The 135896-nt window shown below is 43.0% G+C and overlaps 4 protein-coding genes across 8 annotated transcripts in view; 2 read left to right on the plus strand and 2 right to left on the minus strand.

Moving 5' to 3' along the window:
- The window catches only part of LOC309401747 (suppressor of cytokine signaling 3-like), a 12929-nt gene extending 12291 nt beyond the window's left edge, over positions 1–638 (plus strand). For all 3 annotated transcript variants that reach the window (XM_081970952.1, XM_081970951.1, XM_081970953.1), the window contains one exon: positions 1–638. This exon is cut by the window's left edge and continues 1857 nt beyond it. The gene's annotated coding sequence lies outside the window, so the exon portion shown is untranslated.
- Positions 639–774: 136 nt separating this feature from the next.
- Positions 775–7202, minus strand: LOC309401748 (small ribosomal subunit protein uS4). 2 transcript variants are annotated; one of them, XR_014176792.1, is made up of 6 exons: positions 7127–7202; positions 5404–5527; positions 3447–3569; positions 2321–2507; positions 2015–2201; positions 900–1040 (listed from the first exon to the last, which is right to left on the minus strand). XR_014176792.1 is itself a non-coding variant. In XM_081970954.1 (5 exons), exons 2-5 carry the CDS (start codon positions 5498–5500, stop codon positions 863–865), a joined length of 585 nt encoding a protein of 194 aa, XP_081827080.1. In that variant the 5' UTR covers positions 5501–5527; positions 7127–7202; the 3' UTR covers positions 775–862. The 2 variants fall into 2 exon arrangements, 1 of the variants encoding a protein (XP_081827080.1); XM_081970954.1 differs by lacking the exon at positions 2015–2201 and having other exon boundaries at positions 775–1040.
- Positions 7203–23900: 16698 nt separating this feature from the next.
- On the plus strand, positions 23901–75377 carry LMTK3 (lemur tyrosine kinase 3; the record flags this gene model as incomplete). The annotated part of the gene is made up of 15 exons (XM_081970749.1): positions 23901–23988; positions 29340–29473; positions 29568–29718; positions 31002–31078; positions 32270–32388; positions 33892–33979; positions 35037–35185; positions 42342–42426; positions 42749–42870; positions 46361–46510; positions 57934–60428; positions 61813–62183; positions 62938–63049; positions 73668–73928; positions 75242–75377. 15 exons carry the CDS (start codon positions 23901–23903, stop codon positions 75256–75258), a joined length of 4419 nt encoding a protein of 1472 aa, XP_081826875.1. The 3' UTR covers positions 75259–75377.
- A 4921-nt stretch (positions 75378–80298) lies between these two features.
- On the minus strand, positions 80299–111288 carry LOC309401656 (BAR/IMD domain-containing adapter protein 2-like). Of its 2 annotated transcripts, none has more exons than XM_081970755.1 (14): positions 111185–111288; positions 105484–105559; positions 105270–105356; positions 101003–101064; positions 100699–100770; positions 99533–99670; positions 95518–95670; positions 93147–93341; positions 92638–92869; positions 90650–90851; positions 88548–88619; positions 86933–87098; positions 86614–86654; positions 80299–84692 (listed from the first exon to the last, which is right to left on the minus strand). In XM_081970755.1, the coding sequence occupies exons 1-14, from the start codon at positions 111230–111232 to the stop codon at positions 84620–84622; spliced, it is 1617 nt and encodes a 538-aa protein (XP_081826881.1). In that variant the 5' UTR covers positions 111233–111288; the 3' UTR covers positions 80299–84619. The 2 variants fall into 2 exon arrangements, with proteins under 2 accessions (XP_081826881.1, XP_081826882.1); XM_081970756.1 differs by lacking the exon at positions 111185–111288 and adding an exon at positions 110631–110692.
- Between the last annotated feature and the right edge of the window lie 24608 nt (positions 111289–135896).

The raw sequence follows: 135896 nt of genomic DNA on the forward strand, positions 1-135896 counted from the left end.
ACTGGCAAACCAGGCTCTTCCTGGATCCTACTGGGAAGCCCAGCCAATTCCTCTCCAACAATAGGTAAAAGTATGTTATCAGAGGCCAGTTTGCTTTCCTGCTTCCTGAATAAAAATAACAGCTTGCAAGAGGTAAGTTAGCAGTGAAAAATTTATCTCAGCGATCTGCCTTTGGGACAGCCTAGCTTATCTCCCCTATTTTTATTAATTATTCACCTTTGCACTATTTTTACCTGCAAGACCTTACCAATAAACTCTTAAGAGGAAAAGGAATACAGAGTGTATATGTGCACCCATTTTGGAAATAACTCTATTTGGGACAGTACAGCAAAACAGAGAAGTGATATTGAGGGCACAGGGAACAATGACCAAAGCCCACGTCAGAAATGGCCTCTCTCCAGTTCCATTTAAATTTGGCAAGACAAACAAAAGGAAAGAATGAGGTGAAAGGGAAGAAACCGATCTGAAATTATGGTTTGGGAGTGTTTTGTTGAGTTGGAGCTAAAATAGTGCAAAGGAAAGAATTGTGCTCATATGGCATTCTCAAACAAGGCCTGTCACCTCCTCTCCCAGCTCATTTGCATTGCCAATCTTCCTTTCTGCTCCCTTCTCATATTCCATTCCCCTTTGTGCATGAAGCAAATATCTTAATCTGGGAAGTGTGAAGCCAACATTGAATTCACAGAGCTCATTGCTGGGTAATCAGAGGCAAGAAAGAACATGTTCAAGTTATAACAAGGTTTGTAATTCTCTTGACGCCATGGAACTACAGTATTTTATCCACAAATCTTTTTATTGGATGTTAGTAAGATAGGCTCAATGACCCACTGGTTTATGTGGCAGGAAAGCCATATTCTACATTTTAATCTTCCTCTTCATCATCTCCTCCGCCAGCACCGCCCTGGCCCTTCTTGGCATTCTTCCTCTTGACGCGGCCTGGTCGGCCACCACCATAAGGTGAACGAAGGGAGAAGTCAATGTGCTTTTGAGAGTCCAGCCGGACAATAAAGGAAGGAATGTTCACCACTTGCTTCCTTACACTAAGAGGGGAAAAAGAAATGATTAGTGAATAAATAATCTCATCTAGAACTTGTGGGAAATATTTGACAAAACAAACAAGCTCTGCAAATATTTCCTGAGTTCACAGCCTACCCTCAACATTCAGAAGTCAAAGCCCCAACGGCCACTGGCTTCAGGGTTATGTGCAGTGTGACTGCAAAAGGCTTCTGGATCCACTTGGAACCTAATTTCACTCAGAATCTTTGTGCTCTCCGGGCTTGGTTGTTTTCTTGCAGATATATCATTACCCAAGCTAGGTAACATCACAAGGACCCCTCATTTCAACCCTGAGCTATTCTCTATTGGAGTTTCAATCTTTAAAGGAACAATCATTACTAACAATGATTTATAGAGCAATCAGAACAGTGTTATTGCTGACTGGACAGTAACCTATTCAGGCAAGAAACAATGACCAATTTTATGCTTTGTAATTTTAATCAGGTTTTATCCCCCAGTCTCCCCATCCAAATCATTTAAAATTGCTTTGCCAATGCAAGCAAGGAATGTATTTGGTGTTTTGGGGGGGGGGGGGAGTAACAGTTGCAATTTGCAAGTAAACAATAGAACCTATCATGGACTCACCATAAATATAATGTAAATATTCAGTACACCAGAATCCTATACTTATCTACAAGATATGGAACTACATTTCAGAAGTAGCCAATGCACCATGGAAATTGTTTTATATGTGAATGTTGCTGTTCCTGCCTATAATAGGTAAAACATACCCAATTCCAGCTGGTGGTAAAATATATGCTTAATTAAGGAAATGTAGTCCACCAGAAAGTCAAACTACAACTCTTGGCAACTTTTTTGCTGGGGCTGCTTACTGGAATTCAGCAACTGAAGACATAAACATTTCCTCCAACCCGTTGCAAAATCCATTTTACTTGTACAGAAGGATCATATCAGGTTACTGCTGTGCTTGCTAAATCGGAGCAGTACTTGGTGTTACCTTGGCCACCCATGTGGCAGACCTTCACAAGGTGTACGGCCAAGCCGCAGTGAACCTTGCCGAAATCTTTGAGAGTTGCTTTGACACTGCTAGTCTATTGAGCTATCCAAGGATTCAATCCACAAAAGGGTTTGGTGGTATATAAAGGCCCAAGCCAGGGCCGGGGCCAGAGTTATCGTCAGACAGGCTACACATAAAAGATATTGCAAATGTTATTTCAGAAGTACGTGTTCTGATGCTGATACCCAATGTCAGCAATTCATAGTTAACTTTACACTCCCCAAAATTTGGCTCTCAGCAGCATACCGGATGTGTCTCTGGCGGATAAGAACACGAGCATGATGGATGGATTTAGCCAGGCCCAGTTTGAAGACTTGGGTTTGGAGACGACGCTCCAGGAAATCCTCAATTTTCAGACCCAGGATGTAATCCAATTTCATTTTGCCTTCATCCAGCACCCCAATTCTGACCAAACGGCGCAGCAAGGCATTGCCTGAGAGAAATTTAAGAGACATCAACAAACTAAACGGGTCTTTCTATGTTAAAAGAGACAATGTTCAGATTAGCATATTTATGGGTACAAAATTGAAAAAGATACAACCATCAGTTAACTGGCTATGCAAAAAAAAAAATACAAATTACATAATCCCAGGATATAGAAATGGTATTGGGACAAGAATAGCATCAGATTGTCGAAAGTATTATCAATAATTGTGTTTCTAACTGAGTAGAGACCTTGAGATTAAAGTGCAAATCACACCTCAACGTCAATGGCAGCTTTGTTTGCAGAACATATTTAGTTCAATCAGACTGTTCTGTCAACCACTTAACTGACTCAAAAAGTGATACCACAGAACCCCTATCCATTTATTTCAAAAAGAGCTCAGTATCTCAGCAAACTCTTACACATGGCAAGTAACAGCATTTTCACTAACCCTTCTCATTGCTCAGGTTGGCACAGTATTGGCTTGGCCACTGTAGCCAATCTGTTTCTGACTGGTATTTTCTTACTTTATGATCTTGGTAGTGAATTTCGTAATAGATAAGATTGTTTTAAACTTTTTTTTTAAAGGATGAAGCATGCAAGCTATAAAGGGTATAGCTAAAGCTTGTCATAACTAGGTCTGTTTATAACTAAATTCCAACTATCAGTGGTAAACTGATTGGCTCAATTAATCCCTTTTTGGTATTTCCATCACACATTAACTCTCCTCTCTTGACCCCATTTAACATGTTGTGGAAACCAGGCCTTTGTGTAATCTTATAACGCATATCACCCATCTTATAATCAGATTAGTGACTTACAAGCTGGTATGAGGGAAAAAAGTTAAATATATCAAGGTACTCAGCAGGCTTCAAGTGAGTCATAGGTCCCGAAAGCAACAGCGCCACCAAAGCTGTTGTTCAATATCTAATTTTGCCATTATATTACCTTCAAAAAGGCGTCGCTGATCTTTCTCATCCAGGGTGAGCAGCTCTCGGGCAGCTTTGCGGATCTTGGCCAAAGTGAACTTCACTCGCCATACTTCACGTTTGTTCCGCAGCCCATATTCACCTAGTAAAAGAATTCTGAAAGTTTAAATGCAGTTACTTTAAAGGTCACAGTGACCCAATCAAAGACAGATTCTTTTCCCAACTTGTAAGGTCTTCTCAGGATTAGCCCCATTCCTCTGGAAAAACTTGCTCTTGATTAGCGTACCTCTTCCATTGTGGTATAAATTTTTTATTAAAGTTTTATAAAAGATATAAAAACTAATATAAACTAATACAGAGCAGAAATAATAAAAGAAAAAATGGGGAAAGTGTGCAGAAGGAATTAGAGAAAAAATGGGAGCTTCCAATTTCCTTTGCATTGTATATCACAAAGCCAGCTTGGTGTAGTGATTAAGGTGCTGGCCTACAAACCAGGAGGCTGAGTTCTAATTCCACCTTAGGCATGAAAACAAACTTGATGACCATGAGCCAGTCATCTCGCTCCAACTCATCTCACAGGATTGTTATGGGGAAAATAGGAAGGAGCATTGTTTGGTATGTTCACCAAGTTTTTTATATATTTGTATGTAGGTATGTATATACATATACATATACACTTGCTTCTCTGAAAAAAAAAGCCTAGTCTTATTTTCTTTTGGGCCCCCCGGAAAAGCACCATGTCTTATTTTCTAGGGATGTCTTACCACAGCCAGGCCTCCCACGCCCAGACACCTGTCATGCTGCTGCACAACTTTTTCTGGGGCTGCTTGCAGCCAGCCGCAGCACAAGTGGCTGTAGAATTCAGGCAGTGGCACCGCAGGTGTCGGGGTGTGGGAAGCCTGGTTGCAACAGTCCTAAGGTAAGCAGATGTGGAGCGCATGGGGCAACTCCATCCCCCAACCATGCCCAAGTTTGATTTTTATGCATGCGCCTCACTCCATCTTGTACAACCAGATGGAGGGGCAGAGTGGGTGGGGCTCATTTTGGGGGTGGAGTTTATATTAGGTGCAGGCATGAATTGTTTTGGGAGTGGTTTGCATTTTCAGGGAAACAATGTTTGTGTATGTATGTATATATATATTTGTTTTCGTAGATTTTCACGGGTGTAGGTATGCTGGTTTTGTTGTATTCGGGTCTTTTCCCGTGTAAGGTTGAGATTGTCTTTGCAACGTTTCGGCAGGATCGCACCTGCCATCTTCAAGCTGTGGGCTTAAAATTTTAATTGCCGAAACGTTGCAAAGACAATCTCAACCTTACACGGGAAAAGACCCGAATACAACAAAACCAGCATATATACACACACACACACACAAATATACATGCACGTATTACATTTTCTATGATTAGAAAAGCCCCTCCCGTTTCTATGTTTTCCCCCAAATCATCAAAATTAAAGTCTCTAAGGGGCTTCCAATTCTCCTTTTTTTAAAGAAGCCCCATTCTCCTCTGGACAGAATTCAATCTGAATCTTTGTTGGTTAAGGCAGATATCACCCCTTCCAATTTATCCCATCAAAATTAGATCTTTTTCTGTTTTACTTTTTCAATTGGATAATTCATTTCCCAACTGAAGAGTATTTTTTTTTCTCAAACATTTTGGAAGATGAGAGAAACAAAACAGCCCTGGGACTTTTTACATAAAATCATATGGTTGGAAGGGGCTTTGGAGGTCTTCAACCCCTTGCTCAAGCAGGAATCCTTATATTGTCTTGGACAAATGGTTGTCCAACTTTCTCTTAAAACCTCCAGTAATACAACACCCACAACTCCAGGAGGCAAGCTGTTTCATTAATTATTTTCACTCGACAGCAGCTATGAATTTATTTTTGGTTCTTAATAGTTTTGTTATCCATTCATTTAACCGATTGTTGCACAATTTGCCTAGAATCAGGAGATAAATAAACGAATAAATCTTACCAATAAGTTTCAACTCCTGATCAAGACGTGATTTTTCAAAAGGCCGCCTGGGGGTGACATAAGTCTTCCGACATACCCAACTCCTGGCAACAGGCATTCTGGCCTAAAAAGATACAGGCCAAGCCTATGGACAAACAATATATTTGAAACAAATGCAAGTCATGTAATAGAATGAAATCACTGGAGACATTACTATTGATATACTTTTAGCAGACTCAATTGATAAAACAGCTTATGTTCTTAGTGGTAGTCACAGCCAATATCAATTAACAATTCCTAATTACCTGCATAACTATTATTCATCTTTCAGTTATTAATTCTTAATTGAGAATACCTTTTTATACAACAGAACTGCACCCTTTTATAGATCTGTCTCACCTCATCAATTTACTCTCCACTGCTTCAAGCCAGAAATTCTAAGTTTTCCCCTTTCTTTTTGACTAGCTAGACATTACTTCAGAGGAAGATGGGGGAAGTATTTCCACACAAAACCAAATGGATTTTTTTACATTTAAGCAGATGGTTTAGACATACACATAAAACAGTAATTGCTATAACATTTTGATCAACATGATGTCCCATTTCCAAATTAGAGGATAGGATCTCAAAAGGATGAATAAGACTCCACAGAATAGATGAAAGTAAAAAAAAGCAACAACTTTCATGGTGTTTTAGAAGCATTTTATAAAATTAATTTACTGGATTTATAGGAAGTAAAATTTCCCAGTGAAGGGAATGGAGTAGTGTATATGCAGAGTTTACAAAGGAGCAGCCCAATCCCACCATTTTCATTCTTAAGTTTTATTTCACACCTCAGTCCCATTTTTATTAAATTCAGTATACATTTAACCTAAACTGTACTTCTTAGATGTTCTCAAGTAAGGAAAATCATACTTTCATATATTAACACTTCAAAAGCCCACCAGTTTGCTCTGAAAGGGCAAGGCCTAAGCTCCTTATACGATGCCTATACAGAATTATCAACATTCAGCCATTTACAAAGCTTTCAATAGACGCCATGATCTTTTTATTCTTTGAATGCTTTTAGGTGGCCTTGTATAATGTCTTTATTGTATATTGCCCAGAGTCATTCATGTCAGAGGACGGGGCATATAAAGTTGATAGTACAAAATAAATGGATCTCCCACTTCCCCCAAATTTGAATTTTATCTCAAAAGCAGAGTTTATTTTCTCTTTTTCTAACTTGTTGCCCCTTAGGTCAGATGGGGGTGGACACTTGAGGATACTCAGCCTTTTAGGTTCAATTTGAGAATCCATTCCTAAAATAAGAGGGAAGGACATCGATAAAGGTGCATGGACGGATTGACCTATAGACCATCTATTAAAAACTAGGCCCGAGAAAGGGGATCAGGCTGGTAACCCCTAAAATCAATCCCTCATTCTCAGATTCAGCAAATCCTGAAGGGTTGGACGGCCACGATGCCGGAGCGGGATATCCCTGCTGAGCTCGCAAAGAGAATGCACGCACAGGGGCCGCTTCAGAGGCCGGCGCACGTGCAGGAAGCAGGGGACGGGTAGAAAATGGAGGCTCGAGCGGCAAGCTCAAGCGCATGCGCTCCCCCGCTTGCCAGACGTGGGCCGCGAGACACTTTTCTTAACGAAGTTTTTTCGATCGCTGGCCGCCGCCGCCGCCGCTCTGCTCCGCTTACCCGGTTCGACTCGGTTACGCGAGTCCTAATCTGGCAAGATAAAGTTCCCTTACCTCCCACCTCAGACGTCAAGGAGACCAAGGAAAAAAAAGGAAGAGGGTCATCCTGGGAGTCTGCTTTTATAGAACGGTGAGCAGCTCCGCCTTCCCTCTCTACCAACCAGTAGAAAGACGACATTTTAAGCGCCTGGCCTATTGGCGGAGAGGAACGTCAAAGAATACCAGCCAATGAGCACTGGATTTTCGTGTGATAAAGAAACTGGCTAAAAAGCTAATGACGAAAGTACCACGCGGCGTTACGGCTCCTCCTTCTTTATAAATGCTGGATCTCTACTAAAGGAGATCTCGCGGTTAGAAGCGTGTGTGTGTGTGTGTGTGACGTCATCGCTGAATAAGCATAGCATTCAAAGCGTGTTGTGCCTTCCGACAAAAGGATTTCCTCGTTTTTCTAGCCGACTTCTTAAAACGTCATCCCCCAAATGAACTGGGCTTCAGCGCCCATAATTCTCAGGCGGTGTCATTCTGGTGGAGCAATTACGCAAAGTGTTGTTTGGACAAGGTTACCTGTGCAGTTCCATCTAATCCCCACGAGTCAGGACTCGCGAGTCTTTACTGGGGCAAAATATCTGGACTTGTTTCCAAAAACGCGCGGTTGCACACCACGGGCGATGTGTAAAATGTCTGTGTACTATGTATATTATGTATATTGTACCGAATTATTCACTTTGAAAGATCAGGTTTATCGTGAATTTACATGGATGAAAATGCCTAAACATTTCTTGTATTGTTTCTTTTTACTTTCCTCCCCTTCATTTCATACTCTCTTTTGAGCCTTTTTCTTTTCTTTTGGCAATAGTAATGTATTATGACAGAATGCTTTTATACATCAACATCTTAATAGTTCATGCATACTGTCAAAATGAAAACTATATTTAATTAACAATGCAGGTAATGAATTATGTTCTTATTACACAATGAAAAATACTTTTTGAGGAATGATCTTGCACAAAACTTTGGTCCAGTTGCCCTAATTAACGTTTTAAGATACTTTTGGCTTGGATAATTGAATCTTCATTTACATGTCCTTTTCATTTGGGGGGAAAACCCCTGCAATCTGTATGGCACCAGTTGGTTCTTTCCAACTACTATCTGACTCTCTGCCTACCAAAATTTTCATTTTGACTGAAGAAGTTATTTGGATGAGTAACAAAATGTCTCGGTTTAATCTTTTATGATACTTTTGTGCTGGATGTCCCGAAGGTCCTTTTTCAGGAGGAAACCACTTCCTTTAAAAAATGCTACGACATTTCACTTCTTATTCAAGAAGCTCTGACTGAATGGGGGGGGGGGGGGATGGAAGGATTTATATTCCTTGCAGACAGCTGGTCATTTGCATTCTTTTAGAGAGTTGTTGAAGCCACCTGAAGGTTTATCTGTGTCCTCAGGGTCACCTGAGTAGTGCAAATGGTGCAGAGCCGCCTTGGTGGCAGGATCTTTTCTGCCCTGTGACCCTTCACTGTTGAAGACAGGCCCAGGCTGTTGGGGATGAATCTGTTTTGTGTGCATCTCAAATTGAAGTGCAAATGGTTCCTGTAATCTGCAGTTTTTTCTGGAAATTCGTTCATACTCCCACACCATTCTAAGGGTGTTCATTGCAAAGTGCAAGCTAAAATATAAATCCTTTGATTCCCCACCATCCAGTCAGAGCTGAAGAAGCTTCTTGAATGAGAAGCAAAATGTCTTCAAAGAAAAAACGAAGTCCAGTTGCCTCCTGAAAAAGCCCCTTTAGGACAACCATGACCTGGATGACTGAGAATCTCCATAGACCTGTGATGGCAAACCTGTGGCACGTGTGCCACAGGTGGCACGTGGAACCATTTCTTAGGGCATGTGAGGTGTTGCCCTGTCAGCTCTAGCGCATACATGCATTGGCCAACTGATTTCAGCCTCCATTTTCAGCCATTTTATACCTCTGGAGGCTTTCCTGAACGCACAAACCGGAGGTTCGGGAACCAACTTTTAGTTTGCGCATTGGGCCATTTTTCTAATTCCGGAGGCTTCAGGAGGCTTCCCTGAAGCCTCCGGAGGACAAAAAACAGCCCAAAGCGCAAACCGGAAGTTGGAAAATGAGCCGTTTCCGACCTCTGGAGGGTCTCCCGGGTGGAGTGGAGGCTGTTTTTGCCTTCCCCATGCTCCTAGAAAGCCTCTGGAGCCTGAGGAGGGCAAAAGGTAGGGTGGGTTGCACGTGCATCCGTGGGGGGAGGGCACATAGAATTATGGATTTGGGCACATGCACACACGCACACCACACTCCCCCTGTGCTTTTGGCACCCATGGCAAAAAGGTTAGCCATCACTGCTATAGATTTTTGGCCTGGATGATTGAATATTCATTTACATCAAGAATGAATGGGGGCTGAATGAAAGTGGCTTGTGTACAAAGTGTGCAATCAGATTGAGAGTGAATGGAGAGAATATGGTATTTAAGAGTGAATAGTCAAGAGGAAGGGGAAAAGTAAGAAAGTTGTAAGTGGATGAAGTTGGTGAGATCCTTAAAAGGACAGATAACAAAAGACAATGTATGGAGCAGTGTATGGGCATGATGAAAGCAAGGATGATTTGCAAGAATAGAAAGATATGGAGAGGTATAGTAAATAGTCCTAGTAAAAAATGAATGTAATTATATTTGTTAAGTAAGTAAGCTCCCTGTTAGGAGAGTGAGTGTGCAGAGAAGCGTAATGAGAGTGGTATGGAAGAACACGCACAAACCAGCATACAGGGACACCGAATAGTATAAAATATAATCGTTTATTATGTGGAAATATAGAGATATTCAGAGTCCAATTTACAGTCCAAGTGATACACGGTTCAGTCAATCAGTTATGAAATAATCAGTTTAACACACAAAGTAACTAACAGTAGCAAGACTCAGTAACTCACAGCGTCTAACAAACAGAGAGCTAATAATCATTCTGGCTCCCTCTTATGGCTGCTTGAGGTAACAGCAGCCAATACATCTCTCTAGCATTTAAAGTAACAGATACATTTGTTACAATCATGGCTTATATACACTGCCAAGCCAAGACTAGGGTTACATCCCTAACAATATTTACTTTTCTTCTCTGATGTCATAATATGCAGGTAGTCATTGAGATATGATCGGTCACATAATGAAGCTATATATGTCCTCATTTCAAAGTCATTTGCCCTTATAACCAACCCCACGAATGCTGCAGTGCAGGGGTGGCTTCTTGCTTCTGTTACTGCCAGTTCACTCAGGGATGCACTTCACTTGATGCGTGCTATGTGCGCATTCGCAGTAGTAAAAAAATTGCCTTTGCGCATGCGCAGAAGCAAAAAAACAGTTTGGGGCGTGGCCGGCCAAGTTACTACCAACTCGGCTGAACCGGTAGGAACCCTCATCTGCTGCAGTGCCTCGATCTATCCCCTCCCATTCCACCCTTCTGGGGCCATGCAAGTGCTTATTTGCCATATGTCCATCAGTGATACCACACCTTCTGAAGATCTCCAAACCTGTTGCACAAGAAGGGCATGGCAGCAACGCAGAAGCAGCTGCCATTTTGTCCTGCCCGCTTGGGGGGAGGGGGGGAGGGAAGAACAAAATGGCAGGCGCAGAACAAACTGCTCCTTTTTGCTGCCTTAATGCAGTCTGAACAATGCTACAGAATCTTTCTGCAGCTTTCAGAAGCTTTCTGTACTGTTGTGCAGATCTTATTAAGGCAGCAAAATGGAGTGGTTTGTTCCTGGGCCACAAGGCAGCAACCCAAAAGTAAGTGCCATTTTGTCGTGTCTATTGGGGTGGGGAAGGACAAAATGAAGGGACAAACCTCTCTACTTTGTTGCTTTACCGAGCTTGCCCAGTTTTGCAGAAAGATTGTGAAAGCTGCAGAAAGCTTCTGCAGCACTGTGCAGATTGCAATAAGACAGCAAAATGGAGCAGTTTGTCCCTTGACTGCATGGTGGATTCCAGAAGCGGCTGTCATACCAGAAAGCAATTGCACTGCTAGAAATATGGGGTCCATTTCCAGAATTGCACCATGTGGCTAAGGGACAAAGTGATCCATTCCAGTGATCAGTTCCAGCGGTCTGAAAGGCCTCGAAAGTCTTCAGAAAGTAAGTGATGAGAAAGGTGTTTGGCCTGGTGGGTACCCAGGCAGGCTTAAGGCCCGGGAAACTTGATATGGGTGGGAAAAAGCACCCAAGGGATTGAAATGGAGTACAGGGATGGGTATGGGACAGTGGTGGGTTCCTACCGGATCGCACCGGATCGCGCGATCCGGTTGGAGAATGAACCCGGAAGTGATTTCCTGCCCCGCCCCCTTGGTGTTTTTTGCATCAGGGCTGACTCCCCGCCACCACCCTGCCCGATGATTCCGGGGGCCATCCAGGAAGACGAGGAACGCAAGGGGGGGACGAGGAACGCAAGGGGGGGCCCTGCCCCCCCCACTGATGGCCGAATCTCGACACGTTCCTCCTCTCAAAGATCTTTTGGGAAGGGATAGAACTGCGAGGGGGAAAAGCCTCCCATTGAAAACAGCGCTGAGTGAGGTGGGGAATCCTTCCGTTCCTCCTCTCAAAGATCTTTTGGGAAGGGATAGAACTGCGAGGGGGAAAAGCCTCCCATTGAAAACAACGCTGAGTGAGGTGGGGAATCCTTCCGTTCCTCCTCTCAAAGATCTTTTGGGAAGGGATAGAACTGCGAGGGGGAAAAGCCTCCCATTGAAAACAGCGCTGAGTGAGGTGGAGAACCCTTCTGTTCCTCCTCTCAAAGATCTTTTGGGAAGGGATAGAACTGAGAGGGGGAAAAGCCTCCCATTGAAAACAGCGCTGAGTGAGGTGGGGAACCCTTCCGTTCCTCCTCTCAAAGATCTTTTGGGAAGGGATAGAACTGCGAGGGGGAAAAGCCTCCCATTGAAAACAGCGCTGAGTGAGGTGGGGAATCTCTCAACGATCTTTTGGGAAGGGAGGCTTCTCAAAATGGGTTTCTCTTTGCACCCTTCAATCCGTCTCTCTCTCCCTCTGACGTCCCCCAATGGCTCAGCGTGAAAAACTGGTGGGAACAGTGCAGAGGAAAAGGAGGAGGAAGGAAAGGGGGGAGAGAAACGGGGGGGGGGGGGAGGAAGAGAGAGAGAGAAAGAGTGACACCCAAAAGGGGGAAGTTGGGAGAAAGACCTCCCTCTAAATACTGATGCCCTCTGCTTTTGGGGGGGAAAGGAGAGGAGGGTCCTTGGTGAACCTCTACCCCCTATTCCCCCTATCCCAGTTAAGCCAGATAGGTTTGGGACCCAGCCTTTCTAACTTCATTTGGGATCTTCTAACATCCCACTCCCACCCGGTCACAAGGCCAGCAAGCCACTCCCACCCGGTCACATGGCTGGCAAGCCACTCCCACCCGGTCACATGGCTGGCAAGCCACTCCCACAAAGCAGGCCACACCCACAGAGTAGGTTCCAAAAAATTTTGAAACCCACCACTGGTATGGGAGGCCTTTGGAGGGCTGGGGCAGATGGACCTAGGCCTTTGCTAGGTTTCCACTAACCCTGAGTGCTCCACTTAATGATCTATCTGCACGTTTGTTTAAAAACTGCATTCAGGATAGCTGGGATGGAAGGCGTTAAAAATGAGATGCTTCACTTAATAGCCATCACAACATGCAACTATAATGGGCAGGTTCCATTACGGCCATACCTGTATTTGGCTTACTATTTACCACCCCCATTCAAAGGACATATTCAATGTTGCTTACCTCCCAAAGGGAATAGCATCATGGAAGGGCAAGCCATATATAAAGAGAACGTCTACTTGAGCTGCTTGGGATATTTTGGGAAATTGGACAACTATTTGTCTGAAATGATATGGGGATTCTTGCTTGAGCAGGGGGTTGGACTAGAAGACCTCCAAGTTCCCTTCCAACTCTATTATTCTGTTATTTAAGTAACAAATAAATTAAATGGTTTATAAATGCCCATAAAGTTTTCTTCACTGAACATTGGAGAAACTGACCTGCTGCTACTACAGCTGATACAAGTTAATTGTTGCATATCAGAAACAAGCAACTTTTCTGTCATTAGAAGCAGTATTTTTAAGGGAATTACATGCCTCTTTTTAGCTTGCAAAAGCATATAGCTGGGTGAGGAGTGTTATCTTTACAGGATATTGGGATTTTAATTTTGTATATCCTGATTTATTTATTCAGCTGTACAGTTTGGCATATTTTTTATCCTCCTCACATATCTATTTATTTAATAATTTTAACTTGTTGTATTTTTGCTACGGACTGTACACCGCCCCGAGTCCCTTTTGGGAGAGGGGGCGGTCTATAAGCGCTAATAAATAATAATAAATAATAATAATACAAAAGTCAAGCTGGTAAATATGGCACATTAGTGTTACAGCGTGTAAAAAAGGGGCAGAATTTTAATCTGGCAGCCATAGACAGCAGCTTGCCTTCTTAAAGCCAGCCCATAGGGCTGGCCTAGAAATATCAAAGGACCAGCCCGCGGTGTCTCTGTCGGCCTGTTTTCAGCCGGCAGAGTACTGTAGGTGGCCACGGAGGGCGAAAATGAGGTGTGGTGGAGCCCCATATGCCCTTTTGGCCGGTAAAGTGCTACAGGAGGCCATTCAGGCCGAAAATGGGTCAGAGGGGGCTGCACGCCCCCGCACGTCACATTTTGATCGGCAGGATTCTGCAGGAGGTGTCCATCCCATCTCCCCCCTGCCATCCCCCCTCCCTCCGGCCCGTGAGGGAGAACTACAATGCTGATCCGGCTCTCGAAGAAATCCAGTTTGACACCCCTGGCCTATCTGAAGCCTTAATGTGAAATTTTATTTATTTGAAACAGTTTAGTTTAGTTTATTAGACTTCTAGACCGCCCCCTCTCCCCGAAGGGACTCGGGGCGGTGTACAGGTACAAAATTAAAACCATACAATCGATAATAAATATAATTAAAATCAGATTAAACAGACCCCTGTACAAGTTTATAAAAATTAAAACCTAACCTTAAAACCAAACCATAAAATTTAAAAATACAAACTGAGGTGGGAAAGCTTGAATTAGGCCAGGCCGGCTAGCTGAAATAGGTGGGTTTTGAGCTTCTGGCGGAAGGAGCGGAGGTCCGTGGTCGTTCTAATGTCAATGTCAGTTGTGGGTTCTGGTACGGTGCAATGGGGCTGGGTGTCCACCACATGAACGCGCTCATACACGCACACACACACGCAGCACGCACATGCGTACTTGCCACCTGCGACACTCCACAATGCCTCTGCGATGCTTCAGCTGCTTGGCAGAGCATTGCGCAGGCACTGTACGCTCCGTGCACCGAAGCCCCGAACAGCTCAAATATAGGTAAGGAGTGCGGGTGGACAGCCGGGCCCTCCAGAGCATCGTACCGGAACGGTACCTGGTGCTCCCAGCAGGCACCAATATGCCCGTACCGGGATGTACCGGTTGTCTCCCACCACTGATTTGAAAGATCAGTGCTAAATCATGCCTTTGCTTTCAGTGGCATAGTTTCCAGAATGTCTGGAAGATTATTGAAAAATGGTTCAGAAGATATAGAGAGGTTAGAAGGTGGGCTCTCCCAATTAAAAATCTGATTATTCCAGAGGATGATTTCAGGGAAGACTAGGTCTAACATACAAGTAGTCCTTATTTAGTGACTCCCTTGTACAGCGATCATCTGCAATTACAATGGTAATAAAAAAATCACGGCCAATCCACATATTCATAACCTTCACTGATCTCTAAAGCAATGGAAAACTCAAGTAAGATCATAAGCACAATTATGGTTTTATTTAGCAAGTGTTTCACTTAACCGAGTTACTGGTTCCAGTTTCAACAAGGACTAAATATACATAGACTGCCAACATCCAGATGAGCACTAGGTGGCAGCGAGGAGTATGACTTTTCTGCATCTCAACTCTGCCATCCATTGGTCATCTGAATTTTAACAGTGCCTTTCTTGTAGCTTTCCAAAGGATGCCCATGACCCAGCTGGAAGGCAGTATAATCCAACTGTTCTTGCTATTAATTGTTCGGTTTGCAGTTTTAAAAGAGATTTTGAAAAAGAATTGTACCACACACATTTTTAGGGAAGCCTCCCTACTGGTCATTGGCTGAATCCCTTGCTAGATTGTTTCTAAAAATAGCTGGAGACCTTTATGTGTGCAATTAAAAAAAGATGCAGCTGGCAACAATCTTAAATTTGGCCTCATAGCTGCCTTAGTTGGGAGAAAAATAATATTTTGAAAAGCCCTTAGTGTAGCTCAGGGGGGAAAAACCTTATTTATGTTATATTTGTAAATTTCTTCAATCATCCTGGACTAGAATGAGAGAATCACAAATTTCAATTTGTTTATACTGTGTTTGATCTTTCCCCCCCTTTAAATCCTCTTCATTATATAAAGATCAACAGGGTCTAACTAGCAATAGGGTAACCTAATGACGCAATGTGTGCTACTAAAAAGAAGAATGTATGGATAAATATTTTTAGGCTGTTGCATATATCTGAGCAATACAGCTATACAGATATGTACATTTTATTATGTTTAGAAACAAAACACTCATTTTAAAAGAAAATCATCTTGTCTATTTTTACTTTTTGGTTCTTTTAGAATAAAATAGCAGAGTTGGAAGGGACCTTGGAGGTTTTCTGCAGAAGCCAGCAACCTTCTCTTTCATGGTCCCCAGAGGCCCCTGTCCATTTCTTCAGAAAAATCAACATCACCAATACATATTTTGGACGAGTTCTGGATTATTCTACCAGACTACAGGTCTGGTAGTTTTAAAGCTACAGATAGATTTTAAAAGATGTTCTTCCATTTTTGAATAAAAGACCACAAGCCCTCATAGACCCAAATATAATAGATCAGGGGTGTCAAACTTGTTTCATCATGTCAACCAGGGGTGGGTTCCTGCCAGTTCTAACCTCTTCTACAGAAGAGGCTCCACAAATCTACAGTGCCATTTAGAACCTGTTCCAGCTCCCTCCCCCCACCCGTCCACACATCATCAAGATGAAGAGCGAGAGGAGGAATTCTGGGAGTTGAAGTCCACAAGTCTTAAAGCTGTCAACTTTAAACACCCCCTGGGGTTTTTTTCTCTAAAGGGTTAGGAGTGCAAGGGTCTTGTAACTTGACAGCTTTAAGACTTGCACACTTCAATGCCAGAGTTTCTGAGCCAACATGACTGGAGAAGGAATTCTGGGAGTAGAAGTCCACAAGTCTTAAAGCTGTCCGCACATCATCAAGATGAAGAGCGAGAGGAGGAATTCTGGGAGTTGAAGTCCACAAGTCTTAAAGCTGTCAAGTTTGAACACCCCTGGGGCTTTTTTTTCTAAAGGGTTAGGGGTGCAAGGGTCTTGTAACTTGACAGCTTTAAGACTTGCGTGCTTCAAATGCCAGAGTTTCTGTGCCAACATTTTGGTTGCTAAGCAAGAACATTGTTAAGGGAGTTTCACCACATTTTACAAGTTGGCCACGCCCACCCTGTCACACAACTGCCAAGCCACTCCCACCCAGTCACATGGCTGGCAAGCCACTCCCACCCAGTCACATGGTCAGCAAGCCACTCCCACCCGGTCACATGGCCGGCAAGCCACTCCCACAAAACAGGCCACACCAACAGAAGAGGTTCTAAAAAATTTTGAAACCCACCGCTGATGTCAACACATGATTTATCGAGACATTTCTCTCCTTTGCTAAAATGGGGGTGGGCATGATCAGTGTGTGGTTTAATCTGGTCCATGGCAAGTTTGACACTCCTATAATAGATCAGATATATGGGGTTTAGAGTATCCAATCAGGTAGTGAGAAATGAGCCTTGTTTTACTCTGCTCCAGCCAATCAAGTCACAATTATAATCGCCAATTGTGAAAGATGTTAGTCATACAGGTTGGAACAGAGAAAATGTCTGGCCCATTTTCCTACCAGTTTTTACACCACCCTCTAAAAACAGATTATTAGAGAAATCAGAATTTTATTGTCTTGGGAGCAGAAGATTGCGATCTTGTCAGGAGATATGTTATTTAATACAAACTTTCAACCATAAACTACCACTGAATTGTAATCTGTAAAAATTCAACTTGCTAATGTAAAAAAAAGTTAATGTTTTCCCACATTACATAGAAAGTTTAGAATATTGGAGTGCGATTTCATGGTGGGTCTGATGATTGCTGTAAAATTATGGTCACATTCTGTGTAGTCTTCATATAGAAAAGCTAAAAAAAATAGATTAGGAAATGCTATATTTACTAATATTTTCTGTTTAAATTATACATAAAATGATAGACAGGTTCTATATTTGAAAAAACATCCAATCAAGAATAAATTAACATGTGAAAGAATGGGAAAATCTGTCTCAATACTTCAAAGAAGTATAAAACTAGTGATTATAATAGTTCTTCAAATTCAGAAAATGAGACTGAATAGAGAAATTTTATGGGGCAAAAATTAATATTTTGAGTCCTGCTTCTCTCCTCCCCCCCCCCTCCCGCCAAAATAGGTGTTTTTTGCATTTGCCCCAATAGAGGACATAGACCAGAATTAGAAATGAGATTTTTTGTAATTTAACTTACAAAAATACTTTTTCATCGTACAATTTCACCTGTCAGCTTCTTTCAAAGAAACAAAAATGATGTCACATGCCTTAGCGTTCAATAACTTATATGGTAGCTCCATTGCAACAAAATTAGACATTAGATTAAATCAATAAATGTATACTGTATATTATTGGACTACGTATATTTCTTAGTTTTATACAGTAGATGTGCTATTAAACATACATCATTTATAAGGCCACAATATTTCTTTGTTTGTCTTCAAAATCATTGCATTTATTTCAATGATCCTTAAATTATTTTCTTTTTTTTTTTTAGCCCCAAACTTTCTGATGTTGTGTATCTCTAGTAAAGGTGAAATTTAGGTCATGATTTACTTATTATTCCCCGAGATTAAATACCTTGGGAAGTCCTTGGTGTTCCTTGAGCTTGGCTGTTTTCTAGCAGACATTTCATTAGCTGACTAGATAACCTCATAACTGAGCTACATATATTCTCTTCTATGAAATTCCTTGGAATGTCATGTGGAATTTTTATAGCTGTCTTGGTAGTTTTGCTGTCCAGTATTTTATTCATACAATTGATGGAACTATTTATTTATTTATTTGGCTTATGGCATACTGTACATGGACTAGCGATATAGATTAACACTTCAGCTAGATTAGTAGAACCCAATAAAATATAAATGTCCAAACATCTATGTTCAAATGTTAACATCTAGACCAACTAACCACTGAAGTGCAGCGTTGTTTAAATTTTTAAAAAATCAGTTATTAGACTTGTATATGCCTTCACCTCATGATCTATAGTTTGATGTGAGATCCCACAGTCACACTGAGAGGAGGATACTATGCCCCATTTTTATAGAGTCCCGACAGACGTAGTACCAAATTTTTCTGACTCTTTTTTGTGGGGTCATTTATATGTTTTCCTATAACTAGATGTCCAGCGATCTATTTGGCTTTCCATTGGGAATTGACGTTAAAGTTATTGGGCAGATGTTGTGTAAGTGCCGGTGGCATTGGATTTGAGTCTTCTTGCTGATAAATGAGGAAGACCGCCATGCACTGGTAGGAGTGAGTTGTTCATAAGATAGAGCAATATAAATTGGGGAAATACAAATTGATTTGAATGTGCAGGTAGTCCTTCGCTTATGATCACAACTGGGACCAGAATTTCTGCTGTTAAGCAAAGCTGCTGTTAAGTGAGTTACAACCTTTTTTGGCCATAGTTGTTAAGTGAATCTGGCTTCTCTTATTGACTTTGCTTGTCGGAAGCCAGTTGGGAATGGAGATCGCATGACCCCAGGATGTTGTATCTGTCGTAAATATATGCTGGTTGCCAAATGCCTGAATTTTGATCACGTGACCATGGGAATGCTGCAATGGTCATAAGTGCAAAGACTGCTTGTAGGTCACTTTTTCAGTGCTGTTGTAATTTCAAATGGTTGCTCCATGAATGGTTGTAAGTCGAAGACTACCTGTAACTCATGTAGCCATTAACTGGGCTGGATCAGTTTAGTATTTGAAAAGAAGCCTTAGGGCTGTTTGTTAGACCAGGAAGCTGAACAATATCCTGGAAGAAAGCATTGACAGAACTCTTCCGTTTCTGCTGCCAAGAATTGACAATATTTATATAGTTACCAGAAGCTGAATTCAGCTAGTATCTGTTTTTTTATTTTTGTTTTTCAGTCCCAGATCTAGATCTAAGAGTGTACCATAAATTATAGTGCAAAAGACTTAGGTTTGCTATTAGGTGCTCAAGTGTTTTGGCTGGGTTCATACCTAATGCTAATGCATAAGGTATTTCTTTTATTTGTAATAACTCACTTATTTTGATGTTTAGACCACAGTTCACAACATAACTTTCTTTCTCTGACCTTAAGCCACTTGGGGCTCCTCCCTCTCTTGTCTAATAGTTTCCTAAGTGTCATCTCACCTAGAAGATGACACCTCACTACCTCATCCGAATATTTCATGACATGGTTAAGGTTTCCCCGATCAAGGGTATGCCATCTTCAGAAATCCTGGGCTTTATGATTTTCAGTGTTTCAGGCCCCACCTTGAGAACAACTTACCTTAGGACCGTTATGGCGAACCAATGGCAGGTGTGCCACAGGTGGCACGCAGAACCATTTCTTAGGGCACGCGAGGCATTGCCCTGTCAGCTCGAGTGTGCATGTGCGTGCTGGCCAGCTGATTTGGGCCTTCATTTTCAGCCATTTTTCTCCCTCCAGAGGCTTCAGGGAAGTCTTCTGAAGCCTCCGGAGGGAGAAAAACGGCCCTACGGCAAATTGGAAGTAAAAAGACTGTTTCCGGCCTCCAGAAGGCCTGCGGGAGGGTGGGGGGCAGGAGGGGCCGTTTTCGCCCTTTCCAAGCTCCTAGAAAGCCTCTGGAGCCTGGGGAGGGCAGGAAACGGATCCACCATGCCATTGCGCGCCTTGAATTCCATTAACTCTTATCTACCCACCAACTCGCTTTGACTGTTAGTAGTTCAGATTTTTGTAAAGAGCTTTAGTCAATGGTGGGATTCAGCCAGTTCACACCACTTCAGAAGAACCGGTTGTTAACTTTCTGAACAGTTTGGTGAACTGGTTGTTGGAAGAAATCATTAGGGCAGAGAACCGGTTGCTAACTTATTTGAATTCCACCACTGGCTTTAGAATATAATAAACCTATGTGTATTCACTTGAGCTGCCTGGAATTTTGATTTCCTGAACTTAACAATGGTTCTTAAGAAGGTTAATTTAGGTGTAGGTAGGGTCGTGCTACCCTAAACAGTGATTCATGGACTGGTTGGTTTTCATTGCATTAACTGATTTTTGTTTTTAATCTTTTCTTTTCAGGAGCAATTCAGAATCTTCAGAAGTAATAAAGTCACAAGTAGGAAGAAATAAACAAATAAAGTCTGATTCTGGGAAAAGATAATTTCCTGTATGTTTGTTGAAAAAACATTACTGCAGGCTGAGTTCCATAACCCAAGCCATCAAGCAAACAAATCGCATTACGTCTAGCTTTAACACAATGTGTCAACCCAAGTTAGGTATAACACTCTTTCTTTTGTATGAAATTTCTACACATGAAACAAAGATCAAATTGTTTAAACTATTTTCGGTTTAAACTAAAGACTAATTTCCTTAGAACAGTGTTTCTCAAATTTGGCAACTTTTAAATTGCATGAATTTCAGCTTCCAGAATTCCTCAGTCAGTATACTGGCTAAAGAAATCTGGAAGTTTAAGTCCACACATCTTAAAAGTTGCCAAACTTGAGAAACACCGCCTTAGCAGAAAATTTCTGAGGCACTCATAAAGGGATGAAGGCAGCATCTTGCTTCAGCATCTGTTATCCAGAAACCCACATTAATGGCATGAACATCTTTCCCATGTATGTTTCTAACTCAGCTATTCTAGGTAACTATACCCAACATTTTGCATCAATAAAATCTCATGCAGGTTTGAGTTAGGTATTTGATGTCATATGTTGCATTTTTAGCAATACAGGTTGTCCTCAACTTGCAACCATTCATTTAGTGACCATTTAAAATTATAGTGCCACTGAATCAAGTGATAGGACAGTTTTTTGCACTTAATGACAGTTGCAGCATCCCCATAGTCACATTATCAAAATGCAGATGTTTGGCTGGTTGATCTTTATGGCAGTTGCAGTGTCCCGGGGTCAGAGGTGGGTTGTTCCTGGTTTGGCCCGGATCGTCCGAACCAGTAGTGGCGGCGATGGGTGGCTCTGCCCAGCCGCCTGGGTGCTTCTGTGCAAGCACGAGCAAACCAGTAGTGCTGGGATTTGAATCCCACCTCTGCCCAGGGTCATGTGATCACCTTTTGCAACCTCCTGACAAGCAAAGTAAATAGGGAAGCCAGATTCATTTAACAATCATGTTACTAAATTAACAGCTGAAGTGATTCACTTAACAACTGTACAAGAAAGATCGCAAAACCCACTTAACAACTATCTCACTTAGCAATATAAAAATTTGGCTCAATTGTGGCCATAATTCAAGGACTACCTGTACTGTATGAAAGGGACCACATAGTATATTTATCTACCCCATGTCTGGAGGTATGCAAAATGTCACCACTTTGCATTCATTTATTCATCACTTTTATATTCCACCCCCTCCCCTGGCTCTCAATGAGGTTTAGGCATCTGTTGTCATCCCATTTTATCTTAAGTAAAACTGTATGGAGTAGAAAGATGGGGTTGAAGCCAAACCGTAGTGACTGACTCAAAGCTGAAATGGATTTAAACTCAGTGACTATTCTCTTCCTTTCTTGGTATAATCTGAAAGCTATGTCTCATTTACACCTGGAAGAGAGTAGGACCACACAAAAATAGGGTAATGCCTCAATTGTATAGATATGCCTATGAATTGACCTATTTTGGTCCTTTCACGGCAGGCACCCAGAGGTGGGTTGGTCCCAGTTTGGCCCGGTTCAGTTGAACCGGTAGTGCGGTGGCGGGATGCTCTGCCCACCCGCCCAGATGCTTCTGTGCGTGCGCAGAAGTGGAGAGAGAGAGCGCACAAGCAAACCGGTAGTAAAACCGGTAGAAACCCACTACTGCAGACACCCTAATTATTCAAGAAACACACAATGGAGATTAACTCTGAAATTCCCCTGATCCGTATGAAGATGTACAGTGTGATTTTTCAAAATATTGTTATTTAGGTATTTGGTGTTAATATGACAGGGTGCATCCCCTTTCACAGTTATCCCATAGAATGAGATTCTAGAGGGAACATGAAATGCTACCCCCAATTCACCAATCGGCATTCTTCTAAAATTTCTCATCCAAAGCTAGCACTCTGTTATGTGTGAAGACGGGGAAGTCACTGGACTCACACATTGCAGTGAGGGTAAAAATTATTTGTGTTCCATGAATCCAACCATTATTATCAACCTGACATAAATAGGCAGCATTGACTCTGTGCCACCAGAAGTGTCAAATTCATGTTGTCTCTGGCCACTAGCAGGTCCTTCTCGGGGGGGGGGGGGGCTCTCAGTTGCAGAGTTTCCCCCTGCCCCTTCTTTGATCTTCCTTACACCATCTCTCTTTCCCATCCAGAGAACCTTATTTTATTACATTGGGCTACTTCTGAAAAGTATTACCATCTCATTTTGGGGCCGTGGCATCATCCCATTGACTGTTTTCCATTTTCATGGTGTTGGTTTTAAATGAATTGTTGTTTTAAGTAGCATCTTAGCATTAATTTAAAAATGATCGTCATGTGCTGTAAATAAATAAGTGTGAGAGACTATTTCTACAGGCATAAAGAAGGTCCATGACCTATTCTAAATGGGCGGATGAGTGTGTGAGAGGAAAGGTTTGCTTCCTGCATTGGTGCTTATGGATTGGTGATATGGAGGATGTATCCCAGTCTGTATGAAGCACCCATCCTGTCTCTGCTGATTGTTACCCTGAGACCCTTTTTCATCACTTTCTCACTCCTGCACTGCCCAGTGTTGCTGCTGCTACCCAGGAACAGATCTCCATGGCGACAACACCCCCCTCCCTCCATTCCTGCATCCTCCTCCCTTTAGCGTATAAGTGACACGCCCGTCATCCAATCAACAACCTCAGCTGGTTGGGAGGGCTTTTTTCTCCATCTATTTCTCTGCTAGTGCAACCCAGAGAGCTGAATCTGAGGGGAGGGGGAGGAAAACACCCAGCTGCCTTCCCCCTCATTTCTCTCTTCCCCCTTTTTTTCCTCTCTTTCCTCCCTTTATCTCTTCAGTTGTCTCTTTTAGGTTTCCTTCTTTGCCTCTTTCCCCACCCCTCCCTATTCCCCACACATTTGCTTCCCCTCCTGTTCCCCATGTGAAATCACCTATTGTTACAATTCCTCTCCCCTTCCCCCCCCAAAAAAATCCTTTCATTCGTTTCACCTTTGATATCCTTTGCCACCCTCCCCGTTTATTTTCCACCCCTCCTTTTCCTCTGCGGGCAACGAAGGGAGAAAATCCATGAGAATGAAAGGCGGGTAGCGGGCGAGACAAGCGGTAACACATCAACTTAAGGATGCGGGCAACACAGCCTCTTGGGTGCTGCGACCATTGTTCCTGCTGCCTCCTGCTCCATTCCATCAGTTCTGATGTCTGAAGCCCATCGTGCCTGTCCTCCCCCTGCTTTGCTGGGGCAGCCAATTTCTCTCCCCGTCCCCCTGCACCTGCGTCTTGTGACCCCTCCCCGCCTCCCTTCCCCTCCTTCCTGATCCATGATTCCAGACTACCCCTAAGATGCTAAGGCAAGGCCCTTTCCTTCTGCTGGCTGCGTCCATGTCGTATTTCAACCCAGAGAAAGCTTTGGCAGCGCCTTCGGAAAATGGTGAGTTTGGGCAGGGGCAAGGGTTCCCTGGGCATCATTGCCAGCAGCCACCCCCTAACCCGATTTGCTCTCGCTTGCTGTTGCCTCTCGCCCAGCCATCTGTGGCCACCTGTTTGTGCAGCTAGGTAGCTGCCTGGTGGACCTGATCCCCACCCCCTTCAGGGTGCCAAGTGGGGACAAGACTTGGACCAGGGGGTTCTCTCCAGACTAGATGGGGAGGGGGCACCTGGGTTATAAATGCTCTTCTCCAGAGACAGCTGGGATTCCTATACATAGCAAATGCATCAGCCCTGGGATTTTGCCAAATGCCTTAAAGCAGCGGTGGTGTTTCTTATCGTCTTCTCCTGATCCTCGCCTATTCTTAATGATAATTGGCACTGGAGAAAATTGAAGCCACCCCTTAAGGCAATCAAGAGAAGGCAGAAGTTACCTGGAAAAAAGATATATATTTTTGTACATGATCCCCTGAAGAGGGGTCCAGAGTCATTCCACAGTAAGGGAAACCTAGGATAAATATTTGCTTGCAAAGAAAACAACATGATAGAGGGAAGAATGTCTGAGAGGTGGGTGTGAGATTTATGCCTGACAGGTCAGTGACATCCAGAAATTCCATCTGTGTTTGGTCTGACAGTCATCCGTGGAAAGTGGGAGACTCAGTTGGGATTCATTCTTGACATTGGTGAAAAGGTATTATGTGGGGCTCACTGAGGGCTTTGTGTAAGGACAGAGTATGGCTGAGATAGAGAAGATGGTGAAAGACTTCATGACTGGAAGAAGAGAAGAAGGAATGCATAAATACTATTTTGAAGAAGGACCAAATAGAAGAGTAGGTGCAGAGATAAATGGATAGCTATGGGCTGGTGGGAGGTTTAGAGAAACCACGAGTTCACTGGACATGGTTTTTAATGAGGCTTTGGTAGACCCATGTTCAAACCACAGATCCACCATAAACTTGGATGATACTTTTGTGGTATCACCACATTCTCAGACTGTGTAAAATACGTGCAATGAAGACTTATCTTGATAGGGTGGTATACACATATAATAATTAGAAGTAAGGAGTATTGGTGAGAAACATCTATCTGGGTACTATCCTGAAAAATATGGTCCACTTGATAGATTTTTTTTATCTGACCCACTTGTCCCTTACCTCCTCTGATACAGGAATCAACTCAAATATTAATGCCCAGCAACAATAGTTTTCAAATATTGGCACGCTAATCATTGCCAAATATTGGTAATCTAATCATGCCTCAAAAACTCCAGAATGTTGAGGTATGATTGGATTATTAAAGGATTGTGACATTGCCAGTTGCTTCATTCTAAGAGATTGCAGCATGTTTACCATTGCAACAAACTGCAAAGGTGTTCTTTCCCCCTATAATTTATAATAAAAACTATCTCCACTCCCCTTTCTTGTGTTCTGTCTACTCTGATGTATTATCCTTCTACTTCCTCATCTCTATCTAGTCTTTCTTTCTTTGCTGTCATAATGCAGGCTGGAAGTCCAGGAAATCTCACCTTAGTTGCCAATGGCTTACTTGCTCTGATGTCAGAAAGGGCAGGCAGTCATGGACCAAGAATTAAAGATGGCATAGTAGGCTGGGCCTCTGGTGTTGTCTTCAAGCAACATCAGCAAAGGATGATGATTCCCCCAGGACATGAAAAGTGTGCTTGTGAAATCTTAGCAAATTACAATCACTTAGAAGAAACTAAGACTATATGAACCTTCCCCAATCTGACACCTTCTATTTTCCCTGATTTCCATTCAGCAGACCATTTGAGAGTTGAAGCCCACATGTCTGTCCCATGACTGAATGGCATGGTGGGATAGATGACAGCTCTGCTTTACTAGCAAATATTTCTTGTGACTAACTGCCAAGCCTTCACATAAGCAAGAATAGGAGACCTGTAGCCTGTTACATTGTCCTACAGAAACAAGGTGAATTCTCATTTCTGGCATAACTTTATCCACGCCTAATGGAAAATCTCGTGTAAGCAGCCAGACGTCTCTGGTAATAGTATTAGAATACTAATTTTAATATAATCAATATAAAATAAGTAATATGCTTTAGGACCAAATCCCAGCATGGAAGATGGTCTCTAGAAATGTAAATGTGTGCCTAATTTTAGTACCATCTGATTAAATTGCCTTTTCTGTTTCCAAATATATCTCAGCTTCCTGGAAGAAAGAGGATGACATTTCCAGAGGGGGAAAAAATAGAATTCTATAGATTCCTTCAGGGCGAAGGCAGGATAATGAAACAGTTTCTAATGACAAGTTTCTAATGTTTTCGTAACGCTATAGCAAAATTTGAAAATCTCACATACGTAACTTGAAGTTTGTGTTTTCTGTTTGCGTCATTGACAGAAGAACGGTGAGTAGTTAAAACAGGATGGGTAGAGCAATAAAGAGAGCAGAGCACACGAAAACTGTCTGGTGAGAAAACTGTCTGCATGACGGAGCAAAGGTTATCATCTACCTGGCTACAAGATTCAACCTTTAAACTATTATTCTGGATTTTATAAGATATGTCTCACTGTGATATAATAAGAATATGTAGCACAGGGTCTACCATCTTTATTATTTCAGAATGTCTCCAAGTGTGGATATGAACTTCTGGGAAAATAAAGGTGTTGATGGGTCCTACAGCCGCTCAGTTCAATGCTTCTCTGCTGTTCTAAACATCTCCCTCTGCTGGGTACCATGGGCTGGTAATTTCCATGAAGAAGTAGGGACAAAGTTGAGGCATTCAGCTTGGCACTCAGGAATAAAGCAATGAGTGAAATATAGGTAGTCCTCCACTTACAGCAGTTCATTTAGTGACCATTCAAAGTTACAACAGCATTGTGTGGGGGGGGGAAAGGACCTATGACCGTTTTTCACACCACCCTTTCAACATCCCCATGGCCACATGATCAAAATTCAACTGACAAAATTCAAATGACAACTGACTCGTGTTTATGATGGTTGCAATATCCAGGGGTCACATGATCACCTTTTGTGACCTTCTGACAAGCAAAGTCAATGGGGAAGCCAGATTCACTTAAGATCCATGTTACTAACTTAACCGCTACAATGATTCATTTAACAATTGTGGAAAGAAAGGTTGTAAAATGGAGCAACACTCACTTAACAAATGTCTATTTAGCAATAGGGATTTTGGGCTCAATTGTGGTCCTAAATTGAGAACTACCTGTAACTGCATCAGCTACCACCAACTTTCATTGGTGAGGTAGAGAATAGCATGTTCAAGATCCCTAAAACTTATTGTTCATCTTACATTGGCAGCTGGAAGAATGTAAGGCAATATACAGTAGGCTTAATCCAAGACATTTTGTTTCATGTAATGAAGGATAAAATAGCACCCCACATTCAATGATTTATTTGCTTGTCTTAATTACTCCACTCCAGATGACTCTGAATGGCATACAATAGAAACAGAGATGAAAAAGAACAGAACAAACAGAAAACAGAAAACCATAATGTTGTATTCCAACAGGCACTAAATGTAATATCCCATCTTCAATGCTCTCTCCCAGAGTCAGGTTTCACTACTTTACAAAAGCTTATCAGGGAAGTAAAGGGTAAAGGATAAAGGTAAAGGTTCCACTCACACATATGTACTAGTCTAGGGGGCAGTGCTCATCTCCGTTTCAAAGCCGAAGAGCCAGCGCTGTCCGAAGATGTCTCCGTATTCATGTGGCATGACTAAACGCCGAAGGCACACGAGGAGATAGGGTCATCAGCACTGCCTCTCTCCCAGGTTTTGGGGAATGGAAAGTCATCATAGCAGTAGGTAATATTTGGGTCTATAATGGCAATGAGCATCATTTTGTGTGATGACTGCCCATAGCACAGTAACTTAAGGAAAGCAGAACTGGGAATTTAAGTCTCCATATCTCTGTCTTCTGATATAACAGGTGTTTTCCTGGCTTTTGCTGCCTGAGAAAATCTCCGCACATTGTCTAACAATGTGTGGGGTGGGGGTGGGGGTGGGGGTGTAGCTAAAACAGAAAATAAGAAAACCATGTTTTTAGGGGCCGGGCATAAGCGCCCCAGAATGCCTACCGTCCCTGTCCTACTGTCCCATTTATGTGTTTATGGCTATGTTTTGCTTATTTATATCCATTTATTTGTGCCATTTTTTCATGTGTTTTCATACTTGTTTCCTTGTACTTGTTGACAAATAAAACAAGCAAACAAAATAAATGTTGGTCAGACTATAAATACTAGCAAGTTGAGAAAAGGAAAGAAATAAATATTTGTGGCAATTCATGGAAGTATGAAGTTAGAACAAGATTCATCATCATCATTATCATTTTACTGCAAGGTAATACAGTACCACAACTGAGCCCATAATTTATGTTGCTAAGTGAAAATTTGTTAAGTGAGTTTTGTCCCATTTTACAACTTTCCTTGCCACATTCGTTAAGTTAATCACTGTGGTTCTTAAATTAGTAACACAGTTGTTAATTGAATCTGGCTTCCCCATTGACAACCTTTGCTTGTCAGAAGGTTGCAAAAGATAATCACATAACTCCGATGCCCTGCAACCGGCATAAATATGAACCAGCTGTCAAGCATCTGAATGTAAATCACGTGGCCATGGGGATTGCTACAACCGTCATAAATGTGAAAAATGGTAATAAATTACTTTTTTTAGTGCCATTGCAACTTCAAGCAGTCTCTAAAAAACTGTTGTAGGTCGAGGACTATCTGTATATCTTGCTTTTCTGCCTTTCTGCGAGATAATAAAAAGATGGAACCATAATCTTTGAAAGATAATTCATAGGACAAAAAAACCCACAGTTCTTCCTTAACATTTGTCCTCCATCCTTCCATCAGTTTGTAGCTCAGCTTCTAATTCTGAAAGACATGCAAGTTCACTTACTAGTTCAGAACATTGTAGATGGTCCTCAAAGTACCCTTTATTTCCCCACAGGCAAATAGCTACCTCTAAAAGCTGTTTTAATATATATATGTCCTATCTCAGGGGTCAGCAATCCATGGCTCTTTCATCCCTCTGCTGCGATTTCCCTGTCACTCAAAATATGTATCACAATCGCCAATGTGCAACACACGCCGACATGTGATCTATTGAGCTTTTCAACCCCTGTAGGCCAACCATGGATAAATCCAAGAAAAGAAAAATTCCAGAAGAAAACAGAATGTTTAATTCAACTACATATACTAGTTTTGTGGCCGCTCATGAAATAGTCAGTCATGGGAAGGGTTTTGTGGTTCCCGATATTTTCTTTTTTCCCGTGGGAAACAGGTCCAAATGGCTCTTTGAATGATTAAGATTGATGACCCCTGTCCTATCTTGTTCTTTGTATATCCTCTTCAGATGGATTATCTCAGGGCCGGGCTGCCCTGGCCCCTCCCTATGCTGTGGTTCTGATCTCCTGCTCAGGCTTGTTGGCCTTTATCTTCCTCCTCCTCACCTGCCTGTGCTGCAAGAGGGGTGATGTGGGTTTCAAGGTGAGCCAGATGGGTGGGTACCAGAGGTGGGCATGATGGGTTTTTGGAAAGAAAGGTCTTTTTTTTTAAAAAAAAGTCTTTGTCTACTTGATAGGAATTTGAGAACCCTGATGGAGAAGAGTATTCTGGAGAATATACACCACCTGCAGAGGAGACATCTTCCTCCCAATCCATCCCAGATGTCTACATTCTGCCTCTTTCTGAGGTTTCCCTCCCATCTTCCAATCAACAGATGCCCAAAACAGGTATATTTCCTGAGGGAATGGGGTCCTATTATTGTCCTCCTCTTCATTTGTGATGTCTTTCATATTTCTCTTGTTGTTTAGAGAATACAAAAGGTTAGAGTATTGGCAACACTTGCTATAGTTCCTTGGGAAAATATACTAGTGCAGTTCTATGCCAGCCATCTCTGACCTGATGTGCATTAGATATGTTTCCAGTATCTGAATCTTGAAATGATGGGAACACCAAGTTGGGGAAGGCTGCTGTAGACCTTGGCACCTTCATAATGAAAAGTATATGAACTTTGCATAAAAATAGCAGAAGAGTAGAAATCCAAGGTTTGTTTTTCTATAGAATGGGAATATCTCTAGTGATTTATCAGTTGAGCATTTACTATGTCCCAACCTAGATTTTACCCTGTCTTTCTATTTTGGGCATTCCCTATTACTTTTGCATTTTCTTCCTGTTGTGGCACCTGCTGTTTCTTCTGTGTAACCTCCCTTGTGTTGTCTGTCTGTCATATTGATCTCCTGTCTTTCTGATCTCATCTACATGTACAGTGTTGACTTTCATGACCCACTGCCTTATGCAGTGATCCATTCTGATCTCTAGATCTCCCTCAACTTCAACTCACTTTCATTGTTGGAAGGCCCAGGAATTCTATCCCCACTTTACTTTTGCTTTAATTGAGATCATCTTGTCCTTTTTCATCTCATGAACACTTTCCCACAACCATTTCCACATACAGGTAGTCCTCGACTTACAACCAAAATTGAGCCCAATCTTTTTGTTGCTAAGCAAGACAGTTGTTAAGTGAGTTTTGCCCCATTTGCAACCTTTCTTGCTACAGTTATCAACTGAATGGCTGCAGTTGTTAAGTTAGTAACATGGTTATTAAGTAGATAGGCTTTCCTATTGACTTTGCTTGTTAGAAGATTGCAAACAGATGATCACATGACCCTGGGACACTGCAACCGTCATAAATATGAGCAAGTTGCCAAGCATCAAAATTTTGATCACATGACTGTATCCTGCAATGGTAGTTAAAGTATGAAGGAGCAACGTTAGCGCTGTTGCAACTTCAGTCACTAAAGAAATTGTTGTATGTCAAGGACTCTCCGTAGTCTGTTTGCAATGGCTTCTAGTAGACACACTGTCTGAAGGACACCATAGTATGGAAGACCATTTTGGGGGGGCTAATAGCTTTGTGGCATGGGGAGAGTCAAAACGGAGCTAACTCTTAGCCTGCATCCTCTGTGCAGCATCCTTGACTCCCATTATTTTGAACACCATATTCCTCTTTCAGATTTAGTGAAACACTTGGGTCTCAGTAGACAACACCTCAGTTATCTACAGGAGATTGGAAATGGCTGGTTTGGAAAAGTAAGTAAGGAAAATTCAGGTTTTTTGTAGAATATGATTTAAGAATGAAATTCAGGCAATTGTTTTCATGCCTTCCAGCAAGAGTTGACTTGAATCCTACAAATGGAATAGCAATGGGCAAGTCACTGACTCTATGATGCAAATCATTCCTTTATTATGATTACTTCTAAACAACTTTATAAAGATATCCTTTATGAAAGGATAAAAAGGATACATTTGCAACAAAAGAACAAGATGCAAGGATCTTTTACACTTTTGTGGAGTAACATTCTAACAATGTTAAAAAACCAGCAGCCAAATAAGCAAATCAACAAAATTAAGTCATTAATTGCAAATTGCAAAATTTAATGCAGAAAGTAATTAAATACGAGGTTACAGAAAATAGCCTACAGCAAGAATTTATTTTCTTGTTAGTGATAATACTAAGCAACTTTTCTTTTTTAATAAACAAGGAACCATAATTGCAAAGACAATGTGCCCAGCCTTTACTTGGCAAGGCTTCTCCCAGTACACCCAGTGATGTGTTTGAGAATATAAATGAAGATTTTGGAATGGAAGATGGGCCTTCCAAAGTTGACCACACAGTTTTTGCCAGATTTGAACAGTCAAAGGAGAAGAGAAGGAAAATAAAAATTCACGGTTCCCACCTTATTAAAGCTATCATCCATTGACTTTAATCTAGAGTCATTTTACTTTCTAAGAATCAGAAAAGCCTACTTTTCCAAATTTTTATTTTATTTATTCAATTTCTATAGCCACCCATCTCAATCAATGACTCTGAAGAGGTTACAATTCCAAAAGTATAAAAACAATTCAACAAGAAAAAAAAAACATTTTAAAAATAGTGAAAACATTCATATGGCTCAGGAAAAAGGAAAAAACAAAACCCATTCAAAAACAAATTCAATCTGAATACTTTCAGGCACTCTTGAGCTATTTCTCCTTTGCCTTCTTATGTCCTCCTTTATTGCATCCCTTGCGATAAAAGTAATTTTTCAGCCGCCCAGGAACCAAGCTGTTTAGGGTTGTATAGATAATTAAATTGTACCTGGAAATCAATTGGCCATCAGTGAGTTCATTCAGGACTTTAATGACTAATGAGATATGATCTACATAGCCAGTTCAAATTATTAACCAGGTGCCAGTATTTTATGGTGGTTTCTTTCTTTCTTTTTCTTTTCTGCCTCATAGGTTATTCTGGGTGAAATATTCTCAGATTTCACCCCGGCACAGGTGGTGGTGAAGGAGTTGCGTGTAAGTGCTGGCCCACTGGAACAGAGGAAGTTTTTGTCAGAGGCTCAGCCTTATCGGTAAGAACCAGAAGAAACTGATATGAGGGTAAAAATGGGGTAAGGAATCTTCATACAAAATACAGGCAGTCCTCAACTTATGACCATAATTGAGCACCACATTTCTGTTGCTAAGTGAGATATTGGTTAAGTGAGTTTTTCTAGCCACAGTTGCTAAGTGAGTCACTGCAGTTGTTAAGTAGTAACATGGTTGTTAAATGAATCTGACTTCCCTATTGACTGCTTGTCAGAAGGCCATAAAAGGTGATCACATGACCCAGAGACATTGTAATTGACATAAAAATGAGTCAGTTGCCAAGAATTTTGATCACAAGAACATGAGAATGCTACAATGGTCATAAGTGTGAAAAGCAGTCGTAAGCCCCTTTTTTCCGGTGCCATTGGAACTTCCAATGGTCATTAAATGAACTGTTATAAGTCAAGGACTACCCACATTTGTCTTTATGTCCATGATGCTGTAATTGTGCCAAGGGTAGGCCCCTAATGATACATGACTTTTAAAAAAATCTCTACTGCATTTTCCCCAATTATCCTTCTCTTTGTTGTAACATTATGGAGATTGAGCGCTGGGCAAGATGTTCTCATCTGAGGAATACTTATTTTTATACATAATAATAGTATAATAGATTATAATAGTAACATCCTCAAACCCCACCCCCAGCTTCAACCTTAAACTATCTACCGTGGATCTCACCCCTTTCCTAAGAAGTGCGTAAAGGGGTCGTGCATAAGCGCACCAGCGCGCCTATTGTCCCTGTCCTACTGTCCCCATTTATTTGTACTCATTTCTTTTGTTCATGTCCATGTTTGTACTTATACCTGTTATCTTGTATATGTTTGACAAACTAAATAAATAAATAAAGCAAGAGTTTTATATGCAGAAAGGTGGAAAGGCTTAAAAATACCTATAATGGAAGAATGGATGGTGAAACTGGTAGAATTGGCAGAGATGGCAAAGTTGGCAGCCTTGATGAAAGAAAAGACTTTGACAAATGTTATTTCTACTTGTAAACCATGTTGGAGCTTTTTGCAAGTAACTGAAAGAAATGAAAGGTTGATTTGGGGATTTGATGATTAGAATCATATGGGATTATGGAAATAATGTAATCTAATGTTTATCTTAGAGTAACAATCTATCTGGTAAACTTAGCCAAGGAATCACTAATGAAGCAATTTTCAATTCCCAACCTGTAAATCAGTCTAGGAAAACCAAATTCAGGGATAGACCCATAAATGTTCCTACTTCTCTAAGCAGAGCTCTGTCACGGCTCAAAAATCTCCGTTCTGGCTATTACAGAGGTGTTGGAGATTGGGGATGCTCCAATGAACTGCTACCAAATTGAGGTTATAACAGAGAACACAGAGGAACTGTCCAAAAATAGAAGTAGGGATTTCCCTATGTATGTTATGACTCACTGAAATTCTTGTCCGGTCATCCAGAAATACTTTTTTTTCCTCCTGCTTTTTCTGTGTCCCTCCCCGTGTCTCTACCTTGCCTTCAAGAAGCCTCCAGCACCCAAACATACTACAGTGCCTCGGCTTATGCACAGAAACTATACCCTTCCTCCTGATAATGGAATTCTGCCAACTGGTAAGTCAACTGAAGCACAACTGAAAATCAGATTTGAGAATTACTAAAGTCCAAATCCTATTGTCATGAAACTGGAATGCTTAGGGCACCAGTGCTCTGATTCTGGAGTAACTACAATATCAGTAGTCACTCTGGAACCGTGATAGCAAACCTGTGGCACTCATGCCAGAGATGGCATGCAGAGCCCTCCATGTTGGCATGCGTGCCATCTCCCCAGGTCAGATCTCCGTGGCGGTTTTTTCATGAGCTTCTATTTACCTGCAAACGATGAAACAGAAGCTCACGAAAGAAAAAGATCTTACCTCTTGCTGCGCTCCCGGTGTTAGGGTGCCCCACCTCCCGCCAGCCAGCTGGTCTTTGGGTCTCTGTTGAGCATGCACACATATTTGTACATGTGCATGTCCATACATGAGCATGTTCGTGCATATCTGCGCATGCACACACACCTTCAGTTTGGGCATGCGTAGGTGTGCAGTTTGGGCACTCAGTTTCTAAAAGATTCGCCATCACTACATTAGGATAATGTCTGTCCCCTTGTCAATGTGGCCCTAATGACAACATTAATTTCCATAGCCATTCATTCAAAATTGCTTTGCCCAAGTAGATATAAGTAGGGAACCTGACTTTCCTTGTAGGAGCCAGTTGTGTAGAATATTAACCTCATATTTTTCTTTAATTACATCTTACTTTTAAAACAGCGAGGAGCCTGCAATAACTGGGGAAATCATTTCCTACACCTCCAATGAAATACCTTGTGTGGCTTTATTAATTTGAATAATGTAGTTCTGAGTGAGCCCAGTGCTTGCTACTTAATTTCCAAAGAACCTTTGTGATGTTATCACATAATTCAAATCTACCTGGCACTTTTTAAGTCAGTTTAGAATGAGGGCACAATATATAATATGGTTAATGTGAACTTTGCATGAGAATAAGGGTATTTTGGAATCTTCAAAAACGTCTGGATAATTTTCCTGGATCCCAGAAAAAATTACTAAATTTGCAAACTTGGTCATTTTTTTTCTGTCTTGGTTTCCCCCCCCCCTGCCCCTCACCCCAGGGAGATCTGAAACGTTACTTGCGAGCTCAACGCAAAGCAGATGGAATGACTCCCGATTTACTGACACGCGACCTCAGCACATTGCAGCGTATGGCGTATGAAATCACGCTGGGAGTGCTACACTTGCATAAAAACAATTACATTCACAGGTAGGGATGATGGCTTGAAATCTAAATTTTGCAGCTTGGGAAAGAGAGTGTGAACCAGGATGCGAAAAAGATTGAGGAGAGTGTGAGATTTAGAATTGCAGGTCCACCCTAATGGAAGTTACTGTGATGTTAAAATGGAGGTTGAAAGATTTGGCGACTTCCAAGGGCAACTGCACCTGACGATGGCCTGATCTTGATAAAGGATGAACAGAGATGTGAACTTCCCTGTAGATAGAAACTTCCCTGTAGACATATCGTGTTATGTCATTATGGGTCTGTCTAAAATATATAACAGAAAAGGGATGGGGTAGGGGTTAGGATAATTAAAGCATTGGTCAATTTTTAAAAAATCAGAAATCGGGATAAAAAATCAGACAAATGTTATAGCAAAAATATTTTGTATTTTAATTATATTATTTGTTTGCTTGTGTATGGCCACTGCCCCCAAAGTTTAAAGAATATAGTGAGGTTTCTCCCAGGGGGGTGGGGTGGGGGAGCTTCTTGTGATGTAAGATATATCACAAATATCATTTAAAAAATACTATAGAATTTCCTATACAGAGTTCCAGCTAAGAAAAATCATGTGAAGTCAGGTCTGTATGTGAGTATATTATATTAAACAAAAAAGCTTGCTTGGATAGCCGCTAACTGCTAAACTGGATTCTGAAAATTTTTGACTAAGAGTAAATAGGCTGCTATGCCATGACACTATTTCCTCTCCTCCTCCTCCTCCTCCTCCTCCTCCTCCTCCTCCTCCTCCTCCTCCTCCTCCTCCTCCTCCTCCTCCTCCCCCTCCTCCTCCTCCTCCTCCTCCTCCTCCTCCTTCTGTATTTCACAATCTTGGCAACTCTAAAATACATGGGCCTCACCTCCCAAAATTCACCAGTCACCTTGGAGTTAAAGTTTACAGTTCTTAGAGTTGCAAAGATTGAGAAACATTGTTCTAGTGCAGGGGTGTCCAAACTTGGCAACTTTAAGACTTGTGGACTTCAACTCCCAGAATTCCCCAGCCAGCATGGCTGGCTGGGGAATTCTGGGAGTTGAAGTCCACAAGTCTTAAAGTTGCCAAGTTTGGACACCCCTGTTCTAGTGCATGATCAGCTTTACAATTCAGATTTTTTAATATATTGCTCAAATCCAGTATTCTGCCTTGTTCATTTTGCAAGCCAGGATTTGTATACCAAAGGCAGATTTTCATTTACAAATCTTGTCTGTAATGAATACACCAGAGTTGATATTCAGCAGGTTCTTACCAGTTCTGGAGAACCGGTAGTGGAAATTTTCAGTAGCTCAGAGAACTAGTAAATACCACCTCTGACTGTCCCCGCCCTCATCTATTCTGCCTCCCAAGTCCCAGCTGATTGGGAGGGAATGGGGATTTTGCAATATCCTTCCCTTGCCTCACCCACCAAGCCACGCCCACAGAAACGGTAGTAAAAAAAATTGAATCCCACCATTGGAATACATCAAGCAAAGATGTGGAGTTTGGTTGACCCCTTAAACAAAACACCCCTGCTTAGTTCAAGACTTAGGAATCTGAAGCCTTACGGTATTATTAGAAATAACATCTCCCAACATCCATCACCACATGAAAGCTGGAGTTAACTGGAACCTCTATTTCAACAATAAAAGGAGGGCCGAGATTCTGGTTAGAGAACCAGTTTGGTGTAGTGGCTAAGACATCAGGCTAGGAACAAGAGGAATTTGAGTTCTGGGCCTGCTTTGGACATGATGCTTGTTAGATATTAGCATATATCGTAGGAAGTCTCCTCTCTGGTCCGCTGCTACAGCGGGAAACAGGTATCGTTCTGATTGGTCGAGGGGCGTACCCGATCCCTATAAAAGGGGAACCCTCCGACCACAGAGTAAGCTGGATCACTACTACTACTAATAAAGAGCTGTTAAGTCACTTCGTGTCCGCAGTCTGTTCTCTCGTTGCCCAGATCTAACATTGGCGACGAAGGTGGGATCGAGAGACAGATAGGACGAAGAACGCTACCTCCAGAATCTCCGGATTTGATCCAGCCTAGGAATTCGGCAGAAATTCTGGCAGCCATCTCAGGTCATCACAGCGCGGCAAATTCAAACGAGAGAAGATGGCGATGCACACTCCCCCCGCTCCATTCGACCCAGCGAACGACGAATGGGAAGCCTTCATGATTCGTTTCGAGTGTTTTCTCGAAGCGAACGAATACACGGGGATCACCGACGCCCGGAAGAAAAACATCTTCCTCGGCTACTGCGGAAAAGAAGTCTTCAACACGGCCAGAGACCTCACCGCGCCTACTCCAATACAGGCAGTATCATGGACGGCGTTGCAACAGGCTCTACAGACTCATTACGCGCCAAAACCTTCCCGCCATGTTTGCCACCAAGCATTCAACATGAGGAACCAGAAGGTGGGAGAATCTATCAACCAGTACGTTGCAGCTCTACGAAAAGCAGCCACACATTGTGGATTCAGAGACCTGGATGAGCAGATTATGGATCGACTCGTTAGCGGGCTGAGAGACATTTCCCTACAAAAGCGGCTGTTAGCCAAAACCAATTTAAGCCTACAGATTGTACTCGCCGAGGCAAGAGCTTCAGAAGCAGCAGACAGATCAGCGGAGACAATTCAACGCGGATTCAACACAGGCCAGCCAGCGCCAAGACACACCAGAGTCCACTACGAGGACACCATTCCAGATTTCGAGGATCCCGAGCTCAAGGAAAGTCACCTGATGAAGAGCAGTCACGTGAGACCTGGGGGGAGACCCGGATTCCGTTTGCCGCCCTGCGCAAGCTGCGGAGGGAATCACCCCCGGTCTACCTGTAGGTTCAGGAACGTTGTTTGTTCGCACTGCAACAAACTTGGGCACATCGCACGAGTGTGCCGGAGCGAAGTCCCTGCCTCAAGGCAGCCACCCATGTACCGCCAACAGAAGCCCAACCCAGGGGCTTGGCGAAATCAAAAAGGGCGCCCAGAGAGAAATCCACAAGTGTTTACCCAGAGAGAAAATTCCCAAAGAGCTGAGCGGGCGTATCCCCAGAGAGATTACACACAAAGAGCTGAAAGAGCGTTCTATCAAGACGCTCAACGAGAGTATTTTCAGGATACAGATGCTGAGATAGAGTTGACCCAGAGAGAGGAGTTGCGAACGTATCTCACCACGATAAGTCAGGTCCGCACCAAGCGGCCAAAAAAGCTGAAAGTCACAGTCCTCTTGGAGGGCTCACCTTGCGAGCTAGAAGTTGACACAGGATCGTCCCTGACGATCATTTCATGGGCATCCATGAAACAGGCTATCCCTAGCCTCAAAAAGAGCCAACTACGTGTTCCAGACATCCTGCTGCGAGACTACCAGGGGAACCAAGTCCCCATCGTGGGCCAGGGCACATTCTAGATCCGTTTCAAGGACATCATAGCCCAGCTGCCCGTGACCGTCGCCACCGCACCATTACAGAACCTTCTAGGACTAGATTGGTTTGAAGCCTTGGGGCTGGAAGTCACCGGGATCAACAGCGTGGAGAACAGCAGCGCTGAGCAGATCTTTAAGGAGTTCGAGGATGTGTTCAGCCCCGGTCTTGGTAAGTATGTGGGTAAACCAATCTCATTCAACTTAGACCCCAAAGTGGCGCCAATCCGACTTAAACCGAGGCGAGTGCCTTTTGCACTCCGCCCAAAAATAGATAAGGAAATAGATAAGCTAGTGGAACAAGGAATCCTTGAGCCGGTGGATCACGCGCGCTGGGAAACGCCCATTGTGACCCCAGTTAAGCCAGACGGGTCAGTCCGCATCTGTGCGGACTATAAATGCACAATTAATGTCGCACTACAACAAAGCGCATATCCTGTGCCAGTAGTTCAGCACTTATTGCACTCGTTGGGGCCAGGAAAGATATTTGCAAAGCTAGACATGGCACAAGCTTACCAGCAATTGCCCGTGGACAGCGCCACAGCGGAGGCCCAAACTATAGTGACGCATAGAGGGGCATTCAAATGCAACTGGCTGCAATTCGGTGTGAGCATTGCTCCAGGTTTGTTCCAGAGCGTCATGGAACGGCTTTTGCAAGGGATACCGGGAGTCGTCCCCTATTTCGACGACATCTTGGTGTCCGCCGCAAACGAGGAGCAGTTAAATAAAAGAGTCAGAACTGTTTTGGCCAGAATCAGAGAGAAGGGTCTCCGCCTTAAAAAAGAAAAATGCCAAATTAACGTGCCTAGCGTAGAATTCCTGGGATATAGAATCGATGGTCAGGGAATACACCCCACTTCAAAGAAAATTAAGGCGATCCAGGATGCCCCCACACCACGTAACCAGACCGAACTGCAGGCCTTCCTCGGACTACTTAACTTCTACAGCGTTTTCCTGAGACAGAAGGCGACCGTTGCTGAGCCGCTACATCGACTACTCCAGCGAAACGCACCATGGAGATGGGGACGATCCGAAGCAGCAGCTTTTGCCGGGGTAAAGCGCCTGCTCACCACTGACTCGCTGTTAGTCCAATACAGCCAGACACTACCGCTAGTATTGACCTGCGACGCATCACCCTTTGGAGTCGGCGCAGTCCTTAGCCACAGGATGCCAGACGGAAAAGAAGCACCCATCGCTTTCTACTCTAGAACTCTTTCATCGGCCGAGAGGAACTACAGCCAGATGGACAGGGAAGCGTTAGCTGCAGTAGCTGGAGTAAAACGTTTCCATGAATACCTCTACGGCCGCGATTTTGAACTAATTACTGATCACAAACCGCTGTTGGGATTTTTGGCGGGAAACCGCCCCACCCCGGTCTCCCTCTCTCCACGCATGACCAGGTGGACTGTTTTCCTGGCTGCGTACTCCTACAAGTTAATTCATCAACCGGGCTCCACTCTAGGACACGCAGACGCACTCAGCCGTTGCCCACTACCGGACCTTTTGCCAGACCCCACTCCCGAAGCACCGGTGTTGCTCATTGACTGTTTGGACTCTGGACTGGTTTCTTCCTGCGACGTTGCAAGGTTCTCCTCTAAAGACAGTTTAATAAAGCAAGTTCAAACTTGGGTTTGGAGGGGGTGGCCGAAGGGAAACGTGGGCCCAGAATTCAAAGTGTTTTGGTCAAAACGGGACGAACTCTCAGTGTTACAAGGTTGCTTATTGTGGGGGGATCGAGTTGTTATTCCTTATGCTTTACGTAAAAATGTGTTAGATGCATTACATGTTGGGCATCCGGGGATCGTTAGGATGAAGGCTTTAGCGAGAAGTTACGTTTGGTGGCCAAACATGGACAAAGAGATAGAGGAGTGGGTGGCCACTTGCGATCCATGCCAAGAATCGAGACCAGCACCCCCGGAAGCGCCCGCCACGGAATGGGAAAAGCCGAAAGCACCCTGGTCGAGAATACACATCGACTTCGCAGGGCCAGTTCAAGGTCAGACTTTCCTTATAGTTGTGGATGCATATTCCAAATGGCTAGAAGTAGTCCTAATGACTTCAACCACGGCAGAGGCAGTCATTAAGGTTCTACGGCGGCTTTTCGCCACTCATGGCCTGCCCGACCTCCTGGTCTCCGATAACGGGCCCCAATTCACGGCCATGCATTTCGAAACGTTTTTAGCAGGTCAGGGAATTCGGCATGCCCTCGTCGCGCCATTCCATCCGGCATCAAACGGACAGGCAGAGAGAATGGTGCGATCCGCAAAAGAGGCCCTCGCTAGGATGGGTCCAGGTGATTGGCAAACACGCATAGACCATTACCTCCTCATTCAGCACATTACCCCCAGTGCAACGATGGGAAGGAGCCCCGCTGAAATGCTCATGGGCCGCCGTCTATGGTCTCACCTGGACCGTCTTCACCCCAACTACTCTGCCACAGCACCCCCAGACTCCACAAGCAAAATTCGGAGTTTCAGCATAGGGGATTCGGTATACGCCCACAACTATGCAGGGGGAACATTGTGGATGCCGGCAACGGTCATTGGCATCACGGGTCCACGATCGTATCTGTTAGAACTGGAAGATGGGCGGAATTGGAAGAGGCACATCGATCAACTTCGGGGTCGCCTGGCGCACTCAGACCTACGAGCCGAGGACGAGAGCTACCTACCAATGCAAAGTCAGCCACTCGAGAGGCCCAACACAGAGAACTACGACACCTGCGAGCCCAGGACAGAGCAAGAGGTCGAGCGCGAAACAGAACAACCCCCAAGCAACGTAAGCGAGCAGACCCCCGAACGCCCAAGCAACGAAAGTCTGAAAACACCAGAACTCGAAGCAAAGAAAGCAACTGATCCTGCAACTACTCCTGACCAACCCGAACTGCGACGCTCCACTCGAGTAAGGCAAACTCCAACATACCTTAAGGACTACATAACCAACCGCAATGTTCCGTCTAAGAGGGGAGGGGTGTTAGATATTAGCATATATCGTAGGAAGTCTCCTCTCTGGTCCGCTGCTACAGCGGGAAACAGGTATCGTTCTGATTGGTCGAGGGGCGTACCCGATCCCTATAAAAGGGGAACCCTCCGACCACAGAGTAAGCTGGATCACTACTACTACTACTAAAGAGCTGTTAAGTCACTTCGTGTCCGCAGTCTGTTCTCTCGTTGCCCAGATCTAACAATGCTAGTTGAGTGACTTTGGGCCTGTCACTCTCTCTCAGCTCTAGAAAAAAGGCAATGGCAATTTTGCCAAAAAATATCTAGCAGGATTAATCCAGGAGTCAGTAAAGCCATCAAAATAAATAATCAAATTCTAGTCAATCAGTTAAAGTCCTAGGAAGAGTTAAGAAAATAAACAGGTCACATAACAAGATTCTAGGCAACCCCAAACGTTTTAATCCTTTTAAGTTATTGTGAGAATAAAAATATGCCCTGTGAATTTTTGAAGGCAACATGGGTTACCCTTACCCTCCCCCCAAAAAAACCCTCCCCTGTAACAAAAAATATATATTTTATCCTCTCTATGTACTGTATATTGGGAAAGCTTAATGCAGGAGTGTCCAAACTTGGGAACTTTAAGACTTGTGGACTTCAACTCCCAAAATTCCCCAGCCAGCTGGCTGCGGAATTCTGGGAGTTGAAGTCCACAAGTCTTAAAGTCCCCAAGTTTGGACATCCCTGGCTTGATGTAAGAAAGGTGGAAAATGAGAGTCTCCCTTCTTACCTGACTCAAAATCCTCTTGTCCTCCACAGTGACCTGGCACTTCGGAACTGCTTGCTGACCTCAGATCTCACAGTGAGAGTTGGGGATTATGGTCTGTCACACAACAACTACAAGGTATGAGAGGTGAAAGTATCTCAAAGAATCTAAGATGGGTCTCAATTGAGTCTTGGCAATGAGTAGATGTGGCAATTTATTATTTGCAGAACATGTCTGACCCATTATGAGATTTCACCCCCTGTTCTTTTTTAAAGGAAATTATTATGAGCAGTTTAATTTAGAGCAAACTACTATTATCATATTGCATGGACCTATAGAGGTAACTCTATAATGGGTGTTAGTTGAGAAACAGAACATCCAGGGCCCATGAAATGTTGGGAGGTTGAGATGTCTATAATTCAATTTCTATTCTGTACCATTTCTCATTTCTATTTTATAGGAAGATTATTACATCACTCCGGACCGGCTCTGGATCCCTTTGCGTTGGGTTGCCCCAGAATTATTGGATGAGATGCATGGAAATCTCATTGTTGTGGATCAGACCAAGGAGAGCAATGTTTGGTGAGTCCTAAGAGTGTCCCTTGGACTGAGGAAATCTAATTTGTATTCTTAAGCAAGGATACCCAATCCATCTGGGTTAAAGCTGAAACAAACATTTCCAAGTCCACAAGGAAATGCTCCCCAGTGTTTGCAAGCATTCATCCAGTGCAGGCCTCCTCAGTAAAACACAATGATACCACAATGTTAACACATGGCGCACTGATGTCAACTTGGAATCCTTGGTAGATTCACTAGCATACAAATAGATTGAATAGATGAACAATAGTGCAAATGTTGAAAAGGCAAACCTTGACTGACAACCATTCATTTAGCAATGATTCAAAGTTGCAATGACACTGAAAAAAGTGACTTACAACCAATCCTCACACTTAAGACCATTGCAGCAACCCCACAGTTAAATGATCAAAGTTTGGGTGCTTAGAATAGAATAGAATAACAGAGTTAGAAAGGACCTTGGAGGTCTTCTAGCCCAATCCCCTGCTTAGGCAGGAAACCCTACACCATTTGGCAAATGACATGTATTTACAACAGTTGCAGTGTCCCTGGATCTCCATTTGTGACCTTTCCAGACCCTTTCCGACAAGCAAAGGTGAAGCTTGAGGATCACATGATTTATTCAACAAATGCAGTGATTTGCTTAATACTTGTGGCAAAAAGATTGTAAAATGGACATGACTCACTTAGCAACTGCCTTGCTTAGCAACGGAAATTCTGAAGGTCCCGATTGTGGTCATAAGTCAAGGACTATCTGTATACTAATGTAAATATGTAAGTGGTAGTATTTGTATCATTATACAGTCATTTAAATCATTTATCATTTGTCTCCCCCTGCAGAAATCCATGCACTGAACTAGTTATTTTGAGCCTCTTAGTGACTAATGTTCTTTTATTTAAGCAAGTGATTTTTCACCTTCCCCTTTCTTTTCCTGTTCAGTCATAAACAAGAAGAAAATAGAGTTTAGCAAAGACCACCTTGTAAGCGCTTTGACTGCCGTGTTCTTTTATTTTAAAGAAGACTGCTCCCATGTTTCTGGCCAAATGGACATATTTGAAATTATATTATGACTGCTCCCCAGAGACGGCTGGGGGGAGTGCAGCTGTCTGTTTACCAGATGGCTGGCTTACCTGCCAATCTTCTCAGTCTCAACCCCCAAACTCTGGACTGTCTATAATCACAACGGTCCCTTTTCTGAGGAGATGGCATTCGTCCAAAACAAAGGACTGTGTAGCGTTGCTAATCAAGATTATGGGGCCCTGTGGGAGTCCAGAGAGAGCCCTGGAAATGAAGATGATGTTGGAGGCTGGTGCTTTCCTTTGCAGCATGCCAATTTTCTATTTTTTAATTAAAGCTGCTACTTTAATGTAACCACCCGGGAGAGAAATGTTGCCAAAAGATGTGTGTGTGGACATACTGATGCCCTGAGGTACCAGCAGTTCTAAGGCCTGGTGCACATGAGATTTATTTTAGGGTTCTTCCTCATTATACATTCCTGCTGTCCTTTACCAGACACCAGAAAAATATGCTGTTGTCAATTATGCTACTCCCACGGCTTAAATGTGCCTCAGCAACTAGGCTGGGGAGTAATGATGTTCTTATAAATATAGAGCAGAAGAGTTTCAAGGCAGTGATGGGTAGATTTCCCTCCCTTCTCACCTGGCAGTACAAAAATCAGCCACCGAGTTCATAATCTGTGGCTGGAAGAAGATGGGACTCTGGAAATGCCTGGTAATGGTGGCTTAGCTGGGATGTGGAAAAAGCTCATTTTCCACAAGGATGTTAGATATTCCTAATATATAGATAAAGGTAAAGGTTCCCCTCGTATATATGTGCTAATCATTCCCGACTCTAGGGGGCAATGCTCATCTCCGTTTCAAACCCAAAGAGCCAGCGCTGTCTGAATACGTCTCCATGGTCATGTGGCCGGCATGACTAAACACCGAAGCAGTGGTGGGTTCCTACTGGTTTGGACCGGTTCAGCTGAACCGGTAGTGGTTTGGCAGCCTGGGTCGCTGGAACCAGCAGCAACCCCGGCCTGCCATGCCCCCGAACCGGTTCTCCAGTTATACCTACAGCGACACCATCTTGTTTTTTGGTTCTGCACATGCTCAGAACAATTTTCATTGCACATTTTTTTTTTCATTTTTAAAGTTTTGCGCATGTGCAGATCTATCTATGTGCAAATTCACACACCGAACAGGCAGTAATGCCAGCAGCAACCCACTCCTGCGCTGAAGGCACACGGAACGCTGTTGCCTTCCCACCAAAGGTGGTCCCTATTTTTCTACTTGCATTTTTACATGCTTTCGATCGGCTAGGTTGGCAGAAGTTGGGACAAGTAATGGGAGCTCACTCCGTTACACGGTGCTAGGGATTCGAACTGCTGAACTGCCTACTTTTCTGATCGACAAGCTCAGCATCTTAGGCACTGAACCACCGCGTTCTAATATCTACAAAAACATATACTGCAGACTGACATTTACAATATATCTTGAACTTGTACTCATAATCCTTGATTTACAACTGACCATTCTAAGTTACTACAGCACTGAAAAAAGTGCCTACGACCAGTCCTTGCACTTATGACCATTACAGCATCTCCAGGGACATATAATAAAAAAGCCAACCTGCATGCTGTGCCCCATGGTCATGGGATCACCCATTTGTGACCTTCCCAGAAGATTTCAACAAACGAAGTCAATGAGGCAAGCTGGATTTGTTTAATGACCATGTGATTCATTTATTAATTGAGATGATTCACTGAGCAACTGTAGCAAAAAAAGATCATAGTATTGGGTGTGACTCATTTGACAATCGCCTTACTTAACAATGGAAATTCTGGTTCCAATTGTAGTCATAATATGAGGACTACCTGCAAATACTGCAGGATCAATACAGTGCTGGAAACAGCTGTCATGACTCAAAGCACCCAGAAATTGTCTACGTAGTGCACAAAATAGCTGCCCCTTTCAAATTAATCGAAGCAGTGAAAAGTGTGGTCACACCAAAATACTTGACCACAAAAGAAACCGAACATCTATCTTGTGCTCTCCTTTCAGACCTAAACTGCTGGCAGGATTTGATTCTTTTTCCCAGATTAAATTGATTGGATTGTTCCTGTACTTTTTAAAAGAGAGATATACAGCTTTTCCCCAAGACTGTTAAACATGTATTAGGTGTACTGCTCTTTCCGAAGATTGGGAATCCATGGAAATGAGAGTCTCAGCATTTCCCAAACCATATCTGAGGCATTCGGGAGACATATTTTAATTTCTATAACTGACCATCTCAGTCAATGACTCTAAGCAACTTACATTCCCCCCAAAAAAAAACGTATAATACAATTAGGGCATGTCCACAACAGCTGATAGGAGCTGAAGTAATCCCAACCCCTCAATCATTATTGCCAGCATTATAATTGAGGTGTTGTAATTTATTCACACAGCAAAGAGGATTTCCCCCTCCGTCTTGATCTCCATGTGTTCTTTTCAGGTCAATGGGGGTGACCATCTGGGAACTGTTTGAATTCGGCTCCCAGCCTTACCGGCATCTTTCTGACGAGGAGGTGCTGACTTTTGTCGTCAAGGAACAGCAGATGAAACTGGCCAAACCTCGCCTTAAGCTTCCTTATTCAGACTATTGGTAAGTTCTTCCTCCTTAGGCCAACAGATCCTTCACCCAGGGGATGACATCAGCCCAGGCCCCTTCCAGAGACATCCAGTAGAAGCCACATGTTCTGACCCAGCTCCCTGAACATGACAAACCCTCTATAGTGAAATCAATGATTCCTTTATTAGGAGCATCAGCAGCTGCGGCAAAAAGTTTCTCTCTCACCGCAGCCTAACAGGTCTTTCCACCAGAGAGTTGAATAGTTGCCTGCCACATCTATTCATCTCTGCTCCCTGCCCTTTATCCCCAGAGCTAGGGTGGGGCTTCCCTAGCAGCAGTGGCTCTTCCTTCCCGAGGATCGGCCCATGGATTTCCACTGCTCTCCTCTCCTCTGTCTTCTGTGCATCCGTGTGTCAGGCACTGGACCCAGCTGTTCCTCCTCTTCCTTATCAGCCACCTCCAGACCTGGGGGCTGTTGACTCTCCATCTGAGGGCTGACGGACTCCACCTCTGTGTCTCTCTGACAGCTCCATTCCCTCTTCCCTCTCAGACCACTCAGGTTGCCTTGATGCTGACCCTGACTCCCTCGCCTCCTCCTCATCTAATTCGGCTGCTGGAGGGGCCGGCAGCTGTCAGGCCACAACACCACAATGAAATCACAAGAGCTATTACACCATTGTGTGTACAGGTAGTCCTTGAGGTGAGACTGGTCATTTATACTAATGTTTGAAGTTACGAGGGACCTTATCAAAAGGTACTTTGAACCCAGTTCCAAAGCTCTCCCCAGGCTCATGTGACCGTGTTTTGGGCGCTTAGCAACCATCCATATTTACAGCTGTTTGTAATATTCCTTAGTAAAATGGCAATGATATACAGTGGGTTTTGCCAAAAATTGGTTTTTACTTCCAATTTCCAGCAAAAACACCCCACAGAGATCAATAGGTTTGCTTGATGACCACAGCACTTGCTCAACAACTGCAGATTCACCTAATGACTGCCTGAGGAAAAGGTCATAAAAATGGGCCAGTCACTTGGTGACCCATTTTACGACTGTCGTGACTTATGATTGTAATGGAGAGGATCCATTATGGTTGTAATTCAAGGATTACATACCCCAAAGGGTTTTTTTCGAAAGGCAACTGGACTTTGTTTTTCCTTGAAGATGTTTTGCTTCTCATCCAAGAACTGAGAACTTCTTGGATGAGAAGCAAAATGTCTTCCAGGAAAGACAAAAGTCCAGTTGGCTTTTGAAAAAGCCCCTTTGGGACAACCATGACCTAGATAACTGAGAATTGCCATAGACATCAAAGACTACCTGTATACACAATTTGCATCATTTGTATCAAGACACCTTGGCATACACGGCTTCATTTGCCCACCCCACCCCATCTTCCCCCCTGCAGATGTCTCCATCCCCTTCATCCTTGACAGACTCTATTGAGGTTTCATGGACAGTTTGTGATCTGGGATGTTATCCCTAAACTTTATGATGCTCGCCTTAGCATTCTTATTTCTCCTAATGTTCTTCCATTCTCCCTTCTCTGTATTCCTCTGACTCTTCCTCTATCCACCCATTTCTCTCTCTGCACTGTCAGTCTGGCCAGGCTTTCTTCAGCTATGACCCCCCTTTCCATTTTTTTCCTTTTCCTGTCCTTCCTGGCTCATGTTAGCTAATTCAGGGGTCCCCAACCCCAGGTCTGTGGACCGGCACTGGGTTATGGCCTGCCATGCAAATTGGGCCATGCAAACAAGCGAAACCCCATTCACGGCATACAGGCAGTACACGAAACTACCACCCCTCCTGTCCATGGAAAAACCTTTTCCCGTAGAACCAGTCCAGGTGCCCAAAAGGTTGGGGGCCTCTGAGCTAACTGATTGTCTGCAGCTTTCTATTTCTGTCAGTAATTGTCTAAGATGCTTTCCAGCTTAACATTTTTATTGACTTATGAAATATTGTAAAATACAAAATGCAAAGTAAATAGAAAAGCAGTGGGGAGGAAAAGGGGGAAGAGAGACGAGGGAGGATAAGAAAAGAAAAAGGAGCATTGACATCCAGCTCTCTGTTGCAGTAACATAAGGCATTAACATCAAGTCACAATTTTTTGCTTTTTCTTAATGATATGAACAAGCCATTTTTGTAAAGTTCTATCAGTCTACTCAGTAAAACCCAAAATCAAAGTTTTATTCTTTTCCACTTCAAAGTTCAGGAGAGGTCTCCAAGTGGAAATAAAAGTATTTGTGTTCTTTTCTTTAATCAGAGTAGTCAATTTCTATTTCAGTCAGTAATTGTCTAAGATGTTTATCTGGGCTGAGGAGTTCCTTTCCGGGAATTTTAAATATTTTTCTAGTATAGTATTATCATTTTTAATATCTCATCATAACATATTGTGCAATCCTATAAAAAATAGGAAAGGAAGAATGCAGTAAAACAGTATAAAAAGAGGATTTTTTTAAAAAAAGTCATTCTTTCTGTTGCAATTTTTTTTTTTACAAAAGCAAATCAATCTTTTTTTGTGACACAGAGACCTATTTTAATACAGATGGCATGCAAACATGCAGTGTTTGTTAAGAACTCCCTAATCAGAATCTGGTATCTAAATTTACAGGATTTATAGACTATTGTAATCAACCATATCTGAGTATTTGAAATTTGACTTGAAATAAAAACACATAATAATTACATATTAAAGACAAGACAGTTCATTATAAAACCACCATATACACTGGGGGTCAAACATTCCAAAACATTATTTAAAAAATCTTTATTCAGCCAGAGCTATAGTCATAGCTGAAGGTCAGTGCAATTTTAAGCCATTCCCTTCATTTTAAAATTAAAATTTTAAATGGGTAAAAAGCAACAGGACAGGGGAAGTAGTTGGTCTATGCAATTGCAGATTGGACTACAATTGGACTGGGTTTAAGGCCGTACAAAGTCCTTGAGTGACTTTGCATCAATCATTTTCTCTCAACATAATTTATCTCACAATGTTGTTGTGGGAAAAAATGGAAGATGGGGTGTGATGTACATCGTACCTTGAATTCCTGGATGAAAAATCATGGGATATAAATTAGAGAAATTAAATAAAAGTGTGATGATTTCCATAAAAAGAACTAAGTAATTTCGTAGACTTTTCCCTTTCTATTTTAAACCCTTTCTGTTTTAAAGCGGAACTCTATTTATTCTCCCTTTCCATTGGTAGAGTGCACCAGTTTTTTTTTTTTTTTTACAAATATTTCATTTTATTTCCAAAGTTAAAATACAAACAAAGGGGAAAAAAAGAAACCTAACAACCATCAAATGCTAATAATAAAAAAATCCATGTACAAAAATATAACAAATGATAAGTATATAATCTATAATGACGTTAAATGTAAAAAGTCCATCCTGGTTGAATGCTGAAAAATTTATCAAAAATATCTGATGCATTCTCCTTCTCTTATAATACAGGTCAATAAATAATTACAAACTTTCCAATCTACATAAAATAAAAATACTATGTTACATAAAAGGAGTCTCTGATGTGTAAGTCTATTTATCTATCAATTCAATTGACCTAGCTTCTGTTTGCTATATAAAAAAAGCAGTCAACAGGTAATCCCAAAAGTAAAACTAATTTTCTAACTCAGTGGATTGCACCTTTCTCTCTCTCAAAGGATCAATTTGATCTCCGTCTGTAAGATTGCTATGGAATATGTTCTATGCTTATGTGTTTTTCTAGTGAGGTCCAGAGGACAGGCCTAGTGACATCATTATACGCACGATGTCATTTTACATCCTGGCATCAAGTGTTGCTGTAAGGGCAGTGTTCTGTAGGGAGAACGAGGCAGACAGGAACTGAGGCAAGGCAGGTTGAAGCTAACACAACCTTTATTAACAGTTTAACAAGGCAAAATGCAAGGCAAACCTCGAACCGGCAAACAGCAGCATTTGACAGCTGACAGCCCTTTTTATACCAGAGCTGTCAGACGCTGAACCAATAGAATGGCAGCATTCTTCCGCCAGCTGGCTGCTTGCGTCTTAACCAATCAGGAGCCGGCAATGATAGCCAGTGGCGTCGTAGCCTCGAGGACGTAACACCCCTCTACTCCCAGTTAACACATGCATAGTCAGCCAAGTACGCCGGCCAGCGTCGGCTCCGCCCCAATCATCTTAGTTCAGGGGCGGTGGCCAAAGGAGGAGAAGCTGGTGGAGAGTCCTGTGGAACATCAGGAGACTGTGCAGCTGAGTTGGCGGGAAACTTGACTGCCGAGGGACAGACCGGATTCTCAGGTAAGCCCGGTGACAAGAACGCATCGGTGGGGGTTGCTGTGTGCGACTCCGTTTGCACTGGAGCAGCTTCTGTCGATATTAGTTCCCTGGGGCAGGATTGGGCCTGCACTGGGTGCTGGTCTGCTGCGCTGGTGGCTCACCATCTGAGCTGGTTGATGTGTCGGCACCACATTCGCCTGTCACTGGACCCTATGAGAGTAGGATCCAGTTAGTGTGTGATTTGTCCGGGAAGCCACCTTGGTTTGGCCCCATAGTTTTGGGCGTAGACTGGGTCTCCCACATTAAAGGCCCATGTGGAGTTGCCTGCGAGGGGGCTTTTCTCTGCTGCATAACCGGGGTGTAGTCAGTTCAGGGTTGTCCGGAACCGACAACCCATAAGTCATTCTGTGGGACTTTGCTTGGTGATTGGGCACGGGGTTGTATGCTGTGCCAGGAGGTATTGGGACAGTTTGTCATGTCAATTCCCTGGCCCCAGGTGGCCCAATGCCTCCTTAACTGACCAGTTCATTCTGCCAGGCCATTTCCGGCCAGGTGGAACAGGGCCATCGGGGCGTGTCGTATGCCATGCTGGCCTAAAAAAATGTGGAAGAGTGCCGATGTGAATTGGGGCCCATTGTCAGTCACCACCACGTAGGGCAACCCATGGATCGCGAATAGCCTCCCCAGCACCCTAATTACGGCCTCCAAAGTGGTGGAGGGCATGAGTGCCAGCTCCACCCACTTCGAGTAGGCATCTACGAGGACCAAGAAGTTCTGCCCTAAGAACAGGCCGGCGAAGTCCAAATTGACTCGTGCCCATGGAGCCCGGGGCATGTCCCATTCCCTGATGGGCACAGAAGGGGGAGCCGGTCTAGATTGCTGGCACTGCTGGCAGGTGGCTACCCAGCTTTCTAGTTCCTGGTCAATCTTTGGCCACCACACGTAGCTTCGGGCCAAAGCCTTCATGTGCACAATGCCCGGGTGAGCAATGTGCAGACAACTTAAAATTGGTGACCTAAGCTTTGGGGGAGCTACCACCCTATTGCCCCATAACAGGCACCCATTAAGGACAGACAGCTCATGCTGCCGTATATAATAGGGGTGAAACTCAGGATCTACTGGCCCCAGTGGCCACCCCCTGCACACCCAGTCCAAAACTTCGGCCAGTATGGGGCCTGTGGCAGGGAGCCTGGCAATATCCCGGGCGGATACTGGCATGGCCAACTCTTCAATTAAGAGGACCGAAATTGCAGGAGCAGGGTCCAAAACAGGTGCTGGCAGAGGACAGCGACTGAGGGCATCAGCGTGCCCCAAGTTTTTTCCTGGTCTATATTGCAGCTGATAATTATATGCTGCTAGAAAGACTGTCCATCTGGACATCCTTGGAGACAAAATCTGAGGAGTCTGGCGATCCCCTGCCATAAGACCCAAGAGGGGTTTATGGTCAGTCACTAAGTGAAAAAAACGACCATAAACGTAATCGTGAAACCGCTTTACGCCTGCTACAACAGCTAGGCCCTCTTTATCCATCTGACTGTAATTTCTTTCAGCTGCTGAGAGCATGCGTGAATAATAGGCAATTGGGGCTTCTGAGCCATTAGGTAGAATGTGACTCAGAATAGCCCCAATGCCATAAGGCGATGCATTGCACGCCAAGGTTAATGGTAGGCGATCACTGTATTGCACTAATAAAGACTTGGATGTAAGGATATCCTTACCTGCCCTAAAGGCTTGGGCTTCTTTAGACCCTCAATGCCAGGGCATCTTGGAGACCAGGAGCCTATGAAGAGGCTCTGCCAAAGACGCCTTATGGGGTAAAAAAATGGAATAAAAATTAAGCAGCCCTAGAAAGGCTTGCAGCTCAGCCTTAGAAGAGGCATGGGGGCTTTTTTAATCGCCTCTACCTTGGATGGAGTAGGGTGGATGCCTTTGGAATCAACTAGATACCCCCAACATTCTATACTGGAAACCCCAATCCTTTTTTTTTTTGTTTGAGCTTCAGCCCCACTTGGCGGAAACGGGTCAGGACTGCTCTTAATTTATTGACAAGTTCAGCTTGATCCAAAGCGGAGATAAACACGTTGTCGAAATAGGGTACCACCCCTGGCAGCCCCTGGAGCATCCGCTCCATTAGGCTCTGGAAAATACCTGGCGCTACACTAACCCCAAATTGCAAGCATCTACATTTGAAAGCTCCCCGGTGCGTTACAATGGTTTGAGCCATGGCAGTGGCTTCATCTACCAGGAGCTGCTGGTATACTTGTGCCAAGTCTAACTTGGCAAAAATGTTTCCCTGGCCTAAGGAATGGAGCAGATGTTGAACCACTGGCACTGGGTAAGGGTTGGCTTGCAACACTTTATTAATTGTGCATTTAAAATCCCCACAAATTCTAATACTACCATCCTGCATAATAGGTATTACTATGGGGGTCTCCCAGGGAGAGTGGTCTACTGCTTCGAGCACTCCTTGTGCTATTAATTTATCTAGCTCTAAATCTACCTTGGGCCAAAGAGCAAAAGGCACTCTCCTGGGTTTTAGACGTGTTGGCGCCACCTGGGGGTCCAAGTTAAAAGAAATGGGGGTCCCATTATATTTACCAAGCCTGTTGTCAAATACATCTGTGAACTTGCCGGCCAGCGCGGCGAAGGAATCTGGAACAATGGAGTGGATGCCGGAGATGTTGAGCCCCAATGCGGAGAACCAGTCAAACCTCAGGCGGCTAGACAGATGTTCATCTACATCGATGAGGGGAAGAGGCCCCAAGAAATTATTGCTGGCTATGGTGAATGTGTCGCAACCCACAATGGGTATTGGCTGCCCTTGATAGTCTCTGAGGCGAAGTGGGCACTGTCTGAGTTGAGCTTTGGTCAGGATGGACACTATCCATTTGATAGTAGCCCAAGAGACCAGAGATTTGGAAGAGCCAGTGTCCACTTCCATCTTGCAGAGCTCTCCCTCTATGCGCACGGTCAGGTATATCTTATGGGTAGGCTTGGTCAGGGAAGCATGGCTGATAGCCCATTCACGGTGCTGCTGGTCACCTGCAATGTGTCTTCACGGTGTTTGGGAAGTCTTTTTATGAATTGTTTAGACAAGGCGTGCTCTGGAGGTGGACCAGAGATTGGCATGGCCGCTCTGCAGACCTTGGCTAAATATCCTTTCCTGTCACACCGATGGCATATTGCGGCTTTGACCCTGCAGACTGACCTTGCATGGGTCCCGCCACAACTCAGGCAGCCTGCCTGAGGTAAAAAATCAGCCTGAGTTCGTTTTTTTCTGGTGGCCAGTTTGAGGCGGCTAATCTCTTCTTCCTCATCAGAGATGTCTTCTTCGTCATGTTCTTCTTCATGATGGACAGCATGGCCCCTGCTGGCATGGGTGGCCGGTGGCAGAAATCTCTGAATTTCAGCGGTGGATTTGTCCAACATTTCATATGCCGTGGCTTCATCCACTGCTGCTGGAAGGCTCAGCTCTTTTCGTGCCAGCAAGCGTTGCTGAAGTCTGAGGTCTTTGATACCACAAACCAACTGTTCTAACAGGGCATCGTCCAGTACAGGAAAGTCACAGTGCAGGGCCGCAGTTCTGAGGGAAGCCATGTAGTCACTCACAGATTCCCCTTCTCTCTGGGTTTTCTGCCTAAAAGCATACCATCTGGCTATACGCGAGGGAGTTGGAGAGTAATGACTTTTAAGTTTCTCCAAAAGACTCTCCCAAGGCATCGAATGGACAGATTGAGGGGCTGCTAAAGCCCTAGCTGTTCTAAACATCTCGTGGCCACGTGCACTGAGAAAATATCCTCTTTTACAGCCACTGGACAAGCCGGTGAAGTTGTTTGCCTCCAGGAAACACTCGAACCTCTCGAGGTAGGCGTCTCATGTTTCAGTGGCCGGGCTGAATGCCGTGAATGCTGGTAGACTAGCCATCCTTAGAAGGACGGAAACTGAGGAGTTAGCCTTGGAGCAACATCTCGTCGCCTGTGACTTGAGGCAGCTCTTATTAATGACTTAGCTTTTCCTTTGCCTCAGTCCTGATCCCATCTTCATTGCCAGTGTTCTGTAGGAAGAAAGAGGCAGGCAGGAACTGAGGCAAGGCAGGTTGAAGCTAACACAACCTTTATTAACAGTTTAACAAGGCAAAATGCAAGGCAAACCTCGACCCGGCAAACAGCAGCATTTGACAGCTGACAGCCCTTTTTATACCAGAGCTGTCGGACGCTGAACCAATAGAATGTCTGCATTCTGCCGCCCGCTGGCTGCTCGCGTCTTAACCAATCAGGAGCCGACAATGATAGTCAATGGCGTCGTAGCCTCGAGGACTTAACAGGCAGTGCTTGCCTGGTGGTGTCATTTGAGTCCTCAGAGTTTGCTGTGGACACTACTGGTGCTGCTACCCTAAAATAAATCCTTCTAGATTACTCATCTTGCCTTTGCTTTCCATTAGGAAGTTTAGACCCTGCCATCTGTAAGGAGGACTCCTGTCAGAAATCCTGAAGAGATGCTGTGAGACTTCACAACAGGTTTAACTAGGTCAATACAAGATAGAACAACGTTTGTGCCACACACTAAGCTTCATTACAAATAACCTTATCCAGGTTCTTTCTATTTTAAGAGTTTAACACGTTATGTGAACGCTGCCCATTTAGATGGTTTATGATTCAGTGTCTTTTCAATAGATTTATGATTTAGGGCACTCCACATAAGGCTACCCTTGAGGAGTATCTGGTGCAGAATACAGCTGCAAGGGCAATTCTGGGTGTCCCAAGGACTGTGATTGTCACACCTCTGCTGTGTGAGCTGTATTGGTTGCCAGTTTACTTCCGAGTCCAAGTCAAGATGTTGGTTATCACTTTTAAAGCCTTTCATAGCATGGGACCAGGTTACCTGAGGAACCATTTTGTCCCACTCACATTGTCCTGTCCCACCCAGTCAGGCATGGAGGTTATGTTATGGATCCCGTCGATTAAAAATCTCCAGCTGATGGGGTTTAGGAAGAAAGACTTTCTACTGTTATCCCTGCCCTATGGAATATCCTCCTCCCAAAAGAGTATGAAGACCTGGCACTGCCAACTCACATGGTGTGATGGAAGCAACAGCTGAAGGAAAGGAGGCCTCGATTGGAGTCGGGTTAAAGACATTCCAGCTTAGAGTCCACTGGATGAAGAAATGTTTGAAGTCAATATTTCTGCCATTTCCGGTCTGGTGAATTTTTTTTAAAACTGGTGATCATTGACGCATCCTTGGAGCATTTCCAGTTCTTTGCACCTGACACATATGGATTCAAGAGCATATTTGCAATCTTGGTGATGATTGGTGCCTCAAGGGCACCCCTTCTGCCTTTTAACTTATCTTTTATCTTTGCTTTTAATTGTTTCTCATCCCGTTTTAATTATATTTTCATTGTTATTTTTTATAACATAGAATATATCATAGTTTAATGATTTTTATCTGTCAGCTGCCAAGAATCCCTTAGATAGTGAGCTGAGTAATGCCTAAATTTGATAGATAGATAGATAGATAGATAGATAGATAGATAGATAGATAGATAGATAGATAGATAGGTAGACGGATGTTTGTTTTGTTTGTTTTATTGGATTTATATGCCGCCCTTCTCCCAAAGGACTCAGGGTGGCATACAGCACTAAAAAACACATATTACAAAAGTTAAAAGAAAATTAGAAACAATCCAAAAAATAAACCCAATTAATATAACACTAACATTTAAAAAATTGCTGGAAAAGCCAACTTTTTAGGAGGCGTCGGAAGGACCAGAGTTCGGGGATTATGCGAAGCTCTGGGGGCAGCTCATTCCAGAGGGAAGGTGCTCCCACAGAGAAGGCTCTCCCCCTGGGGGTCGCTAGCCAACACTGTCTGGCCGATGGCACCCGGAAGAGGCCAACTCTGTGGGATTGCCCTGGACGGTGGGAAGCTACTGGTGGCAGTAGGTGGTCTCGCGGGTACCCTGGGCCTAAGCCATGGAGCGCTTTAAAGGTCCTAATTAGTACCTTGAATCGCACCCGGAAAACAACCGGCAACCAGTGCAGGCCGCCTAAAAGGGGTGTAACATGGGAGCACCTAGGTACCCCCATGATAACCCGCGCAGCCGCATTCTGGACCAGCTGAAGCTCTTCAAGGGCAGCCCCATGTAGAGAGTGTTGCAGTAGTCCAGGATGGATGGATGGATGGATGGATGGATGGATGGATGGATGGATGGATGGATGGGGTCAATCCAGAAAAAATGATTCAGTAAATAAGTAGTGCATTGGGTGAATGCAATCCATGTGTAACACCTAAAAACATTGAATTACAATATTCATCTTCTTCTGGTTTAGGGGAGATGGACCACATTTCTATAGATACCAGTTTGAATTCTAGAAACATTGAGTGTAAGAGGGGAAAGGGAACTTGAAGAACTAGTCCAACCACGTGCCTGGTGTGGGAATCCACCATAATAGTTAGTGTTGTCTGCAGGTGAAAGTTTCTGTGGGATTGGCAAAGGACTAGGGTTGCCCATAGAATGTACTGAGATGCAGCAATGATGCTTACTTCACTCTGATCTTCTTGCTCCTTCTTCCCTCCCCCCCCCCGCTCCCCCCCAGGGTTGCTATTGACTTCTGCATTTCCACCAGATCCCCATTTGCTTTCTCTTTAGGCTGGGGCATGCTCCTCTTAATAAGATTAGATGGGCCAATGATTTAATGCCATATACCGTATAGTAGCTCTCCTATGTTAGAACAATTCTCCAAGATATATAAATGATCTACATTTCCAGCTGTTCTACGCCTCACTCATTTTGCTCTCCTGATGTCACAGCCATTCTCCTTTCATTCTTGGGACTGTTTTTTCCCATCTTCTTGTACTCCTGAATGACTTCAGAATGATATTTTTATATGCCCTGCTTCACTTTTTACTGATTGACTCTTCATCCCTACTTTCTATTGCTGTAATAGTCAAGCTCTTTCTAATTTTGCATATCTGTTTCTACCTTTGCTTTTCCTTTTGCTACTCTGTAGGATGTCTAATTCTTCCTCTTTTTCCAACTGTTCTTTTGCAACACTTTTTTTGCTTCGTTTTAAATGTTCCCAATCCCCGCTGCCCACCCTTAGCTGTCCTTTCAGGCTATCTTCCCACAACTGTGTTTTTTCCACCCTATTTCTGCCTGTTTTTCCGACTGTTCCTCTATCCTCCCTCCAACCCTGCCCCACTGCAGGTATGAGGTGATGCAATCATGCTGGCTACCAGCTTTTCATCGCCCAACTATGGAAGAGCTGCACTTGCAGGTGAGCTACCTGTTGAATGAGCGCTCCAATGCTCAGGCAGAGGAGAGTTTTGAGTGGCGCTGGAGTGCCCTGAAACCCATGCGTTCCTCTTCTCCACCGCCGGCCTCCTCTTCTTCAGCACGTCATCACTGCCCATCAGAAGAGATCTCAGCCTACCCACTCCTGGATGGATTCCATGGTGGAGACATGGATGACATCCTGACCGTGACTGAAAGCAGTGGAGGGCTGAACTTTGAGTATATGTGGGAGAAGGCCCGGCTGGGGCGATGGAAGGGCCCTGCCTCAGCACCCCCCGAATACCCCTCCAGTAATGGTGGGCTAGCTGTGCCTGGCAGCAACTCTTTCTATGAACAGGCAGTGCACCGTGGGCATAGTCTGGAGACGCCCAGCGTTGTGCCTGTAATCAGTGCCCGCAGCCCTTCTGTCAGCAGTGAATATTACATTCGCCTGGAGGACCACGGTAGTGGCGAAGGGCCAGTCTGTGCTCCCAGCCCTGGTTCGGCATCACAGCCCCTCTTCCCTTCTGATTGGGATTGCCACAATGCCCCTCTTCGTCCGCCCGAGCAGTCCAATACTAACCCTTTCTTGACTGGAGGCAGCGGTGAAAGCAATCCTTTCCGTGTTGATGGTGAAATCCAAGAGACGTCACTGACAGAGACACCAACCACAGAAAGTGAAGCATTCCTTGCAGAATCCTTGCTTACTGTGTATCGTGAATTGGAGGATCAGCAGCGTAGCTGGGATGCTGAAATGATGGAAGAACGAGGAGCAGGGGAGACGCTTGCTGGTGACCCCTCAGAGTTCCAGGGGTCACCTTCCTGGGAGCAGGAACCTTCTCTGATGGAGGACCACAGTTCTGGCAGTAGCACTGATGATGGTGGAAGCAGCATCGGAGGAGGGCGGCGCAAACTTCTGCCTTGTCCCCTGTGCACTCGGGCCCGTTGCACATGCGCCATCCCTCGAGGGGATGTGGTAAGCAGTTGGAGCAACCATGGCCCACCTTTGAGGCGCCCTCACCGGGATAGCTATGGCACTGAGGATGACTCCTCACTCAAAGTGGAGCGGGGCTCCCTATCTGACTGTTCTATAGTACCCCCTAGAGACTGTGATGGGGATACTGGGGAGCACAGTGAATTTTATGACCCACTTATGGGCACAGCTGTGAAGACCTATGAACTTCAAGATTACCCAAAGCAGAGAGGTGGGGTAAATATCCGTCCGCCTGGTTCGCCCTTTCCAACTATGTCGTCTGGGTGCTGCAATGTGATTGTCCCTGTAGAGATACCACCATTATCTACTCTAGCCGAGTCTAACGATGAGGAGACTATTGCAATCCTCCCAGAAGCTGTTGATGGATTTTCAGCTGGCCCTGTGACCCTGAGCCTCTCCCCGGCAGCACCTGATCGGCAAAGAGGAACTCTAGACTCTGTAGATTCCTTGGACATTCCTTCTAATACTAGTTCCTCAGATGTCTGCAGCCCAGCCTCCCATTACTCCTCTCCAGGACAAAAATTTGGGGACAGTGGTTATGAAACAGAGAGCACTTTTTCACCTGAGTTTATATTTAAAGAGGAATCCCCTCCCTCACCTTCTGGAGAAGAAGAAGAAATAGAAGCAGAAGATGACCCTGACAAACTACCAGCAACGCCCATCTCTCAGTCCACTAGCGACCTCACACTCTCAGTGAGTGAGGAAGGGACTGAACTTGAAGAAGAGGTAGTAGGCCGGAGCTTGAGCCTTACAACCCCTCACCGTGATTCTGCTTACTTCTCTGATGGGGAGACCGAATCCTCTGAGGCACCAGTTGTAACCAGAACTGAGGAAGAAAAGCCTTCAGAGAAGACAATACTAGAGGGAGGCTTTGTGGTTCAGGTGTGCAAAGAACAGTTGTTGGTCACACTGCAGGAGAATGTCACACGGAATCTACTTTGTAGCCAGAAGGTGCCAAAATTGGGCTTTTCACCAGTTGCCTCCTTAAAAGATAAGGCCATTGTCAAGCTTTGGAGCCTGGAGCCAGAAAAGACACAGCAAACTGGGGAAGAGGAAGAGAAGGAAAGAGGGGGAGAAGAAAAAGAAGAAAGAGAGGAAGAAGAGAATGAGGGGAAAAACCACCTTGAGGAAACAGTGCATTTCCAGTGGTCAGAAAGTGTGGAAGATAAAGCAGAAGAAGAGGAGGAGGAGGAAGAAGAAAAAAAGCAGCAGCAGAAGGAAGGAACTGGAGAATCCGAAGAGAAGCAGCTTGAATGGAAAGAAGAAGGAAAGAAGGAAAGAGAGAAAGCTATCCATACTGAGATCCAAAGTGAACTCATGGCCAACGTGGAACAATCACAAGATCCTCAGGAAGGCACTTGTGTAGCAAATGACCAGCTTAAAAAGGAGCAAGAGCTTGGGGTCCCTGTGAATCAAGCCAGTGAAGATATCAAAGGTAAAATTCTACAATCTACCATTCAGGGTGACAGTAACAGGAAGAAGAGGGTGTTCGTGTAAGAAATGGGATGGAAAAACATCCACAGGGCTTAAAATTATAGAGGTTGAGAATCACTGATTTAATGGGAAAGTGGCAGAGGCCAAGCATGCTGTGGTGGAAAAAGTGGTAGGGAGAATTCAAGAGGATGGTTTAAGTCACACTATTAAATCCCCAACACTTTAATATGCAGTTCATATTAAAAGGGGCAGAGCTTTGATGGCACTATAGCAACTCCCATTATGTCTTACTTTACTGCTTCCCATCGATGTCCCTGGCAGTGGTTCTTTGGAGTAGGATCAATGTCCCACGAGGTCCTCTCCTAAGCTTCAAAATAAAATCTTAAATGAAGGGAACAGTTAATAAAGCCTTTCTCCAACTGGGGACACCGAATAAGATTTGTTATTTCTATTTTTTAAGTATTATTATTTTATTTTATATTTATTTTATTTTATCTTTATTTATTCAATTTCTATAGCTGCCTAACCCAACCAAGTGACTCTGGGTGACTTAAAATTTGATCCAATGGTCCAGTTTCATTTTACTACTACTACTACTACTACTACTACTACTACTACTACTACTTCTTCTTCTTCTTCTTCTTCTTCTTCTTCTTCTTCTTCTTCTTCTTCTTCTTCTTCTTCTTCCTCCTCCTCCTCCTCCTCCTCCTCCTCCTCCTCCTCCTCCTCCCCCTCCTCTTCCTCCCCCTCCTTCTTCTTTGCTATAAAACTTTGCTCCCCTATAGACTCACAAACACAATCCACAGCCTTGCAAACAACTTTTGTGTGTGTGGAGGAATGTTCTGCTAATTTAACAAAAAAATATCTAATTTTGAAGAGGGTGGATTTATAGGCTGTCACAGTTAAAAAAACCAATTTGGGGGTCTAGATTATTTTAGCTGCTTTATTAATCCAACCGTGATCAACATAGTTTGAGCCATAGTGTTAGATGGAAAATGGTAATTAGTAACAGAAATGATCACAAATGTGTTCTGCTCTCAACTTTTCCATGGATACTAGTTATTTGCAGGCCAGGATATCTTAGTAATCAAATTAGAGTAAACTATTCATTCATTTCGAATTGATACATGTGGCAGGTCATATCAGGTTATATGTGGGCAAAAATACAAAAAATGTACTTTTAGTGAAATAATTCATTCTCTTCCTCCCTCTCTCCCTCTATCTCTATGTCTCCTTCTCCTTCTCTCTCTCTCTTTCATCCCAACTCTTTTATTCTTGACTGGTTTTCATTTTATTTTTCCTTCTTGACCTTGGACCATTGGCTCTTCCATCACTTTCCTTTCTCCTGGCAATCCTCACCTTTGACTTCTAACCTTTGCCTCCAGCCAAGGTATCCCGTTTGTCTCTGTCACTGCCACCACTGGCTTTGCAGACGTTTCCCCCACCTGGCGGAGCAAGGAAAGGACCATTTTGGGAAGGAACCGCTTTGGGGGAGGGTCCGGCTCTGGGAGGGAGAGAGGCTTCCCTAGGAGCAGAAGAGGAAGAGGAAGAGGATGCTGAAGAAGATGAGGAAGGAGGCTTGGCTGGAAGCGGAGGGAGGGGCGTGCCCATTGTGGTGAGTGAAAGCGATGATGCCCGCAACTTGCGTGGTCTACTCAAGTCACCCCGCTCAGCGGAAGAGGCAGCGGCTGAGTTTGACCGCAAGCGGAAGATGGTCTCCTTCTTTGATGATGTCACCGTCTACCTCTTTGATCAGGTGAGTTATAAGGAGGTGAAGGATGGAGAGGATGAAAGTTGATTCACAGTAACATGAAGAAGGACGTTAATAGTCCATTTAGACATTGTCTCTTCTTTCATAGATCCTGGGTCTCATCTTTCTCTTATCTTCTGATCTCTGCAGTGGTGGGATTCAAATAATTTAACAACCGGTTCTCTGCCCTAATGATTTCTTCCAAAAATCAGTTCAGCAAGCTGCTCAGAAAGTTAACAACTGGTTCTCCAGAAGTGGTGCGAAGTGGCTGAATTATTTCTCCCCACCCAATTGTCCACGCTTTGAATTCTCTGCCAATGCAGACAATACATATTTCCTTTTGGGTCTTGCTTAATCCCAGCCATGATGTCCTTTCATGCCTCCTTATAGAAACAGCCAATGATCTGTGGATAATAGGTTTTCTCCCCAGCAGTTGGATGCCTTTGATCTATTCCAATAGCTGAAAGGATTCATGCATATTTGCATAATGATGACATGCAATACGAAGGCTCTTTTCTCTCTTGTAGTTTACATCAATGATCGAAGGCCCTGAAAACCCAGGGTTTCTTCCAGTTCACACCCTGCTAGTCTTATCTCTCTTCCCACCCCACGATTTAAACAGTCGATTGCTAAACCTTTGCATTCTGATAAATGATTTTCCTTTCTTATTTATTTGATTGAACTGTGCCTCAGTCTAGAGGGACTTTAGATGGATAATTGAAAGGAATTTTAATTCCTGCCCATGTTTATATATATATAGGAGACACCAACCAATGAACTGAGTTCGCAAGGAGCCCCAGATGGTGATGCTCCTTCTCCTGGCTCAGCAGCCGAACCAGGACTTGATGCATTCCCACCAGCTGATGGCTTCAGTGAGTACTGAAACAAATCAGAAATATCTCGTCTCTCTAGCAGCCTTAAATGCAGAGGTGGGCTGCTACGGGTTAGCCCAGATTCAGAAACATGCAATGCAATGCAATGAATGTGTCATGCAAAACCGTCACATGTAACTAGTTAACAGCGTGTTTTGCTCCAGGCCGCCCGGCAAGAGCAGGCACGTCTGCTCTGTCCTCACCTCCTCTCGGACTCCCTCCGCCTCCTCCTGAGGCACTGAGGTGCTGCTGTCTCTTTCGCTGCTGTTGGCCACGGCCACCGAGGCTGGGGGGGGATGTGGTGCCGACCGGGGGGCCCTCTCAGATGGGCGACCAGCAGGCGCGGCAGTGGCGGCGCATTATCCCGCCAAGGCAAGCCAACGAGCGCCACCCAAACAGCTGTGTCGGGGCCAGCAGCCCAGTGGCCAAAAGGCAGCAGCCTTCAGCGCCTCCATCAATCCAGGAGCTCTCCAGCCGCTGCAGCGAGGGCTGCCCGCATCGCAAGGAGAAGCGGCACGGCATTTGCCCTGTGAACTTGGCGGCTTTGCCTGGTCACGTGACATCATGCTTTGTGACCACATTGCTGAGTGATAAAAATTCCAGTCCCACATTGTTGTAATGAAGGAGTACCTATATTTGATAACTCATTGGGATTTTCAAGTCATTGAGAATATTTTTGCTTTTAATCTTATTATTCGTATTTATAGACCGCCCCCTCTCCCGAAAGGGACTCGGTTTAAATTAGTGACTTCCATAGTTAAATCTTTTGGAGCAAACTAAAATCACTACTTTATAAACAAAAGGAAGATGTTTTTTTCTCTTATTTGTTATGGTAGAGCCATTTTAACAATCTATATTTGTAAGTAGTATAGAGTTTGTAGGAGGAGTAAGATTTGAAAAAAGTGTGGCTAAAATATTTTTCACTTCATTTTTTTAGAGTTTTGGATAATGCAATTTCCTATTCTGTTTAGCTATTTATTATTAGAATGTACTTTTTCCAATAGCAAGCAACTTCTGTGTGAGCATTCAGGAAAAAATAAGATTTTATGAGTCAAATTATTTTTTCATATTAAAAATAATAAAATTTAATGTTTTGCAATTTTGGGTCACTAGTAACTATCACTAGTTATATGCAGAATTGTCTCCCAGAGTTCAGTAGTAGTAGGTTACTAAAACCACCTGCATAGAGAGGAACAAATTGCCACACATTTTTAAACCATCAGCAAGCATTGTTGAACATACAGGCAATAAACCCTTGAGTTTACAAATCAATGATGGAAGAAAACTGTTTGATGTGAATGAGAATTTATGCATGGGGATTTTAATCATTTTACTCATTTAAAATAGCAAATTGCATATAATACATTCACAGAAGCATACAGTGTATAGACAACTTTTGCAATTGAATGTGAACTCACTAAAATGAAGTATATCAAACATTTACTATTTTAATATTACTGGTATTAAGTGCCATTTATATATTCATTTCAAAGCTCTTTTTTTATTTAATCCAAAATGAATTTGAAAAGATAATTGCAGTGAGTTTGTTTTTGAACAAACTTGCAGTATTATAAGTGATACTGGTATATAACACTTTTAATTAAGCGGGCACCTTGAATAAACATAACTTTGAGTTTCAAATGACACTGATTTCATTGTTGTCTTGGGTGACATCTATGAAAAAAAATCAGGTGCTCAGGCATGAAAATGTGCCGCTCAAACATTATAGTTTTCCGCCCACACTGAAAAGAAATTAGAAGGAACATTGCTCCAGAGCCTGGGGAAGTTGAAAATGGCCCTCTGCCCATGGTGCAGGAGGCCAACTAGGCCATGCCACCATAGTCACGCCCACCCAGCAAGAGGGCAGAGAACCCATTGCTGAAATTTTGAAGTCCATCCCTGCTTAAATGTCAAATAGGAGATGGGTCGATTCCAGCTAAACGGTCACAGTGGAAGAAGGTTGAGCTATCCAGGTGCTTTTGATAAGAAAGTGGTAAGTGAAATAAGTTGGAGTAAAGGATCAGGTTTTAGGAAGGAACATGCTTGTGGGCAAGCTGATTGTCAGATATAGGAAGAGTAGACTGATGAAGACTGGCTAAAGTCCAAAAGAGGTTAAGTTTGATTTTGAAGGAAGACTGTTGAAAGGGACCAAGGATAGTTGCAACACTCAATTTCAAGAAGTAAACTAAGGTCCACCTTTAATCAATGGACAGTGAGTCAAGGTTCTGACTAATGAACCCAACTAATTCAGCATTCTGAGACTTTAAACTTTCTCAAAGAATTGTTTTATTGAGTACATGATTTCAGCACAGTTGAAAACAAAACCAGACCTAACTATTTCCCGCCTTTTCAAAGAGTAGACAATCCCCTCCCTTATTGTCACAGGTCACATTGTCCAATTAGGTGTTCTGGCATCTCACTGGCAACTCCTCTTACTCTCTGGCCAACACCTGTTGAGATGACCTTGGTTCCCACGGGATGATCTGTTGTTGTCTGGCCTGACATCTCAGAACCTCTCTGCGCTCTGAGACTGTGTGGCAAGCTGAGAAATGGAAAGATCGCTGCGGCAGGCCTGATCCATTTTGAAGTTGACGCAGTGTCTCTCAATGATTACTATCTGGGGGTTTTAGAAAGCTTTTAACACAGCTAAAATGATGCTTCTCAACCTTCCTCAACTTGGCAACTTCCAAATATGGTGGAAATACCTCTCTTTGAATTCCAAGACATCCAATTTGTACCACACCAGGGAGACAGTGCAGCCTAAAATATATTCAGCCTTCTGGGCGGGTGGAAGAAAAAGTACAGGATCCTGATGACAAGGATCTTGGTTTGAGACTCCCCTTACCCCTGGCTTACCTGTAGTTACCAAACTCTGAAGTTGTTGATTCAGTATGGAGCATCTAGACAGTGTTTCTTAACCTTGGGCATTTTAAGATATGTAGACTTCAACTCCCAAAATTCCTCAGCCTGGCTGCGGGTTATGTTAAAATTGCTAAGGTTGAGAAACACTGATCTAGAATATTTGCTACTATTCTATCTCGCATCTTCATCTCTAAATGTTCAGCTTTATTCATTGATGGTTCCTCCATCTCTCTCTGTGTATTTTTAATAATACAATAATACAATAGCAGAGTTGGAAGGGACCTTGGAGGTCTTCTAGTCCAACCCCCTGCCTAGGCAGGAAACCCTATACCGTTCCAGACAAATAGCTATCCAACATCTTTTTAAAGACTTCTAGTGTTGGGGCATTCACAACTTCTGGAGGCAAGCTGTTGCACTGATTAATTGTTCTGTCAGAAAATTTCTCCTCAGTTCTAAGTTGCTTCTCTCCTTGATTAGTTTCCACCCATTGCTTCTTGTTCTACCTTCAGGTGCTTTGGAGAATAGCTTTGCTCCCTCTCCTTTGTGGCAACCCCTGAGATATTGGAACACTGCTATCATGTCTCCCCCTGGTCCTTCTTTCTATTAAAATAGACAAACCCAGTTCCTGCAACCGTTCTTCATATGTTTTAGTCTCCAGTCCCCTAATCATCTTTGTTGCTCTTCTCTGCACTCTTTCTGGAGTCTCCATATCTTTTCTACATCATGGTGACCAAAACTTAAAGCAGTATTCCAAGTGTGGCCTTACCAAGGCATTATAAAGTGGTATTAACACTTCACGTGATCTTAATTCTATCCCTCTGTTTATGTAGCCCAGAACTGTGTTGGCTTTTTTGGCAGCTGCTGCACACTGCTGGCTCATATTTAAATGGTTGCCCACTAGGACTCCAAGATCCCTCTCACAGTTACTACTATTGAGCAAGGTACCACCTATACTGTACCTGTGCATTTCGTTTTTCTTGCCTAAATGTAGAATCTCACTCTTTTCACCATTGAATTTCATTTTATTAGATAGTGTCCAATGTTCAAGTTTGTCAAGATCCTTCTGTATCTTAAGCCTATCTTCTGGAGTGTTGGCTATTCCTGCCAGCTTGATGTCATCTGCAAATTTGATGAGTTCCCCATTTATTCCCCCATCCAACCCATTGATGAAGATGTTGAAGAGTACTAGGCCTAAAACAGAGCCTTGGGGTACTCCATTGCATACTTCCCTCCATGTAGATGCAGTTCCATTGAGGACTACACGTTGAGTGCGGTTGGTCAGCCAGTTACGAATCCATCTGGTGGTGATGCTGTCCAACCCACATTCTTCTACTTTATCTAGTAGTAGGTTATGGTCTACCTTATCAAATGCCTTACTGAAGTCCAAGTAAACTATATTGACGGCATTCCTCTGGTCCACTAATTTTGTCACTTTGTCAAAGAATGCAATAAGATTAGTCTGGCATGATCTGTTTTTGACAAACCCATGTTGGCTTTTGGATATTACTTTGTTTACTTCTAGGTGTTCACTAATTCGTTGCTTGATTATCTTTTCCAGAATCTTTCCTGGTATTGAGGTCAGGCTGATAGATCTGTAGTTTCCTGGATCTATTTTCCCAGCGCAGTTCCCCAGTGCTCCAGGGTCTCTGAAAGATATAGTTCAGCAGTTCTGAGATCTCATCTGCCAGTTCCTTCAGAACCCTGGGGTGTAATCCATTCGGTCCTAGGGTAGACAGGTGGTCACTTGCCATTTTGTTCCCTATTTCCATTTGTGTTCCTAATCTGATTTTTGTGGTGCTGTTTTTGATAGGTTGGACTGTTTTATCCCTTTGTGTAAAGACAGATGCAAAACATGAGTTAAATAGTTCTGCTTTCTCCCTGTTGCTTGTCACCTTCTTGCCACTTTCTCCCAGCAATGGACCAATTGTTTTCTTAACCTTTTTCTTGTTTTTAACATGTTGGAAGAAGCTTTTTTTGTTATTTTTTACTTTTGTGGCAAGCCTTACTTCATTGTGAGCCTTAGCTTTCCTTACTTCATCTGTACAGGCTCGGGCTATTTGCTGATATTCTGCCTTAGTTATGTCCTCTTCTTTCCACTTTTTATACTTAACTTTTTTGTCTTTCAATTTGTCAGAGAGTTCTTTATGCAGCCATGCTGGTTTCTTTTGGGAGCTGTTATTTTTCTTCTTCATTGGTATTGTGCTAGACTGAGCTTTTGTAATCTCATTTTTCAAAATTTCCCAAGCTTCTTGAGTTGTTTTCCCCTTGAGGATTCTCATCCATGGAATTCTTCCCAAGCTGTCTTTAAGTTTATTGAAATTAGCTTTCTTAAAATCCAAGACTCTAGTTTGACTTTGTTCTACTACTTGTGTTTGCATAATGTTGAATTCCAATATTGCATGGTCACTTGCCCCCAGGGTTCCTATGGCTTCAACACCTTTTATCATTTCCTTTCTGTTAGTGAGAATTAAGTCTAATATGGCCGATCCCCTTGTTCCCTTTTCTTCTTTTTGGGAAACAAAGTTGTCTGCTAGGTTCATTAGGAACCTGTTGGATCTTCCATTTGGTGCAGAGCTTGTTTCCCAGTTGATGTCAGGGTAGTTAAAATCTCCCATTACTATTGTGGTGTGCTTCCTACATACCTTAGTTAGCTGACTAGCAAAAAGTTCATCTACTTCCTGTGCTTGGTTGGGTGGCCTGTAGTATAGACCTATGGCAATGTCGTTTTCCCCGCCCCCAACCTTTTAATATTGACCCAAATGCATTCATAATAGTTCTCATCATTGTTGTGATCTATTTCTGTAGAGATGTAGTTATTTCTTACATATAGTGCAACTCCACCTCCTCTTTTATTTGGTCTGTTTCTTTTAAATAATTTAAATCCTTCTAGCTGTATGTTCCATTTGTGGGTTTCATCCCACCAAGCTTCTGTAATGGCAGCAATATCGTATCTGCCCTCATTTACTTGAATTTCTAATTCACCCTGTTTATTCCTCATACTCTTTGCATTGGTGTATAAACATTTGAGTCCATTTTGATTGATCCTGTGTTTACCATCTACATAACCTGTGTTATGCCTGACTGCCCCTATTTTCTTGCCACTTGTTTGATTCATGCACATGGTATGGCACTCACTATTAAATGCTTGGTTTTGCTTGACAGCAGGAGTGATAATCTTACCAGCACAAACATCTATGTTTCATGCACTGATAACCCTATGAGTTTTAGATTGCTGGGGACAGAAATGGTCTGTTATCAATTAATTCTCTGTCCCCGCTGTTCAGTTTAAATGTTTATCCAGAAAATCTGTGAATTTAATGCCAAGTAACTCAGCCCCTTTCTTGGATGGGTGCAAACCATCTTTTTTGTACAGTTTTTCATTGGACCAGCTGCAGGCATCATGACTAATAAAACCAAAGCCTTCCCTTTTACACCACTCCTTTAGCCACACATGCTGCAAATCATTTGGATGTTTTACTTGAGGTGGAAAAATGGCATTGGTGAATTTACCCTTGAAAATGGTTCAGATTTCCAGGTATAAAATGGTGGCCAGGTGAGATATAGTTCCATTTTATTTCCTATTGGTCAGATCATATCCCAACTGTTGTGTACACTTCTGGGTACCATACTTTAAGAAAAAAAAAAGTTTCATAAAAGGGCAATGCAGAAGACTGAGGGGCAAGAAACTAAGCTGAAAAGAATTTAAGGAAGCAGAAAGCTCTAAAAAGAGAAAATAAAAGTCAGATGATTGTGGTAGAGATAAAGTAAGAGAACATGCAGTATTTGAAAGAGAACCACACTGTAGAAAAGGATGAAGGATTATCTATAATTCCAGAATGCAAAACTGGGAATAATGGAGTTGAGTTACAGAAAGATTGAGACTGGATGAATATTGGAAAGAAACCAGAGACATGATTTCCTCTTGGATGTGATCAAGTGGAAATTGGACAACCATCTCTGTCAGGAAGTGGTTTTCAAAATCGGTTTGCTAGGGCACTTTGTTTTGTTGCTGTTAAACAGTAAGAACTGAGGAGAGACACTAAGATGTGTCTTTGTGACCCACTAGCAGTATTTTAATTAACATGTTTACAATATCAGAAATAGTAGTTTGATTTCAATGCAATTTAAAGCAGGGCTGGGCAACCTGTGTGGCCTCAGTTTCTTTTTTGCAGAAAGTTCTTTCTGCAGGGGCTAAAACTGGGGCACAGTTTCTCAACATTTGTTGAAGTACAAATGAAAGTGCTAATGTAAACCTTCAAATAAGGAGATTTTTTAAAATAAGAAAAACTAGGAAAACATGCAACTAGTATGGCCCAGTAATCTTTAAAAATGTTAAGTCCGGCTGTTGAGCCACCAAGATTTTGTCTAGATTTAAGTACATTCATACACATAACATTTTCCTCCCAGTTTTTGCTTGGATGGGTAACATTTTTCTGTATCTTTCCTGGGTATTATGGTTGGGATCATTTGAGCAGAATTGCCAATCCTCTGGTGAGCTTCACTTTTATTATAGAATAATAATTATTCCAGGACTTTTCAATAATTATGAATTTTAAAGTTCTTAGCTGCTTTAACACGTATTATGAAGAGAAGGCAAAATGCTTCCTAAACTTGCTCTATCTCTGCTTATTTCATCATTCATAATTCTGAGTTTGATTCTTTTTAAAAGCCTAATTCTGCTTAAAACTGATTGTGAGTGTGACTTCAGTCATTTATTTGAATGGGTCTTATAAAAGTTCTTGGCATACCATTTGCATTGATTTCTTTTCATATTTTTAATGTGGGTGTTTAGACCCAATAATAAAATCAAAGTCTTGGTTTGTCTTTTTCTTTGGAGACTCCTGGAGTAAATATGAGTGATCCACTCTGAAGATAAACATTATTCTTTAGCTTTCTTCAGTTTAAACCCATTTCATGTGTGAGTGGAAATAAATAAAGCTTTATTTTCTTAAAATAAAATTGTGCTTCAGTTAGCAGAAATTTATGAGACATTGCATAATAATTATGCTGACACTGGCTTATCCTTTTTTAAAAAATAATCTCCACATAGTTTTTTTTTAGAATATAATTTTATTGCCTTCATGAACGCTCAGAATCTAAAATTGTCATATTAAGGCAGATGGTGGTACACATTCTCCCTTATTCAGAAATTAATATGCCTTGTGCTATGGTAAGGGCCTGATGATGGAGGCCAATTTTAAAAAGTATTTCCTATGTAAGGAAGTATAACTCCCCCTATAGGCCTCAAGATACAATAAACTTAAAAACAAAACAAAAACAATTAAAAGGACAATAGATCACTAAAACAGCAGCCAAGAAGAATGTAAATTAATAGTCACTATTGGAAAAATTGTGTCACGAGAGCTGAAAGTTAGGTAGATCGAAGGCACAGATTATATATTACTTTCTGCTTTCCAAAACAGAAAGTTAGCTTAAGGTTCTTTGAAGAACACACACCCATTGTTTGGATACGATTCTTAGAAGTCCACCTTCTGTAACTGTCAAGCATATCAACAAAACTTGATAGAACATAAAGAGCAACAGTTGAAGTTGAACTGTCAATTGATTAACATGAGAAGAAATAGTTACTCCGATCAGGTTCCTGATGTTTAGGGACATTTCATTGATTAATTGATTGATTGGCATCAAGTCAGTGCAGATTATTTTCTCCTTGGAGATCTGCCCCTAACCGGATCTTTCAGGTCTTTCAGTAGAGCGCACCCACCAGCAGTATAACTGAGTATATCCACTTTCTATTGGTTGCCCTCTTTCATTCCTTTCCCTTTGCCCAACATCAGAGAGCTAATCTTCACATAATGTGGTCTGAAGTAGGATAATGGAACCTGGTCATTTCTGCCTTGACTGAGGGACAATTGATTTATCCAAAAACAAATTGGAGGTCACCAGAATATGTATCGGACCACTCTGGATTTACGCCTTCTGGAATTTCCAAACATAATTCAAAATAAGTCCCATGTAAAACAAAGCATAGTGGTTGACTTTAAATGTAAACAGATGTGAGTGGTAATTGTAGGAGTTGAAGTCCATACTTCTTAAAGTTGCCAATTTAGAAACATTAATGTAGTACCAATAAGATAGAATTTTTATAACTCAGGGTTGAACCATGCATTCCTTGTTGCTCTCTGAGCTTGGTGATTTTCTTGAAGATCTTTTCTTACCAAACTAGGTACTACTAGATCATGTTACCTACTTTAGTAATGAAGTGTTTGTAAGAAAGCCACCAAGCTCAAAGAGCACCAAGAATCCCTCAGTGATGTAGTAGTTTTAGCAGATGCAGCCCAACATACTGACCTGAGCTCATTTTATCCCTCTGTTATTCTTATTGTTACTGTTGTTGCAGTTCTTGGAGATCTGCTAAATTAACCTACGCAGCCTTTCTGTAAGGTATGTTGCATATGTTCATCACCTTGAGAAATAAATAAATAAATAAATAGTGCTAAGTTCCTTATATGGATTTGGCTCCCTTCTAGTGCTCTCCATGACTTAACAGTATCTTTCCAAGCACTGAGAAGTGTTTCCCAGAGATTTATTCAATGACCCAGAGAGAGGCAAAGGATTTATGGAGCTTCCTATACTCAGAATATACTTTGGCATCTGTCTTCACTGTCTGACAAGTTGATTTGGGGCAGCCAGGCTTTAATCCTGCTTAGTTTAAGATATGCTTTAGGAAGCCTAAATAGCCCTGAGGTAACCTCCTTTGGCCTATAAGATACAAATACAGGGATCTGGAACTCCCATTCATTTTGACAGAGTCTGCACAGCAGATCAATGGATTGAGAGGGAAGGAGCAGTCCTCAGTACAAGTCCTCAAATTTTCTCCTAGCATAGTGGAAGAAGATGAAGGCAGAGCTTACAGAATGATAGGAAGAGGTGTTTTTTTTAAAAAAAAAACGCAGGCCAATAAAGTTTAGTTGTAGAAAGAATTTCCTCATGATGAAATTACATGTTCTGTCAGGGCATAGATCATTAGCCAGGTGTTTGTGAAATATATGTATGTCTGTAAAAAGACTAGTTGATCCAAAGAACTAAAAGTGATTATGCTTCCATAGCGAAATTAACGTCAAATGGGAGATGCAGAGCAGAGGGACATGAGACGGAGTTGAGCAAATTGGAAGAATTAGCAAATACTGAACATCGAGAAAAATTTACTCGTTGCTATATTTTTCCTACTTAGGCATCTAAGCACTACAAAAGAAATATTCCTACAGTTGTCTAATTCTTGTACTATCTTCTACTCAACAGTAACCCAAAGACTGGGCTCATATGAAATATGGGACTTTAACCTGGGTAAACAAAACATAAAAGCAACATGCTGTGCCCAAACGAATCATTAGATAATGGTCTAATACAGTGGTTCTTAACCTTTTATTCACCATGGGCTCCCTTTAAGTACCTTTTGTGGCCACAGACCATGGTCATGGACCCCCAAGATTTAAATCATAACAATTCTTCAAGGCTTCACAGAGCCCTGTGATGATATCGTGTATGTCCGTGTGTGTCCCCCCCCCCCCGGGATCTGTGGACAACAGGTTGAGAACCACCAATCTAATATAATGGCCTGGTCATACAACATATTCTTTTAATCTACTTTAGCATGTTGTGTTAACTCAGACAGATTAAGATTTAAGTATGATATCATGTCAGAGCTATTGAGTATATTTTTATCTTCTTTACTCTGGGGTTGGCACCAATCTAACCACCTTCCTACTTTCCCACTTCTTCCTTCTCAATTAAGGTGGCAGTTTTGAGTGGGACGATGATTTTCCTCTCATGGCTCAGAACCCTTCCTATGTCTCCATGGTGTCGGACCCCAGCAGAGCACAGTCACACCCAGTCCTTTCTTCACCGGTGCCCGTGACACCTGCCTTGCTGCCATCGGCCAAGCGGGCTGAGTCCAGCCTCGTGGACACCCTGAGATTCTCTCGCTTCACCGTTTCTCCTGCCCTAGAGCCACATCAGCCTCCATCCTGTGATACTGAATTGGGGCCCACAGCTGGTAAGGGCCATAGAGGCGTGCCATTCTTTTCCTTTACTTATCCATTATCCTATGTAGGGGAGGTTTATTATGGGATGTAGTAAGGAAGGAAAATTCCAGGTGGGGCTTTGTAGAGTTTGGATTCCAGACCCAGTTACAGACAGGAGTGGGTGGTAGAGGAATGGTTCTTCATATCTGAATGAACCTCCCCAAATTTCATCTTCCTATGAAGTTAAATTTTCACTCCCATAATTTCAAGGCATAAAGTTGCCCAGGACTTCAGAAGAAACTAAATTAAAGAAAGCTACTCTAAGCTAACAAAGCCTTTTGATTGTACGGATGTATGGCCTTTCATTGAGTAATGGAGTTTCGGAGTAACTATACATAGAAGGGTAGCTTGAGTTTCCTGAGCCCATAAAATTATCGCAGTTGGCAAAGTTTGCCCAAAGGTTTCTGTGTGTGATTGAATAGATGATTGGTGAAGATTATGTGAGCATCTTTAATTCCCTAGCACTACTGGTAAAAAAAAAAAGTGTCAAATAGCTATTCTGTCTTCTTCTCCTGAATAAATTGGGGAGGAGAGGTTTAAAAAAATGGATTGGAGAAAAAGGGTAAGGTTACTTTAAAAAACTAAGATAAAATCTTGATTCTCCACATCAGTCCCCAAGTCCTTGGCCAAGGCATGATAATTGTACAATAAAATCTGTCCCATCAGCTCCCACACTTTGATCTTGAAAAAAGTCTGTCTTCCTTTTGTATTAAATTAAGTCTGGAGAATTGTGGAGTTTTGGAAAGCTATCTTCACAATAAAAGGCGGACATTTCCAAAGCTCCTTGGTCATTTTGTTAATACAGGAAGTGATGTCCTTCTCTAGGGGCCAGGAGGATAAAAGCCAACCCCAATTCCTTAGCCAATTGGAATTATGTATATTTGGCTGAAAAAGAGAGAATTGTTCCATTTAGCAGACTTTTAAAATTATTGTTGTAGATCAAAGAAGCATAACCTGATGTGCTTATGACATTCTAGAATGCACCCTCCAAAATGACATTCAAAGGCCAAATACAACTCTCCGCCCAAAAAAATTACTACTACTACTACTACTACTACTACTACTACTACTACTACTACTTCTTCTTCTTCTTCTTCTTCTTCTTCTTCTTCTTCTTCTTCTTCTTCTTCTTCTTCTTCTTCTTCTTCTTCTTCTTCTTCTTCTTCCTCTTCTTCTCCTCCTCCTCCTCCTCCTCCTCCTCCTCCTCCTTCCTCTTCTTCTTCTCCTCCTCCCCCTCCACCCCCTCCTCCTTAACAAGAAGTTTCTTTTTCTCTCCACCTTCCAGATGCAATTGAAAACTGAGAATTAATGGAAATTGGACAACCCCGCCACCTGTCATCTCAACATTCAGGGACAGCACCCAGTCATCCAGTTGACCTGCTGATACCAAGCTACCACATATCTGTTATCTGCAGTGGTTAGACTGACAGATGTGTGTGTGTGAGTGTGTGTGTGTGTGTGTGTTTGTGCACGTGTGTATCTGCGTGCACAGCATGGGGCCATTATTGCTAACTAGAACCTGACATATGTGGACTTCTGCTCTCCTTCTGCTCATTGACACATCCCTGCCTGGGGAGGCAGAGAAGCAGAACTTTTTGTACAAACAGTCTTAGGCCTCCATATGATGAGGAAGATATCTCCTCAATGCTTGAGGCCCCTGCTCCACACTGGCTTTTGAATGTATATCCCCTGTCCCCTTCCAACCTCCCTTCCACTCTCTGATATGTTCCTTCTAAGGACCCTCTGTGCCAAATTGAGAGGATTGGGGGTGGGAGGGGAGGAGCCAATCTTCAGGAAGTTGCCTACAACTGCTCATGAGCCCTTCTGCATTTCATCACCTGCAGTCTTGTAATATGGAACATGGCTACCAATTTAAAAGTCCTTTTGTGCCAAATGGAACTGAATAGGGCTGGTGACCATCTCCATTTAACCAGCATTATATACATAAAAAAGACCACTCTGTTGAACCTCGGACAGAAATATACTGGCAAGATGGAATAATCAAATGCTGTAAAGTTACAGGGACCTTGGTTAGTGAGAGTTGATTGGGTGAGTATCCTTTGTTCACCATTCATTCATTTCTGAAGTGATAAAAAAAACAGTAAATTGGTCACATCACTCAGTGATGTAGTGACCAGATAATTGATAGCCATTGATTCATTGTGGGAACTTCCATCATATTGTCTTGACAGCTCAGTGCGTGCATTGGACTGGGAAAATCATTCTTAATTCATAATCCATGTTGAAGATGGTTGGCTTTTATTGGGAGTGGCCAGTTCTGACTTTCTCAGTCCCACACTGGTTTATTTTAGAAGTTAATAAATGTCTTTTGGGATCCATTGGGATACAGTTGAAATGGCAAGGATTTTCAAAGAGTGGAAAAGCTATCTCTTGTGCCAAAAACCACAGTGTGGGAGAGGAAATGGGTTGGACTGAAAAAGTTCAAGCAATTCTAGGGAGATACTACTCTGTGGGCATTTTGAGGGAAAACACATCTTTCTTTATCTGCAGAACATTGTGGCCAGATGGGAGATTACAAGCAGCAATGAAGAGTGCTTAACCCTAGTGAAGGAAGAGGAGGAATGGAAGATTAGGTTTAAGCACCCAATTCTACTGGCTGATTTAATTGAGTGTCTTCCACCTGTGTGTTCAATACATCTGGAAGACACCAGTCTTAAAACTAATGCCTGTTTTGTCATCCTAACATATCTGGAGTGCTTCTTGGTGGGAAAGATGATTTTGACCATTCATCAGCCTGCAAATGGCATATTATAGGTTGGTTTTCAGCCTCTGTTAGAAGCTACCAGGTTGAATGAGCCCTTAATGACTCTAAACCTTAATTAACCTTAAGGCAATAGTTTCATTTTTGATTTAGTTTATAACAGAGAAATGTGAATTTCCAAAATTGCTCCCCTTAGTTTTAGCCATGATTAGCTGGAAAAATGGTGACGAAAGAGGGGAGTTGATAAATGCCTAGGGAAAAATGCAACAAGAACCAATATGTGGGAGAGACATATGCAATCTGGGCATGATTTGATTTATAGGGATGGCAATTGCTGATGTCCTTTCTGAGTTGTGTTGAAATAATAGCGGCAATATTCTCCTTCTGTTCTATAAGCTTAGCAGGAAAACAATTATTCCTTTGGCAAGCTGATTTGTTGACAAGAACAAATTCTTTTAGTGGAATCTCCAAACTCTGGATGCTGAGTATTTTACATCAACTGTATCTTTCTTTAAGATCTTAAGGCTATCTATCTACAGAACATTTCACCATACTGTATGGTGTTCAGTAAATTATATATTTTATGAAGGAAGTCCAGAACTATCAACTAAATCAGGCTTTCCCAACTTTGGGAATTTCCAGAGGTGTAGATTTCCAACTCTCAGCATTCCAGCCAGAGCCAATATAACCATTGATGAGAATTCTGGGGGTTGAAGTCCATATTCCTGGAAATTCCCACGGTTGGGAAACACTGAATTAAATATATAAGTTTGGAGATAACCCTAACCCTATCTCCCAAATGGCAATTTCCAGCACTGACAATGTTAAGCAAACTATAAGTTTTTCAAGTCCTCATTCTATTTACTAGTCTCTAAAAGTTTTATGGACACTATCTATGCCTCCATCAGATGATATCCTTTGTGAGAGATTTAAGGCAGCTTGTCCGACTTAAAGCTTTCCAGATGTGTTAGAACTACAACTCTTAGCCATCACAGCCTGGAATTTTTGGGAACTGCAGCCCCATTACATCTGATAGTAATCCCAATTAGGGGATGATGTCAAGGAAGGTTTTTCTTTCAGAAGTTTTTCTCCTCTAGAGAAGGTACCCAGATTCAATTGCTTTTGGAATTTTTAGAAGCAGTGGGCATAAAGTAGGAAGGGTGTTGTAGGTTTACACACCAGCTTACAATGTGTTATGCAGATGCTTGTTCCACTTAACTTGCAAATTGGAAGGAAGAGTGGGCTTACTGAATTTGGTTGTGTTTTACTACTTCAAAAGTGTCTGGTTTTTCAATAAGTTCATTACAAAATTTGAACCCTGAGCCTGCTCCAGGGTGTGGCAGGGATGTACCCAGCAGGTGGCAAGATCCCTCCACACTTTGTCCACAAATGTTCTTTAAGTGCCTGTCAAATGCTTGAGCAGCATCTGTATTATCTCAAGAACATCAAGACTGGAAACTGGCTGGTTTTGCATGGCATCAGGCCTCCACATTCTGCCTCTTGGTGGTGGGCAGTGTGAACATTTTGATTATCTAGCTTCCATTCTTGCCATGATAGAAACATTCTCTCTGTGATCATGGCTTCCACCTTGGTACCATATATTCCATTTTTATAGATTCTGAGGGAAACAGAAGTTTGGGTACGATATCAATAATCCTGTTGCCATTTGTAGCACAGAATAAAGAAAAAAAGGGGATGGCCATCTTTATCGAATGCTCTGTTAAAATGGAAGAGTCTTCTTCTTTTGGGTGGGTGGGTGTTTTGTTTATAAAGAAAGTGATATTCTTTAAAGACTGGTGGGAGGAATGGAAGAATAAATACACCTATGACCATTTGTCTTGTATATCCATGATTCCACTGGGGATTGATACTGAATTAGGGTGGGTCAAGCAGTGAAATAATAATCTGAATATTTAATTAATGGATGATTTACTGAGGTACAAAAGGGTGAACTCTGGAGAATCTGTGTTGCAGAAATAGATGCATAAATATTTTACAGTGGTATTTCATTAGTGGAAACATTCATTTCAATAATAAATAGGGATAGAGAAATATTTAAATACCAGAATTTTAATAGCATCATATTTTGTTACACATAAAAGTTACACAGAGATTTACCGATATACAATCTCTGCAGATTGTATAAATGGGAATGCAGGTGGGGATACAAGCTAATTGATGAGTGGTGAAGGGAGCTTTTGAACCAATTTGAAAACATCAGAAAAAGAGTTGGTAAAGCTGTAATTTGTAGGAAAAACTTTACGAAGGTAGGAAAACTGGTAAAGTCTGTTTTCACCATTCCAAAACTAAAGTTCTGGTATAATTTTGCTTCAAGGTACCAAGAAAACATAGAAAGGCACACATTTATATTAAACTTTATTAATTTTAAAATTAGGACATAGCTAATGAGACCTCAACATCTGCACAGCTGGTAATGTTTGTCCCAATGCAACAATACATTCCCCATCCCCTCTCTTTCATTTATGCGCACACGGAGACCGATAACAAATGGAAACTCTTTATATATTATGTCCAAGCTACATCAAACATCTAAAGCGTAGAGTTGCACAGGATTTTTTTTTTTAGTAAAACATAAAAATTATTTACTAATGGGTAAGAAACCATGGCATACATGCAATCACTTGATAAACCAGTTATCTCACATGGCCCAACTGAAGATAAAAATATAGTTATTCCATTATTTTCCAGCTTTCCAAAATGGTACAGGATGATAAAATTTCTTTACAATCAGCTTACAATGCTGTCATGGCAACTTCGCATATGATAAATGCTATCCTAAAACTTTTTTGTTTTTGTTTTTTGAATGAATCCCATACAAGCTGTGTCTTTTTATGTGGAAGTCATTTTGATTTTGTTTTGATATGTTCCTCATCTCCTCTGTACTCTCAAAGCAGAGTGTCTCAGTGTCAAAATTTTCCATCATTCCAATTTTCACATATCAACTGCAGGATCTGTAAACTCTGGTCTTAGATATGAACAATCTGTAACTTGAATTTCATTCTTCATGCTTTTGAGTGAAAGAGAATCAAAATTTTCCAGATGTATTTCAGCTGAAACTCATGCGCACGCGCCCACACACACAAACGCACACACACACGCGGCAACCATCATGAGATGACTGGAGTTATTTCTAAGAAAAAGCAGGAAATGCAAAGATAAATGTATACATTTTAGCCCTATATAAGATAAAATGAGCTGTTAATAAGACATAAAAGTTCCCAGCTTCAGAGATCCAGGATATGTGTTTGTGTGTATCTGAATACAGATACAGAAACACACACACGCACGCACACACACGCACACATTTGGCAACCATATTGTTATGCAGAGAATTCTGTGCTTAAACTGCAAATCTATTTCTAAGCTGATCTTTCATTTTCAACATTTCCTTCTCTTGATATTTCATATTTGGCTCTCCAGAATTCAATAATAAAACTGTTTTAGAAAATAGTTTGATTTGATGGGTAATAAAAACAGGCAAAATAGATCCATATTTCATGCTTTTGAAACAGCATGCCAAATGGGAACCAGTGTATATACCTGTGATGGTGAATCTATGGCACGCGTGCCATAGGTGGCACATGGAGCAATTTGGCACGCTGGCCAGCTGACTTCAGCTTTCTTTTGAGGCCGTTTTTCGCCCTCCGGAGTCTTCAGGAGTCTTCCCTGAAGGTTCCACAGGGTGAAAAACGTATCTACAGGGAACCCAGAAGTTCAGGAATAGTGACTTCCGGCTTGCTTGTAGGGCCGATTTTTGACCTCCGGAGCCTTCAGGGAAACTTCCTGAAAGGTCTGGAGGGCGCTGGGTGGGAGGGGGGAGGCTGTTTTCGCCCTCCCCAGACCCCTAGAAAGCCTCTGGAGCCTGGAGAGGGCAAAAAAACTGTGTCAAAGGGGGGGGTGTTGTGCGCTTAGCATTACGGGTGTGGCACCCTGGTGCACGATCCCCCTGTGCTCCCCCCGCTTTTGGCACAGGGGCCAAAAAAGGTTCACCATCACTAGTATCTACCCTGTCCATAACTACGTGCCTATTTTTGCCTCTTGAACACATACATTTTGAGCAGAGGAAATAAGTGATTTCCAGTTATAGATATTATACTGTAAACATAAATGGAGGCTATAACTAAAAAACGCTTTTCTTTGTAGCTACCTTATATTGAAATGTGAACAAATATATGCAACGTTCACACCTTTTGCAACTTATAATAAATGTTGGATTTTGGAAATACAGAGTAGAGATTCAGGTCACCAACCATTGCGCTGATCTTGTTCTTTTAATATGCCTCTCAATTCTAATATCACTAAGTTTGAATACTGTTAACTACTGCTAGCTGGAAAAGGGGAACAACAGTTCTGATGTGAAAGAGACCTAAATACAGATAGTTCTCGACTTACAACAGTTCATTTAGTGACTGTTCAAAGCTATAATGGCATGAAAAAAAGTGATTTGTGATCATTTTCCAAGTTACAACCTTTGTAGCATTCCCATGATTATGTGATCAAAATTCAGATGCTTGGAAACTGGTTCATATTTAAGGCCATTGCTGTGTCCCAAGGTCATGTGATCACCTTTTGACAAGCAAAGTCAATGGGAAAGCCAGATTCACTTAACAACCGGGTTGCTCACTTATCTACTGTAGTGATTTGCTTAACAACTGTGGCAAGAAAGATCATAGAATGGGGCAAAACTCACTTAAGAAATGTCTCACTTAACAACAGAGGCTCAATTGTGGTAGTAAGTCGAGGACATCCTGTACTGCAAAGTAAAGCAAATGTTTGTAAACAGGAGCATAGAAGAAAACCTAAATGGTTTGATTCTGAACTCATATAGGGATTGCTCCTAGCATTAGCAATTCAAAACGTGCCACCTAGCTAATCTCTCTTTCCGTCTTCCTTTTGTTTATTTTAACAAATTAGAAAAAATAACGAAACTCAGTTGAACTACAAGTGGGGGGTAGCTATATAAAACTCTATAAACCTTGCACTTCCAAAACCTGAAATTATTATTTTATTGTGTCTGTGGAGATTCTCAGTCATCCAAGTCATAGTTGTCTGTAAGGTGTTTTTTTTAAAAAAAACTCGACTGTTTTTTCTTTGAGGAAAAAGAAGAAAACATTTTTATTTTTTCCTCAAGAAAACATCTTTTTCCTCAAAAAACAAAAAAAACAACAACAACCCATCCAGTTGCCTTTTAAAAAAGCACCTTTGAGTATTCTTTCATTGGTAAAATATCAATCTTGTTTTGTTTCCAATAACGAAGGCATTCTGATATTTTTCAGCCCTGGTAGTTCCAAAGCCACAGTTTCACTATACAGTTTGTTAGTTTCATCAAAGGTGGACATCTTGTGCGTTTATTTAGCTTATCCCAAAAGGGCTGTGTTGTTGCTTATTTATTCAACTGCATTCAAGATTAAATCAGGATCAATAAACATGTTACTCGAATCTGTCCAGGATTCTGTAATAGCATAGCTAAGCCTGCAAGAGGGCATACTTGGATTTTAAATGACTGGGTTCTTTGTCAGTCGGAGAAGAATGTGAGGGGCAAAAGAAAAGCGAGATGGCATTTCCTTTCCTCACTGGGAAAAAATATTTCTTTCTTCTGACAATATAGTTGAATTACTCTATTTTGGCTTTGACCAAAATGCCTGCAGTTTAGTCTGCCAGGACCCAATACTACTGAATAACTGTGTTTATTATACATTCTGGCAACTGAAATTAAATAAACACTTTAAAAAATAATAATAAATCAGCAACTGCCTTGCTTTAATCTACTTCTTCCTTCCACACACAGAAGCCCTGACTTCTGGCATTTCTCTTTCTATCTCATGAGAGCAGGGGAAAATCTCTATATATTTTTTGACCATTGCATATCATAATAAGATAAATCTCTAGTTAAATCTGCAGAAAACAATTAAATTACAAAATAAGTGGTCTATTTTTAATGGTAACCTTTTCATAATACAGATATGCTCCCCCTTCCCCACCCCCATGAAAATATCTCAACAATTGTTTGAAGAGGAATCAAAACCTACTAGCAGCATGGATCACTTCATGGACCGCAGACTCGATTCAGAGAATCCAGTAATCATAAATCCTGGCTCCTTTTCAATCCACAACCCATGCCTTGTTAAGACACTTAAGATAGGCCTACAATCGTGCAATGAATGTAGAGACAGCACATCAATCATCAATAGCATTTTTTGCAAAACTTACAACCTTCTTCCTCAGTGTTTCTCACCTTAGCAACTCTTAAGAAATGTGGACTTCAACTGCCAGAATCCCCAGCCAGCCTTCCTGGCCAGAGAATTCTGGAAATTGAAGCCCACATGTCTTAAGAGTTGCTAAGAGAAACACTGCTTTACTTCTTCAATGGAACTGTTCACACGCTCACCTTCCCCGAGCTATTTCACATTTGTATGTTGATCACATGATAACAGCACTATACAAATGTCACCCATTACAAAAGTAACGCCACAATAAGACCTTTCATACTTATTGAAATCTGACGCTTTTCAATACAATCAATTCATAATCACTCCTAAGTGATTTCTAAGTAAGCTGGGCCTGTAGCTGAATAACTCAATGACGAAATACCAATGTATCTTATAAGTATGAATCGGCTTTGAATGTGATTTCCCTTGATTTAACCATTCCTCCCATCACTTCTCTCTTACTCTCCTAAACCAGTTTTCCCTGTCCCTTCTGTTCTAAAGACAATATCTCTCACTGCTACACAATTGAAAAGATTAGTGTGGACTTTCTACTGGAAGTCCACAGGCAATATGTTTATTTATGACTTATGTAATGATAAGCGTAGAAGTTTATTGAGGAATGGAAAGTACACATGACCCAGGTGTTGTATGATACGTGCAATCATTCAATTACTCAACCGGCTTAGCAGAACTGACTCTAAAGAGAGGTACATTTAAGACTTGCTGAATTTAAAAAAAAAAACAGAACAAAACCTTAGGTTGCTGATGGAAACACACCTTCGTTCGGTTTCAAAATGTGGGTAGTCCTCGATTTACAATAGTTCATTTAGTGACCATTCAAAATTACAAATGGCACTGAAAAAAATGACGGGACCTTTTTTTCACACATTGTAGCATCCCCATGGTCATGTGATTTGGAGTTTGGCCACTGACTCATATTGATGACGGTTGCAGTGTTCCAGGGTCAACTTTTGTGACCTTATTACAAGCGAGGTCAATGGGGAAGCCAAATTCATTTAACAATCCTGTTACTATCTTAAGAACGGCACAAAAAGTCAAAAAAATGGGGCCAAACTCAATTGACAAATGTCTCACTTAGCAACAAAAATTTTGGGCTCAATTGTGGTCGTAAGTCGAGGACTACCTGCACCTTCTTTCTGAGCATGCCACCAATGGCATGTGGCATTTTAGTCAAAGTGGGTAAGAAAATGCAAACAGATTCTGATCAGTGGAAACTTTGAATTGTAAGAAGCACGAATCACATTCAGAGACTCACATTCGCTGAATTTATCTTCCTTTGAATATTCTGTAACATGCCATCCATAGCTCTCTTCCATCTCCCACTTCCTTCCATCTGACCTCTTTCCACCTGTCCCTACATCCTTCACCCTTCCCCTGCCTGTTTATCCAACTGTTACACCTCTGCCTCCATTACTTGCATCCAAACTCTGTCTCCTCTCCGGCTGTTACTGTCCTCCTGCCATTAGCATCCTGGAACTTCTACCACCAATGAAACCCCATAGCCTTTTTGTTGTGCGTCGAGTCTGTGGACTTTTCCTGTGCCATTAAGGGAGGGTGGCACGCCTGGACCAGCCTGGCCTGCGAAACCTACTATGAGCCAGAAGCAGCGTGTTAGGTGGGAAAGGCCACGTGGTGAGGGAAAGGGGGGAAAGTCAGGGCAATGGTCTATCTCCACTTAACATTGCACGTTTCACTGGATGAGTGGGGCCGAGCGGTCATTGGTCACCGTACGTTTCAGCTTAACATGAGCAAAGGGATTGATCCTGCAAGGGTAAAAGAGAGAGACAGCGTGAGGTGTGTAGGCCCAGGTTTCAGGGAGCTTTTTGAAGCTGCAGAAAGAAAACTGTTATGCTTAAGGTCAATCTTCCTCAAACTACCAGACTAATTAAATTCTACACACACACACACACACACACACACACACACCATTCCTAACCAGCAGATGTTGGGAACTGACAATGCATCTTGGAAAGGCTGCTGCAGATGGAGATTAAAGCAACAAAGCTGATGGGACAGAATAGCCTGTATCGTTATCAGACAATGAGCTGGATTTCTGTAAAGCTTCGCACATTTTATTTGTTCATTTATTTGGCTTTACTTCCTCTCTCTTCAATTCACCAGCAGTAGAACTGTTGCATAGCATACATTTTAAAGAATGAATGTCCTAAATATAAAACATTGCACGGTTTGGTGGTGAAAAGACAAGTAAAACTGGTTTAAAATGGCCTACAGCCGTGGTTCTCAACCTGTGGTCTGCAGACCTCTGAAGGGGGGGGGCATGATGTTATCACAGGGGGTCCACAAAGGCTTGAAGAAACATTATGATTTAAATTTTGAGTTAAGCCTTGGGGTCCGTGGCCACAAAAGGTATTTAAAGGGCTCCGTGATGAAGAAAAAAATGAGGACTACTGGCTTAGAGGAATCATAAAGCCTCGGTTTAATGTCTAAACCTGGGCCGTGAAACACTACCAGTCCGTGGTCCCTTCAGAACCGGGCTGTGCAAGCACGCATACGTGTGTAGCTCCACTCCATAGAAGTAGCTGTGCACACCATTCACACAGAACCATCCCCTCTCCCCCTGCCAGCTGCCAGGCCTACAAGCCAGAAAGGTTGGGGACCGCTGGTCTGATGATTGCCAGGAGAACCTCTGTCTATCAGCATTTCCCTGGCTGGGCTCTCTTTCCTGAAAAATCCTTTGCTTTTATAGCAGAGGTGGGGAGTGATGGCTCCTTTATGACTTGAGGCCTTCAACTCCCAGAATTCATGAATTCTGGGACTTGAAGTTCACAAGTCATAAAAGGGCCATCATTCCCCGCCCCTGCTTTATATAGGCTAAAATGAATACTTTGAAGTGACTACTAAAGTGGAACTGATGCTGGAAGTCCTTGACTTACAATCATTTGTTTAACAACTGTTCAAAGTTACAACAGGATTTTTTAAAAAGCGACTCACCACCAGTGCTTGCACATATGACCACTTCAGCATCTCTACAGTCACACAATCAAAATTTGGATACTGGGCAACCAGTGTGCATTTACAATGGCTGAAGCCTCCTAGAATGATGTGACTGCCGTCTGTGACCTTCCTGGCCATCTTCCAACCAGCAAAATCAGTGGGGGAAGCCAAATTCGCTTAATGACTGTTATATGATTGACGCACCTGATTTATGTAATCAGGGTAGCAATTTGCTTAACAACCATGGCAAAAAAGGTTGTAAAACTGGGAGCGACTCACTTAACAACTGCCTTGCTTAACAAAGGAAATTCAGTTCCCACTTGTGATCGTATAACAGTTGCTGCCTATATTACAAAAAATGGATTATGTGTTCTATCATAATTTTCTCTCACTATAAAACCTCTCAATGCTTTATTAGTTAACCGACTATAATAAAAACTGCTAAAAAAACAACCTGCAGCTACAATATAAAATCAGCATATTCAGAACAAAAGGTTTTAAACTGGCCTTAGAGCTGTAGTGCTGGTTTATTATTTAGAAGTTTCACATTCTTTTTTTTTTTTGGTCTATGAAATACATTTCAACCAATAAAACCAGAATTAAGAGCTAATACCCAACCATATAAGGTGAATTCTGTGTTCTAAAGCACAGGCCCACAAGATAATGTCAGAACAGGGTACACAAGAGATTCCACAGAATGAAAACAAGAGATGACAGGAGGTTTCTCACCTTGAAGGAGAGGCAGATGGACTTCCAAACTCATTTGTCAACTGGAAAGTAAAAGAAAAGAAAAATGCATCCAGAAGTTAAGGGATCCTCTCTGTTCATGCCCCAAATCTAGGGCCTTGCACAATGGACACCACCTACAGATGGCAATGGGCAAATACAGGTCCTTCCTTTCTTCCCTCCCTTCCTCCTTTTCTCATATTTCTCCCTTCCTTCCATTTTCCCTTTCCTTCCTTCCACTCTCATCTTCCTTCCCCACTCTCCCTCCCTCCCTCCCTCCCTCCCTCCTTCCTTCCTCCTTCCCTCCCCCCATGAAACTCACCTGTGACAGATCAGGATTCAACATGCTGTAAGGTCGTCGAGATGCACAGATACGGGCTGAAGGGCCAAACCTTAAATCATCTTCCCCATCAGGTCCAGCAGGAGGAGATCCAGCTCGATCCAAATTTCCTGCGCTGCTACTGTTCATCTTGCTAAGAGGGAAGCCACTAGTGACAGACAAAGGCCAGGTGTGTTTTTATGGTGAGGATTTCTACCCAATGCCTGCCTGCCTGCCTGAGACAACACACTGCTTCCTGAAGGAGTCTAAAGACTAGTTCCAAGCCTTCCAGATATATTCCATTAATTCAACTCTTTTTGTCAGGGAAACCTGAATGTCAAGGCATGTACTACTTTTAACTTGGGGGGGGGGAGGCTGCCACAAAGAAGAGGGGGGCCCCAACCTATTCTTCAAATCATCTGAAGGCAGGACAAGAAGCAATGGATAGAAACTAATGAAGAAGAGAAACAACCTAGAAATAAGGAGAAATTTCCTGGCTGAACAATTAATCAGTGGAATAACTTGCCTCCAGAAATTATGAATGCTTCAATACTGGAAGTTTTTAAGAAGAGATTGGAAAACCATTTGTCTCAAATGGTATAGGGTTTCCTGCCTAAGCGGAGAGTTGGATGAGAAGACCTCCAAGGTCTCTTCCATCTCTGTTATTCTCTTAATGTGGAAAGGAAAAGGAGATTTTGCGTCTTCTGGATCAACCCATACAGCAGGTATTGGTTGATCCTATAGCTAATGGGAGAGCCATGTGGACTGCGGAAGCAATGGTATAGAAGTATCCTATATCTGTCAGGGTTCCACGTAATAGACAAGCAAAACTCCAGAGGCAAATGAATTCCTCAAAGAATTGCTTTATTGGATATATCATATTGGCACAAATGGTGAAAACCAACTCTCAAGGTTCCCACGGTTTTCACCTAATCAAAAGTAAAAGTTTTTCCCTCAACCCCAAACAATTAGTCACATGATCCACTCAAGGTGCTATCTGGTGGCTGGGTGATATCACTCCTCCTCCAGCCAGGTGTGAGAATGTCCTTGGTTCCCAAGAGAAAGTATTTTATTTTGACTACACAACCCCAGCTATCTCTAATCCACCCTCCCTAACCCTCAGCTACAGTGTGGCACCACTGAAGCTCCAAGACAGCTTCGGCCAGGCCACCTTCAGGGTTGACAGTATCCTTGTGATATATTGACTCTGAAACTACGGGTTAAGTCTTGGAGTTAAAACCATTATGCAGCCTCGCCATCACAGTCGTTAACTCATGATGGTCATAAAACAGGTCGGTCACGTGATTGACCTGATTTTGTGACCTTTTCGGTGGCAGTTGCTAAGCGAATTACTGTGGTTGCAAATCCGTGGTCATTAAGCGAGCCCATGGTTCACTGTGGGTGAGGTTTTGTTAAAAACAGGAAGCAAAAAGCAGTGATGTGACTGTGGGGCATCTGCAAAAGGCAGCAAACATGGTCCAGTTGCTGATCACACCAGAGTGGTCACAAGATAAGTAACCCCAGGTACGTCTGTTGGAACTTTGATAGGTTGCTAAGTAAGTCAAGGACAACAATTAGTTTTCTTTCTAAATTACAAGACTGAGGTGCCAGGGCTTACCTGCTGAGTAGTTTGTTAGCTCCTTCAGCTGAAGGAAAGGGTCGTGTGTAGGAAAACGGAAACCAACCTTTCCTGAAAGTGTGAGGCACAGATATTTAAGACAGAAAGAAGAGCACAAAACCTCTTTTTTCATTTTCTACCCACATCTGAAGAAGCGGAGGTGACAAACATTGTTTTTAAAAAAATGCCGGAATGAAGTAATGAAAAGAGAAAAGCTAGAATTCAGGTGGTCTTTGTAAACTCTTACCCCACTCTGCCTGAATTATTATGGAGGGGAAATCAAATATTATAGTGGTTTGAATCTTAGACTAGGAACAAAGAGAACTAGATTCAAATTCCTGCTCCACCACAGACTTCACAAAGCACTTTGGGATCAATTGCTATTTTTCAACTTGAACTATCTCAGAGGAGGTTGTCAAAAATAAATGGGTTTGGGATGATTGGATGTATGGATAGGTTAATGTCAAGTCACAAACCATGATTTAGAAACTACAACAGGCTGGCTCAGCCAAAAATTCTGGCTTAGAGCAATGTCAATTTGCTGTCACTTACCGTAGTTTTCGGACTGTACGGCGCACCGGATTACAAAACGCACCAAGATTTTGAAGAGGTAAATTTAAAAAAAAAGGTTTTTACACTCTGCAGACCTCTCAAACCCTCTGCACTCCCCATTTGTTGTGAAAAACAGGACATGCAGAGAGTTTGAGAGGCCAGCAAAGTGCTCCTGGAGGCTGGTGAAAACGAGCAAAAAAGGCCATTTTTCACAAAAACAGCCTGGTTTTTGCAAAAAAACAGGACATGCATAGGCTTTGGGAAGCTTGTAGAGTGCTCCTGGGGGCAGGGGGCCAAAAAGGAGTAAAAAACGGCCAATGTTTGTTCTCCCCAGCCCCCAGGAGCACTTTGCAGGCTTGCCAAACCCTCTGCGCACCCCTTTTTGCAGGGCGGGGTTTCGGGAGGCCAAAAATGCTGTATTCAGTGTATAAGACGCATCCAGATTTTCACCCTCTATTTTGGAAGAAAAGGTGTGTCTTATACTCTGAAAAATACGATACATCCACTCAACTCACCTGGGAGGCCAGGAATGTTGTGGATCCCCTCTCCTGGATCCAGAATGAGGGCCTTCTCTGTGGTTGCCCCCTCCCTTTGGAACATCATCCCTATGGAGATTAGACTGGCCCCCATTTTAACACTCTTTCTCAAGGCCCTAGAAACCTGGTTTTGCCAATGGGCCTGGGAACCTAGAGAGGCATGGAGCCTTCTAGTAGCTTGTTTGATTGCCAGGGGTGGGTGGGGGAGGGATATTGTTTTTTACATTTTTATATTGGATTTTTATTTTTTAAGCTGCCTAGAAGAGTCACCGAAAGAGAGTGGACAGCCATATACGTTCTCTAAATAAATGAATATGACCTTTTGATTTGTTTTAGTCAGGACTGCCCACTGTGGTTGGTGCTCTTTCTCATCCCGGGCAACTATCTAGAATCTCTTAGCTGGAGAGCTGTGCCTCTTCTCCAACTCGATGGGACCCTCTCTTTTAATAGGGAAACCTTTTTTATTTAAATGTCATGAACCTCATATTTGAGTTGCCCACTGCATCCTTGTAAAGACAGACAAACTGACTGAAGGCATCCAGTCTACGAATGGGAAAGAGAATATAAGTAATGCTCAAGTTACAACAAGTAATGGAGCCTGCCCATTATGATCATAAGTCATAACGGTTGTAAAAAAAAAAAGTTTTTGACTTATTTTGCGGTGGTTGCTAAGCAAATCACCGTGATCGTTAAGTGAATTGCAGTGGTTGTTAGGTGGTCATTAAACCATTCGCTATGGGTGTGGTTTTGGGAAGTATCTACGGTACCAAATTTCAGCAAAACTATTGTACAATGTGGCCAAGTGACCACGGGACACTGCAAATAACCACCTGGGAGTGGGGCTGACCCTTGAAACTTCAGATCCAGGTCGTAAGTCCCCCTCCCCCTCCCCCCCGCTTTTTTTTCTGAGTGTCACAATTTCAGTCTGTTGCTAAGTGGCCAGTCGTAAATGGAGAACTACCTGCAGTAATCTAGCTTTTCTAGGGCAAAAGGAATAGAAGGGTTTTCACTCACATTCTGGTTGTCTCGTTTTCCCCATAATGCCATCCATCCTTTGCCTCAGTCACCAATAAAAGGATGCTATCTCCCTCTTGGAAGTTGAGAAGGGTGCTGTTCTCTCCTGCCGCGTGGGAGAAGATTGCCTGGACTCTTGGACGCTCGGAACGTGGAGGCAGGATTGAAAGAGGATTAATGCGGGGCAGGGTCTTGTTCTCTACTGCGAAAAAGGGTGGGGGGGATAGGTGGAAGTTAATGGCATTCCTGTGAGGTAAGTTATGTTTCTCCCCTGCTTTTTTTCTCCTGAGGCAGCCCTCAAGCAATGTTTCTTAGCCCTCACAACTTGGACTTCAACTCCCAGAATTCCCTAACTAGTAGCATCGCTGGTGTAGGAATTCTAGGAGTTAGAAATCCACAAGTCTTAAGTTGCCAAGTTTGGAGGCCTCTGTATTAGGGAAGGGACACCAGGTTGCAATTCCATGTAAGAGTAACCCCTGATGGAAAGTGCTGGGCTTCTCTTGACATTTTTGCATCTTTCAACCAGTGTCTTCAGTTCCAAAATAAAGAAAAACAGGTTTTATTCATCTGTTTGCAAAGATTAGCATTTATATTCTTCCAACACTCCAGATCAGTATTTAGGGAGAACAGGAAGGATCAAATGCCAAAATCTTGGAACTATAGATAGTCCTCGACTTACAACAGTTCGTTTAGTGACCTTTCAAAGTTACAACGGCACTGAAAAAAAGAGACTTGGGAACATTTTTTACACTTTTCACAATGTTGCATAGTCATGAGATCAATGTCTGGGTACTTGGCAACTGGTTCATATTTATATTTGACATACATACCGTATTTTTTGGAGTATAAGACACACAAAGGTTTTGAAGAGGCAAATTAAAAAAAAAAGTAGGTAGGTAGGTAGGTAGAGGGAGAGAAAGAGAGAGAAATACAGTAGGTAGTTAAGAAGAGTTAGATAAGTAGGTAGGTAGATAAAGGGATAGAGAGAGAAATACAGTAGATAGGTAGGGAGAGAGAGAGTAGGTAGGTTGGTAGGTAGACGGTTAGAAAGAGAGAAATAGAGAGGGAGAGAAATACAGTAGATAGGTAGGTAAAGAGAGAGAGAGTAGGTAGGTTGGTAGGTAGAGGGAGGGAGAGAGGGAGAGAGAGAAATACAGTAGATAGGTAGGGAAAGAGAGAGAGAGTAGGTAGGTACGTAGGTGGATAAAGGGGGGGAGAGAGAAATACAGTAGATAGGTAGGAAGGGAGAGAGAATAGGTAGGTAGGTCGATGTTTCCAGGTGTATTTATCCATGTGCTGGAGAATGAAATCGCTGACAATCTGCAGCACCTAAGACTTTGTTTCTACTGGCACAGCACTTGATTTTAAAAAAATTGTCAAAAAATTGCATGCATAGCCTTATAGAGGCTTATAGAGTGCTGATGGGGGTTCGGGGCGCAAAAAACGGTCCATTTGTTGCTCATTTCTGCCCTCCCCAGCCCCCAGGAGCTCTCTGAAAGCCTTCATAAGGCTATGCATGGCCATTTTGGTGAAGGGGGCGGGGCTTTGGGAGGAAAAAATGCTGTATTCGATGTATAAGACGCACCCAGATTTTCAGCCTCTTTTTTGAGGAAAAAAGGTGCGTCTTATACTCTGAAAAATACAGTACATACATAGATACACACATGTCAGGTCATGTGATCCCCCTTTTCAAACTTTGGACAAGCAAAATCAATAGGGAAGCCAGATTCATTTAACAACCTTGCTACTAATTCAACAACTGCAATGATTTGCTTCACAACTGTGGCAAGAAAGGTAGTAAAATGGGGCAAAACTTACTTAACAATGCCTCACTTAGCAACATAATTTTGGGGCTCATTTGTGGTCCTTAGTCAAGGACTAGCTATATTGCCTAACTATATTGCTGAAGGATATATTGGCTGAAACAAGATGGACTCAGAATGGGATGCAAAACGATAGAACGAATAGAATGAATGCATAACACTCACCTACAGTTGCCAGGCGAGTTTCCATGGACATCTTGCGTGGCATTGGCAGAGTGCAAGAATAGCTGTCAGCAATCTTGATTTGTGAAGGGCTCTGAGTGGGCTGGGTGGGGATCAGACCTGAGGTGGTGGTGGTGAGGGGCTCGCTGATTGACAGGTGATTGATGTCACGGGATCCCCGCCCACGGTGCAAATCCCCATTGAGCAGCAGTGTTCCTTCCTGGATTGAAGTCCGCTGTGGGAGATAAGTTACGAAGTTAGGACGCTGATGAGATCTCATACAGGTTTTAAGAAGCATCCCCTCTTCCTTCCCCCCCACCCCCTCCTATAGAAGAAATGCATCTTCTTCCATGATCTAAAGGCCAGGAAAAACCTTCCCCATTCCTGCTCCAGACCATATCGGAAGCTGCCGTTTGGAGACCTCCATGGTTTTTGGAAATTCAAACCAAAACAGTGACGGCAAAGGGAAAAGCTAACATCCTGTTTATCAGCCCTGACCCATAAATACTCACATGACTTTGTCCCAATTCTAAAGGCTCTTCCAGGGTCTTAGAGACAAGGAGTGGATCCATGCCTGGAACAGAAGTGCCAGTTGTGGTGTTGTTGGCGGTGAGCTTGACCAGAGCCAATGCCCGCTCAGGTAAACGAGTAGGTTGGGTGCACGATGTTTGCCAAATGGGCAGTCTGCCTGACAACAGCTCCCACACCTGTTGCAAATGAGATGATGGTGGCTTGATCATCTTACATAATAATGCAATACAATACAATAGCAGAATTGGAAGGCACCTTGGAGGTCTTCTAGTCCAACTCCCTGCCTAGGCAGGAAACCCTATACAGTTTCAGACAAATGGCTATCCAACATCTTCTTAAAGACTTCCAGTGTCATCCTTTTAGCTAGCCAAGTTATACCCTTTCTGAAGAGTTTCTGATGCTCTCTAAGCTTGGTTATAGCCGTGGTGGCACAATGGTTAGAATGCAGTACTGCAGCTGCCTCTGCTGATTGCTGTCTGCCAGCAGTTTGGCAGTTTGAATCTCATCAGGCTCCTTCTGAGGTTGGTAAAATGAGGACCCAGATTGTTGAAGCAGTGGTGGGTTTCAAAATTGTTTAGAACCTCTTCTGTAGGTGTGGCTTACTTTGTGGGAGTGGCTTGCTGGCCATGTGACTGGGTGGGAGTGGCTTGCCAGCCATGTGACTGGATGGGCGTGGCCAACTTGTAAAACTCACTTAACAATGCTCTTGTTTAGCAACCAAAACGTTGGCTCAGAAACTCTGGCAATTGAAGCACGCAAGTCTTAAAGCTGTCAAGTTACAAGACCCTCGCACCCCTAACCCTTTAGAAAAAAAAAACCCAGGGGTGTTCAAACTTGACAGCTTTAAGGCTTGTGGACTTCAACTCCCAGAATTCCTCCTCTTGCTCTTCATCTTGATGATGGGCGAATGGGCAGGGGGAGGGAGCTGGAACCGGTTCTAAATGGCACTGTAGATTTGTGGAACCCCTTCTATAGAAAAGATTAGAACTGGCAGGAACCCACCCCTGGTCTAAGTACTATTGCTATTGGTTGTTTTCTTGCAGATAATAATCAGACAACAAACAAGAAGTGCACAATATCCCAATCAAAGATCTGCCAAACAAGCCAACTGTTAAACAACCCAACCAAAAACCCACCAAGATCACTTTCACCAACAGAGCAAGCCACTGGAATATAAAAGAGAGCAAACCCCAGTTCCTACTAGCACTGATGATTGTACCTATTTGGATGTTGAAACGCCTGCAAGAAAACAACCAAGTTCAGAGAGCACCAAGGACCCCTCATTTCAACTCTGAGCTATAAACATTCTCCTTTATCTATATACCCTTTCTCTCTAAAACTTGCCAACCGTAGAAAATCCATTGAACTGTATTAACAAACAATTGCTTCCTAGTTTAAAGAAGGGAAATGTTGCCTTGGACTCTGCCTGCGTTTGATTCCAAGCGTTGACAGGAAGCTGCTGCAAAGATTAAATCTGATGCAACCTCAGTAACTATCGCAGCCTCTGGCAGAAAGTCTCTGTGCTGTTCACATTGAGTAAACAGATGTCCTTAACACCACTTCTAATTTCTTCTTCTTTACTTTAGAGAAAGTCTTTATTTATTTCCCATTGTCTCCCCTAGACGTTCAAGCAGGAATATGTATTTTTGGAGTTTCCCTCTGAGAGTCAAGAAGACATATTGGGAATCTCATGTTGCCTTCCCCATTATTTTATTCTACAGTAGTCCTTGACTTATGACCACAATTGCAACTAAAATGTCTGTTGTTAAGCAAGGCAGGTATAAAGTGAGATGCCCCATTTTAGAACCTATTTTAACAACCTATTTTATGGTTGTTAAGTGATTCACTGCAGTTGTTATGTGAATCAGGCAGTCATTAAGTAAAGCCAGCTTCCCCCACTGTCTTTGCTTGCCAGAACCTGTCTGGAAAGGTCACAAATGGTAATCATGTGGGATGCTGCAACCATTATAAATATATGCAGGTTGCCAAGCTCAAATTTCATCACAGTGACCATGAGAAAGCAATGGTCGCAAGTGCGAGGACCGGTTATAAGTCATTTTTTTTCAATGCCGCTGTAACTTTGAACAGATTGGTTGTAAGTCAAGGACCATTAAACATGGGGAATGTTATATTTCTACAATGCAAGAAGAAGTAACCACAGGGACAGTATCAAAAAAGGCAGGATAGTGATCATAACTGAATTTTTTCTCACAACTCTCTTGCAAATATAGCACCACAATGCACACGGGAGCCCTTGTTTCCAGGTTTTGCTGGAGGATGTCTAGGGTGAATTTGAACCCAAAGCATATGCTGGGAGAGGGGAGTGAAGGAGGCAAAAGAGAAGCAGCTCACCTTGCTGTGATAATTGCTGAAGTGCTTGGAAACAGCACACTGGCGATCCACCAGGAATGAGTACCGGCGCCGTTCCTCTGTCAGGGCTGCTTTGTAGCCTTCTGCCACAAACTGATCCAGCTCGCTCTGCTTGGTGCTCATGATTTCCACATACTAAGATGATAGAGAGAGAGAGCAGACACCTCCTAATTGATCCAGAGATTGGACAATGGCGGATAGTGTCCTCAGGGTGTGGTCATGCAAGTCTTGATCAGTGTTTCCCAGTGGTAGCCATTTTAAGATGTCCGGAATTGAATTCCCACAATCCACCAGCCAGCAATGGGAATTGAAGTCCGGACATCTTAAAATGCCTTCCATTGGGAAACACTGGTCTAGATCATGGGTCACCAACCTTTCCGACTTCAGGGACCACTACATTCATAATTTAAAACCCCGCGGACCACTAATATGGATGTTTAAAAAACATAAATAGTATTTAGTGCAATATAAAAAAGTGCAAATAATTTTTCTGCAAACCACCAAAATTGCTACTCACAATGGTGCAATCAAAACTCACGCTATTTTTTAATTGGGTTGGACCTTAAATTAATCCAATATCTTGACTTCCTTGACCATATTTTGAAGACACCCCCCCCCCATTATACAGAATCCAGGTACCACAAATATCATCCAATCAGGAGCCTTCCATCAGTGTGGAGACTACAGTTCTGAGAATCCCCAGGATTGATTGATTTCCAAACTCTTCTCAAAAAATTCTGCATAGTTTTAAGAAGCCACCATGAGCTGATCCTAACTCAAAGGCATCTTTACGTTGGCATATCTAAATAATTTGTGTATTTTATTCAGCAATCTTAAGAATTTTTGCTATTACTGTATCATTTGTCAGGGCTCTTGAAAAACGTAGCAGGTTAAAATGTGCCAGGTATAAGTACAGTAGAATGTACTTATTATTGTTGCTGTTACCATGTTATTATTATTTCATACCCACTTTTGATTATCTATTACAGTTTTTCCCACACGCCAAACCCCTTATCTGCTATATTTTGTTGATTGGTTATTTCAACTCCTTCAATTTGTACTAAAGAACAAAACCAAAACATTCTACTTTGTATTCAAGTTTTAACATTTACCAGACATAATTTCTCCCTATTTTTCTGCTCAAGCCCCCACTAGATCCTAAGCATATTGCATGACTCACATATATTATTACCGCTAGCATATGGTTAAAGGAACAGCAGTCTGTCAATTTCCAGGTACATTAGATTTTCCCACAATCTATGGCTGCTTTGTGCACAGATGATGTGTGATAGCTGTGATCCAAAATCCAGAAGGTTGCAAGACTCCCCTCCTTAAATGAGGGATACTCTGTGCTCTCTGAGCTTGTTTTCTTGCAGACGTTTATTACCCAAACTAGGTAATCTCATCAGTGCACTCTGGAGCATCAAGAGCACATATTTCGATAGATATTACCTCCTTTATTGATACCATCCTTAAACATTTTTAAAGGGATTCTTGGAAGAGAAACCCTAAAAGTTTTCATGGAACTTCAATCCCTTTGTCCAGCTTGTATCATCGCAATCACACAAAAAAGGAAGAAAATGCTCAGATTTGTGTTAAGTGCTGGATACTCCATTGTCACTATGTGCTAGATTTTCCACTATCAGCACCTTAGGCTGGCAGGCAGTGGGCAATCTCAGAAGATACGGGCAATAAAGGGTTATCCTGTGCCCCTTCCTTACTGCCCCCTCCCCCCCCCCAGCTGCAGCAGGCCTTGATCCTGAAGTAATGGTTACTGTGGCAACAAGGTTGACAAAAGGAGCCCAAAGCTTGTTGTGGGGATTCCCAGGACGGGGAGGGGAGGGGAGGAAGTAAGATAAATAGGGGATGCAGGGCACTAGCCCAGAGTGAGTCAGGGAGCCAGGAGGAAGCAGTGTGAATGCAGGATGAGTTGTGTCAGCTTGCCAGCCTGGGCACACCCGGCAAATACAAGACCACACTGGTGAGTGGCCTACTTTCTGGTGCAATACTGTACAGTAAAGTAGATTTCTGGCTTGCTTTTTGATTTTTTTCCCCCCTTTAGGACTGCATCGATCCCCTTTAAGGCTCGAAGGGGAACAGTTGAGGAGTTACTGTGCATGAGAAAAAGTGATGCAAAAGGAACACTACAGACAGGGCTCCAGCAAGGCAAATACATGTAGATATAGGGTTCTATACATGTTCTGCATGGGAACAGGGCCTGCAAATGTTTTGCACAAGAACAGTGTCTGTGTTCTGTACAAGAACAAGGCCTGTAAGTGTTTTGCACAAGAACGGGGCCTGTTCATGGACATCATACTGTGTGTACGTTTTGTGGGCAGGTGTGTAAAACAATCTGTGCATCAGGGTGATTTTTCCCCCTTTTTCACAGGTAGCCCCTCAACAGAGCTTATCTCTTTAAGCTCCAAATGGCTACAGAATATTAAACCTTTTCAAGACCTCACCTTCTTAGTGACCCCAATCTCAACACCAGACAGCAACCCAAGGAGAAGGCAGTGACACAGACACACATGGGAAGGGGGGGGGGGGGCAACAGCTGCCAGGTTTCATTTTTGCACTCTAAAAGACAGAAACTCTTAATGCACAACTGAGAGTAAGAGGCCGCTCTGAAGGACTGCAGAAACACAATCTTCCAAGCATTTCTCCCCATACCAATTTTTGCATCCAGATTGCATCAATTTGTATTCTTAGTGCCACAAAATAGCGCAGGCCTCAAACTTTGTCAGATTTTAAAAATGCAGCACATCCTTGTAAGATGTCTTAACTAGATACAAGATACAAAAAACCGATATTCTTTGTACTAGCTGAATTATTAAAAGTATATTTTTGGAGGAAATGGGCTTATGCACTGCCTGAGTTTTAGCATCTAATGACTAAATTTATTTAGCATCTGTGGTTATTCAACTCTCTCTGCCAATTTATTTTCAGTCAACCCACTTCCTCTTGTAAGTTGTTAGCGTAATCATGTACACCTAAGCTATAAGTAGAACTACAATGGCCACTGTAAACCACCATCCTATATACATGCCATTTGTAGAATTGCTTAGCGTATTGCAATTTGGTGCTCTCCAGATGTGCTGGACACATCTTGTAGTTGTTAAGCAGCATGGCCTTGTTGGATGATGGTTATGAGGATTGAAAGCAACACATCTGTTGATTGACAGGTTGAAGAAGGTGTAGCTTTATGCTACCATGTCATGCATTTCCTCACTGCTGATCCATATTAGTGGTTGCTCTTGTGTTGTGCAGGGAAATATATGTTACACGCATGATGCATAAGGGAAATGAGCTTACCTATACAAAGGAAAATGGTATGGAATAAATAAAACCAGGCTGGAATCTGCCGCACTAACAATTATGGATCAAAAACAGTGCTTTCAGTTGGCCTGATTCACACAAATCTCACTGCACCACAAATGTGTTTGGGTTGGATTTGGTCCAGTATATTCTATGAATGCAGCCATTTGTGACTGTAAATTGGTATTTCTCAACCTCAGCCACTTTTTAAGACATGTGGACTTCAATTCCCAGAACTCCCCAGCTAGCCATGCAACCTTTGGGCTGCAGCCCATTACCAGGACTTGAGCTGTTCGGAACAGTGCCAGAAACACAACAAAACAAAACAAATCCAGTAACAAACCTGCTTAAAGAAAAAAACAATACAGAAGCTTTTGTACAAACCCCATGAATTTAGTTTGAGGAGTCAAAATTCTGTGCAAAGTTGATAAATCTGCCTGGTTGGGTAGATCATTTGTTGAACTCAGCAGAAGGGAGTTTGGCCTGTAATCTTTTATGTACAGCTTATATATAAACATGTCCATTGAACTGGTGAAGTCTGGCTGATTTATCAATGGCCTGAATCCCACATAGTTGATAGGATATGACCTTGATCTCCTCCAGAAGTTCTCAACGTTCTCATTGTTTTCTTAATATTTCCTCTTGCAATGTCACTCTCCCTTCCCTTCCCCATCAAACCTACCTGCACTTCACGATCTCCATACTTCATTGGGTTTTTGCTATTCTGGCATTTCTTTCGCAGTTTCTTCAGCTCAGTCTGACATTTTTCAATTGATTCAGCTTTGGCACGATGTTCTGCTTGATACTTTTTCAGGGTTGCCTATATGTTGGGAAACAGGAGTAAACAAAGCACTATGACCAGATCAGCTTTGAAGGTATAGGATACACCATGGTTTTCGCATCAAAGCACAGATATTTCCTAAATTGCTGTCGAGTTCTGAATCCTTTTCAGCCAAAAACAGATGGCCATGCAGATAGTCCTCACCTACTGTCCGCTTTGTTTAGTGACTGTTCAAAGTTACAGTGGTGATGGGGGAAAGCTTTGTGACCAATTCTCATGTTTATGACATGCAGCATCCTGTGGTCACATGATTTTCATTTGTGACAAGGAGAATTCATAGAGAATGAGAAAGTAAAATCCTAAGTGATGTTTTGCCAGTTTGAATTGTGGTCACTAAGTGAGGACTATCTGAATGTTGACAAGAAGGAAAGTTATATCTAACATGATGGGGAATCAAAATCTATGCCAAACCGAGATACTAGATTTTACAACTTGGTATCCTCCAGCTGGATCAGGCTTTTAATTGACAGGAAGATTCTGGGAATTGAAATCCAATATATGTGTTGGTCATCAGATTTGGAAAACTGGGTTTCCTGAGGAATGCTGGCTGACCTAACTGTCAGGTGCAAAGAATCAGGACCCTTTGTAAAATCTATTGCAGAATAGATTTATTGAAGCCTATATACAAAAATGTGGTCAACTAAAGTTCAACAGAAAATTAGTGCCAGATAAGGGTCAATGGAATTCAAGAGAGATTGGACTTGGGGAGTGGTTATGGGAATGCAACGACTCGAAGCTGATGACATGCTTAACTCCACCCTCCAGCTCTATCTGTTCTTCTGCTACACTAAATAAGAAACCCCAAACTTAAAGCTGGGCTCTCTTTATGCCATAGTTAGTTTCGGCTTACCACATTATGTCAACGTGGTTTATGAAAGCATGTTATGCAAATGCGGCTGTTATGGATTGGATAGATATATAATAATGAGGAAGAGGTGATGGTCAACCACAGAGAGATAAATCTGAAATCGTGGACCAGAGAGATGTAGATGAATCTTTTCACTTACCATCAGATATTTGATATCCAGTTCCAGTTTGTGTTCCAGCTGGGATAGCATCTCAGAGTGGAAAAACTTCAGCTAAGAACAAGGGAAGAGAAAGCAGAGAAGGACAGATGACAATTGGGCAAAGGGAGATCAGTCCTTCTCCCTCCCCCCCCTCTCTTTTGAGTACCAGAAATGGCTGGGAGACATTGACATGGTATTGGAAAAAATGGGCCTACAGGTCCAATCTAGGACAAAAGAACATGGTGCCAAAATAAGCAGACTATTAATTTAATAGGAGCAGATCTGGTACTGGGCTAATACTCACGGTCTCCTCCAACTGTACTTGCATCTGCCTGTGGACTTCAGCCATCTGGAACAAGGTATCACCTGAAGACCAAGACAACTGAAGGGTTAATGCACCCAAGGCAGTCCCTCCACACTTAAATATCTTTGTGTACCCTGCTTGCTTTCTCTGTCCCAGGATAATCTCCTTTGGAATTAATTCCATTCCCTGATGTTATCCAAAGAAACAGCTTTCAACTAGAACCAGCAAAGCAAGACCTTTCATGCTCTAGAGGAGGGTTTCTCAACTTCAACAACTTTAATGCTGGCTGGGGAATTCTGGGAGTTGAAGTCCACACAGCTTAAAGTTGCCAAGGTTGAGAAACCCTGCTCTAAAGAGCTTTGACGACAGCTGTGTACGTTCTGCCTTGAGTCAGCAACCTGTCATCTATATACTTTAGTTACGGTACATTTTAAATTTAAAGAGATTATATTTATGTAATACAAGGGTTCCCAACCCCCGGGCCACAGCACACTGGGCAAGCGTGTGCATGTGAAGCTCCAGTTGTGCGAGCGGAGGGCACTTGCGCTAATGAGCGGGGCTCCATTCGTGTGAGTGCTCTCCGCTCACACAAATGAAGCTTTGCGTGTGAGCACAAGTGCCCTCTGCTCGTGCAAGTGGAGCTTTGCACAAGAATGCAAGCATACTCCGTTCACACATGAAGCTCCATTTGTGGGAGAGGAGGGTGCGCATGCACAATGCACGCAGAAATGCAGATGTACAAGCATGTGCCAGCCACTCCTCCCTCCCCCCCTCTGCGCCAGGCTGGGCTGCCAAGCTGGAAAGATTGAGGACCACTGATGTTTTATACAGGTAATTCTCAATTTACGACCATTTGTTCAAAGTTGTGACAGTGCTGAAAAAAGTGACATATGAACAGCCTTCACACTTATGATCATCGCAGCTTTCTTGTGGTCACTTAATTGCAATCTGGGCACTTGGCAACCATGTCGCATTTATATTTGAAGAATCCCGGAACCACGAGGCTGCTGTTTTGCTAATTGCAGCCTTCCCTGCCGACAAGCAAAGTCCATGGGGAAAATGGCAGGGAAGGTTGCAAATCATTGTCATGTGTTGCCTTGCTTAACAACTGTGGCAAAAAGGTCTTAAAATCAGCTGCAGTTATGTGATACCTCACTTAACAACCATATCACTTAACATCACATTTTCCAGTCCCAATTGTGATTGTAAATTGAGGATTAACTGTACAGGTAGTTTTCAATTTACAATAGATTAGAGCCCAACATTTCTGTTGCTGACTGAGACATTTGTTAAGTGAGTCTTGCCCCATTTTATGACCATTTTTGCCACAATTGTTAAGTGAATTATGGAAGTTGTTAAGTAAATTTGGCTTCCTCAATGACTTTGCTTGTCGGAAGGTCACAAAAGGAGATTATGTGACCCCGGGACACTGTAACCGTCATAAATATGAAACAGTTGCCAAATGTTTAAATTTTGATCACATGATTATGGGGATGCCACTACGGTCGTAAGTATGAAAAATGGTCATAACTCTTTTTTTAAGTGCCATTGTAACTTCAAATGGTCAGTAAGCGAACTGATGTAAGTCGAGGACCATCTGTATATCATGAATGTAGACAGGCATATGCCCCACCTTAAAAAAAATACAAGTAGTTAGGAATAACTTAAGAGACATGTAAAAATCTATTGATATGGAATAGCCTTTCGCAACTAGTCCCCTTCAACCGGGCTGGATATTTATAAGTCCCATCATCCACAGCTAGAAGAGCATCGGGTCTAATGTTGTCCTTGCCTACACTTAATTTCATTTGCAAAATATGTTTTAATGAATGAATGATGATGTCCTCTGCTTTGTAACAAAATGTTTGCTACAAATGTAATCTGCATTCCAACAACTCCTGTGGTCCTCAAGAAAACTCTGGAGGCATTCATAGAAAATAAAATGCTAAAAATCCCAAAGCCCCCAAAATAACTTAAAGTAGCTTACGGATAGTTATATGATTAACTGTATCAGCAATAAGCCTGTTCTTGGGCTGCACCATACTTATTGATGTGACATAGGTGCTTTTTCAAGAGGCAACTGGACTTTCTTGTCCATGCCCCAACACTGGAAGTCTTTAAGAAGATGTTGGATAGCCATTTGTCTGAAACGGTATAGGGTTTCCTGCATTGGCAGGGGGATGGACTAGAAGACCTCCAAGGTCCCTTCCAACTCTGCTATTGTATTGTATTGTATTGTTTTTCTTTGAAGATGTTTCGCTTCTCATCCAACAAGCTTCTTCAACTCTGACTGGGTGGTGGGGAATGGAAGGATTTAATATTCCTTGCAGACAGCTGGTCATTTGCATTTTTTAACAGTGTTCTTGAGGCCACCTGGAGGTTTGTTTGTGTGCTCAGGGTCATCTGAATGGTGCAAATGGATGTGGAGCCTTCTTAGAACTACTGAAAGGACTGTGTTGTAGACTGGAGATAGATGATGTCATATCCCTTCCCCTCTGTTGAGAGAGGGCTGTTCAATTTTGACATAGATGGCCTCTTTGATCCCTCCTTCAAACCAGCGGTCCTCTCCGTCCAAAATGTGGACTACCTTCAAAACAGTGGCCTTTATCGTTTAAATGCAGATGAATTGCTGAACCTTGTCCGGATGGGTTTGTTTTCCTATATTGTGCCATGTGTTTATGAAATGGTTGTTTTGTTTCCCCAATGAACGGATCTGCATATCTCCCACTGCATTGCACCGCACATTGGATGAGAAACAAAACATCTTCAAAGAAAAACAAGAACGTCCAGTTGCCTCTTGAAAAAGCTTTGAAACAACCTTGACCTGGATGACTGAGAATATCCATAGACATACTTATTGATATTTGGGGGTCAGTGGGTTCTAACAATAATTAAATATGGGAGGAAAAATCCCTATTTTCTCTCAGTTGCAAATGGCATGTTTGACAATTCTTCCTTAATACAAAAATGTACAGCAGAAGCAAAATTCCCAACTGATTCTGCTGAAAACATAACTAAGTTTTTCATTTCCGTTTACCTTAAATGCATGGAGCTGCTTCTCTCTGGGGGTGGTTTCCAGTATAATTTGGTTGCCAAATTATAAAGGTACCTGATCACATAATATATACAGTATATGCAAACCAGAAAGGGGGGAAATGAACTTATCACAATGCCAATCTTCATAATGTAAGTCAGACTTTCTCAACTTTGGCAACTTTAAGACATCTGGACTTCAATTCCCAGAACTCCCCAGCCAACAATACTCAGGCGACTATATCTGAGCTGCAAAAATTCAGACAGCAGTGAGATGGCCACCCAGCCATGCAGAAAACACTATATGTAATCGTCAACCTACGACTACAATTGAGCCCCAAAGTTTCATTGTTAACCAAGGCAATTGTTAAACGGGTTGTGCTCCATTTTACGACCATTTTTGCCACAGTTAAGTGAATCACTGAAGTTGTTAAGTGAATCATGCAGTCATTAAGCAAATCAGGCTTCCCCCATTGATTTTGCTTCTTGGAAGATGGCTGGGAAGGTTACAAACGGTGATGAGATGACCCCGGGACAATGCAACCGTCATAAATACATACCAGTTGCCAAGAGCCTGAGTTCTGATCATGTGACCCTGGTCATAAGTGTGAAAAACGGTCATGACACTTTTCAGTGAAATTGTAACTTCAAATGGCTACTAAACGAATGCTTGTAAATTGAGGACTATCTTTATTTCTTCCCACTTATTGCCTGCTTGGAATTTTGTATCCTAGATATGTAGCCTGATTGACCAATTCTGTCCAAAGCTGTTTTAAACCTCCGTCCCCCACCCCCCGATACACTGCCAGTGCATTTTCTTTGTCAATACCGGCTAAAAATTCTGGGAGTTGAAGTCCCAGATAAGGGACTTCAGATTAGGGAAGGTTATTTGTGTTGTACTTTGTGACGCTCCTACAGAAAAATAAATTTAGGGGTAAAAAGAAACTACGCCAACAAAGAAAAACAGCAGCTGGACATTATCAAAGCTGACACCAGCCAGAGCAAAGAAATAGTGCAAGATCAGAAGATGTGTTGAGACCTGGTCCAAAGAATCTCCAAGCATCCGACTTGACTGAACAGATAAAATCATAGAAAACCTAAATTCTCCTGTTTAGTCTTTTGCTAGAACATTATGGCAAAGCCATAAAGAATTATCTACAGGAAGTGTGCCACAAGTGGTAACATGGTTTGTGGTTTTGGGAGAGAAAAAAAAAAGATCAATCAGGAAACCTACCCAGCTCTTTGGATCCTTGGCTGTCACTGGCCAACTCACCAAGTTTCACCAAGGCATCAAAGTAGCCCTTCGCAGCAACACTAACCCCTGTAAAGATGGACAGTGGGAGAGAACAGACATCAAATAATGAAATCTGAATACAGATGTTTCTCCTTCATAGGACCAATGCTGACCTGATTCAACGTCAGTGAGTTGGAATGGGGTATTCCCTTACCTGACAGGGCTTTTTGATAACTTTTCCCCATGGTAACAAAATTCCTTAAACTTGGATTGAACTGGTCCAGAATCACCTTGTCAGAATAGGGAAGAAAATAAAACATAAAATATTCTAGCCTGACACAAAACTAAGCACCTCCACAATCTCCAGAGAAAACCTGAAATGTATTCTCCCAAAGGTGGCTTTTTCAAAAGGCAATTGGCCTTTCTTTGTTTTTCCTTGAAGACATTTCACTTCTCATCCAAGAAGCTTCTTCAGTTCTGACTGAATGGTAGAGAATGGAAGAATTTACATTCCTTGCCTGCAAGGAATATAAATAAAAATCCTTCCATTCTCCACTATTCAGTTAGTACTGAAGAAGCTTCTTGGATGAGAAGCAAAGCATCTTCAAGGAAAAACAGAGAAAGTCCAGTTACCTTTTGAAAAAATACCTTTGGGACAACCATGACCTGGATGACTGAGAATCTCTGTAGATCTAAGGTGTGTTTTTACTTTCCCAATACAATCTAACAGGAATTTAAAAGTACATAAACTTTGGCAAGTTCACCTTTAGCAACCTCTGAGCTTGAAAGTGGATGTAGCTTTTTGGAAAAAAGATCCAATATATGCACAACAACCGTATTTTGTTTGAAACAACAAAGGATAAACCTAAAAAAGTGAAATATCTTAAAGAGGTTCATAAGGACAAAAATTTAATTGCTTATGTTTATAACTTTGCTTTACAAATGAATATTTAAGAGCAAAACCAAGCATAACTTTACAAAAAGCACATATTGCAGTATCCAAAATCAAATTATATGTACATTTATTTTATAAATACAGTTTAATTTCCCTACTTTTCACATGAATATGAAAGATTTGATTGTTACTATTTGTATGATAAAAGTTAAATAACCCAAATAAAGGACAAAGGTGAGCTTTGGGCAAATAAATCTAGTAAAGAAGTAACTCTTCTTTAGTCACTGTAAATATATGTGAAAGAAAAGAAAATATGGGTTATGTGGAGAGAAATACATTGATCAGAAGTATGGAAAAGATGCAGAAGTGAGTAGAATATGATTTTGTGTGTCTGTGCATGATTGTGTGTCAACCCATTTCACATAGCAACCTTCAAAAACAGACAAAGATTTGAATAAGAGGCTACAGTAGTTCTCAGTTGGCATATTTGCTGTTCATACTACAGTGAGTTTCCAGGCATATTCAGACACATCTTGTGTTTCAAGTTTCTAATTGGGTCCTAAGCAGTACTATAACAGAGCTAATAATATGTTGGGTTATGTATTATAATACTACAGTACAGTACAGATAGTACTTGACTTATAACCACAATTGAGTCCAGCATTTCTGTTGTTAAGTGAGACATTTGTTAGGTGAGGTTTGCCTCATTTTACAACCTTTCTTGCCACAGTTATTAAGTTAATCCCTGCAGCTCGTAAGTTAATAACCCAGTTAAGTGAACCTGGCTTCCCCGTTAACTTTGTGTCAGACCTGGAAGCCATATTTTATCTTTGGGACTCCAGGCCTGTCACATCTTCTACTGAAGGAAACAGGGAGTGGGGTTATACAGAGTGTGGGTGATGTGTAGTCAAAACAACATTCTTTCTCAGAAAGTCAAGGTTGCTTTGTCCCTGCAGCTGCGATGAGGTAACTGGGAGGCATCTCCAGTTTTGGATGGTGCCTGATTGGATCCTGTGATGGACATGTGGGTGCTGGGCTGGGACTTGAACTTTCACTTGGGTGGGGGAACCTGGAAACCTTGCCTCTCAAACTCTCAAGAATATTCTGGAAGCCATCTTTTTCTTGGAGCTTCAGGGCTGCCATAATTAGTGCCTGGAAAAACGGGAGGGGGGAATTGAAGGAGTGGGTGGAGAATTAGCCATAACAACATTCCTTTCTCTGGGAGTCAAGGGCATTTGGCCTGCGCCTGGATGGGAGCACCTGGGGGTTGCCTCCAGTTGGGACGATGAAATGATTGGGCCATTTGATGTACTTGTGGGTGCAGGGGATGGACCTTTGACTTTCTTTTGGGTGGGGAAAACCTGGAAACTCTCAGATTTGGGTTTTCTCAGATGGGCCAAAAATGGAACTTTGAGGAAACTCAAGGCTCGGGGTCTTCTTTCATTGGGGGTGTTACTTGGAACCCTGAAATTTTGCTTATCAGAAGGTCACAAAAGGTGATCACATGATGTCGGGACACAGTAATGGTTGTAAATATGAAATAGTTCCCCAAAATCTGAATTTTGATCACATGATCATGGGGATGCAAAAGTTGTAACTGTGAAAAACCGTCATAAGTCACATTTTTCAATGACGTAACTTTGAACGGTCACTAAATGAACTGTTGTAAGTCAGCTTTATTATAAAGGTGAGGATAAGGGTGCAAATCCTCTCAACTCCTTTTTATTCTACTTCAGAAGTGGATCACCTTCTTGAAAGCAAAGCTTAAATATTTGACTTGTGGGGAGGAGGGCAATCAAGGGTTATAATAGGAGCCTTAGGTCTTATAGGAACATAACACCATCCTATAAAGCCCCATAAAAGGTGAAAGACACTGACATTTTAAGAAGCAAAAAGAATGCTTAACAGTTGGAAAAAGGGGTCCACGCATAGCCATAGATAGTTTACCTCTCTCTCATTACCTCAGATCATGCAAGTGGTGGATTGATGCTTAGCAGGAGTCAAAAAAGGAAGATGATACCCACAATTGTCAATCAAACCCTTGCCCTTTTTTATGCATGATTGACCCCTACAGTGGAGTACGTGTGGATAAATAAAAATATCAACTGGATAGGAACAAGAATGGATGTGGCGCAGATCACTAGAACAGGCTAAAATGTACTGATGGCAATGGTGACAAGAATGGACAAAGGAAGCATGATTGAAAAATGCCAAAGGGAAGAATTTATTTTATGAATTGTCTGCAGATCTGGCAGCAAACTGGGGCAACCACACTTGTGGTTGCGTTTGGTTAAATGGTTTGTTGTAGTGCCACCAAAAAAAACCTACCATTTATGGTGGGGCCAATAGGGTGGGTAAAAAATTTCAGATGTTGACTGGGCCATGTGATGAGCTCTTTTTATACCTGTCCATCACAAAGACTATTTGACTTTTCCAAACTCTATCTCCTCTTGAACAGGCCTGCCCACCTATAAACTTAAAATTGCATCAACAATTGGTAGATGAGTCACAGGAATCTTCACGAGATAAGAGTACATCTGTTCAAATCCCTGGCATACGTGCCTAGATACCATTGAAATGCTCTTCACGGGGAACATTTCCTACACACACACACACACAAAAAAACCCAGCCCTGCAGAGGCATTGTAGGTTCTTATAGACTAGAGATGCTAATCTGTTCTTGCAGAGATGCTTTTAAAAAAAATTAATGTAGAGAAATGGCATCCCCTCTTGAACTCAGAAATAATACAAGTCAGTCAGTTCATTCCCTCCACATGTCGCTGCATGTGTAATCCAGCCATGTGTCATCACCTAGAGCAGGAGTCTCCAACCTTGGCAACTTCAAGGCATGTGGACTTCAACTCCCAGAGTTCCTCAGCCAGCTGGCTGAGCAACTCTGGGAGTTGAAGTCCATATGCCTTAAAGTTGCCAAGATTGGAGACCCCTGACCTAGAGGGCATGTTCCTGCCTGGCACTAAAAAGAGGCATCAGGTCAAATATAAGTCTCTGTTGGCTTCCTTTCTAGGCATCTCCTTCTTCTTGTCAAAGTCAACAAAACCAGCAAACAAACCATAAACAGTAATTATTATGAATGAAGGCAAATATGCATGTCCCAGCATAATGTTGCAAGATGCAATCTCGGTTAGTCGCGGGGACCAGAGATTTAGTCTTCCAAGCTATTGGATTCATGCTTGAATCCATCCTCAGGGAATTTCTCTCTACCGGAATGTGCACAAGCCCGAAAGCTCATAAGACTAAACCTCTGGTCCCCAGATTGGATCCTGCAACAGTAATTATTATTTTAGAAGCATGTATCCACTACTCATTGTGAAACAGGGTTAGAGTGCAGAAAGATCAGGATGAACATTTGTCATTCAACCAATGAGTCTAATAAAGTCTCCATCTCACTCTGTTCTACCCTATAGGCTTGTTGTAGGTCCCATATCCTTGGCCTTACTGCAGAGACTGGCATACAATATTCCCATTATTTAAGAAATACTGTTGAGTAGCCACCATTATAGGCTTATTGTAGGTCCCCTATCCAGTCTTGACCTTCCCGCAGAGACTGGCATACAATATTCCCATCATTTAAGTAATATTGGTGAGCATCAACAACAGAGTCCAGCTTCCCACAGGCATTACTATCCATCCTCATGATTCCCATTCTGCAGACCTTCAAGGAGATTTTCTCCACCCCACCCCCACAAGAGGATGGTTCGTCCCATGTCATGCCAGATGTGGCTTCCCTGAGTTATGGCAGCAACAAGTAGGGAGCACAGGAACCCCGGCTGATGCGCAGTGTTTCCTTTTACAGATAAGGAAATAACCCATTCAGTCGCCATCAAGATAATTAGGGAAGGGGAACCAAATGTTTCAAAGGAGGGGGAGCAGCAAATGGGTTAAGTTTCGTTTTTCATCCCCAGCCAAGCTGGGGTGGTGGTGGTGGGGGTGGATGGTGTGTGATTTGGCATGAAATTTCCCTCCTTTCCATTGGTTGGAGGAGAACACCACCATCAAACTCTTCCATCTTCACCAGAACCTAACCTGCCAAGTTCCCTGCCTTCTTGTATTGGTTTGTTTTCTTCTTATTCTTATTGAATTTATATTCTGCGGGGTTTTTTTCCCCACGTGCGATCTCCAGGAAACTTTCCTAGAGATTCTGCCGGTGAGTTTCAAAGAAGGAACCGAGTTTAAAAAAAAATCTTTGACGAAGTTTCCCCAAATTGTTCCAGTCACACACCCAAATTCACGGTGGTCCGGGTTCCAAACCACGAAGCCGAAGCAAAGGCAAAAAGCTTTCAATCGCCATTCGACGCAATGGGCGTCCTAACCGCTACAAACAGTTAAATGTGTCCGCTAATAGTCATAATTCGCATCAAACTTTTTTTCCCCACCTCTGCAAATTTCTAGGTTTGGTTTTAGTAATCAGGCAATGGATTTTTAACAGAAAGAAAGAGAAAACTTACTAACTCCCGGTATTAATTTTGCCTTGGAGTCTGGCATTTTTTCTACACCCAAAAGATGGGGGGGGGGGGGTCGCAGAGGTGAGAGGGGGCTTCTGAAACATTATGTCCCAATTCCTCTTTCCACGCACCTCCTGTTGCTTCTACACCCCCCCCCACTCGCACCCTCCGATTTTTAGGAAGCGAACAAAAGGCTGCGAAGACCGACCAGAAAGCCAAAATGTATGATCCAGCGCAGAACCAAGGCGGAAGGGAAAAATGGAAAGGCAAACTTGGATAACGAATTGAGTCTGGGGAGCAGGAAGGGGGTATATGCTATGCCTGGTGGGGGGGAGGGGGGGAGAGAGAAAGGGGAGGGGGCGAGGCTGGAAGGGATCGATCGATGGACCAGCCAATTTGCGGAGGTGGAATAAACAGGAGAAGAGAAAGACGGAGGGAGTCATGGAAGGAAATCCAAGGCAACGGAAAAGAAGAAGAAGAAGGGACGGGAGGGAAAGGGAGATAGAAATAAGTTTTGGAGAAGAACCTGTAGCAAAAGTATAAGGAGTGCGGCTCACCCGATAGACGTTTTCGGTCAGCCGGTTTACCTCTTCCGAGCGGGACATGATGTCTGGCGGTCAGGGAGCTCCAGGGGCCTGGACTGGCGCTCTGGAAAGGAGGTGGGGCGGGGGGAGAGCAAGGGGAGGGTCTTAAAGTGGGGGACGTAAAGGAAGGGGATAAGCAGCCGGATCCACTAGGGAGCAAAAAGTCAAAAGCGGCGCCGATCTCAGCTGTGTGCTCTGCACGCCGACCAAACAGAGGTTTAGGTTTGCAGACTTGGACTGCAAACATACGGATGACCACTAGTGGCGCTCCAGATGTTTGCAGCCCGGATCTTAGAACCTTAACACGTCCTGCACCAATGAAGTGGGGGAAGGCAAATCAACCACTCCCCGAATCTACAAAGAGGGCCAACGTGTATGCGCCAGTCTATACATACTTGACAATAAGTTTGCTGGCTATGCTGGAAGTCTGTAGTGCGGCGGTTCTCCACCTTGGCAGCTTGAAGATGTGTGGGTGGGGAATTCTGGGAGTTGAAGTCCAGGCATCTGCAAACTGCCAAGGTTGAGCAACGGTAAAGGTTCCCCTCCCACATAGGTGCTAGTTGTTCCCGACACTAGGGGGTGCTCATCTCCGTTTCAAAGCCACAGAGCCAGCGCTGTCCAAAGAGGTCTTCGTGGTCTTGTGGCCAGCATGACTAAATGCTGAAGGCACATGGAGCGCTGTTACCTTCCCGCCAAAGGTGGTTCCTGTTTTTCTACTTGCATTTTTTACATGCTTTCAAAGTGTTAGGTTGGCAGAACCTGGGAAAAGCACTAGAGATTCGAACCACTGAACTGCCAACCTTCTGATCAACAAGCTCTGCGTCTTAGCCACTGAGCCACCACATCCCTGGTTGAGCAACGGTGCTGTAGAGCAAAATCGACTTTCTCTGAGAGAACTTACATGCTTACAAAAAGTTGCTAATGGCTACAGGCGACGGTTCATCGTCACCACCATTCCAGCCATTGTCTATCCACTGTAGGATGAAGGCCTCTTCTGCACGTTTCCAACCAATATGTTCTTGAGCTTTTCTTTGCCAGTTGGGCCCACAATACTTTCTGATGTCATTCCTCCGTCTTGTTTTAGGTCTCTTTCATAGACACTTTTTATCATGTGGGATCCGTTCTATGACTGTCTTGGTCCACCTGCCATCCATTCTTCTTGTTATATGATCAGTCTATTTCCATTTCAATTCTTTTACTCTTTTGATGGCATCTTATGTTTTTATTATAGGATAATGCAGGGGTTGGCAAACTTAAACACTCAAAGAGCCTTTTGGACCCGTTTCCCACAGAAAAGAAAACACCGGGAGTCACAAAGCTCCTAACCGGAAGCCCCCTGTTCAATTCTGGAGCTGACCGGAAGTTCAGTTCCCCCACCATAGAGTCTCCTCCTAGCGTGGCGTACTTTTTCCTCTACCTGTCATAACCGAAGGCCCTATCAATTGTGGAGACAACTGGAAAATCCCCCTCCTTGCCATAAAGTCTTCTCCTGGCGCACTATGCTTCTCTTCCCCCCCCCCCCCCGGAAGCTCCTCTCAAAATTGTGGCACCTACCGGTGACGGAGCTGCAGCAGAGAGAGGAAAGAGCCAAATCCCAGGGGTTGGCAGTTTGCTGACCCCTGGGATAACAAAAAGATAATGGTTATCCACCTATATAGAAAGGGTTTCAACCTTTTCCCAAAAGAACAAGCAAACTATGCAAATCCAGAACCTCACATGTCACTATCTTGACAGATATAGATTGATTTTTTTTAAAAAGAGGAGTTTGTAAATCACTCCATCATCTGGAGGGGTCAGCATCCTCTCTGATGGGGCCAGGCACAAGAAGTATGATTGGATCCTACCTGGGCTACATAGGGATTGACTTGCGGTTCTCCATAAACAATATCAGATTATCAAATTAACGAAATAAAATGCATACCTGTGCTGTTTTATAAAGGGCAGACCTTTATTTCAAAAAGCTCCCTTTTGGGTTCCTTTTGGTTCTTTAATTTTTCCATATGAATGTTACTAGTTATGCATAGCCTTTCACAATCATGTGAAAAAATATGGACACCGAATTGTGTGCTTAAAATAATTTTACCTGTACTTGTTTGATTTTAGAATGTATTTATTTTTATGTAGCCTACCTTTATTAGTTTTACAAATCACTCAAGGTGGCAAACATACCCAATACTCCTTTGTCTGCCTATTTTCACAACAACTAACAAAAAATAGGAAGAGAAAGGGTTGTTGTTGTTGTTATTATTATTATTCCCTTTTATTCATTAAACATAAAAATCAGTCAACTGAGCATTTAAAAATGTGTCACAAATACCATTGACTGATGCTAGTGGTTGATATGAGTTGCTGCCAGCATCCTATGTATCAACCAAGTATCTTCTTAAAATATATGATGTTCAAGTAGCACAGTTTTTTGCAGTTCTGCTGGTATTATTGCAGGAAGCTGCAATTTCTTGATGTGTTTTGTAAAATTCTTGGACATGGTATCAAGTGCCCTGAAGACAATGGGTATCACTGTTACATGTTTCATTCAGAGCCATGTAGCTTCGATGGCCAGCTTGCAATATTTCACAATTTTTTCCCCAGTTCTTTTTCTTCTCCTCTAGCATCTCCTGGTACAGCGATATCAATGAACTGTACACTTCGGCCCTCGACAACTGTGATATCTGGTGTGTTGTGTTCCAAATGACGATCCGTCTGAATTTGAAAGTCCCACAAGATCTTCACCATACCATTTTTGGTGACCTTTTCCACTTTGTGCTACCATGACTTGTTGTTGTTGTTGTTGCTGTTTTTATACAATTTTGCTCTAAAATTCTCCTTCGTAAAGCAAAATAATAAACATTAACCATTTTTCCTTATCCTCATGAACCCCTTTTCAGGTTTCCCCTTTACTTGCTCCCAGAAAACATGGTCACCATAAATAGCCACCACCATTGAAAAGCACCAATGAGTATAAATCACTAAATTTGTTGACTAAAACAAACAAAGAAAATTGACCTCCCGGCCTGCCTCTTTCCCCCAGTCTCCTTGCCCAGCTGGAGAGCCTTGGGAAAAAAGACTCCTATAGCGGGTTACTTATCACCTACAATATTTTCTGTGCTTTGGGGAGAGGCCCACAATGTAAACCATGAACTCCTACTGTTTTGCCACTCCCCTCCCCTCCCGCCAAGAAGTGGGTACACTGCTGGAGAGAAAAATGAAGGAGAAGGACCTCCTGCTTGCATTACCATCTCAGTAGAAATGATGGGGGGCAGTACTTCCTAGTGGAGGACACTGAACTGTGTGTTTAAAATAATTTTACCTGTACTTGTTTTATTTTAGATTTTATTTATTTTCTTTTGTATCCTACCTTTTTTTTTTTTACAAATCACTCAAGGTGGCAAACATACATAATGCTCCTGCCTATTTTCACCAACAACTAACGATAAATAGGAAGAGAATGTGTTGTTATTATTATTAGAATAGGCGTTTTTATAAGGTTTTGCTCTAAAATGCTCCTTCATAAAGCAAAGTAATAAACATTTGTGATTTTTCTTGGTTGGTGAAAGATCATTGGGTGTCCGTAAGAAGCGATAAATCATTCTTGGGATTAAATAAAGAAATATTGGGCTCACATCCATGTTATAATACAGCAAATTCCTAAAATTAACCTAAAATTGAAATCTGAAAATTCTCTTTTAGGGTTATTGGGAGATCAGGAGTTTGAAAAAAGGTTTTGAACTTTGTCATTGTACATGTTGACTGTAGGAAGAATTCTACAGGAACAAAAATGGAAAGATCGTCAATCCCCACAATAGGGGAATATATGGGAAAAGGGATGGAGCTAGCAGAAATGGCAGAATTGACTGTTTTAATTAGAGAAAAGAAGATACCCAGTTTTGTTTCTACTTGGAAACTTGAAAATTTCTGGACTTTGTGCTTGAGGAAGAAAAAAAACATAAACTCTTGATTTTGGGTTTTGCTGATTAATCTACAGGTAGCCCTCAATTTATGACCGCAATAGAGCCCAATTTTTTTTGTTGCTAAGCAAGACAATTGTTAAGTCAGTTTTGTCCCATTTTACAACCTTATTTGCCACAATTACTAAGAGAATCATTGCAGTTATTAAGTGAACCATGTGGACATTAAGCGAATTTGGCTTCCCACATTGACTTTGCTTATTGGAAAGCAGCTGGGAAGATTACAAATGAAGATCACATGACCCCAGAATGTGTGAATAGATGCCAGTTGCCAAGCGCCTGAAATTCAATCACGTGACCATGGGGGTGCTGCAACGGTCGTAAGTGTGAAAAACAGTCATAACTCACTTTTTTCAGTGCTGTTGTAACTTTGAACAGTCACTAAATCAATGGTTGTAAGTCAAGGACTACCTGCAGTTTGTAACAGAAATGACTAGTACCTGTTAAGTTGCTAAAGTAAAAAATTGAGGCTGTCATTTCATTTTGCATTTTGCAGTGTGTCAGTCCTTTTCTTTCTTTCTCCCTTTGCCTTATACGTTTCTTTTTCCTTTTTTTCCCTTTCTCATTTTCCTATTATTGTTATTGTAATTTGTTTTTTTAAGCACAGTAATCTTAATAAACTTGAAAAAAGGAAGAGAAGGAAAAAGAAGAAGTGAATACTTCTGCATTCAGTCTTGGTTGCCACGATGCAGAAAATATGTGGAGACTCTAGAAAGAGTGCAGAGAAGAGCAACAAAGATGATTGAGGGACTGGAGGCTAAAACATATGAAGAACGGTTGCAGGAACTGGGTTTATCTAGTTTAATAGAAAGAAGGAGTAGGGGAGACATGATAGCAGTCTTCCAATATTAAAGGGGGGGGGGGGGAAACGACATTGCCATAGGTCTATACTACAGGCCACCCAACCAAGCAGAGGAAGTAGATGAGCTTTTTGCTAGTCAGCTAACTAAGGTATGTAGGAAGCACACCACAATAGTAGTGGGGGATTTTAACTACCCTGACATCAACAGGGAAACAAACTCTGCACCAAGTGGAAGATCCAACAGGTCCCTAACAAACCTAGCAGACAACTTTGTTTCCCAAAAAGTAGAGAAAGGAACAAGGGGATCAGCCATATTGGACTTAATTCTCACTAACGGAGTGGAAATGATAGAAGGTGTTGAAGCCACAGGAACCCTGGGGGCAAGTGACCATGCAATATTGGAATTCAATATTATGCAAACACAAGTAGTAGAACAAAGTGAAACTAGAGTCTTGGATTTTAAGAGAGCTAATTTCAATAAACTTAAAGAGAGCTTGGGAAGAATTCCATGGATGAGAATCCTCAAGGGGAAAACAACTCAAGAAGCTTGGAAAATTTTGAAAAATGAGATTACAAAAGCTCAGTCTAGCACAATACCAATGAAGAAGAAAAATAACAGCTCCCCCAAAAAACCAGCATGGCTGCATAAAGAACACTCTGACAAATTGAAAGACAAAAAAGATAAGTACAAAAAATGGAAAGGGGGGGGGACATAACTAAAGCAGAATATCAGCAAATAGCCCAAGCATGTAAAGATGAAGTGAAGAAAGCTAAGGCTCACAATGAAGAAAGGCTTGCCACAAAAGTAAAAAATAACAAAAAAAAGCTTCTTCCAACATGTTAAAAACAAGAAAAAGGTTAAGAAAACAATTGGTCCATTGCTGGGAGAAAGTGGCAAGAAGATGACAAGCAACAGGGAGAAAGCAGAACTATTTAACTCATGTTTTGCATCTGTCTTTACACAAAGGGATAAAACAGTCCAACCTATCAAAAACAGCACCACAAAAATCAGATTAGGAACACAAGTTGAAATAGGGAAGAAAATGGTAAGTGAGCACCTGTCTACCCTAGACGAGTTCAAATCACCAGGTCCGGATGGATTACACCCCAGGGTTCTGAAGGAACTGGCAGACGAGATCTCAGAACCACTGAACTATATTTTTCAGAGATCCTGGAGCACCGGGGAACTACCAGAGGACTGGAAAAGAGCTGATGTGGTTCCCATCTTCAAAAAATGGAAAAAAACAGATCCAGGAAACTATAGACCTATTAGCCTGACCTAAAAACAAGGAAAGATTCTGGAAAAGATAATCAAGCAACGAATTTGCGAACACCAAGAAGTAAACAAAGAAATAGCCAAAAGCCAACATGGGTTTGTCAAAAACAGATCATGCCAGACTAATCTTATTGCATTCTTTGACAAAGTGACAAAATTAGTGGACCAGAGGAATGCTGCCGATATAGTTTACTTGGACTTCAGTAAGGCATTTGATAAGGTAGACCATAACCTACTACTAGATAAAGTAGAAGAATATGGGTTGGACAGCATCACCACCAGGTGGATTCGTAACTGGCTGACCAACCGCACTCAACGTATAGTCCTCAATGGAACTGCATCCACATGGTGGGAGGTATGCAGTGGAGTACCCCAAGGCTCTGTTTTGGGTCGAGTACATCTTCATCAATGATTTGGATGAGGGAATAAATGGGGAACTCATCAAATTTGCAGATGACACCAAGCTGGCAGGAATAGCCAACACTCCAGAAGATAGGCTAAAGATACAGAAAGATCTTGACAAATTTGAACATTGGGCACTATCTAATAAAATGAGATTCAATGGTGAAAAGAGTAAGGTTCTACATTTAGGCAAAAAACCCGAAATGTACAGGTACAGTATAGGTGATACCTTGCTCAGTAGTAGTAACTGTGAAAGGGATCTTGGAGTCCTAGTGGACAACCATTTAAATATGAGCCAGCAGTGTGCAGCAGCTGCCAAAAAAGCCAACACAGTTCTAGGCTGCATCAACAGAGGGATAGAATCAAGATCACGTGACGTGTTAATACCACTTTATAAGGCCTTGGTAAGGCCACACTTGGAATACTGCATTCAGTTCTGGTCGCCACGATGTAAAAAAGATGTGGAGACTCTAGAAAGAGTGCAGAGAAGAGCAACAAAGATGATTAGGGGACTGGAGACTAAAACATATGAAGAACGGTTGCAGGAACTGGGTATGTCTAGTTTAATGAAAAGAAGGACTAGGGGAGACATGATAGCAGTGTTCCAATATATCAGGGGTTGCCACCAAGAAGAGGGAGTCAAACTATTCTCCAAGGCACCTGAGGGTAGAACAAGAAGCAATGGGTGGAAACTAATCAAGGAGAGAAGCAATTTAGAACTGAGGAGAAACTTCCTGACAGTTAGAACAATTAATCAGTGGAACAGCTTGCCTCCAGAAATTGTGAACGCCTCAACAATGGAAGTCTTTAAGAAGATGTTGGATAGCCACTTGTCTGCAATGGTATATGGTTTCCTGCCTAGGCAGGGGGTTGGACTAGAAGACCTCCAAGGTCCCTTCCAACTCTGCTATTGTATTGTATTGTATTAAGAAGAGGTTATGAATTTTCCATATTGACTACCAGGCAGAAATACTTAACTAAATTTTCAGCATCAGTTTCATGTACCAAAAAACCTTAGCTGGCTTATGCACTACATTCAATGACTTTGAGAGGTCATTATTTTTTATTTTGTCTCAGGCCGAAGACAATTTGAGCTAGTCCAAAGAATGGTGTGGCTAAGGATGGAGCACTTGTGCTATTTTTGTAAATAACCATTCGTGTGTTTCCCCTGTAAAGGAAGCGGGGCAGTGAAATACCTCCAATTCTCAGCCTCTTTCTCCATCAAATAATTCTCCAGTCACAAATTTCCACCGCAAAGTTACATTTAGTTAAATGCAGTTGAGACCACTTTCCTGAATTGTCTGCAGTACTGAGGTAGTTTGGCCTCTGTGACAAACTCTTGGTTTTTGTACGGTTCCACAACGGGTAGATGGAATTCAGGTTGCTTCTCCTAAAGGGGGTCTACCATTGTAATCCAATTTACTTAAAGAATGATTGAAAAACAGACTGCTGCTTTATAAATTTGAAATTATTAAGAAGGTGGATTTAGCTGCTAGATATTTTCTGGTTTTCTTGATGGAGCAAAGCACCAGCCATCTTTCGGTTCTGATATATTTTTTTACAAAATGCAAAATAAATGCTCAGTGCCTGCAACACAGCAAGGCAAAGAAGGAACAAGAACTCCCAAGCCCCAAATCTAAAATATTTCTCTCCCACCATCTTCTGTGGTGGTGTGCCTAAATCCAAGTTTTCCTTCTAGGCAGTAATAAATAACTAATTTGACTGGGCTGATTCTCTTGATTTTATTGGAATTCTTGGCGTGCAAATGTTTTTCATGTGTTTTCAGATTTGGTTTCCTTGGCTTAAGAAGGATTTTCTCATATCCCCATGCGCAAAACAGCATGGTCACCCAGTTATACCTTGTAATTCCAGATTAGCCCAAGATTTGTGAAACTGCATTTCTGGGATTGGTCAGGAAGATCCAAACTATTTTTCTTTCTCTTTTTCTAGAACTGGACTGAAGAAGTAGTTTTGGCTTTCTAAAGGTGGAGATTTCTGTGTGGCTAGACAAAGGGATTCTGGATCAGTTAGAGGAGTTGATGGCAGCTTGTCATAATATCATACATGTAGTCTCTGACATATGACCATTTATTTAGCAACAATTCAAAATTACAATGAAGCTGAAAAATATGACCATTTCCTCGCACTTATGACCATTGTAGCATCCCTGAGGTCACCCATTGCAATTTCGGTGCTTGGGAAATGGCATGTATTTATATAATGATTGCAGCATCCTAGTCTCATTATTATGTCCTCGGCAACCTTCCCAGCTGGCTTTCAATAAGTGAAGTCAATGCAGGAGCCAGCAGGAAGTTGCAAGTCATTATCACGTAATGCTCTGATTAGTGACCATGACAAAAAAGATTGTAAAACTAGATGTGATCGTGTAATGCTTCTCTTAATGACCACATCACTTAGGAGAAATTTTCCAATCACAATTGTGATTTTAAATCAAGGACAACCTGGAGTGGAAAGCTTTTGGAAGGTTTAAAATGACCCCTTATCTGTCTGAAAACATCTATGAAGGCAGCTTAGCTCAGCTTTTCCTTGAGCTCTGATTTGCTCAAGTGGTTGTTGATAAGCCACAAAGTCACAACTTCTCCTCTGATTTTCCATGTCTAGATAATAATGTCAAAGGTGGTTGGTTGCAAGGAATATTGACATGTTTGAAATTAGCTCCATGGTCAAAAGAATAGTAATAAAAATAAGCTTTATCTAGTTATAAATAAATAATATTTTTAAATATATAATTTGGTCTAGTGGTTAAGGCACCAGGCTAGATTGTTGTGTTGGAAGAAATGTCCTTCTGGGTTCAGTTCCAAGTGGGGGAAAAGACACTGGAAACATGGAGGTTGCTTGGAAATATGGTGTTAGATATCCACACAAGCTGCTGTGGTTTCCACTCCAGTCCTCTGTTTAGGCGGGAACAAAGGTTCAATCTGATTGGTTGAGAGGTCTGACAGCTCCCTATAAAAGGAGAGCTGTCAGACCTAACAGTTGCTGGATTGTACATACTTGACTGTTGAATAAAGAGCTGTTGTTGCGTTAAACCTGAGTCTGCCTTCTCATTGCCCTATCTAACACTGGCGACGAGGATGGGATTGAGAGGCAGATAAGGCGAAGAACGAGCAACGAGTCAATCCAGCAAGTGAATCCAGCCCAGAGCATCGGCGCGGCATCGAGCAGCCATTTTAAGCAGCAAACTCAAATCGCTCCAAGACAAAATGGTCATGCACGTCCCGCCAACTACGTATGACCCAGTGGACAAACACTGGGAATCCTACATGCTGAGGTTCGAATGCTTCCTTGAGGCCAACAATCTCATGGGGGTTCCAGACTCCCGAAAGAAAAACCTTTTCCTGGGCTACTGCGGCCGAGAGGTCTTCAAGACGGCCAAAGACCTATTGGAGCCAACTCCGATCCAGGCAGTAACGTGGGCGGCCCTACAGCAGACTCTACGAACGCTATGCACCCAAGCCTTCAAGACATGTCCCCCGCCACGAATTTAATGTGCGGAACCAAAAAGAAAGCGAATCCATCAACCAGTACGTTGCAGCTTTGCGAAAGGCAGCAACGTACTGCGACTTTCGTGACCTGGACGACCAAATCTTAGATCGTCTCATCTGCGGAGTGCGGGACATTCATCTGCAGAAACGCCTGCTGGCAAAATCCAACATGTCTCTGCAGATCTCACTCGATGAGGCCAGAGCATCGAAGTCAGCCGACAGATCCACGGAAGCCCTGCAGCACCAGCACATCGCACCTCAATCCGTTCTGAAGCAGGCGCGCGTCCACCACGAGGCCACAGACCAGGAAACCGATGACAGTGAATGTGATGACAGCTACCACATGCGCAGTAGCCGCACGAAGCCGGTGCGAAGATTTGACTCCCGTTTGCCACCCTGCGCAAACTGCGGAGGGAACCATGCCTGGTCTACCTGCAGATTCCGGGATGCAACCTGCCAGCGTTGCGATAAAAGAGGGCACATCGCAAAAGTGTGCCGGAGTGAAGTCCCTGCCACCACTTGGCAGCCAAATGCATACCGCCAACAGATGCCCAACCCAGGGGCCTGGCGAAACAACCCAGAGAGAGAACCCAGGGAGAGAGCCCAGAGAGAGTACACCCAGAGAGAATACACACAGAGAGAGCCGTTGATAACCTATCAAACCACAATAGGGCAAGTCCGCACAAGGCGGCCAAAAAGCTGAAAGTCACGGTCCTCATTGAGGACGCTCCATGTGAGCTTGAAGTCGACATTGGATCGTCACTTACAATCATCTCCTGGTCAACCCTGAAACAGGCAATCCCAAGCCTCAAAAAACGGCAGCTTCGCACGCCAGACATCATGCTGTGTGACTACTACGAGTCCCCATCGTGGGCCAGGGCAATTTCCGAGTCCAGTTCAAGGGCATCACCACCAACCTCCTATTAACCATGGCCAGCGCACCACTTCAGACCTCCTGGGGCTAGACTGGTTTGAAGCCCTGGGCTTGGAAGTTACCGGCATCAATGCCATCGTGAACAGCGGCACCGAGGCAATATTTAAGGAGTTCGAGGACGTCTTCAGCTCAGGCCTTGGTAAGTATGTGGGGACACCAATTTCATTTAATTTGGACCCCAACATCGCGCCTATCAGGCTTAAGCCCAGAAGAGTGCCTTTTGCCCTCCGCCCTAAAATTGATAGGGAAATTGACAAACTAGTGAGCCAGGGGATCCTAGAACCAGTCGACCATGCTCGCTGGGAGACCCCTATAATTACCCCGGTCAAGCCGGACAGGTCAGTCCACATCTGCACGGACTATAAATGTACAATTAATAACGTGCTGCAACAAAGTGCCTAAAATGTGCCCATTGTACAGCACCTACTACATTCGCTAGGGCCAGGACAATTTTTTGTGAAATTAGATATGGCGCAGGCATACCAGCAGTTGCCTGTAGATGGTGCCACAGCGGAGGCCCAAACCATTGTGACACATAGGGGTGCATTCAAATGCCACCACCTACAATTTGGAGTTAGTATCGCCCCTGGACTGTTCCAAAGCATCATGGAACGGCTTTTGCAGGGGATACCAGGAGTCATCCCCTATTTCGACAACATCTTGGTATTGGCTGCAAATGAGGCGCAACTTTTAAAACGTGTTAGGGCTGTTTTGACCAGAATTCGCAAAAAAGGCCTCCGCCTCAAAAAAGAAAAATGCAAAATTAATGTGCCCAGAGTAGAATTCCTAGGGTACATGATCGATGGTTCTGGGATCCACCCAACATCCCAAAAAGTTAAAGCAATCCAGGACGCCCCTACACCTTGCAATCAGACCGAGCTGCAAGCTTTCCTCGGGCTCCTTAACTTCTACAGCGTTTTTCTCAGACAGAAAGCGACCGTCGCTGAGCCCTTGCATCGCCTCCTAGCCAAAAATGCTAAATGGACCTGGGGCCGAGCCAAGGCCACCGCATTCGCCGGAGTGAAATGCCTGCTCACGGCTGACTCCCTGCTGGTCCAGTATAGCCAAACCCTGCCACTGGTTCTGACTTGCAACGCTTCCCCATTTGGCGTCGGTGCTGTCCTCAGCCACCGCATGCCCAACGGCGCTGAAGCCCCCATCGCCTTCTACTCGAGAACCTTGTCTCCCGCTGAACGGAACTATAGCCAACTGGACAGAGAAGCTTTGGCTGCTGTAGCGGGAGTCAAGCGCTTCCACAAGTACCTCTACGGCCCCGATTTCGAACTTGTGATGGACCACAAACCGTTGTTGGGGCTGCTGGCTGGGGACCGACCCACCCCGGTGTCCCTGTCTCCACGCATGACCAGGTGGACTGTTTTCCTGGCTGCCTACACATACAAGCTCGTCCACCGCCCAGGTTCCACGTTGGGACACGCCGACGCCTTGAGCCGCTGTCCCCTACCAGAACTGTTGGCTGACCCCACTCCTGAGACACCGGTCCTATTGATTGACTGTTTGGACTCTGGACCTGTCTCTTCTACTGACATTGCCCGCTTTTCCGCGAAGGACAATGTGATTAAGCCGGTGCTTAACTGGGTGTGGAGGGGGTGGCCCAGGGGGCCCATTGGGGCTGAATTTAAAATGTTTTATGCAAAATGTGATGAACTGTCGGTTATTAAGGGCTGTTTACTGTGGGGGGACCGGGTGGTTGTTCCAAACAGACTGCGACAAGGAGTATTAGAGGCATTGCATGTGGGGCATCCTGGCATCGTCAGGATGAAGGCATTGGCTAGGAGCTACATCTGGTGGCCTAACATGGACAGGGAAATAGAAGAGTGGGTGGCTACCTGCGCTCCATGTCAGGAATCCATACCAGCTCCCTCTGAGGTGCCCGCTAAGGAGTGGGAGCGCCCTCAGGCACCCTGGTCTTGGGTGCACATAGATTTTGCAGGCCCCGTTCATGGCCAAACATTCCTAATAGTTGTGGACGTATATTCGAAATGGCTAGAGGTAGCCCTGATGACCTCTACCACAGCAGAGGCGGTCATCAAGGTGCTACGGGGACTTTTCTCCACGCATGGCCTGCCTGATGTCTTGGTCTCTGACAACAGGCCCCAATTTATGGCCATGCAATCCGAGACCTAGCTAGCTAGCCAGAGAATTCGGCATGCCCTGGTCGCACCATTCCACCTAGCTTCCAATGGTCAGGCAGAGAGAATGGTGTGATCTGCAAAAGAGGCCCTCGCCAGAATGGGCCCGGGTGATTGGCAAACACAGGTTGATCACTATTTGCTAATCGAACATATTACTCCAAGCGCCACCATCGGGAGAAGCCCCTCCGAGCTTCTCCTGGGTCGCCATCTAAGGTCCCACCTAGACTGGCTTCACCCAAACTACTCTGCCACATCGCCCCCAGACTCCACTAGCAAGATTCGGAACTTTAGCATAGGGGATTCAGTATACGCCCACAACTATGCAGGGGGGACTCTGTGGATTCCTGCTACGGTGATAGGGATCACCGGGCCTCGCTCTTACTTACTAGAGCTGGAGGATGGTAGAAATTGGAGGAGGCACATTGACCAACTCCATGGTCGCCTCTCCCACTCCAATCTTAGAGTACCAGACGAAACTCTAACACCAAACGGCCAAGGACCTACCCAAAAGGAACAAACATCCACTCCTTCCACAGAATTTGCAACCCCAAGATAGCCGGCAGACTTACCTGAGTTTGTTGCAAGCCCACAGCGAGCCCCAAGTGAGCAAGCTCAAAGGACTCCAGCCACGGCCTGGGGTAAGTTCCAGCAGCTTCCACAAAGCGGGGCTGAAGAGCACACAGATCCATCCGATCTGCCCAAAGAGCCAGTTCCAAATGAACTGCACAGGTCTGCCAGGGTAAAGCAAAGACCCGCCTACCTAAAAGACTACATCACTAATTGGAACACTCCAACTAAGAGGGGAGGGGTGTTAGATATTCACACAAGCTGCTGTGGTTTCCACTCCAGTCCTCTGTTTAGGCGGGAACAGAGGTTCAATCTGATTTGTTGAGAGGTCTGACAGCTCCCTATAAAGGAGAGCTGTCGGACCTAACAGTTGCTGGATTGTACATACTTGACTGTTGAATAAAGAGCTGTTGTTGCGTTAAACCTGAGTCTGCCTTCTCATTGCCCTATTTAACAGATGGTTTAATGGTGGACAGGACCACATGGCTTGAGATTCTGAACAGAACAGAAAAGGGGGAGTCACATGCTTCCAGATGTTGGGTAAAGAAGAAAAGAGAAAGAGGAAGCTGAAAGCTCCTGCTTTATACTCTCTGTTTGGCCCCACCTCTCTGTTTCCTGTTTCTGTGTAAGAAATGTATTCTGATTGGTTGTCAGGCTCTCATGGGGCCATGCAGGGGCAACTCTTTAGGTTGTGCTTTGAGTCCAAGTTTGGTTGAGCATTGCTTCTTCCCAGGTGCCCTGTGGTGAGATGGGTAAAGGGCTAATACTATCATGCTTTAATCCCATCACCTTGGAGCTGAAGGGGAGGGATCTTTGTTATGTAGAATAGACCAACCCAGGCTTTAATGACTCATTGAAAAAAAAGGGGGGCTATTAAGAGTAAGTCTGTTTCCTGCCTAAAAAACATGCTTCCCCATTTCTAATCCACAGAAATATAATATTCTGCCTTTTCAATATTTCCCAGGATATTTCATTTTCCTAGGAGAGGGTGGGTACTAACTTCCTACAGTTGTGAGGGAAATAGGAAAGAGTATTAAATCTTGAGTTACTTATAAAAATAAAGGCAGGATAAACAAGCAAGCAAACAAATGGTTACACTTTTGCTTTACAGCTCAATTCACCTCACAGAGTTGTTGTTGTGAGGCAAATACTGCAAGAAAGGAATCTATGTTATCCACCTTGAGTTACTTATAAAGGTGGGGTTAAAAAAAACCTGTGTGTATGTGTGTGTTTTAATATTGCTTCAGTAATGGCTGAAGGATATTGTTATGAAGATATTCAACAATAAGTTCCTAGTGAAAAAATGTCCTTTGTCAATACTTTTTATTCATTATTTACTGCTTTGAGGGTACACCTTCCCTCCAGGAAGACATAGCACTTCTTTCTTTAATGTTTTACCTCCTAACAACTTTGTGAGGTAGGTAATTTAAGAGATAGCAACTGGCCAAAGTTATGAGTAAGCGCTGATAGCTGAAGCTGCCTTTGAACGCGGATCTTCTAATCTTACACACGACACTGTTCTCGCCATCATTGTAATATTAGGATATTAGGAATACCTCTGACCTCCGCTCCTTCCGTATTAAGCTTAAGACCCACCTATTCCAAGCAGCTGGCCTGGCTCAACTTTGATCTACCATATCGCTCCTGACGGGTTTTTAACTGGGTATTTTAATTATATTTAATTTCTAGGGGGTTTTAAATACTGTATTTTAATTGTTTTTTATCAGCCGACCTCCTCCTTATGTATGTTTCAGTGCATGTCTTTGTTATATGTTTGTTTTGTTCACATATTTATTTCGTATGTTTCATTGTACGCCGCCCCGAGTCCTTCGGGAGAGGGTGCGGCTAAGAAATAAATATATTATTATTATTATTATTATTATTATTATTATTATTATTATTATTATTATTATTATTATTATTATTATTATTATTATTATTATTATTATTATTAAACCACTTTAAGATGTGTACAATGAGAAATGTACAAATACATAAGTAATTCCTCCTTCCAAAATCAAGCATTCTAGTTGCATATGTCCTACTTTGTTCTAGATAGATTTCCTTTTCGTATGGGATGAGGGCAGCAAATCTGAGCTCCCCATTATGAAAATCCACTTCCAGAACTGTTACACTAAGCACCCACAAAAAAATGTAGATAGCCATGACCATAACATCAAAGCCTTCTTAAATGCACTGATGTAGAAATGGGGAGGGGGGGGGAGCTTCCAATGTGTGATCACAACTGCAGTCTTGAATTTGTTCATCCATATACACATGCGGGCATTGCAGAAAAGGTAGACTTTGAATGTAGTTGTTGTGGGACCCAACACCATGTTTCCCACCCTCAGCAATTTTGAGATGTGTGGACTTCAACACCCAGAATTTTCCTGCTTTGCTCTCTCTCTCTCTCGCCAGATGTGCACTCTGCGTGTGTGTGCATTTGAGCAATAAAAATGGCTTTGCGCATGCACAGAAGCAAAAATCAAGATGGTGGCACCTACAGCGCTGCTGGGAGAACTGGTTCGGGGGCATGGTAGGCCTGGGTCACTGCCGGTTCCAGTGACCTAGGCCGCCAAACTTCTACCGGTTCGGCCGAACCAGTCTGAACCGGTAGAAACCCACCACTGGTTGAAATCCATGCATCTCAAAGTCACTGAGGTTGGGAAAGAAAGACCTAATGAACAGATACTGTTGGCCAGCAAAGCTAAATTAAGGATGAGATTAATATGGAGACAGATTCCCAACATGGTTTACTACAGCAGCTACACTAGTGGATGCTGGGCACTAACAACATTGGCTCTGCTTGGCAGGGGGCTTGGCTGGGCTGCAGCTCCCTTTGTTGCTTTGTGGGGCTGGCGTGATTCCCAGCCATGCAGTGGCAGCTCTGGGCGACTCATTTTTTTTTCCCACGGGATTCGGTCCAGGACCCCTGTAGCGTGCCAGCCCAGGGCCTCAGACTTTTTAACTGCTGATCTTGAAACCTGTAGTAGTAGAGCTGCATGTATGCTTGGAGAGGCCATAGTGTGTCTGGGGATTGCCCTGCCCCCTGCTGGCTACAACAAGCAATTGTAAGGAAGGGTGAATAAACCCCCGGCTGAAGACATGGGAAAAATGGCTTAATCTCACAACGTGTGGACAGACTTAGCCGCAGTTTCAACTAGGAAATAGCGAGCATTTTAGACAAAGCCAAATCAGAAGTGCCAATGAACTTCTGGAAGCTTGGAGTTCAAATAAATCAGCCCTCAATAGACGCGTAAAAGATAAACTACATTTGCACACTGTTCAAGAGCTAATAAAAACTTAGGAAGAAAATAAAAAAGACTAGACACATCTCTTCCAGCAATCCACATTCAGAGAAGTAGGAGTTATCAGCAGTGTTAGGGATGTAACCCTAGGCTTGGCTTGGCAATGTATATAAGCTATGATTACTTTACTGTTACTTTAAATGCTTAAGAGATGTAATTGGTTTGTTACCTCAAGCAGATATAAGAGGGAGCCAGAATGGCTGTTAACTCTCTGTTTTGTTAGAAGCTGATAGGTGTATTTTGAGGTATTGTGGTTTGCTACTGTTTAGCTATACTTTGTGTGTTAAACTGACTATTTTGATAACTGAATTACTGAACCGTGTATGACTTGGACTGTTAACCAGACTCTGAATACATCTATATTTTCTACATAGTAAACTACTATATTTTTATACTATTCAGTGTCTCTGTCTGTATGCTGGTTTGTGCGTGTTATTCCATATCACTCTCATTATGCTTCTCTGCATACTCGCTCTCCCAACGGGGAGCTTAATTACTTAACAAGCAGACAAACAATCAGGCAGACAATAATACAGTACAGGTAGCCCTTGACTAATGATTCCTTTAGTGACCATTCAAATTTACAATGGTCCTGGAAAAGATGACTTACCATCATTTTTCACATTTACGATCATTGCAGCAGCGGCATGGTCACATAATCAAAATTCAAATGCCGGGCAATTTGAATTGGCAACTGGTTCATATTTATGGCAGTTGCAGTGTCATGGGGTCATGTGATCAGCTTTTGTGACCTTCTGACAAGTAAACTCAACAGGAAAGCCAGATTCACTTAACGACTGTTACTAAATTACTAACTAACTGCAATGATTCACTTAACAACTGTTGCAAGAAAGGTTGTAAAATGGAGCAAAACTCACTTAACCAATGTTTCACTTAGCAACACAAAATTTTGAGCCCAGTTGTGGTCATAACTCGAGGACTACCTGTACTCTAATGAAGAAGTGAAGCATACCTGCACCAAAACAACTGAGAAAACTACTTCATATAAACAAGCAAAATCCCACACTTCCTCACACTGATTACTTAATGGGGTAGTCAAATGTCTGCAAAGAAATAACTGAGCAAAGTACTTTATATAAACATATGTACTGATTCCAGATTAAAATCCCCGCAATGGTTATATTCCCACAACAAGCTCAATTCAAACAACCACTGTTACGCATGAAGCTGCTGTCCTGGGTTTGCACTGTATGCTGAATACCGAATGCCTAATCCTCTTTAGCCAAACTAAGCATGTTCTGTGAATGGAACACGCCAGTTTCATCAAACCTGCTGAACTTTCCATTTCTATGAGCTACCTGTTGTTTCCCACAGTTCCCTTCCCTACCTCCAGTATTAATTTAAAGGCCAAGCAAGATTGCTTGTATTCCTCCTTCAAGATGAGAAATTGCCTTGTCTGACACACTGAGGCCCATTTTCAAACTATGACTTTCCACCAGTAGGAAGTCAGCCTGGACACCATCGCCCTTCCTCTCAATTGAGGAACTGAGGGAATTTGTCATGTTTTTGCAAGACTTTGTATAATCGAAAGTCCAGTGTTCTTGCAACCAAACCACTTCTCAGATTTTGGATAGCTGGGAGGTGGCTACCATATTTGCAATGGTTGCTAGGACAATGACCCTCCATAGGGCATTTTTATCAGTGCTGTTAGAATTTAAAGTGGTCACTAAACAAATGCTTGTATGTTAAAGGACTACTTCTGCAAAGAGCTCTTTTCTGCAACTAGACCAGGGGTCTCCAACCTTGGCAACTTTAATACTTGTGGACTTCAACTCTGGGAGTTGAGAAGGCAAATGAACAGGGGATGCCTGATTGAAGTTTATTTATTTTATTTTCATTTTATTTTAAATTTAAATAAAGTTAAATTTATTCGACAGCAAAAATGAACACATAATTCAGCTCTGTAAGGTTAGTATGCTAAGGATGGTAGCACAGGTAGTTCTTGATTTACAAACAGTTCATTTAGTGACTGTCCAAAGTTACAACGGCACTGAAAAAAGTGACTTATGACCATTTTTCACACTTATAACCATTGAAACATCCCCATGATCATGAGATCAAAATTCAGATGCTTGACTACTGACTCATATTTATGACCGTTGCAAGTGTCCTGGGGTCATGCGATCTCCTTTTGAGACCTTTTCACAAACAAAGTCAATGGGGAAACCAGATCCACTTAACTGTATTACCAATTTAACAACTGAAGCTATTCACTTAACAACTGTGTCAAGAAAGGTGGTAAAATGGAGCAAAACTCACTTAACAAATGCCTTATTTAGCAACAGAAATTTTGGGCTCAATTGTTATTGTAAGTCGAGGACTGCCTGTACATATAGGACCAAAGGACTTTGATCATGAAATATTGGACTTTGATGTGAAGCACCTTAAATGTGTAAACCACCCTTGGGGACATGTGCAGTCCAGGAGAAGAAGATCCATTTCTCATCCTGGATGTCTGTGACTTTAGATCAGGGGTGTCCAAACTTGGGAACTTTAAGACTTGTGGACTTTAACTCCCAGAATTCCCCAGCCAGCAGAGCTGGCTGGGGAATTCTGGGAGTTGAAGTCCACAAGTCTTAAAGTTTCCAAGTTTGGACACCCCTGCTTTAGATGTATAAGCTGTTCTTTGCTGTGGAATTTTAAGAGGGATCTTTAGATCCCTTATCTTGAAGGGAGTCTTAAGATCCCTTATTTTGAGGGGAATTCTTTTTTATGGTTGTTTGACTGATACCTAGAGCAGAGCTGGCTGGGGAATTCTGGGAGTTGAAGTCCACAAGTCTTAAAGTTTCCAAGTTTGGACACCCCTGCTTTAGATGTATAAGCTGTTCTTTGCTGTGGAATTTTAAGAGGGATCTTTAGATCCCTTATCTTGAAGGGAGTCTTAAGATCCCTTATTTTGAGGGGAATTCTTTTTTATGGTTGTTTGACTGATACCTAGAGCAGAGCTGGCTGGGGAATTCTGGGAGTTGAAGTCCACAAGTCTTAAAGTTCCCAAGTTTGGACACCCCTGCTTTAGATGTATAAGCTGTTCTTTGCTGTGGAATTTTAAGAGGGATCTTTAGATCCCTTATCTTGAAGGGAGTCTTAAGATCCCTTATTTTGAGGGGAATTCTTTTTTATGGTTGTTTGACTGATACCTAGAGATGCATTTACCGTAATCAGATGCAGCCTGAGTGTCAAAGGCAGGCAGAAAGAGGTTAAAAGAGGTATATTTTATTTGTAATTTGTCAGTGAATCAGACATGATTGTGGTTGATGTGTGACCTCAATGTGTGTGTGTGTGTGTGTGTGTGTGTGTGTGTGTGTGTGAGAGAGAGAGAGAGAGAGAGAGAGAGAGAGAGAGAGAGAGAGAGAGAGAGAGAGAGAGAGAGAGAGAGAGAGATATTGAGGCTCTTATCTTCCCACAGAGTAAAGACATTAAGTGGTGGGCTCTAATGCAGAACAGACATAATGTTAATGTACTAGTTATTTATTTATTTATTTATTTATCATATTTGTACAGCTCCCCATCTCACTTACAGTGACTTATATTATGATCAGTCTGACATTCTGCATATAGAGCAAGCCATTCTATTTTTTAGTTTATTTATAAAAGCACTTTACTTTTACTTTACTTTATTTCGTATTTCTAGACCGCCCCCTCTCCCAAAAGGGACTCGGGGGGGTGTACAGTCAAGCTATACATATCAATAAATACATAAATACATAAATAGAGGAGGCTATATACAACTGTACCATCAAGTAAAGTATTAAGAGCAAATTTAAAAACAACCCCTAAAAATACCCCAAAATTAAATTTAAATAATTACCCATAAAATTCCCAAGTAAAATATCTGCCAGGAGGTAAGATAAAACTATGCGTGGGCCAGGCCGGCTAATCGAAACAGGTGAGTCTTTAGTTTTTGTCGGAAGGAGCGGAAGTCGGTGGTAGTTCTAATGTCGGGGGGGAGGTCATTCCAGAGGGTTGGGCCCATCACAGAGAAGGCTCTACTCCTAGGCGCTGCCCGTTGACATTGCTTGGTGGACGGCACCTGGAGGAGCCCCTCCCTGTGAGAGCGAATTGGTCGCAGGGATGTATGCGGTAGGATGCGATCCCGCAGGTAGCTAGGTCCTGTGCCATGGAGCGCTTTAAAGATGGTGATCAACACCTTGAAACGCACCCGAAAAACCACAGGCAGCCAGTGCAGCTCGCGCAGGAGAGGTGTTATGTGGGAGTACCTAATACTCCCCACGATGGCCCGCGCGGCCACATTCTGAACTAGCTGTAGTCTTCGGGCGCGTCACAGGGGAAGCCCCATGTAGAGGGCATTGCAGTAGTCCAGACGAGACATCACAAGCGCATGAGGGACCGTGCGTAGGGCATCCTGGTCCAGTAGGGGGCGCAATTGGCGCACCAGGCGAACCTGGTGGAACGCCCCCCTTGCCACAGCTGCCACATGGTCGTCCATCGACAGCCGGGCATCTAGGAGGACGCCCAAATTGCGAACCCGTTCCACAGGGGGCAATTGCTCGCCCCCTATGGCCAGTGATGGTGTCAACTGGTTGAACCGAGGTGCCAGTAACCACAGCCACTCAGTCTTGGAGGGGTTGAGCTTGAGTCTGTTGTCCCCCATCCAGACCCCGACGGCTTCCAAACACCGGGACATCATTTCGACAGCCTCGTTGGGGTGGTTTGGGGTGGAAATGTACAGCTGAGTATCATCAGCGTACAGATGACACTCGACCCCAAAACCACGGATGATCTCCCCCAGTGGCTTCACATATGCGTTGAACAGAAGGGGCGAGAGGACCGACCCCTGTGGCACCCCACAAGTGAGTGGCCTCAGGGTCGACCTCTGCCCCCCTGCCAACACACATTGCGTCCGGTCGGAGAGGTAGGAGCCGAACCACCGCAAAACGGTGCCTCCAACTCCCATCCCCTCCAGCCGGCGCAATAGGATACCATGGTCGATGGTATCGAAAGCCGCTGACAGATCTAATAGGACCAGGATAGAGGAACAGCCCCTATCTCTGGCCCTCCAGAGATCATCAACCAACGCGACCAAGGCCATCTCCATGCTGTGCCCGGGTCGGAAGCCGGACTGGCGTGGGTCTAGATATTCGGATTTGTCAAGGTGTCGCGGAAACTGCTGTGCCACCACATTCTCTACAACCTTCGCTAGGAAGGGAAGGTTGGAGACTGGACGATAATTAGCTAGCTCCATCGGGTCAAGGGAAGGCCTCTTGAGTAAGGGCTTCACCACCGCCTTTTTCAAGGCGGCTGGTAAGGATCCCTCACCCAACGAGGCGTTCACCAGACCCAGGAGCCAGCCTCGTGTCACCTCCCAGGATGCCAGTACCAGCCAGGAGGGACACGGGTCCATTGAACATGTGGTGGGTCGCAGCCGTCCATGTAGCCTGTCCAAATCCTCGGGGGCAACAGAATCAAACTCCTCCCAGAATGGTCTCACAAGACTCACTGTTGACGGCTCCTCTGGTCCACTGAAGAGGGCCCATCCACTCCGGATCTGAGCGATTTTGTCCTGCAGATATTCCCCAAACTCCTCTGCTCTGCCCTGCAAAGGGGCTTCCCGCGTCCTCTGTGATAAGAGGGAGCGGGTTACCCGAAACAGGGCGGCAGGGCGGTTATCGGCGGACGCAATAAGAGCGGCACAGTGTCTACGTTTGGCCGCTCTTAATGCCACAAGGTAGGTCCGTAAATAGGCTCTTACCTGTGTTCGATCAGATTCGGAGCGCGAGGACCTCCACCTGCTCTCTAGGCATCTCCTATGGCGCTTCATCACCCTCAGCTCCTCGGTGAACCAAGGAGCCCGGGTGGGTCGTTGCCGTAGGAGAGGCCGCAAAGGCGCAACCCGGTCCAAGGCTCCAGCGGCCACCCTATTCCAGGCGGCCACTAGGTCCTCCGACCGAGAGCGGGTCAGGGCTACAGGAGGTGGCCCAAGCTCCGTCTGGAATCTATCCGGTTCCATCAGGCACCTGGGGCGGTACCAGCTTGGACAGTCTGGTTCCGCCTCCTCGCGGTGGGGGGTAGCGCCAGGGAAGTCCAGCCAGAGAGATGAGTGATCTGACCATGACAGGGGGGTAATGACCAGATCCCCTATTCCCAGATCACTCGTCCACTGCTCAGATACAAAAACAAGGTCCAGTGTGTGGCCACCCTCGTGTGTGGGGCCCTGAATTAATTGGGTCAGGTCCATGGCTGTCATGGAAGCCATGAACTCCCGAGCTACCTCGGATGCTTCCCCCGTCAACGGCAAGTTGAAATCCCCCATAACCACAAGCTTGGGAATCTCAACTGCCGCTTCTGAGATCAGCTCGATCTGATCTCTGTGAAATTTTCACAAAATTAATGAACATACATTTTCTGCTCAGAATGTTCACTTTTAGAAACTCTAGCGAGATCATGTTTAATCCTAAAGAATAGCAGCAGATTGGATGGTTTACAGTGAGAAATAATTCTTAAAAGATCAAAAATGTGAATGAAGTACCATTGGAGATGGGAGAACTAAAAAAAAAAAAAAGATTATTCCTGGTTACAGTTCTGCTTTAAAAAACAGAAACACACACACTGTACAAACATTTTAAAAAGCCATATAAGTTAGAAAAATTGGAGCATTTGACATGAAAAGAAATAATGTGTAGGATATGTCAGGGTTCCAAGTAACACCTCCAATGAAAGAAGACTCTGAAGCTAGCAATTCCTCAAAGTTCCATTTCATTAGAGATCTCATATTGGCATATCTGGGAAAACCCAAATCTGAGAGTTCCCTACCCAAAAGAAAATTCAAGTCCCAGCCCAGCACCCACATGTCCATCACATGGCCCAATCAGGCACCATCCAAAACTGGAGACATCTCCCAGTCACTTCACTGCAGTTACAGGGCAAGATGACCTTGACTTTCTGAGAAAAATGTTGTTTTGACTATATATCGCCCACACTCTCTATAATCCCCCTCCCATATTTCCACATTAGAAAATGTGGCGGGCCTGAAGTCCCAATGGTTTAATCATTTCATCGTCCCAACTGGAGGCAACCCCCAGGCGCTCCCATCCAGGCGCAGGCCAAATGCCCTTGACTCCCAGAGAAAGGAATGTTGTTATGGCTAATTCTCCACCCACTCCTTCAATTCCCCCCTCCCATTTTTCCAGGCACTAATTATGGCAGCCCTGAAGCTCCAAGAAAAAGATGGCTTCCAGAATATTCTTGAGAGTTTGAGTGGCAAGGTTTCCAGGTTCCCCCACCCAAGTGAAAGTTCAAGTCCCAGCCCAGCACCCACATGTCCATCACAGGATCCAATCAGGCACCATCCAAAACTGGAGATGCCTCCCAGTTACCTCATCGCAGCTGCAGGGACAAAGCAACCTTGACTTTCTGAGAAAGAATGTTGTTTTGACTACACATCACCCACACTCTGTATAACCCCACTCCCTGTTTCCTTCAGTAGAAGATGTGACAGGCCTGGAGTCCCAAAGATAAAATATGACTTCCGGGTCTGACACAAAGTTAACGGGGAAGCCAGGTTCACTTAACTGGGTTATTAACTTACGAGCTGCAGGAATTAACTTAATAACTGTGGCAAAAAAGGTTGTAAAATGAGGCAAACCTCACTTAACAAATGTCTCACTTAACAACAGAAATGCTGGGCTCAGTTGTGGTTGTAAATCAAGTACTATCTGTACTGTACTGTAGTATTATAATACATTGTGGCAGCCCTGAAGCTCCAAAGAAAAAGATGCTTTCCAGGAGCGACA

Source organism: Natrix helvetica (assembly GCF_964273705.1).
Source record: "Natrix helvetica genome assembly, chromosome: Z".
In the NCBI taxonomy this organism is placed as follows: Eukaryota; Metazoa; Chordata; class Lepidosauria; order Squamata; family Natricidae; genus Natrix; species Natrix helvetica.

Bases quoted from the DNA above. Each gene is read 5' to 3' on its own strand.
- LOC309401748 (XM_081970954.1), bottom strand. From the start codon at position 5,500: ATGCCTGTTGCCAGGAGTTGGGTATGTCGGAAGACTTATGTCACCCCC. The intron at 3,570-5,403 runs GTAAGATTTATT...TTCTTTTACTAG, and splicing joins TCAGGAGTTGAAACTTATTG to GTGAATATGGGCTGCGGAAC. The intron at 2,508-3,446 runs GTAATATAATGG...AATTTCTCTCAG, and splicing joins TCAGCGACGCCTTTTTGAAG to GCAATGCCTTGCTGCGCCGT.
- LOC309401656 (XM_081970755.1), bottom strand. From the start codon at position 111,232: ATGTCCCGCTCGGAAGAGGTAAACCGGCTGACCGAAAACGTCTATCGG. The intron at 100,771-101,002 runs GTGAGTATTAGC...CCTTGTTCTTAG, and splicing joins AAGTACAGTTGGAGGAGACC to CTGAAGTTTTTCCACTCTGA. The intron at 99,671-100,698 runs GTAAGTGAAAAG...CCCAACATATAG, and splicing joins TGGATATCAAATATCTGATG to GCAACCCTGAAAAAGTATCA.